The 138,303-nt window shown below is 52.7% G+C and overlaps 5 protein-coding genes across 11 annotated transcripts; 3 read left to right on the top strand and 2 right to left on the bottom strand.

Moving 5' to 3' along the window:
* Positions 1 to 1,253: 1,253 nt before the first annotated feature.
* Positions 1,254 to 61,701, top strand: Dagla (diacylglycerol lipase alpha). Of its 4 annotated transcripts, XM_036205174.1 has the most exons (21): positions 1,254 to 1,395; positions 27,406 to 27,665; positions 37,256 to 37,393; positions 37,730 to 37,941; positions 39,087 to 39,188; positions 39,590 to 39,728; positions 42,739 to 42,826; positions 44,655 to 44,789; positions 45,326 to 45,403; positions 47,086 to 47,210; positions 50,296 to 50,449; positions 50,864 to 50,947; positions 51,041 to 51,118; positions 51,510 to 51,590; positions 52,319 to 52,461; positions 52,812 to 52,880; positions 53,202 to 53,274; positions 54,367 to 54,566; positions 55,480 to 55,609; positions 56,109 to 56,296; positions 58,366 to 61,701. In XM_036205174.1, exons 3-21 carry the CDS (start codon positions 37,299 to 37,301, stop codon positions 59,327 to 59,329), a joined length of 3,138 nt encoding a protein of 1,045 aa, XP_036061067.1. In that variant the 5' UTR covers positions 1,254 to 1,395; positions 27,406 to 27,665; positions 37,256 to 37,298; the 3' UTR covers positions 59,330 to 61,701. The 4 variants fall into 4 exon arrangements, with proteins under 4 accessions (XP_036061067.1, XP_036061058.1, XP_036061079.1 ...); XM_036205165.1 differs by lacking the exon at positions 27,406 to 27,665; XM_036205186.1 differs by lacking the exons at positions 1,254 to 1,395; positions 27,406 to 27,665 and adding an exon at positions 1,474 to 1,687.
* A 4,286-nt stretch (positions 61,702 to 65,987) lies between these two features.
* Myrf (myelin regulatory factor) lies at positions 65,988 to 98,413 on the top strand. 3 transcript variants are annotated; one of them, XM_036205079.1, is made up of 27 exons: positions 65,988 to 66,186; positions 78,037 to 78,124; positions 78,230 to 78,490; positions 81,280 to 81,341; positions 82,138 to 82,417; positions 83,226 to 83,476; positions 83,555 to 83,678; positions 85,315 to 85,510; positions 86,812 to 86,888; positions 87,071 to 87,181; positions 87,568 to 87,658; positions 88,028 to 88,228; positions 88,441 to 88,552; positions 89,005 to 89,114; positions 90,111 to 90,271; positions 90,349 to 90,421; positions 90,672 to 90,760; positions 91,001 to 91,069; positions 91,447 to 91,527; positions 91,711 to 91,796; positions 91,887 to 92,060; positions 92,281 to 92,532; positions 94,118 to 94,220; positions 94,443 to 94,517; positions 94,790 to 94,895; positions 95,883 to 95,957; positions 96,098 to 98,413. In XM_036205079.1, the coding sequence occupies exons 1-27, from the start codon at positions 66,141 to 66,143 to the stop codon at positions 96,176 to 96,178; spliced, it is 3,435 nt and encodes a 1,144-aa protein (XP_036060972.1). In that variant the 5' UTR covers positions 65,988 to 66,140; the 3' UTR covers positions 96,179 to 98,413. The 3 variants fall into 3 exon arrangements, with proteins under 3 accessions (XP_036060972.1, XP_036060962.1, XP_036060980.1); XM_036205069.1 differs by having other exon boundaries at positions 91,708 to 91,796; XM_036205087.1 differs by lacking the exon at positions 78,230 to 78,490 and having other exon boundaries at positions 91,708 to 91,796.
* Positions 98,414 to 98,946: 533 nt separating this feature from the next.
* On the bottom strand, positions 98,947 to 102,735 carry Tmem258 (transmembrane protein 258). The gene is made up of 4 exons (XM_036175821.1): positions 102,655 to 102,735; positions 100,475 to 100,584; positions 99,505 to 99,641; positions 98,947 to 99,057 (listed from the first exon to the last, which is right to left on the bottom strand). The coding sequence occupies exons 1-3, from the start codon at positions 102,655 to 102,657 to the stop codon at positions 99,515 to 99,517; spliced, it is 240 nt and encodes a 79-aa protein (XP_036031714.1). The 5' UTR covers positions 102,658 to 102,735; the 3' UTR covers positions 98,947 to 99,057; positions 99,505 to 99,514.
* Positions 102,736 to 102,912: 177 nt separating this feature from the next.
* Positions 102,913 to 107,866, top strand: Fen1 (flap structure-specific endonuclease 1). 2 transcript variants are annotated; one of them, XM_036175799.1, is made up of 2 exons: positions 102,913 to 103,124; positions 106,008 to 107,866. In XM_036175799.1, exon 2 carries the CDS (start codon positions 106,027 to 106,029, stop codon positions 107,167 to 107,169), a length of 1,143 nt encoding a protein of 380 aa, XP_036031692.1. In that variant the 5' UTR covers positions 102,913 to 103,124; positions 106,008 to 106,026; the 3' UTR covers positions 107,170 to 107,866. The 2 variants fall into 2 exon arrangements, with proteins under 2 accessions (XP_036031692.1, XP_036031704.1); XM_036175811.1 differs by lacking the exon at positions 102,913 to 103,124 and adding an exon at positions 103,132 to 103,234.
* Positions 107,867 to 110,111: 2,245 nt separating this feature from the next.
* On the bottom strand, positions 110,112 to 124,513 carry Fads1 (fatty acid desaturase 1). The gene is made up of 12 exons (XM_036205040.1): positions 124,163 to 124,513; positions 122,345 to 122,455; positions 121,677 to 121,874; positions 121,014 to 121,115; positions 120,615 to 120,743; positions 115,950 to 116,010; positions 114,006 to 114,082; positions 113,110 to 113,207; positions 112,825 to 112,921; positions 112,577 to 112,656; positions 112,361 to 112,486; positions 110,112 to 112,122 (listed from the first exon to the last, which is right to left on the bottom strand). The coding sequence occupies exons 1-12, from the start codon at positions 124,373 to 124,375 to the stop codon at positions 112,071 to 112,073; spliced, it is 1,344 nt and encodes a 447-aa protein (XP_036060933.1). The 5' UTR covers positions 124,376 to 124,513; the 3' UTR covers positions 110,112 to 112,070.
* Between the last annotated feature and the right edge of the window lie 13,790 nt (positions 124,514 to 138,303).

Here is a 138,303-nt window from a genome sequence, read left to right as displayed (position 1 = left end):
ACTTTGAAACAAGAGATATTATCTCTGGCTGTGTGATTTGAATGACTCTTGACAATCTAGAGACAAGGTCCTTGACCTGCAACCAAGGCCTCCCCCAATTCCTGTATTTCCGGAGACATCAGGAGCCCCTCTTCTTGAATTCTCTGAGGTGCCTCGTGTTTGTTCCCACTTCCCATTTTCTTTACCTAAGCCAGAGCTTGCCTTTGAAATGACCATAGATAACACTGAATCACCCGGGGAGGTGGTGAACTGCTGCAACAAAGGGAAGTCTGTCCTGGACGCAGGGTTTCACTTTTAGCCAGATGTCCACCTGCGGCCTCAACGCCTACAGAACAAAAGTCAATCGCCCTGATTTCTCCAGATGACGACTGGGCCCAGGAAACATTTCAGAGACGCTTCTGTTATTCCCCTTTTGACCTCTCATGACTCTGCTGGACCTCTGAGACCTGACTGGCTGCATCATCATGACCTCTGGATCCACTCATACCCATGACCCTCTGTGCAGCTGTAGCTGTCAGCTTAGGCCCCACGTGGAACGTCGATTCTCTCATCTGCCTCCGGCAGCGACCCGAGATCCGTAAGGGCAGGCCGGCACCCACCCACTCCTCAGACACAACCCAGCACACTAGTATAGCTGTGCCCCTGCTAAAAAGCAGCTTTCAGGAAGGCGTGTTGAGCGACTTGCAGCGTGAATGAATGGGCGTGTGTGAAGGAGAACAGGAGGGGCGATTTTCTTCATTTACCAGAAAATCAAAATTGATCGAACTCCCCTTTGGCTGTCAGGCACGATGCTGGGCGTTGAGGACGGTGGGAGTGAGGGCAGAAGGGAGGACATAGATAAAGATGTGCCCCAACTCTTGAAGATGCTGCTAGGTCCCTTGAAGGAGGTGGAACCCATCTCTCTCCTTTCCTCCCCCCAAACGAACCAGTTCTCCGGTGATCCTACTTGCTATTTTTCCTCTCCCACGCTAAACCCTGTCACGCGGGGCCTGAAGGAGGGGGAACCCAAGCAGCCCCCGTGCCCTGTGCAGTGCCCGCGGTCCAACCCCTCTCGTCTGCCCACGGAGCCCCCGTGGAGGCCTCAGCCCCGCGCCCACCGCCCCCACGCGCGGAGAGCCGGGCTCCGGCAAAGGCTCCGCCAGCTCCGGCCTGCCGGCCGCTCCCCTCCCTGGCACTAGGGGGCGCTGCCACCCCACGACCGTCGCCATGGTCACCGCTGGCGGCGGAGTGGGGTTTACGTAAAGGACGCAGCGTCCCCCGGGGGGCGGAGGCGGCCTTCGCGCCGGCGCCGGCGCCCTGCGGAAGCAGCGTTAGTGAATAGGGGCCTTGGGGAGCCCAGGATGGAGGTGGCGGTCGCAGCGGCCGCGGCGGGCCGAGCCCTGCGGCGGGCGGGAGGTAAGGGGGCCCGGGCCAAGCCCCGGGCGCGGGCGCGGTGCGAGCGGCGTGGCGGGCTGGGCAATGTCCACTGCGCGTGGTGGCCGGTTCGACGGGTCCTCGGGCGGAGGTGCGGCTGCCACGCGCGCCTGTGGCAGGTGTGAGGTCCGCGGAGCCCTGGGCCACCGGCGTGGGGATGATGACACGCGTGGCACGGGCGTGGGCAACGTGGATCCAGCACGGACAGCGTGATTTTTTCCGGCGAGGGTATCAGAAGACTCACCCCCGCCTTGGTGTGGCGGTGGCCGCCCAGGTGTGAGGAGGGTGCACCCTCTGTACAGGAGGGTGATGCACGCAGCTGGTGCGGGGTGGGTGGCCAGCTGGTGCTGGGCCATGGTGGTGCGGTGGGCATGGGTATGAGGAAGTGCTACCATTGCTTGGGTATTGGGATGGTTCTGGCCTTGGGCTTGACATGGTTTGGAATGATGGTCCTAGGGGCTTGAAGAATCAGTGTCCTGGGCATGACTAGTGGCTCTGGCCCAGCTGTGAGAAAAGGCCTTGGCTTAGCGCAGTGCCCTGGAATGACTAGCACTGTGAGGGGAGACTTGGTGACCCTCCGACTCTGGTAGATAGGAGGGTAAATACCCACCTTTACAGGGAGATCAAGAGGAGCAATGCCTCTGTTATTGGGGCTCAGCTTTAATGCCTGTTAGGTATGCTGGCCTGGGGGCAGAAGGCTGGAAGAAGGTTGATGTTCTTTATATGGACAAGAAAGAGAGACACCATGGGATTCGTCTACCATGAGATTTTTGATTGCTGCCTCAGGTAGAGCTCTGCCTGGTTGTGAACCTGTACCTGGCTCATGATAACGTCCCACTTTGGGGAAGATGGAAGGAACAGGCCGTGCTCACTGGTGGTCCTTGTTTCTGACTGTATGAGAATCATCAGCATACAGAGAAGTGGCTCATGTCTGTAGGTCAGGGGGCCGTGTGGCTCACCATCTATCTGTCATCCCTGGGCCCTTTCTTGTCATTGAGTTGATGGGGCTACTACTGGTTTTCTGGGAGTTGTCTCCTGTCCAGAGGACCTTTTGAGGACAGTGTGGAAGATGATTCTGTGGCTACTGGGAGTGTTTCAGGATGGCTTCTGTCCTCACCAGTCTTCTGAGAAGCTTTGGGGAGAAAGCTCTCTCTCTCTCTCTCTCTCTCTCTCTCTCTCTCTCTCTCTCCTCTCTCTCACCCTCTATCTCTTTCTCTCCCTCCTTCCTTCCCTCCTTCCCTCCCTCCCTGACCTCCTCTAAGTGCTACATGCTACTTCACAGAGTTTGCAGACCCCTAGAGAAGTCTTGGGATGTTGGAGAAGACTTCAGGGTGTTAAGGGTTTCTTGGCGGAAGGCATAGAGGTAGAAGCAAAGAGCTGAGCTTTCCGTGGAGAGGGTGTTTCTTTGCCAACATGGGTGATTGGAGAAGCCTACCTCACCTGCGGGAACTGAGCTGCGTTCCCTAAAGCTGAAGTATCACTCTGTATTTAGAGCCAGATGACTCGAATTCCAGTCTTGGCTGTGTGACCTTGAGCAGGTGTTGTTACGTCTAGGAGCCACTTTACACTGTGGTCCCATTGGTCCCAGAGAATGAAAGGAGGTGTCCACATGGAGGCTTCTATAAGCAGTGAAAGGCTATAGAAAGGTCAGGGGTTCTCATCAGGGAAAGGGACCAGGGCAAGAGACAAGGGTGGTCAGAAACGGAGGCATGGAATGTGATCGTGAAGGAAGGAACCAAAGGCCAAGAGCTTGTCATAGGGAATCAGAGGCCACAGTATACATGCTCCTGGTGGGGGGATGTGGGGTCTGTTGACACTGTGAGTCAGCTGCTGAACTGACACCAGGCCCCAGGTCTCCTGAGGACGGTTCTGGTTCTGGACATGGCTGTGATAGTTTCGGAGTTCTGCAGGAGTGGCCCAAACGGAAGGAAGCCCTTCACTTGGGCTGCAGACACACCTCATTATCTGGGAAGGTCTGGGAGGTGCTGTGGCTGACAGATCTAGGGTACCTGTGTGGGAGGGAGACTCGGCAAGTGTATTTTCTCTTGAGAATTTCCCTTGTTTCTGAGAATGGGAGTGGGGAGCGTTATGTCAGCATTCTGGAGGCTGTGGCCTAAAGAAAGTGAACTGGGTCAGGGTGTCTACTAAGTGGGCTCAGGGCAGGTGGTCCTGTGGGGGAGGTTGGGACTGTATGGCAGGAGGATGGGATACAGTGAATGATGCCCTAGACACAATGAGGAGGAAAAGAGCCCATGAGCATCTTTAAGGGGCACTCCAAGGCTGGGTAAGTATGGTGAGAAGTCCCAAGACATCTACTCTGATAGGATTCCACTTCTGGCTGAACACCCCTTCCAGGTGGGGAAGGTGAGGGAAGCTGTACATTGCTTTGTTTTTTACCTTTTTTCTAGCATCCCTGAGAGTGTCAGCCATGGCCAACAATTCATTGCAAAAGCTTGATCCCTGAGACACCGAAGTTTTTTGCCTCATGTCCAGGCTGCAGTGTTGAACCATAAATAAAAGGTGTGGTGAGCTGACTTTTCCATGCTGGGGGATTCACCCTGCCTCGATGGCTGCCACTTTAGATATAGCCTGGTGTGGTGAGTGTTTTCTTGGCAGTTCCCAGGTTGGCATGAGGGGCGTCCCAAGCCATCCGCATGCCCCCTGCAGTGCCTTTCTACTCCCCGGAGGAAGTGCTTGGCACTTCACCTCCTGCCTGGAAAGCGCTCTGTAGAACAGATCCGTTAAGGAGGAAGCCTTTGGCCTCTCTGCTGTGAATATTCAACCCTTAGGTCCCCCCAGCTCACCCTCCACGCCTCTGCCGGTGTGTTCTGATTCGTGGCTCAGCCTTATGGTTTGGGGCTCCAGGGCCTTTTCCAGCCACCCCTTCCCATCTGCTTGGGATCCTGGGACTCTGCACAGTGGAACTGGGCAGCAGGTGAGGTAGATCAGAAGGTTCTGGGAGTTGGCCTCTGTTCCCCCAAAGCAGAGCTGAGCTGTCCGTGCCGTCCCCAGAGTCGGAGAATAGAAGGGAGCTTCGCCAGGTCACCAGCTTGGTCATTGTGCAGACAGGCTGATTTTTGACCGATTCAGCAGAGGCGGGGGTCTAGTGACAGAAGTCGGATTGAGGGCAAGCCGCCCTTTGGAGCTGAGGTTTTCAACTCTAGTCTTTAGTCTTAGGCCCATTTTCTTTGTTCGTGTTTCTCTAAAAGTTGCTTTACTCAGCTCCTGGCATCCTTTCCTTCCCTGGCTGCTCCGTAAGTCACAATGCCCAGCCGCTCTGCTTGAGGGGTGCCAGGGAAACTGGCATTACTGACCAGAGGTTATCGACCAGAGGAAGGATTCCCAGGTGAGCCTGCAGCAGCTAACGGTGTGACCTGTTTCTGGAAGTCAGTCTGGAAGCCCCTGGTCTTCTCCCTCTTTCCAGTATAGAGCGGGGAAGTTCTGTGTTCGTCACCTGTTGGGCCAGCACTCCCTGTGAGTTCAGTTTCCCACCAGAATATCTTAACAGTACACTCCAGCAGACTGTGCAACTACCGCTTGGGAAAGATCAATGAGTGTGTGGTCAGGGGAAGATAAATCTTTCAGAACCGCGGAGTCCAGGACCTCTGAGGATGTGGTTACCAGCGGGCAGGGCTGAAAAAAATGTTCATCTTGATTCTCTTTTTCCTTTGATACCTCTTTGAACTGGGTTGAGTGGGGACATGTCTGCGTGTGCACGGCTTTCCAAGACAGGGAGCTGACTTTTGGTGGGGACCACTTTGCTGCTTAGGAGCCCAGGAGAGATGATGTGTTGGGGACCAGTGTAGCCAAGGGTGAAGGTGTGGTTTCCATGAGGTGTTTAGCAGGTCGTGGTTGAGGAAAGCAGGGTAGGGCTGCTTCCACCACAGGGCTGCTCAGAGAGTACACATGTGTGGAGCCACGTGTGCCTGCAAGTGTGTCTGTGGGAAGTGAGGGCTGAGGGGGTGTGAGCGGCTGGTGGCGTGGGAATTTGTGGGCTCTGGTGTCTGGCTGGCCTGGTGTCAGTGGGTGTGTGGAGTGGAGCTTTGCATGCAGCAGGAAGGAGCAGTGGAATCCGACCGGGAAAGCCTTCTAGATCGGGGAGGATGGGGTGGGGGGTGGTCTTCATGCTTCCTGTGATGGTGTTTGCCGAGGAGCCCTTCTGTTTTCTCAGGATTCTTTAGAAAGCCTTGCTCTCAAAGTCCTATATGCATGTGACCTGGGAATTTGGAATGGGGGAGTGATTCACGCCTGCCTCCCACCCCTTCCCCCAGTACCTAGAAGTCCAATGGGGACAGTCCAGATAGTATCATAGCCTGAGGATACAGTGACTCTAGATGCTGAGGACTGCTAGATCTCCATTTCGGTACTGGTACTTTTCCACACCTCAGTTTCCTTATCTGTAAGATAGGGCCAGCAAACCTCTCACTGAGCAGAGCTGTAAGAATTTCACCCTCTAATGCCCGTGGAGCAGAGAGCAAGACAGGAGCCATGGAGCTTTCATACAGTCAGGATTTTTGCTCTCTAGTCAGAATCCATTCCACCAAAAAGTGTGACATCCTGATCTGAATAGATTAGAACCGGGGAGGCATTGCAGGTTCCAATACTTGATAAGGAGATGGCAGGACCATCCTGCCCTGGAGGAACCTCTCAGTAACATCACCTCTAGGGACGCCTCTGTTGGGTACTATGCTAGTTACTTCTTAAGAACCAGCTGTGGGTTGGGGTCAAAGAGGGTCATGAAGACAAGTTGGGCACACTAGAGAGGAAGGTGTAGATTCTGCCCTCAAGGGGTTTGAATTTCCAGAAGTGGTGCTTCAGGAGGTTAAATGAGGGGAAGTAATTGGAATGCTGTGATTAAAAGAGATTTGAATGGCCTTGGCTCTTAACCCAGGCCCTTAGGACCAGTGGGAAGATAGACCACAGTTGTGGGTGTGGCTGGGAAGGCCAGCATGGGGCACAAGCCAGAAGTGGGAAGATAGACCACAATTGTGGGTGTGGCTGGGAAGGCCAGCATGGGGCACAAGCCAGAAGCAACTAAAAGCAATGAAAGCCGTGACTGGAACGGTAGGGAAGAGCTAGGTCCCCAGGACTACCAAGGTAGACCCAGGAAGCCTTTCTCCATGCTGCACTGAACTGCACTCTATCTTGACAGCCCGAAGAATGTATATGGCTCCTTTTGCCTACTCTTGTCTCCTGAGCAGTGAGGAACTAGTGATGTAACATTTGCTGAGCAGAGATGCCAGCACCAGGCTAAGCATCCTCTGTTCCTTAGTTCATTTTGTCCTCAGCATCCCAGGGGCAGGTGGTGTCTATGTAAAACACAGAAATGTCCTGAGTAAGGATCTGGGGCCTGGGGCCACCACCCTGGAAGAGGCACCTGGAACAGGTACCAGGGCTACTAATGGACAAGAACATAGAAGACTCAGAGCAGAAAGGTGGAGCAAAGTAGTGGCTACCCTGAAAAGCTAAGTGAAGATGTGAAACTTGATGGAATATGGAGGGGAAGCAGAAGCCACAAATAATGTGGGTTTGGTCTCCAGAAGATGGGCATGAGGAAGGGGCGGGAGGCAGGTGGAGAGCCTGCACAGGGCCTGGAGTCTCTTTCTCTTGTGACTTTGAGATGGTGGGTCCCAGCAGGGTGGCACCAGGCCAGGGTGTAATCTAGAGGCTTTCAAGGATCCCCATAAAGTTGTTGACACTGTCCTCAAGGTTGTCCTTGTCTCTGAGGCCCACGGAGGGCTTCTGCTATTCCTAGTACTTACTTCTAGGCATTTTTTTTTTTTTAAATAATTTTCTCACCAAATTACCCCTTGAAATTTCGCCTGCCTGAGTTCAGCCCAGGAGGTTACTATTCTGGGAAGTTTCATCAAAATCCTTCCAGCGTTGGAGAGTTCTCCAAGCTGGGGGCTGGGTGGGAGAACAGGGCTTCTCTGCACTTGTGTTTCGGGGGGACTGTTTCCAAGAAGCATCCCCTCACCTGGAGGTCTTCCTGGCCAAGGAGCTGCTCTGTCTCTTTGGGGCCTGGGGAAGGTGGCCTTGGCTGTGGAAGCTGAGATAGGAGTCCCGTGCTAATTCATCCCCAGTAGGCTCTTGTCACGGTCTCTCATGGAGCCATTTAATTAATTTATGATTGATGTTCCTGGACTCACTTGTGGTTAATTCATTATTGATGTTCCTTCATTATGTACCATACACTCTGCACCTCCCCCTCGTGGCAGCCCTGACGGACAGGCCATGTCAGGGGTGGGCTGCATGGACTGTAATTTTATCCCTCTGGGGACAGGGCCCTCCACTTGACTTTTTCCAATCTTTGTATATTTGAGGTCTTAGAGGATACTAGTGTGTGTGTGCAGGGGGCTTTGCTATGTCACAAAATAACAGTAAGGAGTTGAGTGTGGTGGTGTACAGTTGGAATCTCAGCATTTCAGGAGGCAGAGGCAGGAGGATCATTGCAAGTTTGAGATGAGCCTGGTCTATATGGCAAGATTTAGGGTAGCTGGGGTTATGTAGATAGACCCTACCTCAAAACAACAACATCAGTAATGACAATAACAATAACTTTCATCTTATGAATGCCAACTTGAGAAATAGAGCATCATGTTTATTACTTGAACGGTATCCCTCTCACCCTTCTGTCCCTGTAAGCTCCATCTTACTAAAGGCTTAAAGAGGTCGAATCACCTGCTCAGGGATACACAGGCAACCAGATCAGGAACAGGGTTTGAACAGGATGAGTTCACTGTCATGTCCGGGCCTAGCCCTGCCTCTCTTCCAGTCTCCACACAAGCTTCTTCCTACAGGAAACCTTTCTCCATGCCCCACTGAAGTACACTTTATCTAGACAGCCATAAGAATGTACATGGCGGGCTGGAGGGATAGCTCAGCCATTAAAGGCAAGGCTCACAACCAAAAATATAAGAATGTACATGGCTCCCTTTGCCTACCCTTGCTTCCTGAGCAGTGAGGAACTAGTGATGTAACATTTGCTGAGCAGAGATGCCAGCACCAGCCTAAGCATCCTCTGTTCCTTAGTTCATTTCGTCCTCAGCACCCCAGGGGCAGGTGGCATGAACCCTTTTTTATAGATGATGTTTAGAAACTTGCTAAAGGTCAGTCAGCTGCTGGATTTGAGGGTGTTTACGTCTCCTTGGGACTCCTCCACCCTATCAGTCACTTATACTGTGTTTATCAAATGGCACACCTCTATGTCCTGTCTGACCTGGGTTAGGCCCCTCCTTTGCTGTGAGGACCAGGAGTGCCCATTTCCATAGAGTGGGTACTTTCAGAGAATGACGTGTGCTGGGTTGGGCCTGCATTCTGTTCCTCTCTTCTGGGCATCTATGCATAAGTTACTTGTCGGTTCTGGGCTTCGATTTCCCTGTCTTCAGGCCAGCAGTCAGGATATTCATCCTGGATGCCCTATGTTTAAAGGTGATGCTGGATGGGAAGGCACCTTGGGAAGACAATGTGCTAAACAAAGGTTAAGATTGCCTGTGAGCTCCCTGGCATGCAGAACAGTAGTGCTTACGGCTGGACACACAAACTCAGGCTGGAGCATGGATACCTACTCTCCAAGCCACCCAGACAGGCTCTGAGAGAATCCTGTGGCTTGCCAGCTGCCAGGAACTTCAGAACTCTGTGGTTCCAGGAAAGGGGCAGGAAGTCCTGAGAGAGTCATTAGTCCTGGCTTAGGTTTACTGGTTGCCTGAGAAGTATCTGGGCCCTGGTTGTATGAAGTGTAGAGGGCTCTCCAGGATTCTGGGCCCTATTTCCCCTCAGTTCCCATGTGCATCCTAACTAGGTCAGTTCAGGCTGGGTTTAGTAAGGGAGAGAGATAGTTTGCCAAGCAGCTACCTAGATCTCTTCCACCCCACCCCCTAAAACAGCAGAAGCCTGGGAAAGAGGTGAGCCTTGCATCCCCGAAGCAGGACACCGCCAGACTCTCCATGGCAGGGTTCCCAGGGCGTCAGCTAGGAATCCCCTGCTTTCTCATCAGCTCTCCCCAGCGCCCATCAGCTCAGTGTCTGGCAGGGGCTCTCTCAGGAAGGCCACAGGGCTCTATGTGAGTCTGCACAGATCCTCCCAGGGCCCCAGAGAAGAGGACTGTCTTGTGGGTGGGGGCAAGGCAGGCCTGGCACGGCTTGCTGGAAATCTGCGGCCATGCTGCCGTTAGGTTTCACTTCCCAAGTTTCCGCCTTCGGCATGCTGGGATGACATCAGGCTCCCCTGGCTCGCCCTGTAGCCTACTCCTACTTCTCACAGCTCTTCCACTGTCCTGGGACAGCTGCCCTGCTGCAGTGTCTCTGCAGGCTACAGAATGGCTGGGCAGCCTTAGGCTGGTGGCTGAGGGGACAGGTCCAGCCTTTGCAGCCTCAGCTGCAGGGGCCTGGAACCTGCAGTACCCTGTCTGCTTCTTCCTCTTCAGAGACTGCCTGTCACTAAGAGCGTGCCACCCCTGAGTACCTCTGACTGCTTCTGGTCTATCCTCTCTGCTTTTAAATGACACAGGGCTCTATGTGACCACAGGGCTTCATTCTAGTATAGTGCTACTTGGGCAGGTCATGTGACCTTTTGGTTTCCTCTCCCAAATAGGGGTAGGGGGCTCTGCTGGAATGTGGCACATGGCATCAAATGACACCCATACAGGAAGTCCTGCCCAGAGCCCGGTGTGACAGGTGCCCAATGCTGGTTAAGCATCGTCGTCAGTAACTTCCATGACTATTTCTCTCTATTGTTCTAGTAGCCAAGGCCAGTGCCAAGACCCTCTTTTTCCCAGTGCTGTGCCTCCTCTGAAGCAAGATGACCCAAACCCTTCCTCAGTGCAAGCCACACCTCTTGGGCATCCCTCCCTGCCAGCATCTGGACCTCTTCTCCAAGTTGGCACTGTTTTGCTGGTCCCCCTCTGGCGTCTCACTCTGTTCACATCCCAGCCTGCTCTGAAGCTTGCCTGCCCAACCCCCAGCTCCTTTTGGTTCCTCTCCTCTTTTGGTTGGCTTCCCTCTGGCACTCCTTCCATCCGGTTCTTGCCTTTGTCTAACGTTCTTCTCCTGAGGCCTTTGGGGAAGCCAGCTTCTCTCAGCTCCTGTAAGCAAAGCTATGTGTCCCTCCTCCCCCCAGCCACCTTGGGGCTGTAGGATGATGAACGATGGACCTGCAAACCAGATTGAGCTCCACAGTGCGGCCTGCCCCTGACAGCCTCTACAGAGGCCCCACAGCATGACCTGCCTGTGACAGCCTCTACAATGACTGGAGAATGAAGTGATCCCAGTCTGTAGGTACCAGAGCATGCCCCTTGAGGCTTGAGGTCCCAGACAGAAGTCCCCTTCAGTTATAAATATATGAAGGAGAAGAAGGCCAGGAGAGCCAAGTAGGCCTGGGAACACCAGCCGTGGAGATTCTTCCCTGTAGCTGAGCCAAGGAATTCTCAAGGGTCCTTTCAGTTTTGACCAGGCTATTGATAAAAAGGTCACTATCGAGCTGAGCTCCTACTGTGTGCTGGACTTCTGTGTGGAGCTGGGAGGCGGAAGAGGAACCTCCTGGTTCTGTTAGTGGCTGACACATGGCGTTGTAGCTCTAACAGCAGCTACAACACATACTCCCTGGGGTGTCCTTCCAGACCCAGTTCAAAGGACTCCAACCTGAGGGGCACATTTAATGCAGAGTATTGGCAGCTTCTGTGTTGTGGAGACTTCTCCCCTTTGCACTCAAGACTGTCCCATGGCACCTCAGAGGAGCGCTGAGTGTTCCACAGCGGAGGAGAGAGCAGAACCTCCTCTTCCTTGGATTGTGCAGGAAATCTGTTCGAAGCCACACCCCTGCTGCCACTGTCTTTCTAGCTCCTACTTTCAGGGTGTCGATCCTTCTCGATGCCTTCATCTCCCATTGAGGGCTTTGTAAGCCAGAGGGTAGCCATCCTCCTTTTGTATACCCTGTTGCTGAGAAGACCGATCTCCTCTACTCCCAGGAAGCCCAGTTCCGTTCCCAGTGCAGGCTAGTTGTCATCTGTAGCTCAGCTTCGCAGCCCTGTCCTCCTCAGACCCCACACCTCCCTGGCCCTGGCAATGCCTCTCAGCCTCACACAGGATGGTTCCTCTCACCCCGCATGCCCCCTGCCAGTGCTGTCGAGCTGTTCCAGATTGTTCTTCCTGCTGCCTGCCTGCTATACTATGCAGTTTAATAAACAGGCTAATGGAGGCTCTGGGCACCTCAGGAGCCGCCTTCTCTGTTTCTTGGTCCCTTCAGAGAGCCTGCCCCCTCCCTTCCCCAGGTGAACCCCATTCATCAGGCTTCTGGGAACGGTAACTAAGCTGGGCGCCCAGCCCACCACCTGCTCAGTACTTTATAAAAGTTTAACCTTAATGGTGTAATGAACTCCCATCATAAAGCAGCTGGAGCAGTGCATCCTGGGATGTATAAATTATAGGAGCCCTCTGAAGTTGTAATTGGAAATGGCAGCAACTGGAATGTTGAAAGAAGCCGGCCTCACTGGGCTGAGCACAGCTATTCTCTACTTCCTTTCAAAAGGCACACAGAACTGGGTCTGGCTGCGAAGAAAGAATGTCCTCAGACCAAACTGAGCTCCTGGTTCCTCCGCCCCAGATCCTACTTCCTGTCCCCAGCTGTGTCTACAGAGACAGAAAGCTTGGGAGGCAGGACGTCCACCCTGGCTCTGAGCTGCAGACTGCAGGCACAGTGGGCCAGGAGGAAATAGGGCTCCAGACAGACAGTGGGGGTCAGCTACAGCTCTGCTGGCCAGGGAGGGCTGCTCAGCCATTGATTTGACTTCCCCTCTGCTGCTGTGACCCTGGCTCATAACTGGCTGCAGCCTGATCTGAGAAGTGGGACTGGAACTCCCTGGGGAGTAGTGAGTGCTCTGATGTGGGCTTCCTGCTGCAGCTTCTGGGTCCTTTCCCGGTCAGTTAGCCGTAGCCGAAGTTCCTGCCTGTAGAATGGGCATGATTGGACCCCCGAGAACACTAGGAAGGAAACATGGAATCACTCTCTGGTTGCTTGTCCAGGAGTGGGCGTGGTGCTGCTGTGACACTCACATGTCATGTGGGGAGCTTGCTGATGTAGGCTCTAGCTCAGGCCACATGGACCCAGATCTGCATTTCTAATAAGCTAAGCTTGCAGTGGGCTGCAGCTGCTCCATGCACAGTGGTTTGAGTGGCCAAGGCACAGTGTGTGACCCTTAGTGAGTGTGATGATGTGTCTCTACACTGCCCAGTACTCACACAGGTTCTTGAGTTGGTACTTCTCAGCACCCCACATCTGACTTCTCTGAGATGGAACCCAGAATCCAGCAGGGCCTGACAATGGATGTTTAGTTTCTGCATGCTTAGATGGCAGCCCTACTGGGGCCCACTCTCTAAATCAGGGCTCCTCTCAACACATTCTGGGGCCCCACCTTCCACTCACTGATTCAGAATTGCTGGATGGGAAGTGGGAAGGGTCTGAGAATTTCCATTTATCAGTCAGCCCTGCTGTTTCTCTTTGCACATCTCTGGGAGTCACTCACTGCCCTAGAGCTGTGTGAAGGGCAGAGCCCTGGCTCCTCAAACTCAGGAGAACAGAAAAGCTTCACCTGTCAAAAAGACAGGGTCTAGCATCATTGTGTCACCAAAGCCTGGAGCCCAGAGGTCTATTCGCTAGGCTTGCTTCAGCGGTTTCCTCACCACAGAGGGAACCTGAGGGACTGGGTGAATACGCTCCAGAAATTCCACTGTGTGGAGGAGAGGTGGTTAAAAAAAAAACAAAAACAAAAACAAAAAACATCTGATGAACAGAGTCCACTTTCTCTAGTTCCCTGAAGAGAAGTGGCGGATGCAGAGTGGCCCCATGCGTTACTTTGCTCATCGATTCTTTAAAATACTGGACAAAGACATCTCAGGGAAGGAAGAGTTCATTCTGGCTCATCATTCAAGTCCATTATGTCAGGGGAGTCATGGCAGCAAAAGCCTGAGGCAGCTGGTCACACTATGGTACCCAAAGTCAGGAAGCAGAGACAGACAGCAGCTGCTGGTGCTCCACCTACTGTCTCCTTTTATTTAGTCTGTGACTCCAGCCTGTGGAATGATGGCACCCCCAGTTAGAGCGGGTCTTCCACCTCAGTTAACTCAGGCTCCAAACTCTCTCTCAGGCATGCCCAGAGGTCTGCCTCCTAGATGATTCTGTCAGCAGGAACCATCACACGCTATATTTGGACAGAAAAAACAAAGGACTAGATGGTTGTTCATAGTTAACTTTCCTAGTGTGATGGGGGCGGCTTCTGGTTCTCTCTCTCTCTCTTTTTTTTTGAGCTGAGGATCGAACCCAGGGCCTTGCGCTTGCTAGGCAAGCGCTCTACCACTGAGCTAAATCCCCAACCCCGGCTTCTGGTTCTTTTATTGTTAGTGGTGGTGGTTTCTGTTTTCCATAGAGAACGTAATTTCATAGTAAGGAGGAAAATGTGACATAAACATGTTTGGTCCGGGGACCCTGGGACACAGAAGACTCACTCAGCATGAGACAAGAGGCCTCCTTGGCTAGTGGAAGATTCATCTGCCAGGACTGTGGCACTCTGGCCGAGGTAACCTTGTCCAGTCCCCTCACCTTCTCCAGGTCCTGGTGCCCCTTGTCCATCACATGGATCTGTTTCTTGTTTCTCTCTGTTTCTGTTTCCTCTGGGGATGGTGAAGACACCTGTCTGCTACACAGAAGGAAAATGTCGGGAGAGACATCCGGAAGCCCCTCACACAGTACAGTTCATTCTCCATTGGGATGTGCTACCTCAGTGTGCAAACTCAAACCCCACAATCTAGGCTCATAGAACAGCATGCCAAGGAAGTCATGGTTGACCAAATGAGACTTGAGGGTCATTTCTGACAGGGCAAACCCCAAAGCTGTGTGTCCTTGGCCGGGCCAGTGTACCTCCCTGGGCTTTGGGCCCTTGTCTGTAGACTGTGAGGCTGGAGAGACCTGAACTCTAACACCGGCACTTTTAGCTCTGCTGTGCTCTGTGGTGAGTTGTTACCTTCCCGTTCCTACTCTACCGTCTGGTCTTCTGAGCAGCTTAGGTTGCCCTAGAAGACCTCTCTTGTCTGTTCCAGCTGCCAGGGTTGTATCTAAATGGCTGCTGGCACATGGTCCCCTGGATGGACAGGGCTTGCTCAGGGCTGTCTGTCTCTGGTATCTAGGCCGCCTCCATGCCTGTAGCCATAAGGATATGGTGAGTGGTGGGAGACTTTGTAGACCCACAAGAGACCCAGGGTGCCAGAGTGAGCCTGGCCCTGAGATTGTCCTCCTGGATTTCGTGGGTGGAGTCTGCCCTGCCTTCTCTCTTTCCTGGTCTGAGCTGCCTCACAAGCGCCCCACTGCCTGCCTTTGTGACTAAGACCTCATTCCAGCAGCCCTGCAGCCCTGGGACTCAGTGCTTTGAGCCGCTATTTTTCCATTGAGTGGCTCAGTTTTTTTTTTCTTCTGTGTGTGTGTGTGTGTGTGTGTGTGTGTGTGTGTGTGTGTGTCCGCCCAAGGGGTAGGAGAAAGTCATTTAAGACATTTGAGTTAATCAGGAAATGTATATGCCCTCATGTTTCCAATCCTCTTTCAAATTAACGGATGGGTTTCTGGATCTCTCCCACCACCCACTTCCCTGCCCTGGAAGTGCAAGATGCCCAACTTTAGGAAGAACTGAGAAAGGGGGAGCCCAGCAGGAGCTGAAGATAAAGCCCAGCTGGTAGGGACTGGAGAAGCCTAAATGGGAGCGTTCCCAGCTACCTATCACAGCCCACAGCCCATGGACAGGGTCTCTAATACCTGCCCAGGCAATATCCAGCCTGCATGTGATCCTGGGAAGCTGGAGAAGCAGCCCCTGGGCCTCTGTGTCTTGTCTGATGTGCACCCTCTAGTCCAGGAGCCCAGAGGAGCTACTTTTGCATGTGGCCCAGAGAAGGTTGTGGGGAACTAATGGTGGTGCTCAGCTCTGGGGCCTCCCGAGAGCAGTGGCTGGAGAGTGGGCCCTGTGCACGGTATATCTCCCATTTGGTCCTGGGGTGGAAGGAGGAGAGGAAATATGACCCAGACAGGCACCTTCCCTCTTGGATGCCTCTCTGTCTCCTGACTGAGCACTGACCCCATTCTGAGGTCTCTTGCATTGTAACCCCGTACTCACTGGCCCACCTTGGGTTTCTTGTCAATCTGTCCAGCAAACGCCTCGAGGATGGACTGTGGCATCTCAGAATATGGCCAATGCCTCCTGGTCTGGGAGCTCAGGCCATAGACCTGCTCTCCTGCCCTGGGCTTTGAGCCACTCAAGGCTGTGGGTGGAGCATGCTCAGAACATCATTCCTACCTCACTTCTCTTACCTAGGCAGAGACAGAGGGCCCTCCCTATGTGAGTGCCAGACCAGAAAGGGATAGAGGTGTGTGTGTGTGTGTGTGTGTGTGTGTGTGTGTGTGTGTGTGTGTGTGTATGGGGGAAGGGGGCATCCTGCAAAAGGCAGCAATTTCTTGTGTGTGTGTGTGTGTGTGTGTGTGTGTGTGTGTGTGTGTGTGTGTGTGTATGGGGGAAGGGAGCATCCTGCAAAAGGCAGCAATCTCTTTTGCACTGTCAAGCAAGCCGCAGGAGGTAGCCAGTGACCTCTGGCACCAACCGGTCTGGTGGGTTTACAGGCCTGGCCATCTTTTCTATTTCTTTCAGAACAGGACTTCTAGCTGGCTCTGCCTGGTTCTCTCCTGGCCTTGTTTTCTGCTTGGCCTTTCTCACCTCCTGGAAAGGGGATGAGTGGACCACCCGTCTGGGCCTCAGTCCTCCCTCTATCCTGGCTTGACAAAGATGAGGCACCTCAAGAATGAGGTAGGGTGCCCATCCCATCATCTCTTGGAGCTATCCAGGTGCCAGAAGCTGGAAAGCAGGGTATTCAGAGGCCAGAGTAAGTGGCACTGGCCAGGAGCCACCAGAGACTTCTTCCTACTAATGTGCCAAGCCTGAGGGGTTAGAGGCTATCGGAGGGCAACCGTGTGCCCATGGCCTACCTTTCAGGGCTGTCTATGGTGTGAGTTCCTCCTGCTCCACCAGCCTGTCTCTCCTCTCAGGGAGCAGAGATGGGGGTGAGGGAGCCCGGGTGTTCCTCTCACCCTCTGTGGGAGGGGCTGGATGCCCCACTCATAGGTGTCAGCAGAGCTCTCCAGTGGGGGTGCTGATGCTGGGACTTCCCTGGCTGACTCACCCTGGGCCTGGCTGGGCCTCTGCTGAGGCAGGAGTTGTGAAGGTGTCTGGGTGGTGACAGCAACTCACACTCAGTCCCAGGATGGGGTGAGGGGGTAGAGTCAGTACAGCGTTCCAAGGTTGCCAAAGAGCCTACCACCCCTGCTTCCCAATGTGAGACAAATAAGGCTCGGGTCTTGAAAATTCCTGAGCCGAAGGCCTTTCTTACCCTGCCCTTGACAAGAGACCAGGGAATAGGGAATCCATTGATTCACAGGCACTTACCAGACACAGACAGGGCCGCCAGGCTGAGGACTGTGAGAGGCAGGAAGTGGGGTCAACCCAGTGACCTAGCAGTGGCCAAGGATCCCTGGGAGAAAGGAGAACACTGTTGGCTTCCCCCTACCCCAGCCAGAGAACTCACAGGTCCTGGGCACTTGGTTCTCAGACACCCAGAGCTCGTCTGTCTGTCCTCGGGCAGGCAGTAGGACAGAGGTGTTGCAATCACGGTGTGGGGAGGGTGGGGGAGGGCTGAGCAGACAGCACGGCAGTGCAGGGCTTGCTAGCAGGCCCGTGGGGGCGGTGGCAGCAGTGGGGGGGGGTTGGGGGATGTGCAGTTCTGGGTGACTAGCCCCAGATCTTTGTCTTGCTGTTACCAGTGCGGGAGGGTGTTGCCCCCTGACTCCCTGGGCTAGCGTAGCTGTGGAGATGGCTGCCTCTAGGAGACAGAGTTAGAGCCCAGGCCTGATTCAGTCATGACACCCAGCCAGCCAACCAGCCCTGTGAGAAATGTGGCAGTGTTGTTGGTCAGGTGCCAGAGCCAGCACCTCTGACGAGCAGGGGATCCGAATGTCCGTAGCACATCTGGGCCAAAGGATGCTGATTCCTTATGGACAGGCACAGTGGTAAGGTGTCCCAGGCAGATGAAGCCTAATCCAGTACTCAGCTTGGCCCACAACTGGGGAAGGCTAAGCCAGTTGTGACCTAAGCAGACAGCATACTTGGGTGACATGAAGGAGCATCAGGTCCCAGCTGGGATGGTTCTACCCAGTGAGTGAGTACAGTGCCAAGCTGCTTGTATGGAGGCAGGGGTAGCCCTGTGTGGTAAGTTAGGTAGCACTGAGGACAGGAAGGTGAGGCCAGTCCTGGATCAGGGTGGGGCAAGATTGTAGAAACCTAGGGAGCAGGCAGAGTTCTAGGGTTTGCTTCCTTCCTGCTACTGAGCATGTATGGCCTATGACAGGTCTTTGTATCCTTGGTCTTCAGTGGCTCAGGAGGCTCCTTTCTGTCAGGGTGTTCTATTTATTGCTTCCTGGACTTTAAAGAATAGTCAAGGGACACACACAGTGGTGACAGTGAACGCTTTTAATCCCAGCAATCATGAGGCAGAGGCAGGCAGATCTCTGGGAGTTCAAGGCCAGCCTGATCTAAGGACAGCCAGGGCTATACAGAGAAATCCTGTCTTGAGACAGAAAAAAAAGTCAAGGACCTCAGAACCTTGTTTGGGTGGGTTCTAGTAGCTAAGTCTTACCACAGGGAGGAGCAGGGACTGGTAACCTTTTCTTGGACCCTTTTTGCCCTTTTGTGGGAATGATGGGGTGAAGTGAGGTGATGGCTGGAAGAGACTCAGACAAGCACCGTGCTTTCAGTTAACAGCAGCTGATAGTGTTATCCTTATTACCCTTATGTGTAAGTTACCATTGTCATATTGTAGAATCAACTCCCCAAAGCCAATAGCATCCTGGCCCCCTTATGCTCAAGAATCAGAAGGTCAGGCGGGTGCAGCTACAGAGTTTGGGTGGGTAGGACTGGCCTTAGCACCCCTTGGTGGCCTCTCAGGTCTTGGCTGAGCTGCCTCCTCCCATCTGCAGAGTGGCCACCCCACCCTCCCAAGTTGGCTGGGAGACCTCAGAGCTAGGAGCGCATGTTCTCCAAACATCTTGCTCACAGCAGATGGCAGCCACAACTGCCTTTCTCCCGCGGTTCCGGTGCACCTCCCCTGCTCACCCCCTGTTAACTTTGCTTTCTGCTTTTGGAGATGGAGAGGCAGCCTTCATGTCCCCAGAGCTGCCTCTGATGGTGGGTGAAGCCTGATGCATGCAAGTTGGGCACTTTCTTAAGGCGCAGAAGTCTTGAGTTCCCCAGCTCAGAGACGTAGTCTTGCCCTGGTTCCTGCTAGCCGACTTTGAATCTTCTTGGCCAAGTGTGCTGGCAGCATGATCTGAGAGGAGCAAGGAGCCTGGCTTGGGCCTTGTTTGACATTTCTTGAGCAGCTGCTAGGCACCAGGCTCTGTGCTAGATGCCAGGACATGGAGATGCAGGGTGTACAGCCCTGCCCTGTCGCAGCCCCCAGCCTTCAGGAAGTGTAGGATGGAGGAACGTCAATTGTTCCACCTAGGGGGTTGGACGGCCCCAACAGTGTCTTGGAGGGGCTGTTTAGGCTAAACTTGGGAAACCTGAAGAGCTCTGAAGACAGCAAGATTGGAGAAAGCATTGTGGCCTGCAACAGGAGGCCTGAAGAATACTGCCTGCAGCTCACCCAACTGAGGCACATGGAGCAAAAGAAGACCATGGTGTCTCCATTGGGCCCTTAGAATATGGCCTGTCGCCTGTTTGCATCTGGGGTGGAGTCGGCCTACAGCCAAAGCTCCAAATGGAAGTGGCAGGAATCTCTCTCACTTCTAGGGGTTCTGCCCTGGGTTTGAGGCCAGCAAGAGCAGCCTCTGACACTGTGGTAGATATGGGCTATCCTTTCCTCCTGCCTGGCCCTACAGCCACAGGTCAGGTGTTGGCACTGTTTGCCCATGGGGTCCAAGAACAGCTGGGTGAGCATGCTAGACCCCTGCAGCACTACCCTTCATTCTGAACCTGTCCCCAGTCCACCCACACCCACAGGCAGCTCTAGACTGAGCATCCACACAGTGAGTGTCTCGTGTGTGTTGAACCCTGTGTCTGTTACTGGAGCTGTTAGGGTCAAAGCCTGAGCTCTGGCAGACCCAACAAACTAGACTGGCCATCTGTTCCCTGCTGGCCAGTTAGAAACAAACAGTGAAAAGAGAGCTCGCCTCGGCCATGCTGAAGGGAAGAGGAGAGAAGGGTCCAGCGACTCCTCCAAGTCTGTCTCCAGGGTCCTGGCGGGAGGCTTAGGTTTAAATAGAAGGCAAGATGTATGCCTAACTAAACAGTCCTGGTCAGGGTGTGGCCTTGCTGATCATCGGCTCTAGTCTGTCCTGCAAAGTGGTCAGAATTGTGTGAAATCTCTTCCTAGGGGTCAAGTTTCTCCTCTGGCAGCACCAGGCCTCAGCCTTTCTCCCCCCCAGCATGACAGTCCTAAGGACATTTTTTTTAATTCTTTGGGGACTGTTGTTTCTATAGCCTGGTGGCCAAAGGGAGGGGAACAAGGGTCTCTCTTTAGAGTATCTCTCCTATGCCGAGGACTTAGAGATAGTTCTCATCCATCCATCCATCCAACTTTGAAGGTTGTGAGTGGTGGCCATCACTGGCCCCGAGGCCCTGTGACTTGCTCAAAGCCCTTCAGCAGATTCCAAGCCCAGGTGAGCCGGCCCCTCTCCAGCATGTCTCCTGTGGAGTTACTTAGCCTGTCCCCCTAGACAAAGCTTGAGGGAGATGTGTGGCGGGCCTAGGTGGGTGGCAGGCAACTGTCAGAGCCCAGTTTGGAGGCCTCAGGCCCTGCCCATTCTTCCTGTTGTTGCCTCCCCTGCTTTATAATCAGGCCCTCTGGGGGAGTACATAGCAGAGGCAACTCATTTGCTCTTCAAGACCTCCAGATACCACAGGCCAAGTGTTGGGCACAGTGGCCGACAGAGCAGAGGCTCTGGTGTTTGCTTTCTCCTGCCTCACCTTTTGCTTTGCCTCTTGCACCTGTGTGACTGTTTGCCCAGGGATTTGCCCTTCTGGAAGGTGGGCGGGACTGAGGCGGGGAGACAAGCAGGTGGCAGTGCTTCTTGGCACCGGACTTTTCTGCAGATCCTGCACTGTACGTGAACACGTATCTTCCTGTGCTCTCTGACACTCTCCCAGCCAATGCATGGCCTCGCCCGCGCAGAGCATGTGACTTCATATTGCTCAGGCCTGGCATGCCTGGCATGCCTGGACAGCAGCAGCGACAGCAGCAACAGCTGGACTGCCAGCTAGGAGCGGGAGAGGCCCCCAGAGCCCTGTGCTGGGGCACTGGCCCCAGTGCGTGGGGGTGAGGGGCAGCATCAATGGGACTTTTGTGTGGCAAGGACAGAGAAACACATGGCCAGAGCCAGGAGCCCTGTGCAGGCACATCTGCTCCTTTCTGTCCTGGAATGGCCAGTCTGCAGGCCTCTATGCTTCCTCCTAGCAGGAGAGCCTGTCTTGGTTCAAGCCATCCTATCCCTGACCTTCCCTTCACCCCTTTTAGCTGAATCTGCTCCAGCAGCTTGAACTTGAACTTCTCCCGTGCTGTTCTGCCTCGTAAAGATCTGCCCTTCCAGCACCCTCCCCGGCCTGACAGGAGTTCATCCACACTGGCTCCTGGAGACTCTGCGTCAAAGGGAACAGGCTAAGTAAATAGTAACTAGATCCAAGGATGAGGAACCCCCTTTATCCTTTAGCTGGCAGCCCAAGATGGGACTTGCATTAGCTAGGCAGGCAGCCAGGTACTTCTCTTCCGGTAGTCTTGCCTGTGGCCAGCCTTGTGGAGTGGGTTTAGTCCTGTAAGATGGGAACTCTGAGCACCATCTTTGAGTTTCCATTCTGCTTTGTAGTCACCTTTAACAAAGTCAACACTATGGCCCATAACTTCTGTGTCACTAGGTACCTGCCCATATGAGCCAAGAGGACATTCAGGCTGTCACCAAGAGGCTGTGCTATGCCTCCCATGAGTGAAGAGCTCTGTAAACAGAGGGAGGCTGGGAGAGCACATTCACTCAGACTTGATAACAACCTTTCCAGGTGGGCCCAGCCACAGGAGGTTGCCGGGTCACTGTCAGACTGGCCTGAGAGAGTGCTAAGGCTAAGAAGACAGCCTGTCACAACAGAGATAACCTTTGGCTCCTAGCTGTGGGGATCCCAGGTGCCCAAGACTAAGCAGGACAGATGGAAAGAGAGAGCTGTTTCTCTGATTCTAGGTTGGGCTTGGGCATAGGGGAGTTGTTTCAGTATGCTGCTTGGTAACAAACATAGTTGGCTAGCCTGGCGGGGACTGGCGTACTACAGAGCCCACCCTGGGGGTTTTCTTCCTATGCCTTGTCCTCCAGTGGTGGAAAGAGTGCCCACTGTTTACCATTCATACACACCTTGGTACCAGGGGCCTGCCACCACCCCTCCCCATGCACAGCCCTGTGGCCCGTGACTCGGCATTCTCATTTACAGGGAAGGCAACTGGTCTGAGTTGCTCTCCCACCAGCATCCTGCAGTTGTTTCTCCTCCTCTCCAGGCCTCGAGCTCAGAGGCTGCACCTTGCACATACCTGTTATGTGACCAGGTCCAATTGTAGCTCACACTGACTGACCCCAAGTCCCATGCATTTCCCACTCTGCCCCTGCAGTCAACAGAAGCACTAATACAATAAACACATTAATACATAATTAATCCTACCTCTATCCCTCTGGCCTTTTCCCTCTCTGAGCACTTCCCAGACGTGATCTCATGCATCCTGTCAGAGCCCCAGAAGAGCTATGAGGAGGCTCTGTACCGATGATGGGGAAAGGCTGGCACCCATGGACCACAGGGACTTCAAATCAGCCGTTACCCAGCCTTAGCTCCAGCACCAGCCTATTGCCCTTCCTCAGCTCTCAGCCTCCGAGTAAGAGGTATTGGTGTGAAAACTCCTCCGTACTCTTCCTCTCGGCTCGTTGGGATTGTGCTGGGATAAGCAGGAGGAAGAGAAGCTAAGGTGAACCCTACCACCCGTGTCCGGGTGTGTCTTGTGTGAATTCACAGGAGTAATGGGGCGTGGCCATTGTAGCACTTCCTTGGAGCAAGCGGGAGTCCCAGGGCAGGAGGTGGAAGGAGTAAGCACCCCGAGAGCAGGCTCGGTGCTCAGGCTCTCCCTCCTTTTTCCAGTGGCCAAGGGTGCAGTGGCTGCTTCTGTCTTCATCGTAGGAAGAGGAGCCCAGGCTTAGAGCCTTGCCTGGATCACAGGGACTCACAGGTGTTAGGTTTGAATAGGCTTGTTCTAGTAGACTTCAAAAATGGAGGCCCCTATAGAGTTAGGTCATAGTAGTAATCCCTGTTCCATTTATAATCTCCAGGGCACGTCAGGGTCCCTAGAAAGGCAACAGCAGGCTTGAGCTCCGTATCTCTCAGGGGCTTTATTCCTGAGGCAGAGGCTGAAGATGGTAGAAACTGAGGGTGCCAGGGAAGAAGGGAACCCATGGACAGTCTTCCCCAGGCCCTGTTCTTTGCTTATAGGCAGGCTGCCATTGCATCATTGGTCGGGCCCTGTCATTAGGAGAGGGCTTGATTTCCTTGGCTTTGTCCTGAGAACACGGGCCTCAGGACTCTTCTCTGAGTTCCTCCTTCCTTCCCCCTAGATACCTAATAAAGATGGCACAAATCACACTGCCCAGGAAGACCTGGTGCTCAGCTCTGGGAGATGAGGGAGAGCCAGACTTATCACTGCTGGGGAGCCCCTTAGGCAACAGAACCTCCCCACAAGCAGACCATTCAACCTTCCTTTCCTGCTGCAAGCTTCCTCCATAGGATAAGGATACCGTCTTACTCCTGCCCCACCCAAAGCACACTCACTGGGTGCCAGTGTGAGCTCCTGCATAGTCCCTGCCTGCTACAGGGGCAGTTGGGTTTGGGCTTTGACATCCTGGCAAAGAAAAAGCTTGAGATCAGAGCTCTGGGCTCTGGGCGCGGCTCTGTACTGACTCCTGTACATCATCTCTCTCTGTCTCTTGGGCCTTGCTCAGAAATGGTTCTTCCTTCAGGCAGCGGAGTCTTGGTGAGCTCCTTCCACCTCCCAGGCCATTTTCTGGGGACTGAGGACATAATAGGGAGGAGAACAGGAGAGGCCTTTGCCCCTGGGGAGCCACACCCTGGTGGGAGAGCCACAGAGAAGGCTAGAGAGCATTAGGTGGTACACAGTGCTGAGAGGAAAACACAACTGACTTGTGTGATGGGGAGGGTTACCTGAGACGGGCAGGCCTAAGGAGAGGGGCCTGAGCTGGGAACCGAGTGACACCCGAGAGGCAGGCATTCAGAGATGGGGTGGGGGAGTAAGTGAAGAAAGAAGGACAGGGATGGAAGGCCAGAGTAAAGGCTTGTGTTTAGGAAAGGGATGAGACAGCATGAGAGGAGGTGAATGTAGGCAGAGACCAGTTCCCACAGGACCAGCAGCCCAGTGTGAGAAGAACACTTTCTAGTGTGATGGCGTTGTGAAATGAGTGGAAATCGGACTGCCGAGGAAGAAAGGAGGTGTAGACGAGTGCTTAAGTTAGCTGATGGATGGATGTGATAGGTAGGTGGGTGGGTGGAGAGGTGCTTGAATGAATGATTGGATGGATGGATGGATGTTTTAATGAATGGATAATTGGGTGGATGGATGGATTGGTGGATAGTTGACTTCAGAAAGATCTGCTCTCCATACCCCTCCCTGAGTGGAGTTTACATTAGCTGAGTCTGTCTCCTGAGTTCAGCCTCCCTGGACGGTGATTTTCATGGTCAAGGTTGGGTGACAAGAACAGTGAGGCGTTGACTATTCAGGGGAAATGTCTCAAACTCTGAGCATACTTTGGGAACAGAACCCAGTGACCATTCCTGAGTGGTACCTGCCATGGACATGTTCCGGCATACTTGTTCACCTGAATCAGGACTGGGCTGAACCAGAACTTTTTGGAAATATGGTGCTTCTGTGTGGACTTAGGGAGCTCCAGGCCTGTGATTTAAAGACATCCTTCCAGAGACCTGTCCATTGCACAGCCCAGTAACCTGCCTATCACTGTTCTTTATGCTGACTCTCAACCTGGACCACAGACGCTCTTTCACCTCACATCTGCCTCGGCCAAAGTCCCACCAGACCCTGCAGTGCTGCCCCTCCCCCTCCCCCACTCCGTCTGCCCCTTCAGTCTCTTCTCCGTCCCTGCTCTGCTAACCTGGCCTTGGCCCCACCCTCTGTCTCCTCCCATGCAGCCCGTGTAGAGGTCTGTGCTCTGTGCTTGCCCTCTCCTATGCTCTCTGTCGTCTCTCTGCCTCGCTTGACCCAATTCCAGCTCCAGGTTCCCTGGGCAGCCACACTCGGGGGTTGTGACCTCTCTGTCTTATAATAGAATTTTCCTTGCCATATGTGAAGATTAGCTTGGGTTCTCCTTTTCCTTCTGGACTGTAGGTAGCATGGGAGTCTGGCCCCATAACACTCCATCTCAGCCTTTCCTTTTGGCCACGCTATAGGTCCTGGGCATGTGGTGGGCACACTGATTGTCTGGTGAGTAGCGGATGGCTCCAGGAAAGAATTGCCAGGCTGCACCTGTGCTCACATGGCCCTGGCCTCTCCCCGGTCAGCTGTGCCTTGTCTTCTCTTGAAGCCTGGCCTGTCCCAAGCTAGGAAACTTGGGACTGAACCCCATCACTGTGAGGATTGGTGTCCTTACTCTTCCTTGTCTGGGAGTCCCCTTCTCTCCTGTGCTGCTCCTGGTCACCCATTTCTGGACTTCTAAGAGCAAAGGCCTCCCTCAGAGGCAGGCTGCCAGGTAGGAGGAGGAAGCTGCCACCTGTCTAAACAACAGCTCAGCTCTCCAAAGGTCACCGACAAAGTGGATTATGTCCCAGATAGGCTCCCAGGGTGATGACATGTTTGGAATCCAGTTTGAATTCAAAAACCACAGAGAGATTGTGGGACTGAGAAGGTAAAGAAGATGGCTTAGGATCCAATGGCTTTGGAACTTTCAGCTCTGAGTGGGGCCCTGGAGAGAGCCCAAGGCCATATGGGGCCAGTGGGGTAGTGGTACAAATGGCAGCAGGTCTCAGGTGTCTGGTGTTCTTGAGCACTGTCTCTTTGGTGTCTCTTGGCCTGGTGTCCTTAGTACCCAGCCTGTCAAGTACTGTCCTTTGGGTTTGGGGTTTCCCATGGCTGACTGAGGCATTGCTCAGGTCTTGGCTACTGCTCTGGTCTTGCCCCTGCTTCGGATAGGGAGCTGACTCTCCAGCTGCAAGGATGTTCTGGTCAGACAGGCTTCATCTGAAATGAGCAGGGAGGGGGCCCCAGGAGGCCTCCAAGCCCACGATTCTAGGTCATCTCCTGCAGCATCCAGAGAATGGAGTGGTATTTATAGCCGCCAGCGGCCACTGAGGGTGGAGAAGCCAGCACGAGCTATGACGCAGGCCCGACCCCCCCTCACTGCCATCCTCCACTCCAGAGCCTTCCTGGGATGTGCAGGAAAGGACTGTGCCTGCTGAGGAAGCAGCCTTTGTCACATTGCTGCCGTGCTGAACCCTGGGGGAGATGAGGTACTAGTCTCGGCCTGGCAGGAACCTCAGCCTCTCTGGTCTCACCACGACCTTGTCTGGCCTGGAGACACCAGATGGGCATCCCATTAGCACTCACCTACACTCATGCACATTGCCACCCTCCCTTTCCTTAAAAGGTTTGCTCCCTGAAGAAAGAGCCCACTGACCTCTCTCAGCCAGGTGAGGGCCAGCACAGAGGCCTGCCTCACCCCTCTGCAGTGGGCAGCAGCCCCAGGTTGACTGAAACACGGCCTGCCAAATCCCTGCCACTGCCCCTGCTCTGTTGTGCCAAGTGACAGCAGAGGGCCCCAGCTCCACCTCCTGATGCACCAAGGGAGTGAAACCACACATGTGACAGTGTGGCGGTGCTGGGTACTTGGCTATCAAGGGCAAGGCCTGTGGGAAGGAAGGTAACACCAAACAGGCTGGGCCCTGCCTCTGCCCAGCCTTCACCTACCCTGAACAAAGTGGGCCATGGGTTCCGTCCAGGTCCTGTGTGGGCAGCTTTGGCTTGGAGGCATGTGCCCTGCCCCCTAGTGCCTCTTCCTTTCAGCCTCCTGGTTGCTCAGAGTACTGGGGCCTATCCCCAGACCAGCACAGAAGCAGGCAGAAGCCAAGTTTTCTCCCCAGGAACTTGCCATGTAGCAGAGAATGTGAAGTTGACATACCAGAAATATGCAGAAAGTGGGCCACAGGCTGAGCCACCACCAGGGCTGGAGCTTGGTGACAGTGGGGACAGGCACCCGAAGAGACCGTCAACAGCAGGAGCACATGAAGCAAGGGGATCAGGAGAGGACAAAGCCTCTGGCCAGGAGCAACTGGTGGCACCTGTGAACAGGGGCAGGACCTGGCACACAAGAAAGAGATGGGATATAGAGCAGGGCCTTGGCGATCATGGCAGGGTGCGAGGGGTCTGGGCCATCGGTAGATAGCCTTAGGGCCAATGCCTGAGAGCTTTAATTTTATTTAAAGGCCATTTAGGAATCATGACATTCTTTAAAACCAATCAACCAACCACACTTTATTGGTGTGTATATGATGGGAGACGGCAAGCGTGCATTCCATAGCATGTCTATGGGAGTCTGAGGACAGCTTTGTGGAGTTGGTTCTGCCTGTTAAAACTTGGGTTATCAGGTTTGTGTGGCAAGTGCCTTTACCTGCTGAGCTGTCTCACTGGCTCCATGATAGGCTTTTGAGGGAGAGAATGGTTCCTAAAGCAGTGAGTATGTGTAGTTTATACTCCCAAGCACCCTGTCAGTGTCAGAGCCTGCTCCCTCGCCTTTTTTAAATTTATTTCTTTATTATACATCCTGACCGCAGCCTCCCCTCCTTCCTCTCCTCCCACTCCCTCCCCCCACCTCCCCCAGAGCCTGCTCTCAACACTCTGCAACTTTGAAATGGCTGTGTCCTGCCATCCCCCAGCCCACGAGGGAAGAGGCCGTCATCAGTGTCAGCCATTGACTCATCGTAGGAAGTGGCTGGCCTCTGCGCTGCACTCTGAAGTCTTTGCCCAGTGGATGGCTGAGAAATAGAGTCCCTAGGACCAGTGCCAGGTCCAGCCTGGGCTCCACCCAGCAGTAGGGGCCTCCCAGGCACTCTCCCTTCTCAGAGGCCTGTGTAACTTGTGGTGAGTCCAGCTTTGTCCTACTGAGAGGTAGGAGGGAAGAGGGCGTATGAGAAGGGAAGAAGCTGTGGCCTGCAGGCAAGAGTTTCCCTCTCTAGACCCTTCTGCCCTCCTAGCTCAGGCAAGAAAAGAGACTTGGTGACAGTCCCATGAGTCCAGGCACCTGAGTAGCAACCCCACGGCTCTCCCTGGATGCCAGAACTGACTAGAGGGTTCCTCCATCTCATGGTTTTCAGGCCTTTGTGAGCACTAAATGACATGGAGTGCCAGGCTCCAGAGACCTGCCTGCCAGGGTCCCCTCAACTGGCACAAGAAGGAGAGACAATCGAATGATGGAGCGGGCCACAGCTTGTGCTGAAAGTGGCCCCATATTCCACAGTTGGGGGGTAGGGGTGGGTGTTAGCCCTTCAAGTCACCAGAGCTCTGTAGAGCAGCTCCCTGGGGAAGGAGCGCTGCTGTCATTTGATCCCTGCTGGCTTTGAAGATGACTGGGGAGTGGCTGAAACCCCAGAGCCTGAGCGTCTGGCCTGTGCCCTAGATGACTGTACTACCCAGGAGGTGGCCTTCGGAGGTACACACAGCTCATCTGGAGGCTTTCTCTCACCTCACCGTTGAACAGCATGTACCCAAGCAGACCAGATCCAAGGGCTGGTCTACTGCCTGAGGAGGTGGGGCTGAACATGGCTCAGGGTAGGCTGGGCCCTAGGGGTGGGGGGTCCCCAGAAGGGAGGTGTCACGCTTGGTGTGCCCACTTAACACCTCATTAACCACCTCATTAGGGATCCCTTAAGGAAGTGGAAGGTGCTAATTCCTCTCTGAGGTGTCACTAGCACCAGAGACTGACAGTTTCCTCTAGAGGAAGTTCTGAGGAGCTGAGAATGGGGTACAGCTGAGATCTGATGAACTTCCCTGCAGGGGAGCCATCTGGGAAGCGAAGCATGTGGCCCCAGCCAAAGGGGAACTTTCTGGGAGGAGCAGTGTGGTGGAAAGAATACTGGAATGGGCAGGGAACATGAGGGGATCGCTGTCCCCAGAGCATGTTGAGTTTGGGTGGGGAAGAGGTCTGCAGAATGACTATCTGAAACTCGGTCGCACAGACAGATAGGTACACAGCTTTTTTATAGGGTATGAATTTGGAGTATTCTACAGCCTTGTGGCTGTGGGTGAGAGCTCAGGAGTCCAAGCTGTCCCCTATAGAGAGATGGTATTCCCACCTCACTGACTTGTGGATTCAAGGAGTCAATACCTTGGTAGTTTCCTCAGAGATACCACCAAGCCTACCTGAGAAGATCACTCAAACAGGATTGGGTGCCGGCGTGCTTGCCCCTGGGAATAGAGGGCCAGGGACTTTCTGTTGCAGGCTTGGTGCAGAGGTAAAGATTCTATACACACTGGGGAAAACTGATGAATGAGCCAGAATGGGAGCAGACCGGGCTCTGTGACGTTCTCACCTGCCCTCCGCAGCCCCTCCGAGAAGTGAGTACTTCATTGTCTCATTTTACAAACAAGGAAACTGAGGCTCAGAGAGGTACAGACCAACAGAAGTGACAGGATCAGCCCTGGTCCAGATGTGAGATACAAACAGGCAGCAGGAAGGTGGTGCTTGCTCTTGCAGCAGCCTCCAGGCCTGTGCACTTGAAGGGGGAGTGGTTAGGAGAGCCAGTGGAGTGAGCGGGCTGCAGGGGTGGGAGGAGACTGGCTGCATGCCCACAGCTCCCAGGGGAAGAATGGCACCTGAGGCCAGCATAGCTTGCCTGTCCAGGTCCCTGCAGGCCACCTCTGCCCAGAGGACTGAGACAAGCCTGAGAAGGCTATGCGGACGAAAAGACATGATCTCTGAGGAAGAACTCAGCAGCAAAGCCTGGCCTGGCCAGCACGAGAGGGATCTTCCACCTTCAGGAAACCCTTTTGCCCAGGACAGAATGTGGGAGTCAGGTCCAGGCTGCCAAAGAGAGGGTCCTGCCACTCTTTCTGGCCCTCCCTCCCCCATCCCTCAGCAGCCAGCAGCTCTCCCAGAACAGCCAGCAGGAAGCGAAAGGCCCACTTGATTCCTGGGGAGTTGGCTGGTGTCAGTGGCAGGGCCTGGTGGCAGATGGCAAATTCTTTTCATTGAAGAGGAGTGGAAAATAATTAGCGTGAGAACTGGAAGTGGAGACTGGTGATAAATGGAGTCTGGTGAGGGTTGGTGGGGAGGGGCCAGCAGGGCCAAGCAGGAGGCTCTGGAGCCTTATGCCTGGCTCCAGTGTTTACTGAGCTGAGTGACCTTGGTCAGGTTATGTTAACCTCTCTAAGCCTCAGTTTCCTTATCTGTAAAATGGGGAGAAAAATAACAGTTCATAGAGAGTGTTAGGAGTATTAAAAGGGGATTCTGTGACTGCTTGCTACCGTATCTAGTAGCAGTAAACATTACATAATTAAAAAAAAAATAAACGCGGCTGAATAATTGTTGGAATCATTTCTAGTTCAGTACAGGTGACCATAGGTATCCACCTTTTGTGGAAGGGTTGATTCCTGATGACCCCATTCCTGTAACTCCATGCCTGACCCCCAGGTGGTGCTTTTTATAGGAAATGGCCTCTGGTCACTAGTCCATTGATGCTTTACCAGCAGGACAGCAGGACAGCAGGACAGCAGGACAGCAGGACTGGCTTCACAGCCTGACTCTGACCCTCACTGTGTTACTAACTTCGTGGCACCTCAGTTTCCCCATCTGTGAGATGCAAACAGACAGACTAACCTGGAGGAGTACAGTGAGGACCCCTAATGGTGAGGGGCAGAGGAAGTGAGATACTGCCCTTCCAGGCCATGGGTGGGGGTAAGGATGTGGCAGGTGTCGTCTGCCAGTCTTAGGCCCTGGCTGGGGACAGAACACTGGCTCTCCTCTCCTGGCCCAGCTGCCCCAGGAACACTGTCTATGCTCCATGGGCCAGGCATTTGAGGACCCCTCTCCTGTTGAAACTCTGCCCCGGCCCTGGGCAGACTCAGTTCTGCCTTCTGCTCCAGCACAGCTGATGTGTGAAAAGCGACAGCTTTCAGGCCTCTAACTTGGGTTGCACACACCCGGGCACAGGCTGGTGGCGCACGCGGCCCTCAGCCCACGCAACTTTCTATCACCTCCTCTGCCGCCATATCCCTTCCTGTGCTTTCAAAGGCCAGCCCCTCGGCCACCCTTCCCTGATGGGCTGCAGGCCTGGGAAGGAGAAAGACAGTCCAATACTTCCTCAAGGATTCTGGAGTAGTGACCCTGGTGCGTGTGGATGTGCCTGAGAAGAAGATGTCAGGCTGATAGGTCACACAGGCTGCTGTTGGCCCTCACCGTGGGATCTACAGGCCAAGGCCTTCAGTCTGTCCTTTGGTCCCTGGCAGTTCTAGGTTGTCAGTAGGCCTGAGGGTTCTACTACAGTCACCATCATGCAGGGACCCCAGCTGTGCTCGGGCCTGTGGCAGCCCTGTGGGGTTGGCACCCATCGGTTGTCACTGCAGCCTGGTGATGGTGGCATCCCATTTTACAAAGGCAGGAACCACCTAACACTGCTCGGATGGTTGGAGGGGGCTCCACTGGGCTATCAGAGAAGCACTGGTCGGCAAGCAGGGTGAGTGTAAGCCAGGAAGGGACTGCTGTTTCCCTCCCGACCAGGACATGGCCGTCACTGGCAGCTGTGTCTTATGGTGGTGGTTTGGGGTGATGCCACTGGGCCTTGTATGGTTGCTGAAGTCCCAACCCCCAAGACTCTGTTGAGCCCAGGCAACAGCAGCAGTAAGTATTGAGTAAGTTGACTGCAAGGCCTGTCTGGGCCAGGTTGGGTTGAGGGACCTGCAGCCCCCCATAAGGGAATGGTCAAGGAGGGCTTCAAAAGGGAGGTGACTTTTGGCAGAGAGCAGCAAGCTTGGGGCAAGTGGAGTGGGTGGGCATTTCAGGAAGGGAGTGTGGAACTGGGAGGGGTTGGAGAGCCTCCCTAGTAAGAAGATTCTCACCACCTGAGGGCAAGCTGTGTGCACCTGAACCCTTTGGCTCAGGGGTCAAGGCCTAGAATCAGAGAAAAATGTCCAGGTTCGATCTGCAGTTTCACATAAAACCAGGCACATTAACTGTCATTCCAGCACCCTGGAGGTAGAGGCAGGAGGATCAGAAATTCAAGGTCTAAACACAGAGTTGGAGACCACCGTGATATACAGAGACCCTATAATTATAACAACAACAACAACAACAATAATAATAATAATAAATCAATGGAGAAGAAGACAGCATGTGCATTTTAAAAAGAAGTTTGCATTTTAGGAAGAGGAACTTGCAGAATGGTCAGTATTTAACCCAGAGGTGTGAATCATCACCAGAAAACTGGGCCGTAGTCAGGGAGAGGGCAGAGAAAGAGGCCCCTTAGGGCTACTTCTTAAGTCATTCCATACATGTGAAGGGTTCTCCTGGTACACCTTCACACCTGTTTGGGTCTTGGTACCCTTTCATACCTGCCTGGGTCCTGGTACCCCTTCACACCTGCCTGGGTAGGGGCAGCAGAGCTCCTGCTGGAGAGGGTGTGGCCTGCCCTGGAAGTCCTCAGGGTCTGGGAGGCAGAGTCCTGACCCCACCACAGTTTAGTCATTAGGGGCCACTCTGGGGGTGGAGAAAGGGAGACTGAGGAGGTGCTCTACAGTCGCTCCAGGCCAGGAAGTGGCCAGGCCCTCCCCCTCCTAAGACATTTCCTCCAGATGAAATCACAGCCCCAGCAGAGGAACAGGCCCCCATTGTGATGGGCTGGGGTCTCCAGAGAAAGGACGCCTTTCAGGCCCATAAAAATAGAAGCCTTAGGATTTATGAATCTGCGCAGGGGATGCCCCCTTCCTCCCCCATCCTGTGACCTGGGGGTGACCAGCTGAAGATTCACAGCCTGGCCTGGGAGGGCAGCTGGCTGCCAGGGGTTCACACACACTCCCTCAGCATCCCACCACCCCCACTGATGTGCTCTGGCATTTGTCCAGTGTGGTGAGGGTTCTGCAGACCTTCTCTCTTGGGACCTGGCTGGGACTTGAAGAGGGAAGAGCAATCGACCAGCATTTCACAGATGAGGGGACTGAGGAACAGCTAGTAAGTTACACAGTTGGGTGGTGGGTGCTGGCCTTGGAGATCCTGGGCCTGGACTCCCACCTACCGAGTCTAGGACCTTGATGTGTTAGCTGCCCTGGGCAGAAGCTGGAGGGGCTCTTGGAGGGGGATGGAACCCCCATGCCAGTAACAGGACATGTGTGGGGTCAGCCCTTCAAAACTCTGCCACATGATAGAAAGTCCCTGGTGCTGACCACAGCCGTTAGCCACAGACTGGTCATCTCCTCACCCCCAAACAGGGCAGACTGCTATTAGCTCTATCATTCCAATGTCTTGATAGTTCTGCAGTCACAGCTACAAGATCTGGGGCCAGCCTTGGCTCACTTTTCCAATCTGTGAGCTGGAGAGGGCACTGCAGGCCAGGTAAGGCCAGGCCAGGGTTTTAAGTGAGAGTACTGGGGTGTTGGGCATCTGGTTAACTACAGTGCCAGCCTTTCTAGCTCCTTGAGGAAGGGTGGGAGAGAGGAGGTATCCAGTGTGACTGAGAAAGGGCCATATTCTGCTCGAGAAGGAGATGTCCTGGGTTGCTGGCAGAGGCAAGACAGACAGCAGTCTGGATGGGCAGGGCCCTCCCTGACCAGCCTCTCCAGGCGAGCATGACACCCTGTCTCCCGTGGCCTGATGAGGGTGAAAGGCAGGGCCTCGGCAGACAGCAGCTCTGTACCAGCCCCACCTCACTGGGTGCACTGAGTGTGTGCGTGCCCCCTGCAGCTCTCCACTCTGAGTCACCTGCAGACAGGAAAGGAACAGGTGCACCAGCTGTTGGCAGCTTTGCCTGTCCCAGCCTTGCTGCCACCCATGGTGCCCCAGCTCCCTCTCTCCCATTCCTCCAAACTCTGAGCTGTGTCTTGGGCTGCTTGTCCCAGATTTTGCTGCAGTCCCTAGCCCCTGTCCACAGTAGACCTCCCCACACCCAAGCCACCCCAGCAGCAGCTGCTGCTTCTCCCCATCCTTCTCCTGCTTCCCACAATCCACTTGACTCCTCCTTGAGAGTGGGATGATGTCACTTCCTGAGGGGGGAGCAGGCACGACCCCAGCAGGCTAGCCCAGCTGCTGCTCAGGCAGCCAGCCCTGCTTCTGGGCACCGTCCTGGGAGCATGCAGTGGCTGCCCTGGGAGATGAGCCCAGCAGAGCCTGGCCCAACATGACATGCTGCTCAGCCACCTGGCCCCATGCCCCCTTGTCCACTGTCAGGGCTGTGGTCACTGGTCTAAGAAGAGGCTTGCCTGGTTCCTTCCCTACTGAGTTCGGTCTCCACATGCACACATTTTCCTTGGAGCTGTCATTAGGGAGAGAGAGACCTGCTGCCCACCACTTGATCAGGTGCCATGTAAGCCTCTCCTGGCCTTGGGGGGAAGCTTCCCACTAGCAGTGTGCCCAGACCTCTGTGGTAGGAGTTCCTCTCTGCACAGTCCTGGGTCTCTGCTCACACCAGCATTCCATTTATGCCCCCACTTTTTTCTCCCAGCTCCAAAGGAGGCCCTCAGCTCCTGACCACCACTCCTGGGCTTGTGAGTGACTGGTTTGTATCCAGCTACTTCAGAGAAATAGGCACCAAGGAGTGAAAGGTGTCAGGCTGGGAGTGAGCGTGTTAGAGCGGCTGCTGTTCTCACAATGAGGGGCAGATGTCCCTAGCCGCAGTCCGGACCCATGCTTCCACCACAGCCTTCCTTGCCTAGAACCGTGACAGTGGCCAGAGTTTTGTCAGATGGGTGCAAAACCAGGTCAAACCACACTCACAGCTCAATGGACTCTAGCGAACAAGAAACCAAAGGCCTCACTGTGCAAAGACTTCCAAGAACTACTATATGCTGGGCATCGCTGCCACCCTTGGTGTTCATTAGTCCCAGCCACCGCCATTCACATACCCCTCTCAACCCTCCCCAAGCGCTCAGCATTCCTCCTGCTCTACAGGGCTCTGTGCTAAGGGACACTTGTTCTTGGTTTTGGAAGTCTTGGCCCAGAATTGTGAGTCCTGGTCAGATTTCCTTGGGGAAAGACAGTGAGGGCCCAGGGGACTGAGCATCCTGTTGAAAAGATAGTGGAAAGAGAATAAATTCAGGGTCTTTTTGTCTCTTTTTTGAGACAGAGGCTAGCCTCAAAATCATGCTCTTCTTGCCTTAGTTTCTCAAGTGCTGGGATTTCAAACAGGCCAACCAGAACCTAGGTCTTCAGTGTTGCTGAGCAGTTACTATGGGAGTGACCTTAGGCAGTGGCAGTCTGGTGATGGGCAGGAGTGACCTCAGGGGTCCCTGCTGAGACTGGTATCCTATTGCTGAGGCCTTTGTTGTTGTAGGATCTAGTAGAAATCTTACAGAGTCTTATTAATAAAATCAAACCTGAAGCCAGTTATTGGGGTGAATGCTGGAAGATCAGAGAAGCAGAACAAGCCAGTTTCCTCACCTTGCCAGTTCCTCAGCTGGTCTTGTTTCCTCAGACTGGAAACCTCTGAGTCCTCATCCAAATGGGTCTCAGCTGAACTGTGCTGCTCTAAAGCCTGAATGCTTCTCCAGCCAAATGCTTAACTAACCAAATGTTTAACTAACTAACTCTGGTGCCTGGTTTTCTCGCCTTATATATCTTTCTACTTTCTGTGTCGCCCCCCTGGGATTAAAGGCGTGGGTCACCATGCCTGCCTGTTTCTAAAGTGGCCTTGAACTCAGAGATCTGGCTAGCTCTGCCTCCCAAGTGCTGGGATTAAAGGCGTGTGCCACCACCGCCCAACTTCTGCTATGGCTTGCTCTGACCCATTTTCTAGCCACCATTTTTGGCTTTGTTCTAGTGGCTGTCTGTTCTCTAACCCCAGATATGTTTATTTCGGGGAACACACAATATTTTGGGGAACACAATACCACCACATTTCCCCTGTTATTGTCTAAAATTTAAAAAAGCTTATAACTAATACAAGAAAATCATATCCAATAAGTACATACAATATACACAGTCAAGATTACATTAATGATGTCTAGTCCATTAACATTTGACAGATTCAGGTGAAAAACTCCATTATATATAACAATGTCCAGTCCAGTAACATTTGATAAACTCAGACAAAAAATATTTTAGTACTTATCCTATTTAAAACAAGTAGTTCCTTTTTTAAAAAAGTAGATTCCATAATCTCCCTTTTTATCTTATATCCATGTTCTCTCTTTTTTCATTTCATAAAAATTTCAATAATCTACCTTTTGTCATTTTTATATCTTTCCCTTTTTCTTTTTAGTGTAGATTCAATGGTCTACCCATTTATCCTATTATTTCTTCATCTTTTTTCTCAGAGTAGAGTCAGTGATCTACCTCATATCTATATTCTTTTTTCTTTTTAAACAAAACCTCTGAATCTAATCTCCATGTTCAGCTCTTTTCCTGACCATTAACAATTAACTTGTAACCAATCATCATAAACAATGACAATATCCAAAACTCATTAAACAACCAAAAACCTCCCATCCCACCTTTTGGGGATGTGGGCATCATTTTCTTAAAATTACTTCCATCTTTAGGGGATCCTGAAAAGAAAATGTTTGGGTTAATTGTCAAGTCCTGTATCATTTGTCCCGCCACTGTATAGTGAGAAAGTGCAGGGCTTGTTTCAAGTCCTTGTTCAAGTAGTCTGTCAGGCTGGATCATCTCAGCCAGTCATCTCGAAATTGTCCTGAGCAGTTTGTAGTACAAAGTTGATCTTTCCGTGGTGTTAATCAGCTTAATGGCTTTACCATAGTCCTTGTAGAATTATCTTTGTGGGGTCCCGTCATCCTTTTGAAGGCTTCAAAGTCACTGTTAAGTATGGTCATGGTTCTCTGAAGACTTTTTTTGTGTGTGTGTGCCTCCTCTGTGGTTTGGAGCAATCACAGTCTGATAAATGTCTGTCTCTTGGAACCATGAACGTTCTTCCCTAGAAGAGAAAATCTTCACAGCAATTTCTCCCCAGCATTTGTCTTGCCAACCTTTTCCAAACTGACCTTTGTTGATGATTTCTTGTAACATGATGGTCCTGGCAATTCTTCTCTGAACCAGCAGTAAACTCTTCATCCCAGGTAGCAGCATCACTGCAGTCACCAACATGATGAGAAGCAGCCAGCAACTCGGAGCAGCAGTCAATGCCTCCATGGTCCCACTGCCACCGTTTGTAGCTAGTTCCCATCCGTAGCTTTTCCTTAGCAAGCCTCATAGGCCAGCCTCAAACTCAGGATCCTCCTGCCTCTCCTCTGTCAGCAAATTCTACCAGCGTGCTCCACCAAAACCGGCCGAGTGTAGCTTGGGCCTGAGCTGGGGCCTGCAAGGCCACAGGCAAGAGGCTTTTTTCATGAATTTGTACCACGAACGTTGGGCGCCAGATATAGGACTTGAGAGGGCAGATGGGTCAGCATCTCTGGTGCCTGGAGGCCCATCAGCCATGGGTGGGGATTGGTGCCAACTCTCAAGATGCCTGTGCTGCTGACACCACCTGGTAGTTGCCCAGACAGCTCCAGGGTTCTCTTCTTGCTTTCAGGAGGTGAACGCCAGGCCCGCTGAACCTCCCTGAGCTGCCAGCCATGCCCGGGATCGTGGTGTTCCGGCGGCGCTGGTCTGTAGGCAGCGATGACCTTGTCCTGCCAGCCATCTTCCTCTTCCTCCTGCACACCACCTGGTGAGTCTTGGAGCTGAGACCACAGTCCTGGGTTTGAGGAGGTCTGGAAGGAAGCTTTCCAACTACCTGTTCCTCCATGCCAGGCCCAAATCTGACTCTCCTGCTCCCAGGTGCTCCTCTCGGTATCCCCACAGGAGTCAGGACCCCCCCTGACCTTGGCAGTGGACATAGTAGCTGCCGCTGCCTCCCCATACTGACAGCAGGGCACCTCAGAGGCACCCAAAGCTAGGTGGGCAATGTTACTGTTGGGGAGATACCTGCCTCCCTTTCCTCCTGCTGAGCTGCAGCACACAGCACAGAGGAAGCCCACCCTTGCTCATCTGTACCCTTCTGCAGGTTTGTGATCCTGTCCGTGGTGCTCTTCGGCCTGGTCTATAACCCGCATGAGGCCTGCTCCCTAAACCTGGTGGACCACGGCCGCGGCTACCTGGGCATCCTTCTGAGCTGCATGATTGCCGAGATGGCCATCATTTGGTTGAGCATGCGTGGGGGCATCCTCTACACAGAACCCCGGGACTCCATGCAGTACGTGCTCTACGTGCGCCTGGGTAAGGGACCCCTTGCTGGGGGCTGGGGATGTTCTAGAGTGCTACACCCTTTCACTACCACAGGTTTTGATTGCTAACACAAACTAAGACCCAAACCTTGGGGAGCATGGGGTGCCTTACTGGACTGACATTCTAGACCTAAGGGCTCAGTCCAGCTCAGCAGCTGTTTTGTGAATCTTTTCATTGGGTAACACACCACTTATTTATGTGTTGTTTCTTGTGCTTTGGTACCATAATGGCAGAGCTGAGAAATTGCTTTTGTGACTATTGGCCATAGAGTCTAAAATGCTTTCCCTCTTGGTCCTTCATAGACAAACTTAGTTGACCCCCTATTTGAAACTGTGAGCTTGTCTGCAAAGTGCTTTGGTGATCCTTCTGAAACAGACCAGGAAAACCCTGAGGCTAGGCTGAGCCAGCTCCCCTGAGGACCAGCCTATATCTCTTTTGGACCCTGTCCCAGCAGCCTCTGGGGTATTCCTAGGGAGCACTTCTCTCAAACTTCTTCATGGCTCATGAGGAAGAAAATGTTAGTTTTATTTTGTAGATGAGGACACTGGAGCTTAAGAAGACTAATTAGCTCTTTCAAGGTCACTCAGCTAAATTAGGATGCAAGAGTCAGAGCCGGGATTTGAACCCATGCTTCTGTCTGGCTCTGTAGTCTAGGCTCTTAGCTACTATGCATTGCTGGCCTCTGAACACTGAGTGCATGGGCCACCATGGATTGGCTTCTGGGACTCCTCTCTCATCCCCGCTGCCCCACCAAACCAAGTTCCTAAGATTGCTGAGAAAGAAACAACATGTTTTGTGAGTGCTCCAGTCTTCAGTGTCCTGTGATGAAGTTATTGGCACTCTCAAATATGGATGAGGAAATGGAGGCTCAGAGACATTAAGTGACTTGCCTGAAATGAGTCTGATTCCAGAGCTCATGCATACAATTCTGGAATCCCAAAGAAGTTGGGGAGTACTTCTTCCTTGTCCACCTATCCAGTCATAGTCTCAGGGAGGCACTGGGGACTGGAGAGCACCGTGCAAGCCACCCTGCTGTCAGATGGCTAGAGGCCTAGCAGCAGGAGCCAGGCTTGGCTTTTGGGTCCTTCCCTGGTGGAGGGCAGTAGCCTTTAGTCAGAACCTACCTCTTTTTGCAGCCATTTTGGTGATCGAGTTCATCTACGCTATTGTGGGCATCATCTGGCTCACGCAGTACTACACCTCCTGCAATGACCTCACTGCTAAGAATGTCACCCTCGGTATGCACCCCATCTGCCCCGTCAGCCGAAGCCAGGCAGCCCGAGGGGTGGTAACAGGACCCAGCTTGCAGAGGATGGGGCCCAGGCACCACTATAGGGAGACACTCAAGCATGGATGCGTCCTTCACCCTGTGTTCTGCCATTTCACTTGAGGCCCCCGACCGGGGGAGCAGCAGACACAGAACTGTCCAGGCAACCTTAGGGCTTCTCAGCTCCTTCTCAGAAGCCCACAGAGCTGCCTGTTCTATACCATGAGTGGACCTTGAAGACAAAAGACTTCTGAGTCTTCTCTTAGGTCTTAGAAGCAGCTGGGGACACCAAGGCGACACTTTGTTCAGAGCTCATGTCCCAGGAAGGTGAACCCAACACCAATTCTTTCTTCTCATTTCTGTTGTCAACAGGAATGGTTGTCTGCAACTGGGTGGTGATCCTCAGCGTCTGCATCACTGTCCTCTGTGTCTTTGACCCCACGGGCCGTACCTTTGTCAAGCTGAGAGCCACCAAGAGGAGGCAGCGAAATCTGCGGACTTACAACCTGCGGTCAGTTGTCTGGGTAGGCGGGTGGTGCCCTAGTGAACTTTGCAGACTGATGGGCAGAGAGGGTCCTGTTCCCTCCCAAATCACACGTCAACATCATGTGAGCCTCAGCTCTTCGTGAAAGCCTCAGTCTCTCACTTCCTCAATTCCTTTGTTGAAGAAGTAAGAATAGAATGAGCGTGGTGGTACGTGCCTCTGATCCTAGCACTCAGTACTAGTAAGGCAGGGACATCCTAGTCTACATAGTGAGTTCGAGGCCAGCCAGAGCTATACAGTGAAATCCTGTTGGGGGGTGGGGCGGGGAAGTGAGACTAACAGTTCCTGGCTGAGGGCTGACTTGGAATGTCAGTGTGCAATTTCAGTGAGATAATATATGCCAGGTGGTTAACACTATGGCTGAGTTAATGGGAAGCCACTGTCAACAGCAGTAACAGGACTCATAGTCTCAATTATGGTAACAGCAGACACAAGCATTGTTCAACGTGAGTTCCAACCCATGTCCTCCCTATAATGGGGGTGGAGAAACCAGGGTACAAAGGTTATATGATTGCCTGGTTATGTGGTGAGGCTGAGACCTAGCTCTCAGTCTAACTTTAGAGCCCTTACTTAACGATTAGGTGATGCTCCCTCTAGGTCTCAGAGGTTGTAAGAAGTTAATCATAGAAGGCTTCCTGGAAGAGATTTCACCTGGTGTTTAAAAGAAGTGGAATGGCAGAGAAAATGAGAGAGGGTGACCAGCATGGCCGTAGTAACTTCTTTAGTGAAAGCAAGGGATGCTCCCAGGATGAGTCACAGTACAGTAGCTCCATAATCAGGCTTCTCCTGTAAGGCAGGCCCCATGCTTAGCCCTTTGTGATTAATCCAGTTAGTTCTTTTGCTATCCCAGAGCAGCTGTGAGACCCCCTTCAACAGATGAGGAATCTGAGTCACTACCCCAAGCCTCAGGAGAGCAGGCTGCCAAGACCCCTGCCCAGAAGGCCTGTTCCCCATCTCCACTCATGCCTCAGACCTTCCACGTCAGCTGGTCAGCTTGTTACTGCCTCCAGCTCCACACCCATGCCTGGTCTGGCCACCTCCCAGCCTGAAATGTCAGGCTTTCGAGGCAGGGCTCAAGAGCCCATTTCTCCCTCCCCAATGCAGCTGGCCACCACCCCCTGTCCCACTTTGCCTGGTCTGAGCACATGCCGCACCCGACCTGTTTCTGGGCTCCTGGGCCCCGGAGAAAACTTCATTCCCTTCCTGACTCTGGGTGATCTGGGGCTCCAGGCAGTAAGAGCCTGAACAGCAGGGCCTGGTGCTTGCTGTCATTTTAATTAGGAAGCTCCCTGTGGTTTTCAGGCCCTGTCAGAGGCCATAGCTCGCAGGCCTGTGACCTGCTGTGGTTTCTCCAGGTCTCCTGCAAGGCTGGAGAACACAGTCTGGCTGTGGGGCTTTGTCAAGCTTACCACCTGCCTGAGTGTCCTCCACTGGTTCTAAAACCAACAGTTTTTCTAACAGGGACATTTTTCAAGCTATCAACTCCCAAGGGTAGGGGACATGTGCACTCCGTCTACCACATGGTTAAGTTATTTTAGTTTCTGAAAGCCAGGAGTGTGTTTAAGTTTTTGGTCCTTTCTCTTTCCAGTGAAATCTAGTGAGGACTGAGGGAGGGCGTTATTCCCGCTGTTTCCCAGGAGGCTTGACCTTGGGTTTTTGTAGAAGGAATGTCTGCCCCCTCTCACACAGTGAGTCTCCCAACTGAGGGCTGTTGGGGTCCATGAACTTCTGTTCAGACTTGGTATGTGGTCTCCCTGGCGTGGTCTGGTAGACGGACTGCACTTGACCAAACCTGTCAGCTTCTCACACATTCTTACCATCATCTGCCCCCTGGCGTTCATGAGAGGTGCTTCAGATGCCCTAAGAACCCAGCTGGGTCATGTTCACTCTCTCTTTGTCAAGGGTGGTGGGGTATTGATTTGGGATGCAAGGCTGCTTCATTTTCTAGGGACTGCAGGTCCCCCAGACAGCTGGTCTCTTACATCATCCCTAGCCCCACTGCTCCCTTCTTTTTGGTCAGCTGCCTATGTAGATGGGGTTAAAGGAATGGGGAGCAGTTCTTGGCTGCAGAGAGGAGCCAAGAAGCTCATGGAGAGCCAGTCTGTCATTTCCAGTGACTGTAAAGTGCCTTGAATGCATTTGAGTACTACCTTGCCTCCCACCTCCTCCCACCACCCTGTGACGGGCATTTCAGGGGGCAGCACATTGCCCAAAACCCAGCTAGCCTTCGCTGACTTAGTTTGGAAAGTTTGGAGATCTACATGGTTGGTGCCAGGACTATTACGTTTGCACTTGAAACGCACCAAGTTCCTGTGTGCCCAGCACCATGGTGCCTTTGTGGGGAAGTAGCCTGTTGTTCTGCCTCTGCTCACTGACTCCTGAGCCTCCTGACTCCCCACCTGAACTGTAGAGGGAGAAGAAAATGGACAGGGGGCAACTGTGCAGGCAGTGGACCTGCCCTACCCAGATAGCAGCTGTGAGGAACTGGGAAATACCAGGGCATCGCCCAATCCCCCAGATTTCCTCTAAGTACTCAGAACATGAGTTTCTGAAGTCCTTCGCTAAGAAGGGCATAGGACAGCAAAGTCACACTGGCTGACATTTCTCTTGCTCTTCATTTAAGCCTTAGATACCTGGCTGCAGAGTAGCCCCTACTTTGGATTCCCAACTCTGAAGTTTCCAGGTCATGCCTATGGGTCAGTCTACTAAAAGTCAGGGACTGCCACACACACACAACTCACCAGGTTGGCCGGCAAGAGTCTCCAGGGAATACCCTGGCTGCCTGATATCTAGGTCACTGGCCACCCAGCTGTAGCTAGCCTGCTGCCTGACCGCCCTCCCCCACCCCCCATCCCTGGCCCCCTGGGGAGCTCTTTGGTGTGTCCTGGGAACAGACCGTCCTATTTCCATAACATCTGGCCCAGCTCCTCTTGTCCAGCCCCTTGACTTCACACTTGTCAACTGTCTACCTTCACAGGCACCGGTTAGAGGAGGGTCAGGCCACCAGCTGGTCCCGACGTCTTAAAGTGTTCCTCTGTTGCACCCGGACAAAGGATTCCCAGTCAGTAAGTACCCGGGGTTGCTTGCCTCACTCTCCCTGCCATGCAGGTGCCTTTCACTCCTCTGGTAATGTTAGGTGGGTGGGGCTGGTAGGAGGCAGGGCTTTGATTGAGAGCAGAGGGACAACTTGCTCATGGGACAAGTCTGCCCTTCCACTGATGGACTGCTCCACTGTGTAAAGCAACCATTTGCCTGCTTTATTGAGGAAATAGAAAGGTGTGAAGACTGACTTGATACCCTTGGAACACAGTTTAATTTAGGAGAAGAAAAATAACACGTGACCAGAAGTGGATGGATCTGGAAGGTCTGGGGTGCTGTTGAGTGCTTAGCCTGGGGCTGGGTGGTACAGTCAGCCTTCATCTCTGAATCTCTGAGAAGCAAGCTCAGCAGAAGGAAGGCAGCATCAACTGAGGGTGGCTCTGAGCAGGGAGATAGTCCCCCTAGTGTAGGGTAGGGAGGTTAGAGGTCATCCAGCTCCACCCCTAATTTTGTAGATCAGGCAGCTAAGACCCAGAGAGATGAATGATTTGTTCAGCATCCCACAGCTAGTTAGTAGCAGGGCTAGAGAAGTCAGTAGACCACTGCTCCCTGGGGCAGACAGTGAAGTGCTCACCTCAGATGTCCCCAGGAAGCCTGAAGTACCCCCTTCCTAACAGCACCCCCTAGTGGAAAAAAGCCCCAGTATTCCCTGGCAGGTGGTAAGTACCTTGTGGGGTGTCTAGGGATACCTATAAGATCTCTAGATCCTGGCTGCAGGTGTGCTGTGCAGAGGGCAGAGCGTGGAGCCCTGGCAGGTGGAAACGAGGCTTGCCTGGGCCTGTGAAGGGCATGGTCTTCTCCTGCGCACAACATAGAGTCAGGGCTATTGTGAGAAGCTAGTGTAAAGGTCGCAGGTGCCCAGAGCATGGTCCTGTTAGGCACAGACAGCCCAGGGGCAGAGCTCATCAGAGTGGTTCTTCCGCAGCTTGTATGTTGTTGCTAAAGAGTACATTTAAATGTGAGTCTTTGAACAGCGGTAGCATTTACATAAGTGTCTGTATGTCCAAACCTGGCTCCTTGGGCTGGGCAGTTGGGGCTCAACAGTATCAGGCTGCGTGGCCCTTTAGAGGTTTGTGCTTGCAACCCTTGGCTTGCCGGGCACTCAAGGGTGAGACCCAGTGAGACAGACTCAATTGCTGTGACTTTGCTTCTACCCCACCCTCTCCTGACAGGTTCAAGGCAGCAGAAGGCAGTGGAGACCCAGGACCCACACCCGGCAGGGCTTGTCTCTGTCCTTTGCCTCCTACCCAGAGCCCAGGGCTAGTTTGAAGCCAGAGAGGCCACCGACTATTGTACTTCTCTCAAGCACATTACAGGGCCCACTGAGCTGAGGCTCCTGAGGAGCAGGGGGCGCATGAGACCTGGGAGCCTTACAGAGCTCTTAGGGGGTCTTTCAGGGTCACAGCTGGTGGGGCAGGGGCAGGGGCAGCAGGATACTTTGTGTGACTTCTCTGCTGAGAAGGATTGCCTGGGCCTTGATTCTGGCTATCTAGAGAAAGAGAAAAGGCAGGGCCTCAGATTGGCACTTGAGAGAAAAGGGTAGCATGAGCTGTAAGGACCTCCGTAGAGAGAAGAGGTCTGGGAGGAAGAGGAGGGACCGACAGATGGTAAAGGCTCTGAACCCAGACCAGGGTCCCCAGGTTCCTGCTGCACAGAGCCACTGCCTGAGGCCCACGTTGGCCAGGATTATGGAGGTTTCTAGTTAACCTGCCCCGGGGATTCACTCCTGCTCTCTCTCTCCTTTCTCCCGCTGCCTTGCCACTGCCTCCTGCCTTCCTGGGCCTTGCTTGACAGGATGCCTACTCAGAAATTGCCTACCTCTTCGCTGAATTTTTCCGTGACCTCGACATCGTGCCCTCCGACATCATTGCTGGCCTGGTGCTGCTTAGACAGCGACAGCGAGCCAAGCGCAATGCGGTGCTGGATGAGGTGAGCACCCCTAGCTCTCCTGTGGGCCCCTGCTGCTGATCCTGCGGCAACCTCTCCCGCTAGGAGCCCCCAGGCCACTGTTGACTGCTCATTGCCCTCCAGTATCCTAGCTGAAACCTTCAGCCAGCCATTCCACTGACTCCTGATAGGGTGACTTGTTCTGCTTCTGAGACCAGCCTCCCAAGGACCTCCCAATCACAGGGGTTAGATGGCCAGTGGCAGCTCCAGTGCTTCAGCCTTCCGTCTGAAGTTGGCCCTGCCTTCCTTCCTCCCTAGCACACCAGTTCTGCTCTCTACACATCTCATGCAAAATCCCTTTCCCTCTGAGGTGGCTCGGGACCATCCCCTGGGGGCTGAAGCTCTGGGTAGAAAGGGGGAAACTAGCAATACAGGGAAGTATGATTTTGCAAAATTGCTGGATCCTGGAAGAGCTGCAAGCCTCCTGCTCCTTCAGGCCTCTGAAGCAGGCTGAGACTGAACTTCCTTCTCATCTTCACATCTGGACCACTGTCCATCTTACCACTCCTGTTTTCCAGGCAAACAATGACATCTTGGCCTTCCTCTCTGGGATGCCAGTGACCAGAAACACCAAGTACCTCGACCTCAAGAACTCGGTGAGTGGGAACTCCCTGCCCCTCCCCAGTTCTCTCTACCGCCTCCCCACAACCACGTGGTGTGAGCCCACCACTCTTGCTCAGCCGTCCAGGGAGTCTCCTCTCAGATCAGCTCCTCCAGAGCCCTCACATCGTGCTGTTTCTATAAGTAGGACCCTGAATCTCTTAGCCAAGCTCCAAAACGTTTGAGCCTGGCTTCTAGAGATTGCGTAGTGCCTCACGGGGATGAGCTGTGACGTTGTTGCTGCTGCCGCCCTCGTGATAGGCTGTGGGGTGTGGCATTGCCATCTTAAAGGCTTTTTAGCAGTAGAGACTCTCCTCAAGTACCTGTAGTAGAAAGCTCATGTGTTCCAGGGAGAGCGGGTTCTGTGGTATGAGGTCCAGCCCAGGTCAGCATGGCCAAGGGCAGAACCACAGTCAGCCTGGCCCAGAGAAGGCAAACCCACGCACATCCCTGCTCCATGGCTTCTGTCTGCCACCTGGAGCAAGTCTGTCATCCTCAAAGCCTTAGGAGAGGTGTAAAATGCCCTAGGCACCCAGAGCTGGAGTAGGAGGAAGTGACCCATCCTACATCCAGTCCAGCAAGGTGCTAGAAACTTGGTACCAATTAAGACTGCTCTGGAGAAGTTTCAGCCCTTGGGGAACCTGTCTCTAGAAAAGCCCCAGGCGTCTTGTCTCCCAATCAGACATCATTTCATTTCACCAGCCACATACATATACAGCCGGTGCCCCTAGCCAGATGCCTGCCACTCACTGGGGCCTTGCCTGGCTTTCTCTTACTACCCCCTGGGGGGAGGTGCAGAGTCTGCACCTGCCACCTGGCAGAGGCTGCCAGTGCCCCGCCCGCCCTGTCCTGTCACCCAGGGTAATTGCCTCTGCAGCTACTGGCTCCTTCCTGAGTTCCTGAAGAGCAGGCAGAGGGTGCTGATTGAGGCCTACCTGTTTCACGTCACAAGATGACTAATCACCCTCCTTAACTTTTACAAGGTGACTAATTCCCTCTAAGTGCCACAGTCCTGGTGCCCAGGGGCTGGGGACTGACTGACAGGCTTCCCTGGGACACTGCCATCCTGCCTATGGACAGCTTGTAGCACTGATACCAACTACAGCATCAGGAACGGTTGTTGGGCAGCAGCCTCCTGGGTTTCAGACCGGTACCTTTCTCTAGCGTGACCCCAGTCTCCCCGAGCCTCAGGAACCTGGCACTCCATGAGTCAAACTGAACAGCCAGAGACATTTGGTGACAGGTTTCCATGCCCAGCATGGCTTGTCTTGTTTCCCATAGCAAGACACCCCCAGCTGTAGGCCCCAGGGCTGCACAGGGTTAAGTTTCTCAGGCTCTGATGGCTGAGGCGGAGCGACTGCCACTCACATCCCACACTCCCTTCCTTCTTGGGTAAATAAGCCAGTGCTCCAAGTGATTTTCTGTCCCCAAATCATGAATTCTAAGAGTGTTGTGATAGGATAGGTCTCGTGAGTATTCTGGCCTGGGTACAGGGAGATAATTGGGCAAATGTAATCAGTGTCTGAAGGGGCTGCCCCTCCTCCACCCTGGGGCCCAGAAGCTATCCCACACTGGAGAAGGTAGGCAGGCTCCCACTTCAGGGACTGGCAGTGGCTGAGGTAGCAAGCAGGGGGGGGCGGGGGGCAGAGGTTACCGCCCTCTCTATCCTGTCTTCCAGCACGAGATGCTACGCTACAAAGAAGTCTGCTACTACATGCTCTTCGCCCTGGCCGCCTACGGCTGGCCCATGTACCTGATGCGGAAGCCCACCTGTGGCCTCTGCCAACTGGCTCGGTCCTGCTCGTGAGTACTCTGTTAGTCCCCAGCCACACCAGCATAGGGTGGAGGGAAGGGATACAGTGATGTGCTGGGACCCCCTTCCCCTAAGGCTTTGAAACTGCTATCCTGCCCCCACTTCCTCTTGCCCCACCAAAGCAGCTTCTCTCCCGTATGGTCACTGGGCCACCGCCTTCCTCCTGCTTCCTTCCTGGACTAGAATTAGACAGACTTTGAGTTGCAGCCTTGGGCAAGTCAGTGCACTTCTGTGAGCCTTGCCTTCTGCATCTGTGAGGTGGGATGTTGACACTTCCATTTTTGAGATGCGATACTGCAGTGTCTACACTCCAGCTTTCCTCTTTGGGCCTTCCTCTGCCCCCTACAGCCATTCCCCGTCTGAACACATCTCCCTTCTCTTGGCTCCCCTCCTATGCTCTGCCTTTCTAGAAGAATTTTCTTGAGACATAGGCCCACTCCATGGAGGTCTCTTGAAATGCACCAAGAAGGCACTTTGAAAGGTTTTTACCAGGTTCTGAGCAGAGAAAGACCTGGACCCAAATCTGACCTGTAACTGGCTCCGCCCTCAGCCCTACCCAGGGGCGGGGCTCTGTGCTTCTAATTGGGCCAGAGAAGGGCTTTGGAAGGACCCTGTCCTTCTGTGGTGTCTCCACCTTCAGTCCATGACAGGCAGAAGCAGGACAGTTCCCTGGGCTCCTGTTCCAGAAAAGCTGTCTTGATAGGCCACTACCTCTGTCCTCCATGCCCTGTCCTAGGGGATGACAGCATCCACACCTGCTCTGCAGTGCCTCTCTCTTGAGAAAGCTGGTGACTCTTGAGACCTTGTCCTCACTACCCCCCAGCAGCTGATCAGAGAAGACCAGGTCACTACATGCTTCACCCATCTCTGCCAAATGTACATGCTTGTCATTTTCCCCTGCATTCCTGGGCCACAGTGTGGATGGGGAGATTCTCAAGTTGATCACTAGGCCAAGAGCCCCAAGGCCACCCACCAAGCAGGTGGACCTACTCCACTTCTCAGGGGCCTGTTTCCCTGGTTCTAGCAAATGCTATCAGCCCATAGGACAGTTCAGAATCACGGAGTCACTGGCAGTGGGGCTCTGAGTGCTCTGGGAACAGTGGAATTATAAGCACCTGTATGAGCCAGTGCTGAAATGGCTGAGGCCTCCTGGAAGAATGCGCTTAGGGTAAGGTGGAGAGGAAGGCCCAAAGCACAGGGATAATTGGAGAGAGAGATGGCTGGGCACCGTCTGCCGTCTGCTGTCATTTCCACTAGCTCTCTGATGCTACACTGAGGTTGTCTGCCCCAGCAGGTGCGACGTCACCTCTTTGTCAGGGCCTGTTGTGTGTGGAGGGTGAGCGGGACAAGGGCGTGACACAAGGGACAGGCAGGGGTTTAGAAGCTTGGGGAAGTAGCAGTGAGTGCTGGCTATGACCGGAAGGAAGCTGAGGCTGAGCCGGACTATGGCTACAGAATCAGGAAGTGACATGCCAGGAAGGATTTGAACCCAAGTTCTGACTCTCCTCTACCTCATTAGAGCCTCCTGCTCAGCTGAGGAAAGAGGGGAGCTTCCTGAAGGCTTGAAGGTAGGAGCTCAGACCCTGGGCCAAGCCTCCCACCACTTGGCCTGATTGGTATGGTGGCTTCTCCAGGCTCAGCTCTGGGATGTGTATCCTGTGTAGTCTATCCTGTGTAGCGTATCCTGTGTATGGGGTAGTCCCACTCCCAAGCTCAGGCATTTCCGGGTCTCGGCTTGACGCTGGGGTTTCTCAGAGAGGCCTCTCCCTGTGGGGAGGTCACAGTCCCACAGTCGCTGCTCTGAGAGCACAAACACCTCACGCTGAATGCCAGTTCAAGACAGCTGGCAGGCCCGGCGCACTTGCTCCCAGCTCCCAGCACCCAATCCGTTGGGTGCTGGCTCCCTCTGGTGGCCGGAGAAGCAGGCGCATTTCTCCCCAACCCATCCATCCCCCAGCCCCACCCCTAGCTGAGTGACCATTTCAGCCCTGGCTTATCTACCTGGAGAGCCTCCTGTGCGCTTGTCTAGGCTTGGTGCTAGGGAAGACATTTGCCACTAGCACAGAGCAGACCTTGCCCTGTGTTGCTCCTGCTAAGACAGTATGCAGATGAGGGACTCCAGGGCAGGTCCGGAGCACATGGATGCTTTGGAAGGAGCGAGTGCTGGACCAGGAGTCATGTCAGGACTGGCCCTGTTAGAGAGTAGCTGGGGCCGACCTCACTGTAGGGTCACATGGGGTGGAAACTAAAGGGGAGAGGGGATAATATAGAATCTGGTGAGGAGTGGAGGCAGAGGAAGGAAAGGCAAGAGCAGTATAGATCAGAGTGGAGTCGGGCAGCCAGTCAGACAAGGGCAGATGGGGCAGAGCCTGGAAAAGACCGAGCCCTGTCTGTTGAAAAGGAGGGCATTCCTACGGGATCCTGAGAGGAGATGTCATCGTGGCTTAATGTCTCTTCAAGGGTCCTTGTACTGCTGAGTTGGTAGTGCAGGGGCAAGGGTGGACAAGGGAGAGGAAGTTAAGTTAGTCTCATGGAAAAGGACAGTGGGTGGATTTGGTTTTCAATGCAAAGACAAAGTGGACTGGTGTGGAGTGATTGAGAGGAGCTGGTATGATAGCCAGGGGGTAGGCTGAGGACCCAGAGGGCCAACAGTCCAGCTAAGGGGAGATGCCATGGAGGAGTCCAGTAAGGTGCCTTTGGAGGTCTGCAGTGGGTCTCCTGGGGTCCAGAGAGAACTGATGGCAAGCACATGAAGTAGGCTGCTAGAGGGGAGGGAGGTCCAGGCTGGAGCCAGGACCTTGGAAAGTTGGAGAGGAAGCTCCGTCTTGGAAGAAAGAAGAGCAATGGGGTCTCCAGCCAAATGCGGAGGGATTCATGAGTCAGGTCCTGCCTGGAGACAGTGTGATGAACTGGTCCAGGGTTTGACCACATAGAGGTCACCAGGGCAAGGGTGAGTCGGGCGACAGAGACAGGGTGAGGCTGACTCCCCACCTGGAGCCACTTACAGAGAGGGTGGACGGAGGAAACCACCCCACTGGTGCTGACCAGCCCTGAGCTTGCTGCCACCCACTCCAGGTGCTGCCTTTGCCCTGCACGGCCCCGATTCGCCCCCGGTGTCACCATCGAGGAAGACAACTGCTGTGGTTGCAACGCGATTGCCATCCGCCGCCACTTCCTGGATGAGAACATGACCGCAGTGGACATCGTCTACACCTCCTGTCATGATGCGGTGAGGGCCAGCCTGGGGACAGCAAGAGCTGGGGACCCAGGCCAGTGGAGCCACCTGTAAGCTTCCAAATCTTCTCCACTGTGTCGCCCAGAGATGGCCTCCTCCATTTTGGTGACCCAGACCCACACTGCCGCAAGCTAGGTGGGGAAATGGATGCCAGTCCCATTCAGTATCAGGACCTCCAGGCGCAGCCTTAAGGAAATGAAAGAAAGCAGAGATACCGGGGAAAGGCAGTGAGCCATTTGGACTGAGCACAAGGCTGCCTGAGGCAGAGTGGAGTGGGAGAGTCAGGGGCCAAAGACTCCTCGGTGAGCTCCAGGAACCCTGGATGTGGCAGGTGTTAGGGACTCTGTGGCCAGTGGGGAGACTGGCCTCATTCTGGGGTCACTTAGGCTCATGAGCTGTTACTCCTAGGTCTATGAAACTCCCTTCTACGTAGCTGTGGACCATGACAAGAAGAAAGTGGTGATCAGTATCCGGGGAACCCTGTCCCCCAAGGTAAGCTACCCATGGCTCCCCCACAGGCCCAAGTACTTGTGGCCCTTGCCTAACCTCCTCAGCCACCCTTATGTGCCTTTCTCTTTCCCCAAGGATGCCCTGACTGACCTGACTGGAGATGCTGAGCGCCTCCCTGTGGAGGGACACCGAGGCACCTGGTTGGGCCACAAGGTATCAGCCTCAACATCCTGAGGTCCCCTGACCTTTGCCCCCAACCCCTGACAGCACTCAGGTGTCTGCAGTTGAGGGATTGTCCCTCTCAGAAATGAGTCAGAAGGCTGTGGTTTCGTCTGCCTGCCCGGCCTAAGGCTTGGAGGATCGGGGGCTGTCCCTAAAAACTCCGGGGAAGGCAGTGGGGAGATGTCACACCTATTTCTGTCAGGAAGACTTCCCTCTGAACCTGTTTTCTCACTTGGAAAATGCAATTCACAATGGAACCAGAGAAGTACCCATCAGCCCCCACAGCCTGTTTTTGAGGGCTGGAAGCAGGCACTGGCTGAGATCACTGGCTGTCCCGGCCCCTGAGGTTTCTCACCAGCCCTGCTCTGTTCCTCCCACCCAGGGCATGGTGCTCTCGGCTGAGTACATCAAGAAGAAGCTGGAGCAGGAGATGGTCCTGTCCCAGGCCTTTGGACGAGACCTAGTGAGTTCTCCATGCCATCCCATCCTGGAGAGGAGGGGTGAATGATGGCACCCCTCCCCAAACACTAGCTCCTCTCCATCCCTCCCTCATTCCCAACTCCTTATAGCTGGCTCCATTCTGCCCACCCCACTTCCCAGGCCCCACTTCTCCAAGTGCCTTACTCGGTACCCTGTACCACAGTTACCAAATGTCTACTCTGCCAGCCTCATAGTCAGGACTACTTGTTGCAGGACGTTTTACAGAACCTAGTGGCAAGATCAGCCATCGAGTAGGGAGAAAGCTGCACCTTAGCTAAGTGGCAGCCTGAGTCAGCCCAGCCACGACTCCCTGTATGGGTAGCTCCTGAGGATGCTGCCAGCACCCATTCCCAGGTCTCCCAGACTCTAGGCTAGTGGTCAGGTGGAGGAATGGGGTCATCAAAAGATTGTAAGTAATCACCAGAGTGGTCAAGGGCTAAGTGCAATGCCTAGGAGGGAGGAAGCTGTTTCTGGGAAATCAGGGAGGGCTTTCTCAAGGAGGGGATTTCTGAGAAAGGCTTCAGAGGATGCATAGGAGTGTGTGAAAACAGTCTCACTGAGCCTATGCCCTGTGAGGACCTGGCTTGGCTCTCCCTTAGCCCTAGCATCCATGCAGGACAGCCTGATCCCAGGACTCTAAGAAGAGCCCTCATCCTCCCAGTGCCAGCTGGGAAACTGAGGCAGGGCTCTCAGGCATCTCTTGGTCCCCAGGGCCGTGGAACCAAACACTATGGCCTGATTGTGGTAGGCCACTCCTTGGGCGCCGGCACAGCTGCCATCCTCTCCTTCCTCCTGCGCCCTCAGTACCCGACCCTCAAGTGCTTCGCCTACTCCCCACCAGGAGGCCTGCTGAGGTAAGGAGCTTGAGGCCTTCGAGCTACCTGAAGCAACTAGGGCCCTTGAGAGCCAAGGGCTGACTTGGGCTGGCCAGGCCTGGAAGCTGGTGGCGGGATGGGCAGCCCACCTCCTGACCACTGGAGACTTGGGAAGGGCACAGGACAGGATTTGGGTGGTAGGTCGAGGGCTTTTTAACGTGCCAAGTGGACCTTCCTCCAAAGACCTCGGGTAAAACACAGGCGGACAGGGCAGACATTGAAGGCCAGCCTGGCACTCTAAGCTCCCTGGGAAGCCCAGGTGCAGAGTGGGGCCACTCCCGCCAGGGCCCTGCTCTGGCCTTAGGGCCTTTCCTTAACTTCTCTTGCAGTGAGGATGCCATGGAGTACTCCAAAGAGTTTGTCACTGCTGTGGTTCTGGGCAAAGACCTTGTTCCCAGGTAAGTCCCTCTCTGTTGCTGTGGTCCCCTAGCAAGACCTCACCCCACTCCACAGCGCTCACATCTCATTCAGCCCCCCTCACCCTCTTCCTAAGGACTCTAGCATCCCTTCCCACTCTCAATGGCCCTGTGGTGAGAGGACAGACAGACAGTGTGGGTACCACACCTTCCTGAGTGCTCTCTCTGACCTGGCTTGCCTCCACATCATGACCCAGGGGGACTTACCTTCTAGTTCCTGGAGGCCAGGTGCCCCCACTGCCCCCTCTCCCGCCCCTTTCCAGCCCCTGATTGGGCCAGGCTAATGCTTGTCCCCTTCCACAGGATTGGCCTTTCCCAGCTGGAAGGTTTCCGCCGACAGCTTCTGGATGTCCTGCAGCGAAGCACCAAGCCCAAAGTGAGCCCCCACCAGCTCCCTGACCACTGGGAAGTCCTGGCTGCCCCCACTGACCCAGGGACAGAGTGCAAGAGGCCACGGCTGTGTTGTGGACACTTCGGTCTATTAGACCCTCAGTGCCCAAGCTCAGCCAGTTCTTGCCATTGTGAGGAGACTGAGGTCCAGTGTGGAAGGTGCCAGAGCTGGAGCTAAGGTGCCTGTCAAGAGAAAGGCAATCCCTGAAGCATGCGTTGACCAGGCAGAGAAAGGCCTGTTGAGGTTGCCCAGGCTCGAGGAAGGCTGCTGCTCTATGTAGAGACTTTGTGCCCCGTGTCTTCCACTATTCTGCAGGGGCTAGGAGAAAACCAGCTTATTCTAATACATACCAGGCCGAGGAAGATCCTGGAGGCCCTTTCTATGCAAAGAGACCTTCACTGCCAGACAGGTGGGGTGGGGCAAGGTGTTGTGGCCAGACATCCTGGGGTAAGCCAAAAATCGGAGGCCCTCTCTCACCAGAGGGTGCTCTGTGAGATAGCTGCTCACCCTCTTTCCGCGGCCTGTCTGCAGCCTTCCTAGCCTTGCTCTTTATGCCTCTCTGGCAGTCAGGACCCTGGGTCAGATGTCAGGCAGTGGGTCAGCATAGCTTTATGAGACTGTCTCCCTGAAGACACCTAGTCCTTGGAAGCAGTATCTGCTCCTCACAGAGCCAGGCCCAGGCATTCATCAGATCTGGGACCTGACCCAGCAGGTCCAGCTAGGTCAAACTGAGGCCTGTCCCACCTCTGCCTTGCACAGTGACCCAGAGCAGCTCCCTCCTCTTACCAGGTATGTCTCCTACCACTAGATAAGGGCTTGGCTAGTCCTCCAAGCCCTTGCCAGTCCTGAAATGCAACAATTCTGTGTCATCTGTCCTTGGCATCTTATCGGCCACTTGGCCGCTGTACACCTCAGCCACTGCCTCGTCAGGTGGGCACAGACCTTTAATGCTCTAGCCACTGCCCCCATCACCGCCTTCTCCTCTCCTCTGTTGAGTCCTTCCTTGTAAGCAATCCTGATCCTACCCACCCAGCCAGAGCTACTCAGCTCTATCCCCCTCTTCCTGGCCCTATACAGTGGCGGATCATCGTGGGGGCCACAAAGTGTATCCCCAAGTCGGAGCTGCCCGAGGATCAGGTGGAGGTGACCACCTTGGCCAGCACACGGCTCTGGACCCACCCCAGTGATTTGACCATCGCCCTTTCGGCTAGCACCCCACTCTACCCACCTGGCCGCATCATCCACGTGGTCCATAACCATCCTGCAGAACAGTGCTGGTAGGTGCTGATGGAGATCTGGGCCACTGCTGTAGGTGTGAGTCCAGGGCAGAGGCCACTGAGGGCTGGCCCAGCCTCTGGTCAGTTAACCACTCACAACTGGGGCAGAGATAGAGGTAACAGTCCAGAACCCCTATGGAGAGGCTCCCCCAGCTGCTCACCATGGAAAGGGAACTAAAGACCCAGGCTGCAGCCATCACAGCAGGGCTTTCTTTATGATTCTGTGTTTCTCTGAGGGAACCTAGACCTTGGAAGCAGTGTCTACACCTCACAGGGCCACGCCCAGGCCCAGGCCTTCATCAGATCCAGAAGCAAGTGTCAGTGACCTGACCCAAAGGTGGCTGTCCAGCTGGGATAAACTGAGGCCTGTCCTACCTCTGACTTGCACCCCACTATCAGCCCTTCACTGGAGTCTCCCAAGGCAGCTCTTCCTATTCTTGGTGCATTTAGGAATAGATGACCTATAGCAGCCACCAGGCTCTGTCCAGCTCATACCTCAGTGTCCCTGCATTAACTGACAGACACATGTGGGCAAGGATGAGGCCAAGGCAAACGCAAGAACAGTGTGCTAGTGGGTAGACTCTCTTGCTCCATACTCTCAGAGCCTTGGGTCCTGGGCTCTCTTTCTTAACACAGGCTGCCCCCACCTTAAACAAAAAGCTGCGGAGCTGAGCCCTGCCCGGGGGTAGCAGATGTGGCCTAGACCAAAAGCAGATGAGACAAAAAGCCTTGTAGAGACTGTGACTGAGGCTCCAGATCAGCCTTTCATAGACCACAGGCAAAGTAGCCAGGCCTGGGAACACTGACCTGCTGCCTAGGGTAGAGAGGGGCGTCCAAATTCAGCCTAGGCCCCTAAGCAAATGCACAGAGCAGAGCTCCAGACCCCTTTCTTCCCTACCTGTATCCCCCTCAGCTGCTGTGAGCAGGAGGAGCCCACATACTTCGCCATCTGGGGCGACAACAAAGCCTTTAACGAGGTGATCATCTCACCAGCCATGCTCCATGAGCACCTGCCGTACGTGGTCATGGAAGGGCTCAACAAGGTGAGTGCAGGCAGGGCCCATAGGTGCCCGATAGATGGAGTCCCTATGTCCCTTCTGAAAGACAGGGTCCTGAGACTCAGATGCTCCACGGCCCAGCCACAGTCCCCAGCTGGGCCCTGGTAGTCAGAAAGACCTCCAGTCTTTCCACTCCACACTTGTGGCTCTTTCCACACACCGAGTTGCCCCATGGTAGAGAAGAGGAAATTTAGAAGATCCCTAGGGGCTTATCCCTGAGACAGACCGAACTGAGAGGCCCTGAAGGCCAGTGGGCCATTACCAGATTTGTAGCTGTATGGGGACAGCATCTGCCTTCATGGGCCACCGAAGGACTAGACAGAGAAGAGTACTGCACCTTGGCTGTTCTAGAGACAAGCATCCCGTGGCAAATCCCAGGCCTTCCACAAAGAAGGGGGACCCACTGAGCCATCAGGCTATTTGCTCTGGGAAGCCACAAGGCTGGGCTGGCCACCCATCTGCCACCCCCCTCTCCTGTCTTCAGGTGCTGGAGAATTACAACAAGGGGAAGACAGCACTGCTCTCTGCTGCCAAGGTCATGGTGAGCCCCACTGAGGTAGACCTCACCCCTGAGCTCATCTTCCAGCAGCAGCCACTGCCCACGGGGCCACCTCTGCCCACCGGCCTGGCCCTGGAGCTGCCTGCCACAGACCATCGCAACAGCAGCATCAGGTGAGTCTCACATCCCCACTCCACCCAAGGGAGTGGGGTGCAGAGTCTGCATAATTGCGCATGCGTACATCCATGCATTCTGTGCGCCTTTTGGGCCTATGCATATCCCCAAAGCTGTGTCCATATGCTCAATGTGGGAGTTAATTCTGCTCAGGATCCTGTTCAGTCTGCTGTAGCTGTCTCTCACCTTGCTGCCAGTGTCTCGGGTAGGGGGACAGGGCAGTCTCTGGGGAGCATGGGAGGTTTCAAGGCGTACACAGACCTACATACACCAGACCTAAACACGAATTTACCCATTCCCACTTAGATCTAAACAGATATACACCCGTGTACTTACACAGCTGTGCATATATATTGGGGCTTATGACAAGCTTTCCTCATAAGTACACAGAATACTCTACACAGGATACACACCAAGGCAGGGAGAACACACATGGCTATGGGCACACTTGGAGAGGTAGACATGCAAATGCATGGCTGTATTATGCCATTCTGACAGCACACAGGTACATGTGGTCCAGCTGCACACAGGTAGCAAGGCATACACACGCATTCACAGATGTGCACACACGTCATAGGAGATTCTAGAGCAGCGCCTCTTCCAAGGAATGTTGTCCTGACTCCCAGGCCCTGCATCCTTCCTTATAAATCTGGTTGCTGAGAAGTAGGATGTCACTGCTTCCTGGTCTTTGATAGAGACCCCTCAAGACACCTTCCTTGTGTGTTTTCTGTGCTGGCTGCATGTCTCCATGAAGAGCCTGTCCTTGGCCACTGTACATGAGGCAACCACCCATTTCCCAACTCCTCCTTCCTTCCCAATGGAGCAAGGTGGCTGCAGAGTTTGCTGCTCCATCCAGCATAGGGCAGTATCATGGGAGATGTGGGGGAAGGGATAGAAGAGACACTGGAAAGTGCTGATCTGAAAGTTGGGGGGCAGAATCCCTCTTCCCTTTCTCCCTGCCCTCTTTCCTTCCCTGTCTTTCTGTCCTTCCCTCTGATTCTCCCATTCACTGTGGCCTCAGGAGTGAGGCAGAGCAGCCAGTCCCTTGATGCCATGACGGGTTAGTACCATAATGGGTATGGATGCATAGGACCCAGACTCCTCCAGGAATCGTAATGCTCTTAGTGGGATCTTAGGCCTTCTGGGGACCCCATTCCTGTCCACCTAGCGTCAGCCTTTTGTTTTCTGTCTTAACTTCTTATGAGTTGGGTTTATTTCATTTTATATTAGATTGATTTTTTTTGGTTTGGTTTTGGTTTTTCAAGATAGAGTTTCTCTGTGTAGTTCTGGTGCCTGTCCTGGATCTCACTCTGTAGACCAGGCTGGCCTCAAACTCACAGAGATCTGCCTGCCTCTGCCTCCCGAGTGCTGGGATCAACTAACACTCTCTCTCTCTCTCTCTCTCTCTCTCTCTCTCTCTCTCTCTCTCTCTCTCTCTCTCTCTGTTTATGTATGTCTATGCGAGCATCTGTACACATATGTATGGGTGCACATGGAAGCCAGAAGAGGGCATTGAATCCCCTGGAGCTAGAGTTACTAGGGGTTGTGAGCAGCCTGATATGGGTGGTAGGATCTGAACCCATGTTCTCATGACTGGGCAGGAAGTACTCATAACTTCTGGACCATATCTCAAACCCTATGAATTGGCTTTTATTTTATTTTTATGTGTATGGATGTTTTGCCGGCAGGTATGCCTGTGTACCATACCATGTTCTTGCCTGGTGCTCTTGGAGGTCAGAAGAAGGTGTTGGATCTTCTGGAACTAGAGTTACAGATGGTTGTGAGCCACCATGTGGGTGCTGGGAATTGAACTCAGAACCTCTGGAAGAACAGCCAATGCACTTAACCTCTGAGCCATCTCTCCAGCCCCAGCCAGTGCTTTTTACAGCTCTGAGCTGTCTCTCCAGACACTATGAGTTGATTTTCAAAAGTCAGGACTCCCTGCCCCAAACCATTCAATAAGAACTGGATCAATTCTGACCTTGTCCTCACCTTCTTTCCAGCCTGGGAAGTAGGGGTCAGTCTCCTCTGTCCTTCTGAGTCTTATCCTTATGCTCTTCCTCTGCAGGAGCAAGTCCCAGTCTGAGATGAGCCTGGAGGGCTTCTCTGAGGGGCGGCTGCTGTCCCCAGTGGCCGCTGCGTCAGCAGCCCGCCAAGACCCTGTAGAGCTGTTACTGCTGTCCACCCAGGAGCGGCTGGCAGCAGAGCTGCAGTCCCGGCGGGCACCACTGGCCACCATGGAGAGCCTCTCAGACACTGAATCACTGTACAGCTTCGACTCACGCCGCTCCTCGGGCTTCCGCAGCATCCGAGGCTCGCCCAGCCTCCACGCAGTATTGGAGCGTGATGAGGGCCATCTCTTTTACATCGACCCGGCCATTCCAGAGGAGAACCCATCCCTCAGCTCACGCACAGAGCTTCTGGCAGCCGACAGCCTGTCCAAGCACTCACAGGATACCCAACCCCTGGAGGCAGCTCTGGGCAGCGGGGGGGTCACTCCTGAGCGACCACCAAGTACAACCAATGAGGAAGAGGAGGCAGCAGGTGGCGAGGGTGGCAGTGGCGGGGTGGCCCCCCGAGGAGAGCTGGCGCTGCACAACGGGCGCCTGGGGGACTCGCCCAGCCCTCAGGTGCTGGAATTTGCAGAGTTCATTGACAGCCTCTTTAACCTGGACAGCAAGAGCAGCTCCTTCCAGGACCTCTACTGCATGGTGGTGCCCGAGAGCCCCACGAGTGACTATGCTGAAGGCCCCAAGTCCCCCAGCCAACAGGAAATCTTGCTTCGGGCCCAATTTGAGCCCAATCTGGTACCCAAGCCCCCAAGGCTCTTTGCAGGATCTGCTGACCCCTCCTCTGGCATCTCACTCTCTCCCTCCTTCCCACTCAGCTCCTCAGGGGAGCTCATGGACCTGACACCCACAGGCCTCAGCAGCCAGGAGTGTCTGGCCACAGACAAGATCCGGACTTCCACCCCCACAGGCCACGGGGCCAGCCCTACCAAGCAAGATGACTTGGTCATCTCGGCACGCTAGCATCTGGCAGTGGCTGCCACCTCCTCCCCAACCAGAACTCAAGGCCCTGTGGGTACCTAATGGCCACTAGGGGCCCAGTAGCTTTGAGGAGAGGCTCCCAGAGGCCAAGTGGCCTCAGGCCCTGGAGCACTGCTGCTGAGCAGAGGGTCTGCATCCCTACCTCAGCCTAGGACCCTCAGAACCAAGATGTCTGGGAAAAACAGGGGTGGGTTTGGTACAGGGAGGAGACTTCAGGTTGGATGGTCAATCCTCAGCCCTCAGCCTGACTCCTTTGTGTGGGCAGCCTGGTATCTCTGTTCTGGGAATGGTACTAGGCAAGCTAGCTTCCTGTCACTGCCCTTCAGCTACTCTCCCAGAGCCGAGGCAGAAAGCAGCCCCCTTTCCACATACTCTCATATGTCGTTCAAGTTGGCACCTGCCCTGGCCACTATCCCCCAGATCTGGTGCCTGCTGGCCAGCCCCCTGGGGTGATCCCCACCAAGGTGGCCCGCAGTGATGTATATGTTTACAGAATCTGCTGGGCTTGGCTCAGGTTGTATCCTGGGCTTGCAAGCCCCCACCCCCAATCAAGTGTTCAGTTGTCCCCTGTGAGCGGGACCTGAGTACCAGAGGGGTCTGGAGGAGAGTGGGGTCAGGGCTATCCCTTCTCTGCCTGGTGCCCCTTATCTTCATGGGCCCTGGCCACTGGGCCTGCCTGCCTACCTGCCGCTCCCTGGCTTCCTGGCTCACCTTCTACCCCCAGGACTCTGGCCATTCAAAGGGTGGTGGACACTCCTGTGACATCACCCCTGGCTGCAGAGTCAGGGCCCTGGGAAGAAAGAAGGCATCCAAAGCCCCATCTCCTAGGTAACCTGCCTGACCCCTTTATGTTACCCCACCATGCCTAGGCAGTTCTGGGCCCTGGGGTCTGAAACCAAACATGCCTCTGCCCACTTGCTCTCCTGGCTACTTAGCTCTTTTCTGGGTCTGGGCTTCATCTCCTACTATGTCCTGCCCATAAGGAGAGGGGCCAAGAGTAGGGTATTGTGAGTCCTGGCTGGAAACCCCTGCCCACTGCCAAGGGGAGGGGCCAGGGACTCGGACTGTCCCAGGTTAGCCTGAGGCCTTCATAGGTTTTCCTATGTATGGTCTGGAGAAGCAGTCCAGGAGGTGGGAACCTAGACTTTTCCCCAAGCTGGGGTGGGGCGGCTGTGCATGCTAGTGTCAGGTGTGTGTGTGCATGCGCATGAATGTGCGCCACTCCTGAGGAAGGGGCTGCAGAGGGCCGCTCGCCTTCCCCACTTTGCCTGCCTCCTGACGCCCCTAACCTGCCTAGAACACAGCCTGTGAAGTGAAGCCTTGGGACAAGCCAGTTACTGGTGTGTGCAGGCAAGCAACTGCCCACCTGTGCCCTTGACTCCTTGGAAGCATGGTCCCTACCACTCTAGATCCACTCACAGCCTCTCGAGGATACCCAGGCTCCCCTGACCACCTCATGATCACTGGTGTCTGGGCCTGAGCTCCAACTCTAATCCCCACAGCTTGGGTGGCCCAGATAGCTATCTGCCCTAACAGATGAGGACAGAGACCCAGGAGCTGGGCCTCTCCTTACTCTGTGACTCCCCACCTCACCAGACTCTTGGCCTCCCTGCCCCCTGCCAAGGCAGTGCCTCAGGCTAGCACAGAAGTAAGATAAAAATCAGTGGTTCTTAGAATTCAAATGTTAGACCGAAATCTTAAATCAGAGAAACAATACAACAAGCCCCCCAGCCAGCAGCAAGGAGAGTTGTGGATCTGGCCTTTTAACTCTTCCTCTGCCAGGGTAGGTATGAGGGGCTCCTTTAGGGTGTGCCCCTATGCCCAGGACTGAGCCATCAGGGACATACCCCCACCCCCAAGGCTGCAGCCATACTGTGTTACAGGCTTGGGGCTGGGGCAGACTTGGACTCAGCCCTTGACACCCAGGGCCAGCCCACCTCTTCCCTGTCCTCTCCCTGCCTGACCCCAGAAGGGTAGGCCTGCTGCACATTCCTGTCACTCCATGCCACATCTGGGGGGGTCTGAGCCACCCCCTTCATCCCAGTTCAGATTGACCCCCAAATTGTCCCCCAGACCCACAGCACAAGCTCTCCCAGCCATGCGCTGGCCTGTCCTCCCAGGGAGTGGGGGACTTCCATATGCAAATAGTAGCGAGCAGCCAGGCCCCCGTAAACCCTCTGCACTACATGTGCCATTCTCCCGAGACTTTTTTGTACCTAATGTATGAAAGATCCACACTAATATTGCTGTAAAAAGGAGAGACAAATTAATATAGCTTATTCTATAAATATATCTGTATATAAAGTTTTCTGTATATTGTATAGAGCTGTGTATAAACTGGATGTAGAAGCACACCTCTGCCTCATGTGGTTTTTTCACCAGGTGGGGACATGCTGCCAAGATCACAGCAGGGTAAGGGAATGAGGACCTCTGAGCCCATTCCCTAGACGAGCCAGAAAGCATAAGGGGAAAACTTGAGGATACTTGGGATCAAGGCTTTTGTGCCACTAAAGACAGAAGGCATGTAGGGCTGTCTAAAAACAGCCCAGTGGGTTGGAACTGTGTGACTCAAAGTTGATACAGTTCCCATGGTTTTGTTAAAATGTAAGTGCTAAGCCAGCAAGATAGCATTTGTCACTGAGCTGGACCACCTGAGTTGGATTCCCAGGTAGTTGAGAAGTAACTCCCACAAAACTATCCTTGGATCTCTACATGCATGCACTGGGATACATGGACACCTCCCCACAAATAAATACAGAAACATAATACAAATTTAAAAATAAAACACAGATATGGTTTACTGGGTTAAGGAAGGGCCTGAATTTTTCACTGGCTTCCTGCATGTCAGTGCCCAGGCCCGGGACATCACTGAGTTACATCAAGCAGGCAGAAGACTCCTTGAGTCCCAAGTGCATAAGAGCAACCACTTGTTGAGTCCTGCCTATGTAAGATATACTGGGGGAGGGGTTTGTGTCTCTCACATAGTACCCTCGAAGCATGGTGCCCCCTTTCCCTTCCAGAGAGCACTGAGACTGAAGAGTAGGTAAACTGCCCCAGATGTAGAACCAAAAATTGGAATACTAGGCTGGTTCCATCATGCCCACGTATCCCTCTGCCTCGCACCTCATGCTGTGAGTAGGAATGGGAATACCAGAGCGGTAGCATTGAAGTGTTAAAGCCCTTAGAAGCTTTGTCGAGGGCTTCTCTGGAATGTAAAACACCTGGGCAGCCACAGGGACCCAGCCTAGCTTGGATCCAGAGTACTGAGGCTGGGGAATGGCAGAAGAGCCCAGGGCAAACAGGCAGTGCTGAGCATCCTGCCAGCCTCAGGCCCTGAAACTTCCGTACAGCAGGGGGCACTGTTTCTCCAACTGGTCTCGCTGTGGCCTGCAGAGGCTGGTATAGACATCCTGGCCCAGCCAAGCCTTGACTCCACCTCCTTCCCACTCAGACTGTCCCCCAAAGTCCAGTATGACCCCACTTGATGAGGAGCTAGAGCTTCTAGCTTTGAAAGCTGTCTCCCCCGACAACCTCTGAACTGCAGAGGAAACAGCCTGCTCTCGGTCATACATGAGGTACAGACAGATGTAGTACCAAATACAGAGGTCTGTCCTAGCCTAGGATCCCTTTCACTAGTCTGCAAACAATCCTGGCCCTAATGGAGCAGAAGCAGAGCAAATGTCCAGAGAGGTACTGTGGCTTGCTCAGGGTCGTACAGCAGATGGCAACCGTCTCCGGGGATGACAAAGTGTGGTACAAAAGTCCCCCTGAGCTCCTTTACCAGCTCCAGCACCACCCTGCTGTGGGGTAGGCCCACCTGTGTTTGGACCCCAACTTCATCATGGTATCTAAGCCTCCTCCTTCACCCCAGCCCAGGCATGAGAGGCCCTGGGGGTGTGGCTGCTCTTTTGCTCTGTGGTCCTAGTGGAATAGGGAGGTAGCAGGGCCAGCTCCCATGAAATTAAAAGGGGCCTACATCCTGCCTGGTCTACCCTCACTCAGGTCTACCAGGGTCTTGATAATGTGGCCCTCCCTGTCCTCAGCCCTTGATGACCTGACAAGATCAACACTGAAGTCAGCAGCCCACCTTGAGACAATAGATATTTAGGCGTGGAATTTTTGTGTAGTTGGAGCCTCAAAGTGATGTTATTTCTGTAGTGGTCCCAGGCAACTCAGGAAATAAATTCATCTTTCAAAGTTGCAGGGCATGACTGGGTGTTCATTTTGTCTACAGGCAGGCCTGACCCTGGTTGGAGGAGGGGCTGGAGTGCAGAATAACAATTGTCTTAGGGGAGTCTGCAGAGGAGACAAACCTCTGGGTGCATGAGCTGGAAAAGAATGGGCCGCTCAGTGTGGCCCCCTCCCCCCTCAGTCGAGGCCACGGCTGGAAAGGGGGAGCTGTGGTCAGTGCCCACAGCTGGGCCTCCAGCAAAATCCCACTCTATATACCTAAGAGAGGCAGCTCTGAGAACCGCCCCCAGAGGGACAAAACCTCATTGTGAAGCACCCGCCGGCCTGGGCACCCCCTCCCCCACACCCTCCTCGGAGGGCCACCACAAGCCTGCTGACTGGGCCACATCTGGAGCTCAGGCTCGGGCTGCCCTTCCCCCATGCTGGCCACTGAGAAAGAGGGAGGCAGGAGGGGCGCTAGAAGGGCTCATGGGGTCTCACTACCTGCAAAGCTGGGCTAGTTGCCCACCTTAGTCTGGCGGCCACTGACAGTAAGTGTCAGGAGTACTAGGCTGGTAGGTTAGTATCTTGATTAGACAGCAAGTTCTTCCACCCTTCTGGGATGTTATTGGTGTGTGTGTGTGTGTGTGTGTGTGTGTGTGTGTGTGTGTGTGTGTGTGTGTTTTGTTTTGAGACAGGATCTCATTTTGTAGCCCCCACTGGCTTTACACTTGCAATCCTCCTGCCTCAGTCTTTCCAGTACTTTGATTACAGGTGTGTAACCCCATGCTTCGGGTAACCCTCAATTTCATCTTTCCCAAACAGTGGTACAGTGGGGTAGGTCTTTCTGGTTCTGACTTGCTGTGCCTAAGGCTCCTTGGAGGTTATGCACTGAATCGTTCTGTAGTGGGATGATTTGCTAGGTCTGGGATTCCAGAATTCTCTGCCTCTACACCTAGGGTTCTGAGGCTCACGGATTCCTTTGTTCACTTATTCAGCACATACTCTGTGCCGGGTGGTGGGTGGGTTTTGTTTGTTTGTTTTGTTTTGTTTTGTTTTGATGTTGAAGTTATAGCATCGACCTCAAAGGCTTCCCATGAGAAGGAGGAGAATGGGAACAAAGTAAGAAGTTACATTCATATGAAGGTGAGAAGGGCTGAGGTGGAGTGAGGGGCTTTGGAGAGAATGGTTAATGTGTGCTCCGAGGCCTGGCGGGAACAAGCATCACGGTGAACTGACACGTGCCGTGGCCCTGTGGCAAATGTGGGGCCTGGCATGTTTGGGTGTCGGCAGGAGGTCTTGGTAGCATCAGTTTAGTGAGTAATGGAGGAAGCAGTTGAAGCTGAGGTCATTGTTTCAAGTAGAGAGAGAATGCAAGGCCTGAGAAACTAGGGTTAGAGGTTTAGATACTGGAGGGCAAGGGGGACCAGTGGTTTTTTATCAAATTATCAAAGGCATTGTATGATCTGGTTTCTGCTCTATGAAGAACGATTTGGGAGAGCTGAAGACGAATCATGCCGGAGAGATGCTGTGTAGTGGAGCAAGATGGAGGTGAGAGTAGGAACAGGAGACGGGGAGTGGCCTTATCCCTGCACGATTTCAGATTAAACCTCAGGTCTCTATTCATCAGATCGGGCAGCGGGGGACCAGATGTGATTCTCATTAAACTCCGAACCCTACGGGCCTTGAAATCATTCACCTGCACTGTCCAACACCACTATGAACCCACATGACTAATTAAGCTCAAATTAAAATAAAATCAAACCGAAAAGTCAGGTGCTCAATCACCAGTGCCACATTTCAGGTGTCCAGCTGCCACTGTGGCTAATGGCAACACCTAGAGTATTTCCATCAATCCAGAAAGTTCTGTATAGAAGCACTTCCTTAGATGGGAGTCTCATTAAGCCTCAGTGTCCTCATCTGTAAATGAAAGTTATAATAGTTCCTTCCAGCCAGGTATAGTGACGAACGCCTTTAATCCCAACATTTGAGAGGCAGAAGAAAGCAGATAGTGAGTTCCATAACACCCAGAGCTACCTAGTGAGACCTCATCTCCCGGGGGGTAGATGGTGTGGATGGGGGAAGTTCCTCGTTGGTAAAGACCTGCCAAGATTAACTGAGGTAACACACTTGTAAAGTGCTCTGTGCTAGCCTAGAACATTACAAACATTTCTTTGGTGCATGCACGGTGCTTTCACTGGGATAAGGTGGGTACCAAAAAGAATAGGAGCCGCATCTGAAATCTGTTTCTGAAAAATCTTAGACTCATAATCTCCTTACCCATCCAAGGAGAGAGTGAAAAGTGGCTGATGTCTGCACCAATTAATTCCCAGCGACTTCAAGGCGAGGGTTATGCGTCGAGGGCCCCCTGCAGGCGAGTGGCATCCTGCTACCTGAGATTGTGGCTCGAGCCTACAGCCAGAGGGCGCTGCGGGCGGCGGGCGGGGCGCGGGGCAGGCGGAGTCCGGGTTAGGGCTGCGGGTAGCGAGCGTGAGGCGAGCCTGGTGCGACTGTAGCGGGAGCCCAGCCGGGACTGTCGCGCGGGCGCCGCCGGCGATGCCGCGCCCCCGGGCCAGGCTGTAGCGGGGCTGCGGCCGGAGCGCACGCGCCGGGCAGGCGGGCCATGGAGGTGGTGGACGAGACCGAAGCGCTGCAGCGCTTCTTCGAAGGTGAGAGACCGCGGGGATGGCTGGGCGACCAGCCTCTTACGGTGGGATATGCCAGCCGATCTCCCCGAGGACAGGACTCCCATGGAGTTCCCACCATGCAAGGACCCCCAGAAAGCCTCCTTTGGGCAGGGACTCTACTCCAGACTGGCAAGAGCGAAGTGAATGACTTCGAGATTGGTAGCCTCCAGGAGGTGTCTGCCCATGCCCGTTGGACTTGGGCTTCCCGTCCACCTTCAACACTCAGGTTCATTGGGGATGGGTTACCTTCTGTGCTAAGCCCTCCTTGGAGCCTTTTGGGTCCAGCAGCCCACTCCCTGCCAAATGGTGACGCTTCAATCCTCAGCACACTTCTCCAGCCTGGGGATCCTGTATCTGCTTCCCTGCTACTCCATCCATGCCAGGCTCCCACTCCGTCTATTCTGGACTTCCCATAGCCCTTAAGACTGGGACCCCAGAGCCTAGCCTACCTCGTAGAAGCTGGGACCTCCTGACTGCTTCCTGGAGGTTGAGACGCTCCTGGAGACTGTGATGCCCTTTGAGACTGTCACCTGTCTTGGGCAATGCTCCTTCCTCCCCTAAGACTGAAATTCTCTTTAAGCAGCTATTGCTTCCCTGCCTGGGGCAAGGCCCTCTCGTTAGTATGCTTTACTAGAGATGGAACCCCCTTGAAGCTGGCATCTCTGCCACCAGCTACCTCTGCTCTTAGAGACCTTCACGGTGCCGTCAATGGCCCCCCACCAGCCCCATGAGGCTCCTCAGGGCTGGGTCCCTCACACCTGACACAGGAGTTATGTTCCCCCACCTCACCTTGACCTGAAAAGGCCCTTCTCCAGTAGAATCGATGCACGCCCCACTATATTTTTTTCCTCACCTCTGCATTTTAGAGTCTGTTTCTAGTCTAAATACCGCCTGGACTTTTCCTGAGCAGCTCCTGACCCTCTTCCAGGACTGCCCCTCCCCCCTGAGAGCTGGGTTCAGGAGGGAAGGGACTGGTGTGGGAGGGGGAGGGGAGGTGCAGGCTGACATCTCCCAGCCTGCTGGGTATGAGACCAGGCACTCACTGGAGCCCCTTTTGTATCTCTCCCCACTCTGTTGGGAGCCTAGTCCCTGCCCTACCCTCTTGCCAGCCCCTAAGCTAACATCCTGCTCCTAAGAACGGGAAGAACCTTCCATGAGCAGAACCTGCTGCTCTGGACATACCAGGTTGGAAACTGTGAGTTGTGAGATGGAAATCAAGACCCAAGTTTAAAGCCCAGTGCCTAGTTCTCAAGAGATTTCCCCAGGGCAAGAGACCTTTCTCTGTCTCTGTTTCCCTCTCTGTGACTTGGAGAAGCACAGAAGGGATTGATTTTTTTTTTTTTTTTTTTTTTTTTTGTCCACTCTTAACTGAGCAGTCCAGGAGAGGACAGCCCAAGTCTCAGCCATCTTCACTCATGATTCTGAACACCCATGCAGAACAAGTCCTAAGAGGTTCCAAAACTTTAGGCTTGGACTAGATTCAGTGATCAGTAACTGAGGCAGCTGGGCCATTTGAGGGTGCTAGATAGCACCCCTCAATCCCAGGAGCTCTCTTCCCAACGTTGTGCATAGGTTAGGAGTGCTCAGGGACCTTTTGAAGAGTAAAGACCTTAGGAGAGGGAGAAGTTCGTGGTCCTTGTGGAGCGCTGGTACTGACTGGGAGTGTCTTGTGCCTGCTCGGTGCTCTGATGCCCCATGAACTGCGACCTCTAGATTCCTGAGGGTATATCCCTAAGCTTCCTCCCCACCCTACCCCCACCTGGGCTCTGGGCACCGGGGCGGGCCTAATTGGCTTGGGCTCCTCACTTCTGAGCCAAACTTTCCCTCCTGGCCTGGGGAGGGGGGTGGGAGGCTGACGCCACAGCTTAGCCATGCGGCTGCCTGGCAGGGAGGCTGCGCTGCTCCCTCCAGAGAGATAAGAGGAGACTGAAGAATGTCTGTGGGGAGCAGGCAGGGTGTGGGGCCTGCTCAGGAGAGCCAGGCTTCAGAAGTCTCCTAGAGCCTGGGAATAGGGGCAGGGTGGGCGGGCACCGGGTTCAAGTTCTCTATCCGAGAGGGGAAGGCTTTGGCAGGGAATGCACTGGGCGGTGAGGCTCTCAGTGTGAGGTGAATGGGGCCTGAGAGAGCAAGCACAGAGCTGTGGTGTGCTCACAGTGTGAGTGAGACCCATCCAGGAAGTGTAAGGCCTTGTTTTATGGATGCTGGTGTGTCATTTTCAGCTCCTGGTGACAGTGTATGCTCTCACACTCAAATGGGGGACCCCTGAGTCCTCATTCAGATTTCCACATGGCCTCAGTCATTCCCTCTGGATAGTGGGCAGAGATCTCCATGGTTTGGATTCTGGGCTGGGAGACAGACATCTCTTGCTAAAGGGACAGTCTCCAAGAGTCCCTTCTCCTGCCATGGCTCCCACTAGCTCAGCACACAGGGCATATCCTGCCCTGCTCTGGGCAGGTAGTAAGACTGGGGGCTAAGGCGCTTTAGGCCTTTGGTGGGAGGCTGGGACAGAGCGTCCCCCCTCGAGGCTGGTACAGCTGGGTCCCCGTGACTGCCCAGTTAATCCCCTGGAGATAGGCACCAGCAGTTCAGAGTGGAGGGCACAAGGCCTGTGGAGAGTGGACCCTTCGGGCAGGATGCATTGGCTCCCAGCAGGTAACTGGGTACAGGGGATGAGGAATTTCTTGTCACCTGATTGATGGGGGGCCCTGACATCTCAGAGCCAGGTCAGGGATGGAGTAGGACCATGTTCAGAAAACTTGATCAAGACCTCTAATGGCTGATTCATGCTGGGTCACTAAGAGCTGTGTGACCCTAGGCAGAGCCTTTGACCTCCCTGGGATCTTTTTCCTCCCCTGGAACATAGAAGTCAGTGGCAGAGGGCTCCATGGTGCCCTCAGCTCTGATGAACCTTCTGTCCCAATCCTGGGAGGGAGGGACACTTTAGTATGAACAGAAGGTCCTGGGTGGAGGCAGTGCTGGTGCTGATGCTAGAGGGACTCCAGTTGCCTAGCTACTGTCCCCAGATCAGTTCTATGGTGGGGGTTGGTTTGGATACTGAAGGGAATTGAGTCTCCAGCAGATTTCCAACAGGCCACTGAAAGTTTGGGGGCCGGAGCTGGCCTCTGGAGCCTCCAGGGCTGGAGGAGAGGCCTGAGTCTCACCTTTTCTAAACCCAAGGGTGAGCCTGACTGATACTCTCCTCTCTGGCTTGTTTTCCTGCTAGCATAAGTCAGTTGGACCAGAGTAGAAGCTTCTAATGGGGTCGTTTTTAGACAGCCAACAAACACACACTCATGGCCTCTGATGGGATGAACAAGGTAAACTGCAGAGTGCTGGGTGGGAGGAGGGATGGAGGGAGAGCCAGAATGAACCCATTTCCCATGGTCCAAAACTGAGGTTCTGAGACACTAGGTCAGCTGGGTACCCTAGGCTGACTTTAGTCCCCAGCTTTTTCCTCCACCAGCAAGGCCTTGTGGGAAGGGCAACCAGGTGGGACAACATCCTTGCATCCTCTCCAGAGGGCAGGAGTCTCAGGTGGAGGCTACCTGGTAACTCAGGAGAGAGGACACCACCCATCATCTGCTAGCTGGGCTGTGAGATGGGGTTGGTTCTATGGCCTGTGCCATCTGCCATTGGTGATGCACCTAGGAGCAGGTGGGTAGGGAGACACCAGATGCAAGCTTTCCTTAACCCCTCAGATTCTATTTCCTGGGGAAGAGACAAGAAGCCTCCTGGGCCCACCTGGAGCTCACCCCTAGCCCCACTCAAGTCTGTAGTGAGCTGATGTCTGGGCCCACCCTTCAGGCCCTGAGCCAGGTAGAAGGGGAGAGACAATAGAGGGGGGTCTGACTCAGTTCTATGTTCCCACACCTATCACAGAGACACACAACACAGGGCAGGCAGGAAGTACTCCCTGCCAATGGAGACTGTGATCAATCGATCCTCTATATGTAACAGGAGCCTTGGGTGGAGAATGTGTCATGGAAAGCCACTCTCTGGGAGTGGCCGGGGTCATATCAGGGGTCAGGAGAGTTGGTGACCAGCCCCTTGGTCCTAGGCCTTTCCTCAGTCTGGGGGTGCTGAGCAGAGTACCCCTTGAGGTCTTAGGCAGAGCCAAGAAGGCTGTTTGGGAACAGACCACTCTGGGTAGATTGGCATGAACCTGGGGGACCTGCCCAGAAGGCTCCCAAGGGTTACATCTCTGGGGGCCCTGGCAGCAGAGGCTGCTGGGTAACCACCAAGCTAGGCTGCTGATTGGCTGTTGCCCGTGGACTTTGCCCTCCCTGATAAGGACAAAGCAGAAATCATTAACTGGATTATTAACTGGGGTGGCCCCGCCCTGAGTAGGCAGCCTGCCTTCCCTTCCTCCTCCTTACAGCCTAGGCCTCAGACACTCCTCTGCACCTCAGTTTCCCTCAGTTGGCATGGCTCCTCTCCCAGCTCAAGGTCTCCAGCCATTACCACTGGGTGTGGGTGGCCCATTGACTGGGATAGTGGATGCAAGGATTTTGTGCACTCACTAGTGGGGCAGCGGGGGCTGCAGCTAGCCCTGTTATCCATATGACCCTCCTCTTGGGTTTGTCACTACAGCTGGCTGGCCTCTATTGTCTCAGCTGTCAGAAGGCAGCGCTGCTGACTAGTTAGTGGTCACCTCCCGGAGCTTCTGTGGGGTAAGATAGTGCCTGAGAAGGGCCTGGGGACAGTGCCCTTACTGTATAGCAGCCCTAATTAGCTAACATCCCATGGGCTTGCACAGCCCCTTTGTGTGGCCTGAGATAGGTGGCATGTGCGCATCTGCAGGATGGTTGACCCACGCATGCAGTAGATTGATGCCTTAGACTTGGGTTCAGGTTTTACAGCTGGTGTTATGTGCTTTGAGAGAGACCTTCACCCTCTCCGAGAACCTTACTCCAAGATGAGGGCTGTCATAATCTGCTGAGTGGATTCTGAGTGCAGGCAACTGTGCCGTGATAGGCCTGGCTTCGCTTTGTCTGGGTGGCAGGACCAAGTCTGTCTCCTCCTCAGTCTCAGAGAGAAGGACCCTGTTCTGTGGAACAGAGAGGACCTTGATCTTTGCCTGTGGGGTGTCTGGGCTAGAGTGTTCTGAAGATGTTCTTCATGCAGACCTCAACACAGTGGGGGGATAGTTTGTAAGACCCCTTTTCCAAGAGGAAGGAGCTGAAAGTGATGTGCCATGCTCACACAGGGTAGCCGCAGAAACAGGAATGGGATTCTGAACCACAGTTGGAGCTCTCCTAGGGTAGGTAGGGAAGGGGATCTTATTGCATACTGAGGGGCCTGATCATTGGTCACCATGATAGATGATGTCCATTCAGCTTCCTGGACCACACGGCCCTTCCCTTTACCTCTATGCAGGGTTTGTGGCCTCTAAACCACCCACTGAATAAGGATGGTGCTGCGGGACTCTTGCCAGTGACATGAATTTGCTCAGTCCTATCTGACTCCCATTGCAGCTGGGGGAAGGGTCTGACTTTGGACTATGGGGAGAGGATAGAAGCAAAGAAAATGGGAGAAGCTTGTGCTGGGGGACCTTGACCCAGGAATATGAAACTGTGTCTTGGGAGGCGTGGTAGTGGGGCCTACTGTAGGCCAGTCTTATTTGTGTGCATGTTGAACTTGAGGCATGCCTTGGAAGTATGTGGAAATGTAAACTTGGACCAACAGGCTTGTGCCTCACAGGCTTTCTCATTACTGCCTGGCTCCCTTGACACTACAATGAAAAGTCTGGGGGATGTAGCTCAGCTGGCAGAATGCTTATCTGGCATGCACAGAGCACAAACCATCCCACCCAATCCTTAAGTCCAAGCCACAGTTGCCTGAGTTCCCTCCCAATTCTATACCAGAAAGAGAAGTGCCCCAGCCCCTGCCCCAGCCTGCCTTCGGGGACTCGGCTCTTCCAGGAGATTCAGAATCCCAGCTACCCCTGGGCTACAGCTACATCATCCCCCAGTTCCCACACAGCCATCACCTTATGCTTAGAATAACACAACCTGAACTCAGTACCAAGATGCTCCTGAAGCCAGCCAATCTGTAGTCAGTTCTGGGGAAACCCATGCTGTTCCCAGAGACTTGCACTTCACTTTGGGGGCACAAGGCTCTAATTCCAGGGGCAAAGAGAGCCCCACCCAGTACCTTTGAACCTTTTTCACAAGAACCAGGGTGGACCTGCCACACATACCGTGGGAGGATCTTGCAGCATGGAGAACTTGGCTCTCCATCAAGTACTCCTGTTGATTTGTGTTAACACACCAGCATGCCCTAGGGGTACAACTCCAAGAAGAGATCTGCAGCACACACCTGCATGTTCTCCATGGGCCCTTTCCTTTGTTCAGGAAGGTTTCTTCAAGCCCTCACTATGTGGAGAGCACAGTGCTAGGCTTTAGAGACGAAACAAACATATGCCCCCTGCCACATGCATTTGACATTCTAAGGGACAAAGTCAATTGACAAGTTAATCCAGCCAGCCCTCCTTCTTTGATATAGGGTCTCATGTAGCTCAGGCTTGAACTTAGTGTGCACATGGGCATGACCCGAAACTTAGGATTCTCTTGCCTCTACTTCTGAGGGTTCGATATACAGGCATGTTCCATCACACCCAGTTATTTGGTGCTGAGGATCAAATGTCTCTGCAGGCAGGCTATGGTGCCTCTTCCCTGTGGTGGGGAGGTGTGGGGAATACCAACAGCTGTGATTAGACTTAAGGATTTGCTAGGACAAGAACTGCATTGCTGTCAGGTGTGGCTGCTGGGCCAAAACTTGACTGAAAATCGGATGCATCAGTGCCATGAGCTGCTTTTGCAACCAAGTACCAAGCTGCAGGCATTTGATCTCGAAGACTCCAGTCTCAACTGGAAGCTTGATCCGAGCCAGCAAGCAGTTCTGGGTATTAGTGAAGATAGAAAGTCCAGGTCCAAGGATTGTGACAACCCACTGTGCCTTGCCTCCATGTAGACTGATTGGAGCTTGTAGCTCAGTTCACATTAGGAGACGGGCCATGGCACGGGGGTCCTCTGCGGCTAGGTGGCTGGGGAGAGATGTCCTGGGCAGGCTGGGAGGAAGGCATAGAAGGCATCCCTACTGGGGTGTGCTGGAGAAGCAATATAGTACTGGTCACATACCTGGAGGCACTTAGGGGCAGACTTGGGCCCTCAGAAACCCAAAGGTACAGGAAAGTTCAAAGGCACCAGGAAAGCTGAACTACATTGGGCAGAGGCAGGAGGGCAGGAACAGAGTAGGGACACTTGAAAGTGGAGGGACAGAGCAGCTATGTTGACTGAAGGACAGCTTTCTGGGGTGCCTGACCATCCACGTACACTTGGTGGAGAAGGATGCAGAGGCTCAGAGGGGTCAGGAAGTCACTCTGCAGTTAAGCTGAGGCCCATGTTGATAGCCAGGCCTCTCAGAGAACCACAAGGATACCAAGGTAGGAAGCATCTGACCAGAGCCTCTGTTGCAGTCAGAGCACCCTCAGATCCAGACACCTGAGGCTGACAGTCAGTCTTGAGCCCTGGTGCCCTGGCTACCCTGAGTTCAGATCAGCCCACCCTGCCCACGGCCACGTGGCTGACGGGATTTCCGCCATGTTTGAGGCATGAATTGACAAGTGTTCCATTGACGGGGCAGGGGAGGGGGTAGGCAGGGCACAAGACTCCCACTGTGTTGCGTCCCCACCCTCCCCACCCCCCAGGACAATGGCCAAGCCTCAGCCAGCAGCCACAGCTGGTGAGGGGGAGGCATGAGAAGGGGGACAGGGAGGGTCCAGGGTGGAGGGACCACCTGGGGCCCTGCCTGCTCGCCTCCTGCACCTGGCTTGGGTGTTCTGGTTCCCTTGTGCCTAGATGAGTAGTCTTAAAAGCAGGAGGAGAAAAGGAGAGAGGCTATTTTCCCACAGCCTGGACCCTGGCCTGCCTGGGAAGAAATGGCATCTGGGTCTGGCTCTTGTTTCAAGCAGGTAATAAAGGGCCTAATTAGTGTGGAGCCCCTGGTAGGGGGAGCTCTGCAGGACAATGTGGAACATGGAGAGGCCCTGTCTAACCCTGGCCTCTAGGTCCTACATGGCCTGTCCAAGGTCTCCAGGCCTGGCAAGGCCACCTCTAGTCCCTGGCTCATCATCTGGCTCATTCGTTTATTCTGTGACTATTAATCTTGCCTGCTGTATACTGGGATTCTTTGGGGGATAAGGGGAATTTGGTTTTTCAAGACAGGGTTTCTCTGTGTAGTCCTGGCTGTCCTGGAACTAGCTCTATAGACCAGTCTAGCCTTGAACTCACAGAGATCTACCTGCCTCTGCCTCCCAAGTGTTGGGATTAAAGGTGAGCATCACCACCACCACCAGGCTGTATACTGGGATTGTTACATTGTAAACACACAAGAGCCATAACCTAGTTCCTACCCTGGAACTATAGGCAAGATACTCACTCTTGGCCTCAGTCTCTTCAATAGAGGACAGCAGCCTCATGGGAGAGATGTTCTTTGGAATGTGGAAGTCAGATTGTAGGCACTCACTCCCCTTCTCCAGGGTGGTGTGAGCAGCTGGGTGAGCAGGTAGACAGCCTGACAGGAAAGGAGAAGCGGATCAAAAGGAAGAGTCGAGGAGGCCACTGGGGTTGGGATTTTGGATAATAAAAACCTACAAAAGAATGGGAGCTGGCTTTCTCTGGTGGAAGGAACAGCGTATGCAAAGGCCTGTGGGTAGTGTGTTTGTCCCTGTCAGGAAGGAAGCAGGAGATGGGCTTCAGAGATGGCACAGAGGGGCAAGGGGAAGGCAGCCAGTGCCAGGCTTTGGACACCGAGGGGTTCTGGGTTTATCATTTGTTGGGCGAATTTGTTGGCGGGTTTTGAGGAGGGGAGGATGGATACTGACTGGTGACATTGGATGGCCCGTGGCAGGGCACTGCTCACTTTCCAGGTGGTCTTGAGGATGGGGGGGGGGGCATTGTCCTGTCCTGAGTCTCCAGCCCTACAGGTCTCCCCTCATGGGGACCTGGTGTTCCTTGGTTTTCTTGAGAGTAGGGCAGCACTCCTAGAGTGTACCTAGAGGATTGGGTCCTCTCCCGGGTTCTCTTGGGGGGCCTTGTTCCAGCCTCAAGACCCCCAGGCTTCCACAAGCCTCTACGCCAACAGAGATCTGTTGACTACTAGCTAGACTGGGACCCTTGCACGGTGTCTGGGCAGTGTGGGGAGAAGACAAGGGTTGGAGGGGAGTAGGGGGATCCTGCATGCCTCAGGAAGCCTCAGCTTCTCCCCCTCCAGAGCCCAAGACCCACCTCACTCTGCCATCAGCCTCCTCCTCCCACCTCGGTCCTCCTGGACCCTGGCACGAGAGGGTCCCTCCTCCCCTAGCCACATCTGGTTCTTGTTAGGGTCTCCCAGGATGCCTGGGCCTGAGGCCCCCATCCCCCTGGGGGAGGTGGACAGGAGGGTTAGGGGCGATTAGGAGTGCTCCTGGCCAGGGGAGGAGGGGCCAGGAGGAGGGGCTAGGATGGTTATAAACAGCAGCCCATGACCGCATCAGCCCATCACTCACTCAAGGTGCCAAGTTCAGTCTCAAAAACCTGCAGCTTCAGCAGCTGGAGCAGGGTGGGGGTGGGGCTCTAGGCTCTCCTTTCTTCAGAAATCCTTCAGCAGTGCTGTGGGGCAGGGACCCGGCTGGGAGAAGACACAAAAACATCAGCTACACCTTCCTCCCTCGGGTCAGATTGGCTCATTTTGCCGTGTGGCTTTGGGGTGAAGAGTGATTTTTCTGAATAATGGAGACGGCGGTAGTAACACCAAGTTCATGGCAGTGACTGAGGGGTAAAAGGCAGTGTGTAAGTACTTGAACAATGCCAGACCAGAGAGTGTGAGACTCCATCATCGCCATCCGCAGAGCGTGAATTCAGGACTGTGGGCACTTCATAATGAGCTGCCATGGCCAACAATGCCCCTTTCCTCATTGTTCTGAGGGGTTGCTAGGATTTTGTGACACCTTACCTATGAAGCTGGCAGACCGCCTCAGATATGGTCAACTTGGTGGGGAATGTGGCGCACAGTAGGCACGCAATCACTGGGAGCTGTGGCTACCAGAAATGAGTGAGGTGGAGTTGGAACTTGGGCAGACAGACTGGCCGTGTCCAGCCCCACAGGGCATGGTCGGCACTAGCTATGCATGGTGGGTGGGTGCCCTCTGCTCACAGCTGGGGTGAGCCTGGGTGGGGGTCAGTAAGAGGCCCTGGCCTGTCGCAGGCAGCGTGTGACTCCTAGGAAGGCTTAGCCACTCATGCTCATTAATGCATTAATCACCTAAGCGGGGCTCAGCATTCTTCAAATGCCAGCTGGGGCCAGGGAGGGGCCTGGGCCGGGGGCTCAGAGACCCTAGGGTGCTGGGTTCAGGAGGTGAAGACAGCCCCCCCATTTGCAGGGTTCCCACTTTATGATCCATATCTTTACAGCTTTACAGTTATCACAATTGCTCCAAGAAACAGCTGTTCACTCCCCCATTTTCCTAAGGATACCAAGGCCCAAAGAGAGTATGACCTCCTTTAGGTCACACAGCAGGCTGAGTTGGGTAGGGTTTGTTCTGACCAGCCTGAGCCCTGTTCCCAGGACTCCCCAGAGGAGGAACTCAAGACTTGAGACGCTAACCCAGGACTTGAGGTTCTAGAGCAGTGGTTCACAACCTTCCTAATGCTGAGACCCTTTAATACAGTTCCTCATGTTGTGGTGACCCCCAACCATAAAGTTATTTCATTGCTACTTCATAACTGTACTTTTTCTACTGTTATGAATCATAATGTAAATATCTGCTATGTAGGACATCTGATATGCAGCCCCTGTGAAAGGGTCCTTCAACCCACAGGTTGAGAACCACTGCTCTAGAGGGTCATTCCTGCCTCAGTGGAGCTGGCCAGCCCGAATCTTCAGTGTGGGTGGGGTGTCCACTATTATCGGGGTTGACGCATCTCTCACGTCAGCCCCCTTATCACTCCTCCCTTTGGCTGCCCCCCTCCTTGCCCCACAAGGTGACCCTGGGAAAGGAAAGGCCATCACCACCCCCTCTCCTTCCTTGCCATGCCCAGGAGCTCTGGACTGCATTTCTTTGTCCTTCCCCTTTGTAGGGCTGAAGCCAGGGGAGGAGAGCAGCGGGCAGGCAGGTGGAGGGTAGAGGAGCAGAGCTTTGGCCACTGTCCCTCGCTGTGTGAGGCCAGGACAAACTGCCTCTCTCATCCTGTCTCCTCTGGAGCGTCGGGCTGCGCTCCCCACTTCCAACACCGAGGCAGTGGGCCTAGCCACCAGAGATGGGCCTCGCTGGCACTACTGATCTTGGTCTCCAGCTCTCCCTGAAGCTGGGGTCTGAGGTGCCGTGGGTCCTTGAGTTCCTGGGCCCCAGGATGTGTGTTTTGCCCAGCTAGACCTCATGCCTCCACATGTTCAAGGCTGGGTCTCCTGGAAGTACAGGGCAGGAAAAGCATTCTTGGTCTGAGCCACTAGGGTGATAGGGCCTTGCTTGATCCTCAGAGCACTCTGTAAGACAGAGGAGCCGATGAGAGGGAGGGAGATGGTCCTGTCATACAGCCAGAGAAAGGATGTGGAAGCGTAAGAGTGACTTCTCTGTCCCCAACCCTATACGTTGGGCTGTCGATCTCCTGGGAAATCCCTAAGGGTTGTGGGCAGGCGTGGTTTTTGGAGGGAATCGGGGTGGACAGTGAGAGAATGTGCATAGAGAGGAGCTGGGTCCTATGTTTCAGAGAGCCTAGTCTGAGGAGGACTGGTGTGCCCTAGGCCTAGGGTCTTCAGGGAGCTGTCTCAAATCCAGCTGCCCCTGCTTTTCAGGCCATGACATCAGCGGTGCCCTGGAGCCCTCCAATATAGACACCAGTATCCTGGAGGAGTACATTGGCAAGGAGGACGCCTCTGATCTGTGAGTCACCTCAGCTGAGACCTCTGGGCAGTTCCCTGCGGGAGGGGACGGAACTTCCCCTCAGGCCTGGGGACCTGGGGGCTGAGCCTCCTCCCTTCCCCACAGCTGTTTCCCTGACATCTCTGCATCAGCCAGCACAGCCTCCTTCCCCCACGGGCCACCAGCCATACCCGGCTCCAGCGGGCTCCACCATCTGAGCCCCCCTGGGAGTGGACCATCCCCCGGGCGCCATGGCCCCCTCCCACCCCCGACCTACGGCACCCCACTCAACTGCAGCAACAACGGCATGGGCACCGCCCCCAAGCCCTTCCTGGGGGGCTCCGGGCCTCCCATCAAGGCAGAGCCCAAGCCTCCCTATGCCCCAGGGTGAGTGGGGGCAGGGAGTGGGTGGGGACAGGATACAGGGGCACAGAGGCCACTGTCCGGCAGATGCTGCCCTGTGAACTCACAGTGGGTAGGGTTCAAATAACAGGCTCCAATGGGTAGCTTCCAATAGGGGTGACACCAGGGTATTAGGAGACTTACGCGCTTTTTTCTGAGGCCATGAACAGCCACCAGGGTTCTGAGAACACTAAGGATGGATGGTAGTGCTGGGAAAGTCTCAAAGCAATGTTTGGACAGAATCGGAAAGACCCAGGACACCAATCAGCACTCACAGGAACTCAAGCACACATATGCTCACCCACAGGGCACCCAAGCCCCATCTACCCATGGAGCATTTAGCTCATATTTTCTGGTCCCCGAGAGTTACCAGTGGCCTCTTACCTTGTGGAGCCAAGATCAGTTACATCCTGAGGGGGACTTGGCTCTGTCAGCCTTCCCCATCTCTCTATGACTGTCTGCACTCAGGTCCTGACCCAGGTCTGACCCTGGTCTGACCCTGTGCTTGGCTTTGACCACCTGCAGCTGTGGCCCGGCCAGCCTCCAGACCCTGTGGTTCTCAACCTTCCTAATGCTATGACCCTTTAATACAGTTCCTCATGTTGTAGTGACCCCCAACCATAACATGATTTCATTGCTACTTCACAACTGTGATTTTTGTTACTGTTACGAATTGTAAAGCAAATATCTGATATGCAGAATATCTGATATGTGACCCCTGTGACAGGGTCATTTGACCCCCCTCCTCGGGGGTCATGACCCACAGGTTGAGAACCTCTGCTCCAGAGCCTGCTCAAGGGGACATGTCCACAGGGTTCTCCATAGACCTCAGGGAAGCAGGGCAGAGGTCTTGTCTTTAGGTAGAAGGCTACAGGGGGCATAGATGACGCAGTGTCTAGCAGCCTGGCGCCAGCCCAGTCTTCCCATTCGTCAGCTTCTGAACTTGGTGACCCCATGACCTCTGTCACAGGCTGGGTTTCTTCACCTTTAACATGAGCCCCACATTCATGGTGGAAACTAAGTAGAGGAAAGCAGAGAGGAAGGACTGGGTCGATATATTTGACACATTGTCAACAGGGACTCCTGAGGACCTGGCTTAGGGTGACTGTAGTGGAGGCCAGGCACACAGTGTCAGGGACAAACCTTAGTTGCTTGAGAAGGTCTCTAAGCTGCCTGATGTGGAGGGGAGAGAGCTGGGGTTTAGCAGGTACAAGTGAGCTCCTTGGCCCTCCCCTGAACCAGCTCTAGGTGGCCCCTGCAGAGCTTGTTCAGTCACATGGCATCCTGGTCTAGGCTTTGTTCTAAGCAATAAACAAGACAGACATGTGCCCCATAGTGGGCGGTGAGAGAGGCATCGATATATCACAGGGCTGAGGGTGCTGCCCAGTGGTAGAGTGCTTTTTAGTGTGTGCACGGCCCTGGATTCCCTCTCTGTAAAATCCACTGTAAAAATAAAAGAATACACCAACAAACAGGAGATAACAAGTGAGAATATGAAAGAATGCAGGCTCCTGTGAGCCGGGACATTTGATGTCAGGGACTAGAGGGTGTGAAAGACACTGTTAGGAGGCACAGGGGCCAGATGGGAGGTGGACTTCAAGTGAGTCAGAGCTGGGTCAGCACACGGACTGAGGCCCTACCCTATCTACTCTCCCATATTATCCTTAGGAAACCTTGTTTTGGGGTCCATTTTTTTTATTTGAGGTTCTTGGTTTCGAACTCAGGAGCTCTTCATGCATGCTAGGCAAGTGCTCAACCACTGAGCTACATCCTGGGCCCCTTATTTCACTTTTTGAGACAGGGTCTCACTAAGTTGTCCAAGTTGGCCCTAAACTAATTCTCTAGCCCTGGCAGGCCTTGAATTTGTGATCCTCTCTTTTCAAGCCTCCTGAGTAACTTGGGGTACATGACTGCATCAGATTCACGATCTTTATTCTTGAACTGACTTCAGAGATATAATGAGGCCTCCACAAGTGGGGGGGGGAGGGGAAGAAGTGGGCATGGCTTGTCCAGGGACGCAGTAAGACTCCACAGTCAGACCCTGAAACCTTTCTAGTGGTCCCTGAGCATGGTGGACGGGAGCCTCTCCAGATGTGGGGATGAGAGATGACCAAAAACAAAGTCGGATCCCTGGGCAGCTGTGGTCTCCCTCTCCCTGGGCGAGTACACGGTTTGCACAGGACATGTTGACCTCTGGGCTTGAGTTTGTTCTTTTGCCTGAACCACTGATAAAATGAAACTTGCAAGGAAAAAAAAAAAAAAAAAAAAAGCCTAGGCCCAGAAAAGCTGGCTCCCTGCCCAGTTCACACCCAGGCTCACACCTGCCTATGGCAAGGCAATTTCTGGTGACCCACTGAACCCCCTCAGACCCATCCCCCAGGTCCAAGGATTTCCAGGAAGCTGGAGGCTTCAGTGGGTGCCGAAGGGAGGTGGAGGCTTGTCCCCTCGTTTCAGAGGAGGGGGATCCTTCAATCCCTGTGCCACCATCAGGGACCTGGCCACTGAGCCACAGATAACCATTATCAGGTCTGAAGATCCAGGACAGGATCTCAAAGTTCTTCACTTACAATTAAGCCATGGATCCTTCCAGGACTTTAGGATAGTTGAACAGAGATACCCTGGGGTATCTGTGAGGAGATCTCAATGGCCTCAGTCTCTGGCAAAGATGGGGGGATCTTTGCAACCTTGCCCACCAGAGGAGCTGCCAGGCTTGAGGGTTGGGTCTGGGGGTTCAGCTACTGGCCCAACAGTCTCCCTCCTCCGGCCCCCTGCAGCACACTGCCAGACTCGCCCCCAGACTCAGGCTCTGAGGCCTACTCCCCTCAGCAGGTGAATGGTGAGTCCAGCGGGCAGTGCCACCCTCCCCCTCTGGGTTTGGGCAAGTGGTTGGTGCAGCCTTATCAAGGAAAGAGGGAGGAGGGAGGGAGGGGGCCAGTGGCTGCCCAACGGGCCAGATTATCGCTGGTCAAATACTCCTCGGCGCTGGCTATTGTTCCTCCATGGGCGGGTGGGGAGCCTGGTCCTGCCTCAGAGCAAGTGTCCCCTCTGGTGATGCCACGGTCTGGCCCCCTGAGCCATCATGGACGCGCCCTTTGGCGGTAAGTGGACAGCCGAGGAAGGCTGCTGCTGGGCCCACCTTTACAGGCCGCTGAGGGGCACGGTGGGCCCCCATGTGGCCAAGAGTAGAATGATCATGGGCAAGACTAAAGAGGGGTCAAGAGTTCTGTTTATCCTACCAAAACATCCCTGGAATGCTTCCTGAGGAACAAAGGGAGCTGCAGCCCCCTCAGGCTGGGGGGGGGGGGGCTGGCCCCTGGAACGGGGAGTGGGGCTGCCGGAGGGAGGAGGCTGGGTGGGGGACTGGGCTGGGGTCTCCGGGAAACTCTTTCTTCAGGCTTCAAAGGAGTTAGAGACTGGGGATCTCCAGAGGGGCTTGGCCTAGGGAAGAGAGCTGGCGAGGATGAGAAGCCACCCTTCCACAGAGTCTGACTTCCCTGTCAAACTCTAGTAGCTGGCTTTCCAGTCTCCCCACCAGCCCCTGGCATGGCTCAGGAGAGCACGGGAGCAAGAGACTGTGCCTAGGGAGAGTGGGTGAGGTGGGTCTCTGACTCCTGTCCCCCTCTCTTTCTCAGACCCCCATCTTCTGCGCACCATAACCCCGGAGACTCTGTGCCACGTGGGAGTTCCTTCCCGACTGGAGCACCCGCCCCCACCTCCAGCCCACTTGCCAGGCCCCCCCCCACCCCCGCCACCCCCACCTCACTACCCTGTCATTCAGCGGGACCTCTACATGAAGGCTGAGGCCCCTGTACCCTCCTATGCTGCCATGGGGCCGGGTCTGGTGCCCCCCGAACTCCACCACACCCAGCAGACTCAGGTGCTACACCAGCTGCTGCAGCAGCATGGAGCTGAGTAAGGCTTGGGTAGAACCTCCTTGGCAGGAAGGTGGGGTGGGAGTCAGGGCATCGAGAGCAGGGGAGACAGGGTTACCCTAGGGAGAAACAGGGGCCCTACAGGAGCGATGCTTGGAGGGCCTACGGCCATAGCTGATTACTGACAGCTACCCCATTCACAGATGGATAAACTGAGGTTCTAAGAAAACAAAATAGTTTTCCCAGGTCATGGGCTAGGAAAAGGCAGAGCCAAGACTTGAAACTAGAACTGAATTCTTAATCCAGACCCCAGTGCCTCTCTGCCCACTTACTGAAATCCTCAGGTTTCTTTTTTTGGGTTTTTTGTTTTGTTTGTTTTGTTTTGTTGTTTTTTTCCGAGACAGGGTTTCTCTGTGTAGTTTTGGTGCCTGTCCTGGATCTCGCTCTGTAGACCAGGCTAGTCTCGAACTCACAGAGATCCCCTAGTGCTGGGATTAAAGGCGCCGCCGCCGCCGCCGCTGCCACCACCACCCACCGGCTTATCCTCAGGTTTCTGAGGGTGACAATTGTAGGGTGCTCTGTGTGATACAGATGCTCTGTGGAGGTACAGGCCCCTGCCCTCCTGGATTCCATCAGAGTAGGGTGAGACTGTAGCTAAGACAGAGACTGGGAACACTGAGTGACAGGCTAGAGTACTGAGAAGGTACCTGAGGGCTTCCTGTAGGGAGTGTCTTCCTGGCTGGGCATTGCCTGCTGAAATGGTACCTAGGGGAGAGGGGTGGGCACTGCACGGGAGAAGGCTCAGGGAGAGAGAACCCGCCCCCATGGTACCCACCTTTGCTTCCCAGGCTCCCTCCACACCCCTCGAAGAAGAGGAAGCACTCCGAATCACCCCCCAACACCCTCAATGCCCAAATGTTGAACGGAATGATCAAGCAGGAACCTGGGACTGTAACAGCCCTGCCCCCACACCCCACCAGAGCTCCATCCCCACCATGGCCTCCCCAGGGCCCACTCTCACCTGGCACCAGCTCCTTGCCCCTCAGCATTGCCCGCGTCCAGACTCCACCTTGGCACCCACCAGGTGCACCCTCCCCAGGTAGGTGACTGACTGGCTATTGAAGCTGGGGAGTGGGAGCCCTGGGCTTAGATCTGACCTGGTGTTCCCTCCCTCCAGGCCTCCTGCAGGACAGTGATAGCCTCAGTGGCTCCTACCTGGACCCCAACTACCAGTCCATCAAGTGGCAGCCGCATCAGCAGAACAAGTGGGCAACCCTGTATGACGCCAACTACAAGGAGCTGTGAGTGACCTGTGCCACCTAGCCACCTTGTCTTGGGACAGCTTAGGACCCAAGTGCTCTGGGCATTAAAAGAATCACATTTGACAGAAGAGCCGACAAGCTCAGGGAAGAATTAGGCCCAGGGCTCAGGCTTCAGGGCCTCTGGTCAGCCCAGGTCTCTCCAAAGGTAGTGGTATCTACCAGGGAGGGGCCTTGGGAGCCAAGTCAGGAGAAGTGGGCGGAGGCATGCCTTCTGGCCCCTCCTCCAGGTTCTCCTCCTACATTCCCGGAAGGTAGCAAGAGGCTTCGCATAAGCTGGGCTCCTACAACAGCCCCCTCCTTTTGGAGGGAGGAGGAGAAGGGGAGGCTGGGGGTGCGGCTGCCCAGGGCGTTCCTGTTTCTTCCTCAACACCACATGGATCTAGCTTTCCAGGCCCCAGGCCAAGAGCCCAGTGGGGACCACCCTTCTTCCTCCCCTAAAGGCCAGTGGGTGCATCAGAAGATGACGCCCCTCATTGTACTTCCGACTTAGCCAAGCAGGAGCTAGATGATTGGGGCCCTCCTGTTAGAACAGTGGCCGAGACAGGCTTCCTAAAGTGAGTGTCCTGAGCTGTGGGGTTTCTATCCTGTAGCTCCCAGGGCTGGGTGGGGTGGGATGCCCAGTTGTGATGGCCACTGAAGTGATTTAGATGGTGTTTATGGGATCCAGTCCCTATGGCCTGGAGAGAAATCCCTCTATTCACATTTCCATGCTCCTTAGGCACTCTGCTATCTCCCCATCTAGGCCCCAAGGCCAGAGAGCTAGCAGCAGAGGTCCCCAGTGTGGCCCAGGTACTTTCTGGTATTTTCTTAGTCAAACAGATGGGTGAGCCCTGTAAGGGCAGAAAGGGTGAGACCAGGCCCTCCCTTGGAACTTGCTCATGAGTGGAGAGGAATTCTCCCTGGCCGGCTTTCTGTGGGTGTCCAGCAGGGTACCTCAGTGGAGGATGAGTCAAGTCCTAAGTCAATAAGTGCTCTCTTTACCGCCCCTGGAGGTGCCCTACGGGCTCCAGACACCGTCTCAGTGACAGATGGCAAGTTTCAGTTGTTCCTGAGGGGGAGGTCAGAAACCAGAGGTACTCCCCTCTCTGGGGCAGTTGTGGGAGTCAGAATGAGGTCACTGGGGGCCTTGAGCAAGGGGGTGGGCCAGGGTGGGCCAGGGTGGGCCCAAGGCAGAGCTGGCTCCTGGTTCCACCGTTTCCATAGCAACCAGCTGTCAGCCACAGTGAAACTCTGCAGATGCAGCCCCTTTCATCCATCTCCCACAAGGGAGGGGGCTTCAGGCAGTGTGTGGGAAGTGCTTAAGTGTGCTGAAGGGTGGCCAAGGCCTTCCTCTAGAGTCCCCTCATTTCTGGTGGGCCTTGAGAGCCTTGGCTTGCTTCCTTCATCCCAGCATAGAACAGTGGGTGGCCCCAGGCATGTGACAAAAAACCTGTGCAGCTCCCCTTGGGGGCTTAGTTTCCAGGCGAGAATGGGACTGACCCCTTGGTGGTTTGAGGGATCTTGGAGGACACAGAATAAGTAATGGCATTGAAGCAGGGCCTGTAGGAGGAAGCAATATTCCATATTTAGCTTGGGGGACTACTGGTGAGGCTCCCTTCCCCCTTCTCACCTCTAGGCCTATGCTCACCTACCGCGTGGACGCCGACAAGGGCTTCAACTTTTCGGTGGGTGACGATGCTTTTGTGTGCCAGAAGAAGAACCACTTCCAGGTGACCGTGTACATCGGCATGTTGGGTGAGCCCAAGTATGTTAAGACGCCAGAAGGGCTCAAGCCGCTGGACTGCTTCTACCTGAAGCTGCATGGAGTGAAGGTAGGTTTGGGCTTTGGCTGGGAAGGGAGAGCAGAGGGCCAGGGGCCTCCAGGACACACGTGATGAGGAGATACCCCACAGCTATATCTCATGGCTGCCCTCCACCTCTACTTCTTCTAGTGCCAGCCACCTAGATGTGGGGCTGCCCGGACCTCACCATCTCCCTTATGCCTTGCCTCCCCCCCCCCCCCCCCCCAGACCTCAAGGCTTCACCTCCAAGCCAAGACCCATCCTCTGGCCCTCTAACTGATGCCTCAGCTCTCAGAGCCAGACCAAACTTCCTGCCACTTGTCCCTCTGCCCTGTTCCACCTCAGGGTCCTGGCTACTCAAACCAGATAACTAGGGACCCTCCTAACCTCAGCTTGTCATGCACTTGGCTCTGTTTGGAGGCTCTGGAGTAGCCCTTACCTCCAGCCCTCAGCCTCTCCTTTGGCTTGAGCCATCCCCATCCCATGTCTGAATATCCAATCAGCTTCCACTCTGGCCCCAATCCCCAGGACACATGTGGTTGTGGTGTACCCCTTCCTTCCCAAGACTCCAGAGTCTTCCCACTGTCTCCTAAACTGTGCCCGCAGGGCTTTAATCTGTCCTGGGACCCACATTTGCACTCCTTGAGATGTCCTCCTGAAGACCCATCCCAGTCCTATCCCACTCCTCTTGGCAGACTCCATCCTGCTGCCCCTCTGGGAAACCTCCCCCAAGGTCCTTTGTGACTGAGGGGCTCCATAGCGTGGCTACAGGAGCCCATGGGCTCCCTGGGGACAAGACAAGGTGTGTCTAATGCTGTCACAGGCTGGGCCTGGCGTGTTGGCATGGTTCAGCCACTGTTTCTGAAGAGATGAGAGAGGCTATGGGTATGTGAGAGTGACTGAGATGTGCTGTGTGTGTGTGTGTGTGTGTATGTGTGTGTGTGTGTGTGTGTGTGTGTGCACGCGCATGTGTGTGAGGGGGCGAGAAGAGTGTGCAGGTATGGGTCTGGGCCATATGACTAACTGGAAAACACATGGGTGTGCGTGGAGAAGTTAGGGAGTCAGATGACAGGGTGACGTGCTGACATCATGGAGGTGACCATACGTCACCATACAGAAGTAGGGGAGGTAATGAACTCTGAGCTGACATGAAGGCTACGTGTGTCATTGAAATGGCTTGGGAGTGTGGAGTGTGGATGGGGAGGCCTCTGAGTTTGTGAGAAAGGGAAGTGGAGGCAGAATTCTGCTGCAGACCAGGGCGAGGGGATGAAGGAGGAGAAGGCCAGGTGAGGAACCTTGTCCTGAGGTGCTCTGGGCCCGTTCCTCTCCAGCTAGAGGCCCTGAACCAGTCTATCAACATTGAGCAGTCACAGTCAGACAGAAGCAAGAGGCCCTTCAACCCTGTCACGTGAGTGTCCAGCCCTGTGGGGGTGGTGCCTGGAAGGATCCATCTTAGAACTGGCTCGGGAGACAGAAGGACAGGCACGCACAGTGTTCTTTGCCTGAGGTCTCTTTGCCTGAGGTCTCTCTGCCACGCGGCTCCTGGCAGCTGCCTTTTCTGCTCCCTGAGCATCTGCTCATCCTCTGCAGGGTCAATCTTCCCCCTGAGCAGGTCACAAAGGTGACCGTGGGGCGGCTCCATTTCAGTGAGACCACTGCCAACAACATGCGAAAGAAGGGCAAGCCCAACCCTGACCAGAGGTGAGCAAGCCAACATGGCCACATGAGCCTCTCCCTTCCGAGCAACGGGTCAAATAGGGGCCTCCATGGAGCAAGCCAGGCGCAGGGTCCACAACGGCCTGTTTCTCAGAGGAGGAACCTGAGGTTCAAAATATTTGGCAGATTTAGGGACTCAGGCTCAGAAGACTGACGTTTGAGTTCAAAAACAGTTCCGGGGCTCCTAGTGGTGGCCCCAGAGAGGAATTTTGCCCCCTAGTGGAGGCTCATGTTTCTCCTCTGGGAGAACTGGGATAACGCCACCTCCTGGGGTGTGTGATGACAGAGTGAGGCTCTGTACCCAGGCATCTGGCCCAGGGAAGGTGGCTGGGGGCACCCCTGAGTGTTACTGAGTCCCCGGTATATCCCAGGTATTTCATGCTGGTGGTGGCCCTCCAGGCACACGCACAGAACCAGAACTACACACTGGCAGCCCAGATCTCAGAGCGCATCATTGTGCGGGTGAGAGTCATCTCCCCTCAGGGGCAATACCTCTCCCTCGAGCTGGAAGAAATAGCATCGGGAAAATACTACAGGATGGGGTTGGGTTGATGTGTAGCTCTTTTTGGGCACTGGTTGTGTGGCCTTGTGCTTTGTGACCCTATCTAGGCCGCAGGGTCTTTTTCACTGTAAAGCATGAAGATGGACCACACCTAGTAGTCGTCCGGGTCCCACAAGTGACTCAATGTTGTCACAATGAACAGGGCAGTTGATTGAACATGGTGGGGCAAGGAGACTTGACTAGGAAGGGTGTTCCTGGGGTTTCCCCTTTTCTCAGGGCCCTGAAGTTCCCCCTAACTCCAAGACTGATCCAGATCCAACTTGCTGTAGGCCTCTAACCCAGGCCAATTTGAGAGTGACAGTGACGTTCTGTGGCAACGGGCCCAGCTGCCAGACACCGTCTTCCACCATGGCCGTGTGGGCATCAACACAGACCGGCCGGATGAGGCACTGGTTGTGCATGGCAATGTCAAGGTCATGGGATCTCTCATGCACCCTTCAGATCTGCGGGCCAAGGAGCACGTGCAGGAGGTAGGGATGAGGCCATAGGTGAGGGGCAGTGCTGTGGGTGGTGAGTAGGACCAGTGGGAAGGATGCCAGGATAGGGGTGGGGAGACTGACTCTGTACCTCTGTACCAGGGTCTCCCTTCCACACTGCAGCCCCCAGGCTGCCATCCAGCTGTAGCTGAGGCCTGCTTTGGAGGAGGGGAGGAGGGTTCAGCATTGGCTCTCTCCCTTGGCAGGTGGACACCACTGAGCAGCTGAAACGGATCTCGCGGATGCGGCTGGTGCACTACAGATATAAGCCCGAGTTCGCTGCCAGCGCAGGCATTGAGGCCACCGTACCAGAGACAGGTAGAGATGTGCCTGTGTCCCCAAGCTCTGGCTAGTCTGTCCTATCTCTTGGAACCTGTTCCCAGAACCCCCTGCATTGATCTTTGGAGTTCAGCCCTCTGAAATATTAACCCCTCTGCTACTGGAATATCATGCCTCCCAGGTCTCTGGATCCCTGCCCCTGGACTCATCATCCTAAGCTTCACCTGGCCTGAAATCTTTGTCACACAGCATTCAGAGACTTTGCATCCTCTCAGAACCCCACCTCCTTCCCCTAAGATATTGCTAGGATCCTCCCTTCCCTATAAATCTCACATCCTGAGCCTGGGGACTTCTAGGCTGTGAACAGTTGTCTGAGGGAGCCCCTGTTCCAGGGCTTCTCAAAACTCAACTCTCAGGTACTTCTCCAGAAAGCTACGAGCAGCTGTGGGCAGGACCCCCAGCCACACAACACACCCTTGGCTTGTCCCCAGGTGTCATCGCACAGGAAGTGAAGGAGATCTTGCCTGAGGCTGTGAAGGACACAGGAGATGTAGTCTTTGCCAACGGGAAAACCATAGAGAACTTCCTGGTAGTGAACAAGGTCAGTTATGGGGGGCTGGATGAAGCTCTGGGACAGAGGGACTAGCCAGCTGGGGGCTTGTAGCTGGAGTTTTCTCCAATCCAGCTCCTGCTCAGACCCAAGTAAACACACTGAGACTTATATTACTTATAAACTGTATGGCTGTGGTAGGCTTCTTACTATCTAGTTCTCATATCTTAAATTAACACATTTCTATTAATCTATAAGTTGCCATGTGGCTTGTGGCTTACTGGTATTTTACATCTTACTTCTCATGGTGGTGGCTGACAGCGTCTCCTGACTCAACCTTCCTGTTCCCAGAATTCTCCTCTCTGCTTGTCCGGCCTATACTATACTTACTGCTGGCTACTGGCCAATCAGCATTTTATTTATCAACCAAATTAGAGCAACACATTCACAGCATACAGAGAGGTCGATATCCACAGCTGGGCACTGGCTGGCAGAGGGAGGAAGGAAGAGCTTTCCTCCTAGTGCCTCCAGAGTCCCTCCCCACCACACAGGAAGGGGGCCAGTAGTCAAGATGGAGGGACAAGATGGAGGCTGTCTGGTACAGGGCAAGATGAATCCCACTGAGGTTGTTCTCCCCCACCCCCATCAACTAAAAGAGGATAGCTCAGTGTGTCACCGAAGTTGTCTCAAGACTGGAAGGTATGGTTTATTATGAAGGTAATACCTGCACTTAGTGTCATGAACCTTGTGTACAGAAACAGACACATGACACATTTGACCTACCTGAGGGAGTAGGTCCAAGGGCTGGAGCTCTGACTTGAGAGAGGCAAGGTTGTTTAGGTAGACATTTAGCCTAGGCAGGGGGCAAAAGATATGCTGTGTGAACCAGGGCTTGGCTGGAGCAGAGGCCACCTCCAGGCAGGGATATTTTTAGGGCCTCTGTTGGCTGTGGAGAGTGGGGATTCTGCTCCTGCCCCCATCCAGCCCGAAGCTTGGGGACTTCTCCGGCTGATGATGGTGCCCTCAGGCTGTTGTTGCCTGTGGCAGGAGCGAATCTTCATGGAGAACGTGGGGGCTGTGAAGGAGCTGTGCAAACTGACAGACAACCTGGAGACTCGCATTGATGAGCTGGAGCGCTGGAGCCACAAGCTGGCCAAACTGCGTCGCCTTGACAGCCTCAAGTCAACTGGCAGCTCAGGCGCTTTCAGGTGGGGTACTGGGTGGGGTTGGGGGGCAGGAGAGACCTCCTTCTGGAAAGCATCCTGACCCTTGTCCTCTTACTCAGCCATGCAGGGAGCCAGTTTAGCCGGGCAGGCAGTGTCCCCCACAAGAAGAGGCCCCCTAAGGTGGCCAGTAAGGTGAGGCTGTGCAGGGTCGGGAGGCTCATAGGGCCAGGGCTTCCTTAGCTCCATGGCCTCCCCTTTCCAGCTGGCACCATTCCAGCCTTGCGGACTCCAGCTCTAACCCCTCCCCTCTCTGCTCTTGGCCTTGTGGCCCTTTCTGCTTCCTTTCCCTTTGACCATGAAAAATAGTGGTGGGAGACGGGGCAAGGAAGGAGGGTTCCTAAGTCCACCATCTTCTGCTGTGTTCTTTCCTCTTGGTCGCCAGTCATCTCCAGTGGTCCCAGACCAGGCCTGCATCAGTCAGCGCTTCCTGCAGGGAACTATCATTGCTCTGGTGGTGGTCATGGCCTTCAGGTGACTTGCCTCTTAGATTCTGGGGAGGCTGGAAGAGAGGGTAGAGCTACCTACCCCAGTGGGTCAGATGTGCCTGGGTCCTGGCCCTGGAGTTGGGGAGGACTGTGGACTGGAATCAAGCAGCTGAGGTTGGGGAAGGTGGGCTGCCTAGTCTGTCTCCTCCCCCAGGGTCTGCCATAAAGAGGCAGTGTTAGGTGGTGGCTTGCATTCAGACAGTGAACCCTTTTCTGTGGCTCCCAGCGTGGTGTCCATGTCCACACTGTATGTGCTGAGCCTGCGCTCCGAAGAGGACCTGGTGGATGCTGATGGGTATGTCCCTAGAAACTGGGCTGCTGCTAAGCTCTCTGGCCAGGTGGGACTAATGGAGGGTGGCCTGGGTCAGAGGCGTCTCTCTCTAACGGGGTCCAACCTTAGGCTTATAGTCTGCCAGAGCCCTTGGGGTGCGTGGGGAGGTCTCCTGTATAGTGGATGCTTTCTACAGGCCCTCTCTGGCCTGCTCAGTACTCCTTCAGGTAGTCCATCTGGAGAACACTTGTAGGAAGAAGGGGCGCCAGGAAGGGGGGCCAGAGCAGAACCTTGGGCTCTGTCTGTCACTGTCACGCCCCAGCTCCTGGGGCTGCCTCTGACTGTGTCTTTTCTCTCTCCTCCCCTGTGCCTGTCTCCCTGATCTTTCTATTGTCTCTTAGCTCTCTTGCCGTGTCCACTTCCTGTCTCCTGGCCCTGCTCCGGCCCCAGCATCCTGGGGGGAGTGAGGCCATGTGCCCGTGGTATGTGTCTGACCAAGCATCCCTCCCTCCTCTGGCTCCTGCTACCCTCCTTCCTGCTTCTGCTCCCCATTCCCTCTCCACCACCTCCTGCCCACCCCTGCTTCTCTGGGACCCCCAGCCCTCCTACCCCCTGACCTCAGGCTCTCCCAGTGCCTCTGAGCTCAGCCCACCCTTCCTTAGCAGGTCCAGCCAGAGCTTTGGGACCACGCAGCTCCGACAGTCCTCTATGACCACCAGCATGCCAAGCACACAGCCCTCTTTGCTGCTGGGTGTGTGTCTGGAGGGATGAGGTGGGGCAGGTGGCTGGGTGTGGGGCTCCAGTCTCCTCCTCCAGCTCATAGAGCTTCTGGCTTCCTCAGTTACCAGTTCAGCCTCAGGCCCAGCTCTCCGTACCTTGGACCTGTGCTCCAGCCAGCCCTGCCCCGTCGTCTGCTGCTCCATTCCCACCTCCAGTCCTGTTGCGGATCCTAGCCTTGGCCCCACAGCTACCCCTGCTCCAAGCCCCAGCCCCAGCCCCAGCCCCAACCACTCAGGTATGGATGTTTTAGGGGCAGGACCAGGGTAGGCAAGGGTGTTTGGTATTATTTGCATCCCGAGAAAGACCCCAGAGGGAAAGTGGGAGGGATTCCTGGATTGGAGATTGGGGGGTCGACACCCGCAAGGGAACCAGAAAACACAAGAGAGTTCATAGAAGCCCAGGACAGGAGGCAACTGGTTCTTCCTTTCTCAGCTTATCTTTGCTTCTGTCTATAGGCCCCAGCCAGATGGCCCCGCTGCCAGTCACCAACATCAGAGCCAAATCCTGGGGCATTTCTGCTAATGGCATCGGCTATTCCAAGCACTCCAAAAGCCTGGACCCTCTAGCCAGTCCTGTGGTCCCCTTTCCTGGCGGGCAGAGCAAGGGCAAGAACATCCCCAGCTTCGGTCTCCACAGTCGTGCCCGCAGAGGAGCCCCTCAACCTAGCCCAAGTCCTGCCCCACTTGCTCAGACCCAGGGCCAGCTAGGTACTTGCCGCTCTCAACTCTTCAAAGCCGGCCCAGCCACAAGGCTGCCTGGGCACAGAACTGTCAGTCAGCAGACATTAGGGGGCAGGCCTGAAGCCGCATGCCAATCATGTCATTTAGTCCTCACAACTTGGATGGGGAGATGGCCCAGGGGGCAAAGCACTTGCTTTGAATGCATCAAGACCAAGTTTGATGCCTAGAACGTACCAGGTGTGGTGGCACACATTTGTAATCCCAGGGATAGCAAGATGGAGGTAGAGACAGGCAGGTCCCTGGGCCTCGCTGGACAGCTAGCTTAGCCTATGTGATGAAGTTCCAGCTAATGAGAGACCCTGTCTCGGACAAAATGAGGAAGGCACTGTTGCCGTGGTTCCGATGGGGAACTGGAGACTTACTTAGGTGAAGGGTCATATAGCCCATCATCAGGCCAGCTAAAATGATGTCTCCACTTTGCCAAATTCCAGATTATGTTCACTCTGTCTCTATGCCAGGGTAGAGAGGGTGAGGTACTAGGACCTCACCCTTAATCTTTGCTTTTAACCAAGGTAGATCTCTTTTTAGCACCAGGGGGTTCTTTCAGGCTGACTTGTATATATTCTCTGGGCTCCTGGTAGCTTTAGCCAGTGTCTCTACCCTGAGATGTGGGCTTTCTCAGTTTGACTTTGTGGCTTAGCAAACAAAAACCTAGACACTGTGGGCTGTGCAGAGACAGATGTTCAAAGTGGTGGGGCAACCCCAAGGGTGGGGAGCTCACCTCTGCCCCGTGGATGCCCGAGACATGCATGATGCTCGAGACACACATGGATCTGCCGGAGTGTGCAGAGGTGAAGACACCTCAAAGTGATAGGTTTCCAGGAGTAGGGAGGGAGCTTAGTCTAAGGCGACCAAGGAGGGAAGCAACCAGAGAAGGCTTCCCTAGAGGAGTTGACATAGAACCATCTTTGAAAGACATCTGGGGATTGCCTATGAGGAAAGTCATTGTGTCTGTATCAGGTGGCTTCCTAGGGTATTGTGGGTGCTGCTAGAGACCTTGGGTTTATGCCTTAAAGAACTGAAAATATAACAGGTCAAGCAAATGTTCAGAGGACAGTGACCACAGCTTCCCACTCCTGGGGTAAAGGACTGGGCAGCAGCAAGCCCGAGACATCGAAATGCACACACATCCTCAAGTCCCCACTGCTTGTGACTCCTCAGTAGTGGGTTTGCTCAATCAGGACCACATGCTGGAGGCAGCCCCAGTTGTGTGTTCAGCTCTTCTGCCCTTCCATGGCTGGTTTCTGGCTGCCAGGGTGACCCCTTCTGAGCCCAGGGCTGGGAAGAAATGTGTGTGGCCAGGAGCAGAGGCCTGAGAACGCGTTCCTGTACATCCAGGAAAGACCTCTACCTGCTTCTGGGTGGCTTGGTTCTATGAAGGAGGCAGACCTCAGGCTCATGGGAACTAGCTGGTTCTAGAGCAGCAGGGAGAAGGGTGTGGTGTGATCCTGTTGTGAGGTCTGGGGAGCCGACTTACTGCTCTCACTGAGGTGGCGGGGGGGAGTCCTAGGGGCCGTCATCCCACCCCGTCCCCTTCCTCGCTGCCCAACAGCCTCTCTTCTCACGGACCCAGTGCCATCCCTGACCTCCATCCAGCTGCTGGAGAACTCCATGCCTATTACTTCCCAGTATTGTGTGCCAGAGGATGCCTGCAGGTAGGCCGGGCTCCCTCCTGTCACTCCTAGGAGGGCCCCTCAGGTGCCACGAGTCCAAGCAGTTTGCATGCTCAGATCGTGGCCCTTGGAGGAGCGACTTTTCCCACAAGTTTGGGCAGCCCCTTTCCAGGTTTCTGAGGGCTTCAGTATAGAAGGAGGCTGAGGAAGAGAGAGGGAGGCTGGCAAAGTGGCCTTGCTGAGGTACTATCTTTGCCCCATTAGGCTTGGAAACTTCACCTACCACATCCCTGTCAGCAGCAGCACCCCACTGCACCTCAGCCTGACCCTACAGATGAAGTAAGTGCTGGTGTAGAGGAGGGAGGGAACCGTGAGGAAGCAGGCCTCCAGAGCCTCTGAAAAGTCAAAGCTCAGTGGTCCCTACATTTCTTACACGGAGGGCCCAGGCTGCCTGGGGAAAGGCTGAAGAGGGGCACAGCTGCTTGGGGGGTTACAAGCCCCTGCCTCACTGGGACTACACGAGGTGGTTGGTGGGACTCGCTGTGTGGGAGATGGGGGAGCTACAGCTACTCAGATGGGCACCCCATTCCATTAACCCTCTTATTCCCTAGTTCCTCTGCCCCTGTGTCTGTGGTGTTGTGTAGCCTGACGTCAAAGGAGGAGCCCTGTGAGGAGGGGGGCTTTTTGCAGAGGCTTCACCCCCATCAGGACACCCAGGTAAGGGCAGGGAGGGAGCTGTGCACTGGTCAGGGCTCAGTGATCACCAGATGATGGAAAGCAGAGTGCAAGGGTGTCTACTGGGATACACCCAGCTGGGCTCCTGTGTCTGGGGGAGGGGGCCATGCATGTCAGTCTTCATTCATCCATTCTGTTGGGCATCTCCATCTCCTGTGACAGTGGCTAAGGGGGTAGAGCTTATAGGGACTGATCTGGGATGAGCATGTAGTGCCCACTGCAGGCAGAGCTGAGCTCCCCACCCCCCACTCCCCAGGAGGCAAGTGTGGAGTCCACAACGTTCATACTCAGGGCAAGGCAGTGATTGACAGATGATGTCAGAAGAGCCCTGGGCTCAAGGTAGAAGGCTTCCTTGAGGTCCTGTTGCAGCCCAGCTCATGGCGATTTTTGCTCAGTTGTGTTTATTCAACAAGTATCTGTGAAGGCCTCGCTTGTCTCCTTCCCTGTGCTTCCAAGAACCTGTTCTCCAGGGAGGGAGAGAAGACATGCATGAAATACCTTGAGCTGAGAAGAGAGATGAGGTCCCAAGGGAGGAGAGGAGATCCGTGGCCTTACAAAGAGGGACACATAATAGCAGAGGGACAGCCCATGAGTCACTTTTAGCAATGGGGCTCTGGCCTAAACCCACACAACACAGGCCAAGTCAAAGCCTCAGGTAAGATAGGTAAGCTGTTCATGGGCTGGCCCCCATGCCATACTGTGATAGATAGCCACAAAGACCTGGGTTTGAACCCAGCTCTGCCATATGTGCATCTTGAGGGAGGCAAGTGACTGTTTCCTGTCTGAGATGCAGATGGTAGCAGTTGTGGGCAGAGTTGATGAGATACTTACACAAGCCTAGAGCACAAGGAGCCATAAGACAAAGGGAGGCCAGGGCTAGGAAAGGCAGGACGTGGAGGGTGGCCATCGGTGAGAGGAATGATCGTTAGGGCAAGGCTGCCCTGACCTTTCTCTTCCTTCTCTCTCTAGGGCACCTCTCATCAGTGGCCAGTAACCATCCTGTCCTTCCGTGAATTCACATACCACTTCCGGGTGGCATTGCTGGTGAGCACACAGGCCCACCTGCCCACAGAGGCAAAGGGCATGTCTATGCAGTGTGGGCTTGGGAGAAGAGTAAGGGCTTTGCGAAGCAGGGTGGGGCTTGGGGCGACCACCTCACCCATCCTCACATCCCTTACGCACAGGGCCAGGCCAACTGCAGCTCAGAGGCTGTCATCCAGCCGGCCACAGACTACTACTTCCACTTCTACCGCCTGTGTGACTGAGCTGTCTCCCGGGGCAGTGCCATGGCCAGGATCGGTTCCCCGGGCCCTCAACACTGGATGCAAATGTGTTACACTGGAACTTGCTGCAGGCCAGCTCTCTGCTCTTCACTGCCTCCCCTTGATGGGGGAGACTGGAAATCTTCACACTGGAGCTGCTGGGCAAGCTGGTCACCCTCACACAGCATAGAGGGGGCTAGAGTGACCAGCATCTGGGGCCTTCCTCCTGGCCACCTCCTTGGGGCAGCACAGGACCAATTCATGGCTGTCTAGATATGGTTGCTGGAGGGCTGGATGTAGAGGCCCTGTAGGCACGGGGAAGAAGCTGCGGCCCTGACTGGTCCACTCCCACTCTCCTTGCCTTTCCTTATGAGCTGTGGTGGAGAGAAGGCCCATGGGGGTTGGACCCAGACCTGTAACACCTAGCTGGATCCCATGAGTCCATGGAGAGCTGATAACTCTCACCCTTTATGCTGTTCCCAGGAGGGACAGCTTGGTAGTAGACTTTCTGGGGTTTGACTGTTACACTAGACCTGGATTTCTAAGCTTTAATGTGGTTGGTTCAGCAGAGTTCTCCCTGGGAGAGATTAGCTCTTAAGAATCCCTGAGGCAGTCAGGGCCAGCCCTGGATGGCTGGAGAAGCTGACCTTATGCCTTAAGTCGACTGGTGCCTGATGGAGCCGCCCCCACAGACCTGAACCAGTGGGGCCCATAGGTCAGGTAAGCCTTGGACCCCTGAACTTGGAGTATTCTAGAAGGGGAGGTGCCCTCATGAGCTCCCAAGATCTGTGTTCCTGGGAGTTGCCCAAGCTCATGATGGAGTTAGTAACACGATCATTCTCTGAGCAGAGGGGCAGGAACCCCTGCAAGCAGTAGGCTGGTTTCCGCCGGAAGGTGGATGCAGATAACTTTTATTAATGATGTAATTACTAAATGCACTTAAACCAGGGCAGCAAGGAGGAGGAAGGAGCTGGAAAGCTGAGTGGGCCTCAGCTTGGAGGGACACTAGTAGACAGGAAAACCCCGGCCCCCCCAGATCAAAGTTCCTCTCTCCAGGCTTGGATCCATGCTCGGTGGGCCCCATCTCCGCCTCTTCCACCCCCAGGAGAGGAGTGGTGGTCTGGGTTAAAAGATTTTACTCAAGTGACAGCTTCAGCATTTCTCAGCAGCACCTGCAGCATTCCGGGGTCCCATGCAGCTCCTGGAAGGAGTACTGCAGTCATTCGGCCACGTGTCATGGGGGTCAGCAATGGGAAGGGAACGGCTCCTACCTTGTGGTATTCTGGCCCTGTGGACACCTGGCCTTGCCTTTTCCAACCTCCCATTCTCAGCTCTAAATGGGAGGCCTTTCCATAGGGGAGCTGAGTCCGAGAAGCCTTTGAACTGTGGGTCCTGCCGTGGATCTCAAAGCACTTATCCTCAGGACAGGGAAACAGCAGGGACACCTTGCCCCGAAGCGTTCTCCCCGACTTGGCTCCATTCCTTCATTCTACCATAGGAATCATGGTTCCGCACAAGGGGCCATGCCTGCCTTAAACCACTTTGTTCTGCCCTTCCACAGGGTAGCTCTTCCTGCAGTGCCTTAAGACTGTCCAGCCCCACTGCTTTCAGTAGCATGCTGGAGCCCCTCACCAGAGGGGGGAGTGTTCTTGGACTGTGGCCCCTCAGTCCTTACTGGAAAGTGACCCTCCACTACCCCCTGGAGTCCATCTGGACACAGCCAGCCTAGGCCCATTGGCAGCTGCCTGTTTGCACACCTGGGGAGGGGTCCTCAGTGTGAGTTGGGGCCAAACTTGGGCTCCAAGCTGCTTGAGAGGGTCAACCTTGGACCAAAGTCGCCTTAAGCCCCAAGTATAAAAGGGTTTGGGGAAGGTAAAAGGGCCACAGGTTGGAAGCTGACAGCCTGGCTGGTCCTCCCTTTCTCTCTCCCTTCTGGTGTGTTCCTATAGCCACTGGGCTAATCTCCCCCTTGCTTTAAGCTGTATATAGGGTCCCCCAGGACAGACCCCTGCCCATGATGTACCCCTTAGTGGCCTGTGTGTTCATAGTGTCTCCCTTGCCGTTAACTCCCCATCTTCTCCCTGAGCTCTGACTCCTATTTATCATGTACTCACTCTGACTCTGAGGAATGCAGAGGGAAGCCACTGGGCCTACTTGCTTCCTGTCCCGAAACCGCCTTTTCTTCTGAAGTAAATATACATATATAAATAAATGTATAAATACTGCTTTGTATCTGAACTTGCCTCTTGGTGTCTTTCTGAGATTGTTCTGATGGAAGGGGAGCCATCTCAGGCCAAGCTGGCTGGAATCTAGTTTCTGAGGGGCCTAGAATATCCTGACCCCACGCCAGAGGGCCAGAGCTACTCCAGATCTTCATGCAACTCATTCTTGGATCTGAGGGTTGGGTTAGCCACATACACCTCCAGCAAACCTTCTCCATGCCACTGTCCACCTAGAAAGAATATGGCTAAGGGAACAGGTTGAGCCTAGAGGACCATAGCCCAAAGAAGGATGGCTGAGTTCTGAGAAGACTGGCCCAGGGTAAAATTGACTGGAGAAGTGTGTTCGAAAACAACTTAAAAGCAGGCCTGGACCCTTTCTATTGACAGGTAAGCCTCAAAGTAACGACAAGAGGACACCGCCACACAGCCCCGGCCCATGAAGAGAACACAAACTCCCAGCATCAGGTGAAAGGCAGCCAAGAAGTGGAAAAGGGTGGGAGTTTAACAGCCAAGGAGACCCCAGTGCCCCCACCCCGAAGGGACACAAGGCAGGTCTGTCACACATCTGTCTTTATTATAAACAGCAGGTGGGACACTTGTAGCAATGGTAAAAAATTAATTTACAAAAGCAGGGACTTGGTGAAGCTGCCTGGTGGGTACCTGGAAGAGGAAAGCAGAATTAAGAATGAGCCCAGTGACCTTCTTTTACAGCCCCTCCCCGAGGCCCTGTGCTCCTTGAGCACAAGGGCTGTGCAAGAGTCACTGAAGATGGTCACCAGAATGGATTTTCAGTATCCTGTGTGGTGCTTATCTGTTTTAATTCCCAGATCCTTTCCAAGTCACTAGTATGACTTGGAAGAATGCAGATGTAAAAACACAGGTAGCCCTCACCCACATCCCTACCAAGTAACCAAGTATCCCCCAAAGCTTGAGTGAGGCCTTGAGTAATGTGGAGAACTCAGAACTGACACACCAGGTCACACTTGGCTCAAATCCCCATGAGGGTGGGGAGAGTCCTGATGTACCCCAGTGTTTCTATCCCCGTGACCCACTGATATAGCTGTAGGAGGCTTCTTCAGGCATGTACCATCTTGTTACAGCTCTTACCCTTGGGGACTCATACGTAGATGCCAACCCAGAGCAGGAGGAAGAGGACTCCAAAACCCATGAAGAGTGAGGCCACCAAGGAGATGAGGAGCTCTTTGTAAATATCACGTGTGTACTTGGTGGAGGTAACCTCGTAGCTAGGAGGACAGTTAAGGAGAATCAGAGAGAGCCGGGCAGTGGTGGCGCACGCCTGTAATCCCAGCACTTGGGAGGCAGAGGCAGGCGGATCTCTGTGAGTTCGAGGCCAGCCTGATCTACAGAGCGAGTTCCTGGACAGCCAGGGCTACACAGAGAAACCCTGTCTCAAAAAACAAAAACAAGACAAGCAAAGATGGACTACAGTGAAGGAGCTGTCTAGGATCACTCAATGTGGGGAAACAGGCTTCCTGGGAGGCTTGTTTGGCTTGGTGCAGCCAGGCAGAGGGGTGCAAGAGATGACATAGGCTGATGCTCCACAGCAGACCTCTAACACCCACAAGGAAAAGAAGCCCACAGTAGTTAGGCCAATCACCTCTAATCACATCTTACTGATGGTAAGACTGACAGCTAAGACTAGGCACTGGACTTCCTGACACCTGAGCACATCCTTGCTTAAATCACCTTCCTGCTGGTGCAGTGGTGGACGCCTGTAATCCAAACACTCTCTAGAGGCAGAGGCAGGTGGACCCTTGCGAGTTTCGGGTCAGCCATGTCTGCAGAGTGAGACCCTGTCTCAAAACAAAACCAACCCCATAAATACCAACAAACCACCTTTCGAACCTTAGTCCTGTCTCAAGAACAAACTGAGCTAACGTAAAGTTGGAAACCAGGGCCATGGCCTGCCCTGGGCATCACCAGCCTCCTCCTATACTCACCTTGTCTTAACCCCACCTAAAGGAAAAAAGTAGCAGGGTGTAGTTACCCAATGTGGTTTCTCCCTCAGTTCTTTGGCCACTAATTCTGGCTCCCTGGCTGTTCAGTAAAAGGATACACGAAGAACCAGGCGGTGAAGAACATGCCGATGGCCAGAAGTACCACAGTCAGGTGTGGGAAGACAGCCGGGTTGACTGGGCTGGTGTACCTACTCATGGCCTCGAGCTCCTAGGGAAGAAAGAAGATCAATCTTAGTTTCAATCTGGGGAGAGTCTGGAGCAGCCCTGTACTACTACGACTGCTAGAGGCATACTTCAGGCTGGGAAATGGAGAACTCCTTCAAGTGATTCACTATGGGAATGGAAATTCCAATAATTTTATGTGTGTGTGTGTGTGTGTGTGTGTCTATACACATATGTAGGTATATATGTGTAAACATTTTTGAAGTTTATAAATTTAGCCACTCTGCATGTTGTGTGGGTGCAGCTATCAAGTGCATGGGGAGATCAAAGGACAAAAGCTGGTTTTCTCCTTCCATCATGTGGATCTCAGGGACTGACCTCAAGTCACCAGGCTTGACACAGTGGGTGTATTTACCTGCTGAACCATTTCGAAGGTCAGCCTCCCTACTCACTTTCTTTTTAAATTTGTGAGGGGGTTAAAGGACAACTTTCTGAGAGTCACCTTCTGCTGTGTTTGAGGCAAGGTCTTTTGTTGTTGTTGTTTTTTTTTGGGGGGGGGTTGGGTCACTGTGACATGAACTCCAAGTTAGCTGGCCCTCAGGCTTCTGAGCACTTCTCCTGCTTCCATTTGCCATCTTGCTATGAGTTCTGGGATTACCACAACTGGCTTTTAAAAATAACATGGGTTCTAGGATCCAAACTTAGGTTAGCTTGCACACCAAACCTCCAGCCTTACAATCACATCTTAAAGTAGGGATGTGGCAGGCTGTGTGGTAGAACATTTGCATAGCATACATGAAGTCTTGCGTATGATCCCCAGCACTGGAAAAAACAAACAAAAACCAGTAACAAAGCATGGAGGTGGCAGCTTTTCTTTCCATGAGATAAGAAGAGAAGCTGAGTCAGAGGCTCAGGTATAGAAAGGGATAGAGACAAATGGCTCTTAGGATTTTCTAGATAGTGACCACTAAGACAATCATGGATTTGTCTGGAGAAAAAACACATGAAGAAAAAGCTTGCCCACAATCTCCATTGCTTTTGGACTTGTATCCAGACTCTAAAGCACTAATCTGTGCAGGAAGCCAAAGCCTAGTACCCAGATCTCAAGTTCTACTTCCGAACTCTTTTCACTACATTAGGTGGGAACCGCAGGGGCCACCTGGCAGAAGACCATTGTGATAATTCTGGCTTTACTGAATCACTGGAGTTTGAGTTAAGTAGTTATAACAGTACTTGTTTCACAGATCTGATGCATGATTGGAGAAAGATGATAAATGTTGACACATCTAGTTTACTGCCCGGCATAGAGTAACTGCTCAATAGGTATTTGTTTCCTTCCGAAGGTTGCAGAGAAGATTATGAGATAATGCCCACGAAAGGGCTATACACGTAAAGTTCTGTACAAATGTTAACTTCTATTGTCACTTGCCAGCCAATGCTTCTAAAGTCCAGAACATAACAACTCCAGAGAAGTAAACTGAACCCATTGTTCTAAGAGACACAGGAATTCAATTCAGTAAACAATTATGTTCCCCTTGCCCCCCTAAAAAAGCCGAAGACAATTGCGGCCATTTATGGAGCCTCCAATTGCAGGCCCAGTGTTTGGCAACAGGAATACAAAGATGAATAGACATCATCCCAGAACTAGATGCAGTCACTAGGAGGCGTGGCAGATAAAGAAGTCCATGAAACGTGGCAAGAGGCGTAGAGACTGAGAGCTCCCAGCAGACAGACAAGAGCCCGGGAGAGTTGCAAGTGTTTCATCAGGTAATGACATTTACCCAAGGGCCTTACAGGATGAGTTCAGCAGGGGAAACTTTCCAGAGAGCGATAACTGATCACAGGAAAGAGAAATAAAAGCGCGAAAGTGTTCAAAGTGACCCTCACGCCCCTCAGCCTTATAATCAACGATATGATAAGTCCATTGTGATGGAAACCTCAGTCTGAGAAATCATGACAAGGGGCTGGCTTTCCCGTCCCCTAAGTCAAACATGGGCTCCAGCAGCGACCCACCCTCGGGACACGGAATGCTGAGGGCTCCGCGGAAGAACGCGGTGTGGACCGGACACCCAGGAATCCTGGCCCACAGCCTAGTCCACAACTCCCACCATCTCACCATTTTGCCCCGCACAGGATAAACCACCGGTCCACTACCACCACCGGAAGAACACGTCGGCAGGAGCAAGCGCGTTGAGCAACAGGAAGAGGATGTGGTCCCTCCAGCGTGGCATTGTGGGATTTGTAGTCCCATGGTTCCAGGTGTAGCGGTAATTGGTACTATAAGGACTTGGTGTGAGTGGCGTGGGGTTGGACTGTGGGGGAGGGTAGTGCAGGATCTTTGTTTTAACCCGTTATTCCCGAAAATAAGACCCACTACAAAAGCTGCTGTCTGAAGTGGCGGGGTCTGCACTACATTTCCCTGGAGTCTGTTCGCGGCGGAGGGTCACGTGACCGGAGCGCGGGCTTTGGAAGGCGGTGAAGCTGAAAAAGGCTTTGGCTCGGCATCAGAAGCGCGGGCTCGGCACTGTCCTGAGGACGCTGGGGACACCAGACTACCACTAGTTGCCGACGCTTCGGGCAGTGGAGGTAGGGTGAGGCCTTGCGGAAGCGACTCTGAGAGCGGCGAGTATCGCGGGTGCAGCACCAGGCGGCCCCGGCCGGACCTTTGGCGCTGCTCCGAGCCTCGGTCTCCACCGGTAGGAAGTGATAACCTTCCCCTGTGAGGACTAAGGCCCTGTACCAAAAGCACTAGAAACGACTTGTTCAGCCCCCTTTCCTGCCTGAGTCTGCGGGGTACTGCGAGAGGAAGACGGCTATCAGGGTATTGCTAGGTTTGGGGGAGAAGCGGGGTCCGAGAGAGGCCAAGAGCTTGTTAGCTGGCAGTTCCGGGACCCCGAAGCAGAACCTCAGCCCACCGGGAGAGACCAGAGCCTGTTTCTTCAGGGGCCCTTGTGAGGAGTATGGAGCGGGGTGGCTTTGTACCTTTAAGGAAATGGGTCCAAGGTCTGCTGACATCACGAGACACTGCTTTCTTTCTTTTCTTTTTTTGGGGGGGGGGGGTGGGAGTGGGGTTGTTATTGTTGTCAGGAGACACTGTACTTATGTTGCTTGTAGCTGGTTTCTTTTTTATAATTTTATGTTCATTGGTGTTTTGCCTGCATGTATGTCTGTATGAGGGTGTCAGAAGCCCCGGAACTGGAGTTACAGACAGGTGTGAGCTACCATGTGGGCGCTGGGAGATGAACCCGGGTCCTCTGGAAGAGCAGCCAGTGCTCTTAACCCCTGACCCATCTCTCCAGCCCCCGAGACACTGTGCTTTCTTATATTTCTGGCCGAGGGGGGTGTTGGAAAAGCCCTAGGAACATTTCTGGATAAAGGAAGTCTGAAAGATTCTGAAGAACAGTGGACCCAGTTAATACGGTTGTTGATCAGTTGACCTTGGGGCAGGGACTCTTATCCTCCCTACAGTCATTTAAGACTTTGCCACCTGGAAGGGGGTAGGACTGAGATGGTGTCAGGACTGAACAGGTTCCCCTCTGTGTGACGCGATGGGTACTGTCTTGTACTTACTCTAGCAAAACAGTAAGTGAAGTGTGACCCAGAGGGTTGAATGGGGAACATCGGCACAGCATCTGGTGATGTGTGCTTTCCATCTGGTGTGTCGCTTGACCAGTTCCACAAAAATTCTTCTGAGTTGTAAAATAAGACCACAGAATAAGTGACTTAATTGTGTTTCACAGAGCTGAAGATGTGGCTCACTGTAGAGCACTGGCACGTGTGAGGTCCTAGGTCAGTCAGTCCCTGTTGTTACACACACGCTCAACACACCAAGTGGTTTCACGGATGGTGGCTGGATTCAAAGCTGGGCATTTTATTTGATTTCTGTTGCTGGGGCACCAACCTGGAACTTCAGCTGTACCAGTGAGCTACAATCCTCAGCTCTAAGGCTGAACTTTTGCTGCTTGTTTTCATGGGGGAACCACAATAATACAAACCAGGAAGAAGTGAGAAAGGATGGCAGGAAGAAGACATAGCTAAGCAAAAGAGAGAGGCAGGGCTTTTCATTAGGTTTCCGAACTGCTCAGGTAGATTGTGTTGTCATGTGTGCTGAGGTGTTTGGCCTTGGGGGGGCGGGGGCGCATGGAGGGAGTGTAAGTATCACTTAGGTTTCAGAAAAGAATTGATAGGATTTTCTTATTGTGTGGAAACACTATCACTGGGCAAGCAAAATGACTTTGGTAAACTACATATTAGAAAATTCTTTCATTATGCATTTAACACAAGAAAATGACTGATATATGCAGACCCTGCGCCCCCAAAGACAGGGCTTCTCTGTGTGTATTCCTGGCACTAGCTTTGTAGACCAGGTTGGCTTTGAACTCACAGAAATCCACCTGCCTCTGCCTTCCAAGTGCTGGGATTAAAGGCATGTGCCATTGCCCAGCAATGGTGGCATTTACCTTTAATCCCAGCACTCAGGAGGCAGAGACAGGCAGATCTCCGTGAGTTCGAGGCCAGTTTGGTCTACAGAGTGAGTTCCAGGACATCTGAGGCTACACAGAGAAACCCTGTCTCAACACCTTCTGCAAAGGTGTGTGCCATCACTCACAAATATCCCCCCCTTCCCTTTTATTTTCATTAGAGTCCATTTAAAGAAAAATATTAGATGAAGGAAAATTCTATTTCAGTTGAGAGGGGCAAAAATTGTGAGGGTAGTGTGGAAATACTGCCCCAGGAATAATGTGATGGAAGTCTTGAACCACATACAAGTCTTGAATTGTAGTATTGGGTTGTGTGAGTCCAGCTTGCCAGCCCTTAATCAGAACCTGTGGTAGGAGTCATGAGGTTCATGGTTCAGACTTAGTGGTAGGAAAAAAGTACAGAGGGGGAGTTAAACCTCCTCCACACCCTGCAAAAAACAAACTCTGAGGGGGTGCTGAAGGGAGGGGTAGCGGCGTGTGAGGTAGCCAGCCACCTGGTCCTCGTTCAGGGTTGCTGCATCACTTAGATAGCTGTAGAGAAACAACAAATGAGACATGGCCATATTTGCAAGGCTGGTGTTTACCTGCTCCTGAGGGCACACTTCTGCTGTTAGGATCTCAAGGTCCTTCACGCTGAGCCAAGCACTCTTGTCTTCTGTCATCCTTGAGGAGGATGGACGTTGAAGTCATTCTTGGTGGAACAGGATGTGCTGTTGTGTTGTTTGGAGCCCTTAAGTTATTCAAGGACATCCAGGGTCTCATTCCCCAAAGCACCTGATCACCTCCTGACACTTAGGAGGTGTTAATTGGGTGCACTGTAGATGTCTTGAAAATGATGCATCTTGTTCATCTTTGCATCTTCTGCTGACATGGAGTCTTGTTTTTCTCATTAAATTTGATTAAATGTGAAATTGGTGGGTGTTGCCATTTATAATCTTTGTTCCTTTTGTCCTCCAAGATCCCCCTCTTATTTCTTTCTTTGTTTTAGCCATCGCTCCTGTGTTACCATGGGAATTCAAGGCCTTGCCAAACTAATTGCCGATGTGGCTCCCAGTGCCATCCGGGAGAATGACATCAAGAGCTACTTCGGTCGCAAGGTGGCCATTGATGCCTCCATGAGCATTTACCAGTTCCTGATTGCTGTTCGTCAGGGTGGAGATGTGCTGCAGAACGAGGAAGGGGAGACCACCAGCCACCTGATGGGGATGTTCTACCGTACCATCCGCATGATGGAGAACGGCATCAAGCCTGTCTATGTCTTCGATGGCAAACCACCACAGCTGAAGTCAGGTGAGCTGGCCAAACGAAGCGAGAGGCGTGCCGAGGCCGAGAAGCAGCTGCAGCAGGCCCAGGAGGCTGGGGTAGAGGAGGAGGTGGAGAAGTTCACCAAGCGACTGGTGAAGGTCACCAAGCAACACAATGATGAGTGCAAACACCTGCTGAGTCTCATGGGCATCCCGTACCTTGATGCACCCAGTGAGGCTGAGGCCAGCTGCGCTGCCCTGGTGAAGGCTGGCAAAGTCTATGCTGCAGCCACGGAGGACATGGACTGCCTCACTTTTGGCAGCCCCGTACTGATGCGACATCTGACTGCCAGTGAGGCCAAGAAGCTGCCCATTCAGGAGTTCCACCTGAGCCGAGTCCTGCAGGAGCTGGGTCTGAACCAGGAGCAGTTCGTAGATCTGTGCATCCTGCTGGGTAGTGACTACTGTGAGAGCATCCGGGGCATTGGGCCCAAGCGGGCTGTGGACCTCATCCAGAAGCATAAGAGCATTGAGGAGATCGTGCGGCGGCTGGATCCCAACAAGTACCCTGTTCCAGAAAACTGGCTCCACAAGGAAGCTCAGCAGCTCTTCCTGGAGCCTGAGGTACTGGACCCCGAGTCTGTGGAGCTGAAGTGGAGCGAGCCAAATGAAGAGGAGTTGGTCAAATTCATGTGTGGGGAAAAGCAGTTTTCTGAGGAGCGAATTCGCAGTGGGGTCAAGCGACTGAGTAAGAGCCGCCAGGGCAGCACCCAGGGCCGCCTAGATGATTTCTTCAAGGTGACCGGCTCACTCTCCTCAGCTAAGCGCAAGGAGCCAGAACCCAAGGGGCCTGCCAAGAAGAAATCAAAGACTGGGGGAGCTGGGAAGTTCAAGAGGGGGAAATAAACGTGTCCTCCCCTCCATTCTCCCCAGACCCGATGTCTGCTTCATACCGTCAGTGTTGGCTCCTCTGCTGGAAGAGAGGCTGCTGCTTCCCAGAACTGCCTTTGGAGCCTGCCCTTTTGTACTTGATGTTGTGGCAGGAAGGCACAGCTTTGCTTGTCCTCAGTTTTAGCTCAGGAATGGTGTCAGGCTCAAACCACTTCTCGGGCAGGTTAATGGACACTGCACCCATTGTGCTGTGAAACTGAAAGCAACACTTTTGAAAGAAGCAGATAAAGATGGTTTGGGGTGGGAGTGTGGGAGATAATCCCCTGACTGGCCGCCGTGGATGGGGTGACTGTAGACCTTGACTGTTCTTCAGCCCCAGCCCAGGCTTACCTGATGGAAGAAGGGGTTGTGAGGAGAAGGGGCAAGCGGCCAGGAGTCGGCTACGGCCTTGACTGCTGACTGCCTGTGTCTTGTGGGTCTCCAGGGTTTTCAGGGGAGGGAAGAGGCAGTGTTGTGGGTTTGGGTTTTGTGTTTGTCCCGTTCCTCTCCAGCGCTGGGAATTGATCCCAGGGCAAGGCAGGCAAGCAGCATACCACTGACTGTATCCCTGAGAGACACTGTTCTGATGGCCTTTCTGAGGCAATCGATTGAATTGAGGTTTGGGGAGAAGCAGCTGTTGTTCATGTGCTATTTCTATTTTAATAGATGTGAAGAGGAAAAAAAATCAATAAAATTATAAAAGTGACAGAATGTGGTGTTCTTTGAGGACGTTTGAAAACACCCTTACTGTTTCAAGCTCCTGTAGACTAGAATGATCTCTTTTTCCCACTGAAGTTAGAGGACAGGCTGATTGCTCTGGTAACAAGTGGTTTGTTTAAGAGTGACCACAAGGTGGCGCCATATCCCGTGTAATGTGGCCACAGCGGTTGTGATGACACCAGCCTTTTGTGCTTCCGTTTTAATAGTTTGGCTGGATTTCACATGTTCCACCTAGTCTGTAAGGTAAAGGAGTCCCTTTGAACAGTCTTGTAATTTAGATTAACTTTCTCATAACATCCAAGCAATTTGTTTTGCTACTTGAATAACTGTCATTCAGAAACCTTTTTCCTATTGAGATTTCAGGTTCTCAGGATGAATGTTTGAAAGTTTTAGAGTGCTGGGGCCTTAGGGTTCTCTAGAGAAACAGAACAGATAGAATGCCTTATATGTATTGAAAGGGGTTCATTAGAGTGACTTATAGGCTGTGGTCCTGCTGGTCCTAACAATGAGTGTCTGGCAAAAAGGCCAAGAATTCACTAGAGTCCACAAGGGATGCTTCAGCTGGTCTACAGTCTGCATAAAGAATCCCAAAGAAGCAGGTTCTAATACGAGAAGGAATGTCTCAGGGAGAGGGTGCACAGGTGAGAAGCAAAAGCTTCCTTCCATGTCCTTTTGTGTGGGCTCCCTGCCGCTAGAAAGGATGGCCCAGAATTAGGGATGGTCTTCCTACCTCTCTTCCTCCACACAGATGTGCCCAGCTGCTTGGGTTTTTTAGTTGATTCCAGATGTGGTCAAGTTGACAATCAAGGTCAGCCATTTTAGCTGGTAAAGCTTGGTGGGGAGCTAGCCCCTGGTTCTGATTTTACAGTTCTGTTAATAGCACACAACTTGAAGTTGAAAATTTCTTGACAGATTGAGAAGACTAATACTATTGGTTTTCAAGTCCTTAGAATTTAATTTTATTATATGGTTGGGGCAGGTTGTGTGTGTGTGTGTGTGTTGTGTGTGTGTGTGTGTGTGTGTGTTAGCACGTGTAGAGGTCAGATTTCAGGGGTCTTCTCCACTGCGTGTTATGAAGATTAAATTCAAGTTGTCAGGGTTTTTACCTGCTGTGTCTTTGCACAATGGCTTTCCATCTCCTCCTTAGCCCCCCCGCCCCACTCCCCACCCCAAGTACACATACACAGAGTCTTGCTATGTAGCCCTGGCTGACCTGGAACTCTAGTAGACCAGGTAAGCCTTGAATCAATATTTTCTAAGTGCAGTCTTGGGTGACTGTAGACACTGTAAGTTGTATCCTGAGGGCAGCGTGGAACCGACTGCCAGATTAAAGCAAGCTGCACTTTAAATTTGAGTTTTTTCTGATTCCATAATTTGATTCTAGATCTGCAGTGGCAGTGAGCTAAGTGTGTGCCAGGGCTGCACTCACTGCCCCGGCACAGTGGCTCTGAGGGGCTTGCACCCTGTGGTCAGCGAGCATTTAGAGTTCTGGCTTCTCTAAATTTGAACTGCTTAGCCTTTTCCAAGTTTCCTGGTGTGTGCTTGTTGTGATGTTTAAGCACAATGAAGAGTCGAGAGGCATCGCTCTGATGTGACTGAGGCAGCATTGGCAAACGACAAACAGGACTTGAAAGTATAACCATTTGGAAATTAGAGACGGGCTTAAAGGGGGAATGACTCAAAATGGGAAGTTGAAGGGCGACATCCATGAGCTGGCCGGAGTACCGCAGCAGTACAGCATCTCCACAAATGGGAGGAACTTTGTCAGACTTACACATTCCTGCCAGGTTATACAAGGGAGCTGAGCACACGGGTGGGTGAGGACTTAGAGCAGCGGCACCAGGGAATAGTATGTAATTTATATGTACGTGTTCCTGTATGTTTGCGTGTCAGAAAGGCCAGAGGTCAGTATCAAGTATCTGCCTTAACCACTCTTATTTTTAGAGGCAAGGTCTTTACTGAACTCACTGATTTGCCTATGGTGGTTGATCAGCAAGCTCTAAGGCTACACCTTGCCCTATGCTGAGTTATAGACCTCACATCTGGCTTTTACATGGGTTCTGGGGATCTGAACTCAGGTCCTCAGGCTTGGACAGGAGTGTTTTACCAGCTGAGCCAGCTCCCCTGCCCTGCACCAGGGAATCTGGTAGACCTGTGCAGATAAGCAGTGTGAGTTTTAAATGAATAACATTCTTTGGTGGAGATTAATTTTTTATTTTTGTTTCGTCAGGATGTCATAACGGCATTGGCACACATAGATGCTGACATTAGGCCCAATTAAAGGAAATGCCTTTGGCCAGGAAGTAGAAAGATGAAGGCAATAAAGATAAACATGGAAGCTGGAGTTAACAAGGTTACATTCAGATGTTTGGCCACTATCTACATGAGCAGAGGTGACTTTCCCTCTGATCCTGTTTTCTTATCTTGTCAGTGGAGACACCTCACTTTACCACTGTCACGTTCTTATCACTCAGCGTTCCCTGCGGCTGTGCAAAAGCCACAGAGGAGGCTGAGAAGGGAAGGCCACAGTGGTTCGGGCGCTCTGAAGACCTGGTCCTGGTACAATTGAGCTCGCTGGTATTTGCTCTGACTGGCAGCTGAAGGCTCAAAGGCAGTGGGCTTGGCAGGCTGGCAGTGCCACACCCTTACCCCAGGTGGCAGGGAAGCAGGCATGGCGAGGGACAGCACCTATTCTGGAGGGAAGGAGTCAGTAAAGGTAGCACTCTAATCCTGACTTTCCTACCCAGCCTGCTTCAGATGTTTTCTAGCAGGGCCAACCCCTGGGAAAGATCTGCACTCTTCTGCAACCTGCCCTCCCTGGGCATTGTCCTGGAAACTCAAGAAACCCTGCCTGCCAGCACTGTACCCCAACATCCTTTACACAAATGCCCTCATCTTGACCACCCGCTGTTTCTCCACAGAGGTGTTGCACTCTGCCTTCTGCTTGGGGCTCTCTGATTCCAGACAGATGGTCAATAGGCTTTGAGTAGAAACGGATGAGCGGGCAACAGAATAATTCCGTGGGTTTGGGAAACGAAAGCATGGATGTGGATGTGCAGGTTAGGCTCTCTGGGCATGTTCCTGTGTTCTCTGGAAGGGTGAGTTAAACTGTCTTAACTGTTACAGAATCAGAAGATTACAAACCCTGTTTCACTGTCAGACACACTTGGTCAGAAGTCGTCCTGAATCCCTATCTGGCCTCCAGAAGACTAAGACACTTGAACAGGTAGAAAGAGGACCTGCCTGCTGTGGTAGCAGTGGTATTCACAGACCTCAGAACCCTCCTGTTTGTGACCTGGAACCACACTGTACAATGCTGGATCAGGACACGGGACAGGGATGCCGCGGCATAGAGCACTGACACTTATGACAGAAGCCTCAGCCACTTGTGCTGATGGCTGTTAGAATGACAGGCTGGGACATAAAAGGAAACTGTGGGGTTTGTTCAGGAGGAGGAAAGCCCCTTCCTTCCTTGTGCTGATTTAAAAACCAACAGGTTTTTAAAGGCCAGTAACTCTGCCATCCATTTTGTCAAGAGCTAGGACCTCCTGTTCTCTCTGGAACCTGGATGGAACAGGAAACCAGGATTACTCGTGCCAGGATCCTCCAGCGACAAATGCCTCCCAAACCATAGTCCTGGCCTTTGCCCTGCCTGCTTCTGAAACTGAAAAACAGCTTCTCCCAGAAGCCGGAGGCAGACATGGTCACACCCAGCTCTCCGCAGCGAGCTAAGCTCCTGGGCAGGGAGCTGTGCCAGGCTTCAGGATTCTACGCGTGAATGCCCCCTTTCTAAATCTTGTTCAAAGGGGTCACACTGGCCCAGAGACTAACAGGGAGGGTAGAGAGTCAAAGACCTAGCCCAGTGAGATGGGCTCACACTACAAGGGGGGGATTCTAGGGCGGGGGTCCCTGCCTCATGCTGGGCTCTGGAGGTCCCACCATTTGCCTCTGCCAACGTTGAAGAAACAACGGAACAGCTTTACATCCCTACCCCCGCAGTTCTCCCTCAGGTTTGGTACCTAGAAGGCAAGGGGACCGGGGTGAGCACAAACATCTACGTCCCCAACCCTTCCAGCGTTTGATTCATAGTGGCATTGCCCCTCAAGCTCCCTCGGCTTTGGCTCCAGTGTCCTCTCCCAGACGGAGGACTGCCGCTGCTATTGGTGAAGGTAGGCATCCAACCAGAGCTGTCCCGACTCCTTCAGTGAGCTGTAGGACAACAGGAGCAGATGGTGAGAGAGGTGGGGGCTGCATCATCTACCTGCAGACATGTCCCCTTCCCCTCAGACACTTTACCACCCCTGCTTGCTTAGAGGACACTGGCCTGGTCACAGACCAACACCACCCTGCTGTTGCCACGGTGATGCCATTGCAGATGACCAGGAACCCACCCCACTCCGTGCCACATGCCCATCACCCTGCTGCCCACTCCCTGGCTCATACTCACTAGACAATGTCGGCAAAGGCTGAGAACAGGGGCTTGGACTTGTACTTGATGCCGTACTTGGCGCACAGGGATTGCACCAGGGGAGCCACTTTGTGGTAGTTGTGCCGGGGCATCGTCGGGAAGAGGCTTCAGGGACAGCAGGGGAGTTAGTGGTTCCTGCTCCTTTGCCCCTCCCCCCCACAAACTCCCCCCCACCTCCTGGGTCTCCCCACTCACTGGTGCTCGATCTGGAAATTGAGGTGACCACTGAACCAGTCATTGAAGGCTGACTGGTGTACATTACAGGTTGCCTGCAGCTGGGGGAGAAAGTTAAGGGAGGGCAGACTCCATGTGAGAGTGCTTAGTCTTCCCTAGGGAGGCTCTCTGGAACTGTCCCCTATCTCTCTGGTCACCCCCTTCAGTCCACCACCCGCCCTTTTCAGTAGTGGTGGCATGCCCAGGTCTTCCAAGTGACTGTCCCTTACCTGGGTGGAGACCCAGTCCACATTCCGGTCATAATCAATGTGCATGGGGATGTGGTTCATCTGTGTCACCCACACAAACCAGTTGCTCTCCAGGAACCTGTTGAATATGGCAGACAGCCACAAACAGTACAAGCAGAGCAGAGTGCATATTCTCCAGTAGCAACACCAGCCCGTGGCTCTCCAAAACCAATTCCCCAAACAACTCCCATTCCCAAGACCCCAGCATGGCCCCCAGACCATCACCTGCATGTTCCCTGCTGACTGCTACATTCCATCAGACACTACCTGACAATGAAGAAAAGACCCAGGAAGCCTTTCAGCCCCAGCAGTGGCATGTAAGTGAAGAAGACACGGACGTAGAAGCTGAGCATCCAGGCCAAGTCCTGCAGGGGAAACGGGAGCGTGGCACCATCCCAGCAGCCACCGCTCCTTCCTTCCCCATCTCTCTCCTCCGCTGTGGTCATCACCTCGCCCTCCTGGGGTGGCTGGTGGTGACCTCAGCTTCCCTTAGCTGCCTGTGGTGCAACAGCTAATGGTACTGCCTCTTCCCTTCCCGGTGGGACTCTAGTGCCCTGCCTGTCCCTTCACGGCGGCCCCCAGTCTCCCTGGCTACAGCACCTCCCCACCCTGTTTCAATGCTGCCAGATGAATGTTTCAGGACCAAGGCTGGGTCTATGCTACTGTACTGACTGAAGCTCCAGGTCCTTTTCTGCAGTGAACCAGGCCCACAACTCTTGAGCCCTCTGCACCATGTCCAGCTCACACCTCGGAGCCTGGCTTCTCTGTGTCCTACATCTGAGGCCAGCTGGAAAAGCAGACCCAGCCAGCCCACTGGGGGGATCCCCAAAGCCTCTTCTGCTGCATGTCCCCTCTCGGGTCTATCAGTCTCAGCTTCATCCTACATTGCCTGAGAGCAGGGACCATGCCCCATGTCTGTCTGTCTGTCTGTCTGTCTCTCTGTCTCTCTCTGCTTTCTGCACAGTTCCTTGAGTGCTGGGCAGCTTGGGAACCCCAGATGAAGCTGTCATGGGGAGGTGGGGCACTCCTGAGCCTGAGCCTGAGCCTGAGCCATTTATTCTCATCAAGAGAGGAGCCAGTCTCTATGCCACCCAGAGCACACCCTTCCTCACACAGGGTACTGAAGAACCTGGCACATGGGACTTGCGGCCGGGGATACTCACCACCCATTTCTTCCGCTGAACAACAAAGTAGAAAATATACCACTGGAAGTAGAGAGGCAGCAAGGCTGGGGGTCCAACTGGGGAGGAAAAGGAGACAGGGAGGAGGCGTGAGCACCTGGGGGTGATTGAGGACTGCTGTGGTGAGCTGACCCCCAGCACAGAACTGCCTCCTATTGCCCTCCTCACTGCCTTAGTGCCCCTCAATCAACTGCAAGTCACGGGCACTGAGAGCGGGCAGGAACATGCCTAGAGAAGGCCAGCTCTGCAAGAGGATGCCAGGGAGGCCGAGGGCTGGGAGCAGTATCCCTTCCTTGTGGAGGAGGGCATGGGGGAGCTTAAGCCTCAAGCATGGCATGTTCTCTAGTCCCAGCCTTTACAAGGGCACATTAATACTCCCCATGTGCCTGGACCACAGCCCTGCCTCCCCCCCCCCCCCCATCCTGTCACGTTCCTGCTGCTCCACTGGCAGGTCAAAGGGCAGAGGAAGAACTCTGCTGACCTTTCACAGTCTCAGGTACACCTGATGCTACTCCAACCACTGCATGACAGTCCTCATCCGTAGCTTGCTCATCTTGATATGCCACAGTTCTAAAGTTCTTTTCCTCCCTCCCTCCCTCCCTCCCTCCCTCCCTCTGTTCCTTCCTGATACATGTACGATGTGTGGATGAGTGTGGGCCATGACACACACGTCGGAGTGGAGGCGGTGACTGCGTAAGCTGGTTCTTTCCTTCCACTGTGAGCTCCAGGCATTAGGCTCAAGTTGTCAGGCTTTTACCAGCTAAGCCATCTCACTGATCTTCCATCTTTATCTTGAGAGTCTCTCACTAGGCGTGAAGCTATTCTGGCTGACCAATGAGCTTCAGTGATCTACCCATCTCTGTGCCCCTCACACCCTTTCCATACCCAGTGCTGGGATTACAGGCATGTGCCACCACACCTGGATTTTTATGTGGGGTCTAGAGATCCAAATTCAGGTCCTCATGTTTGCACAGCAGGCCCTCTACCAACTGAACCATCTCCCCAGTCCTAAAATTATCATCATCATCATCACAACATCATCATTATTATTACATCATCATCATTATTTTTACATCAACATCGTTATTATTTTTTGGGTTTTTCTTTTTCTTTTTTCCGGACAGGGTTTCTCTGTGTACCTTTGCGCCTTTCCTGGAACTCAGTTTGGAGACCAGGTTGGCCTCGAACTCACAGAGATCCACCTGGCTCTGCCTCCCGAGTGCTGGGATTAAAGGCGTGCGCCACCACCGCCCAAACTAAAATTATGTTTATGGAAGTCTTTACTCAACTCTTTGACCATGTCCAGCTTTCTCTAGAAGGGACAATAAGCAGTTCAAGTAAGTTCCTTTAACTCTTCCCCTCTCTTCCTTTAAAAACTTGAAATCCAGGCAGGCGTGGGGGCTTGTGCCTATATAGCAAGTTTGAAGCCAGCCTGAACGATATAAGACCCTCTCAAACAAAACCAAACAACAAAACCCATAAAAGTACTCCCCTTTACTTTATCCAAACTGGAAGTCTTAAAGGAGTTTTAAACCCAGTTTTGGGCATTCTGCAGTAGGCTTTGAAATCAGGGAATATATTACCAAAATGTCTTCTGCTCAGTTGCAACATTTCATCTCAGGTCCCACTGCCCAAGGAGTCATCCTAACTGACCCCACCTTTGTGTGACTAGGTTTAAGACAAGGCTTAAAACTAAACCAGGAGATCCCTGCTGACCCCTCAGCTTCTTCCTGGAAGCTAGGACGAGACTGGAGGGCTGAATTTGTCCCCCAACACAAATGACTAACCAAGCATTAGCTCATTGACTTTACTCAGTGGGAAAGGCCATCTGCTCCCAGGTGGGGTATCAGCAGGCAGTACTTCCTCCTAGGCCATCCCAGGGGAGTCCGCTCCTCCCCTGGGCCCCCTTTCCCTGTGGATACTCACTCAGGAAGAAGTACTTGTGCTGATGGTTGTATGGCATGTGCTTCTTTTTTTGTTTCCCAAGCTGTGATGAAACAAACAAGTCAGTAGCTAGACCAGACACCGTCCTCCTCCATCCCCTATGAGAAGCCAGATTTCCCTGCTCTGACTCTAAGGCCTACTTCAGGAACCTTGCACTAGCTGCTGCCACTGGAAGGCTCTGGCAGGCCCATGCCTGGAGCAAGCAGCCCTGGATGGTGACCTATGAATGCACTGTGACAGGGAACACACAGGAGTGTACAGGATGCCATCTACAGGACTCCTGATGGCTATCTATGGCTAACCTATGTCCCATGGTTTCCAGGTCCAACCCCCTCCTGCTTCTGGTACTCTTTGGACTTCAGAGTCTCTATGGAAAACTATTTTTGACCCTATATAGGTATCTGAGTCTTTCCATCACAATCTTTTGGACTCTTGTCTTTTTATTTTAGTGTATGGGTGTTTTGCCTGCATGTGTCTGTGCACCACTTGCATGCAATGCCTCTGGAAGCCAGAAGAGGGCAGCAGACTACATGGAATTGGAGTTACAGAGCATTGTGAGCACCCAAGTGGGTCCTGGGAATCAAACAGATCCTCTGGAGGAGCAGCCAGTACTTTTAACCACTGAGTCACCTCTTGACCCTCTCTTTTGGACTTCTGACTTCAACCTGGCCTTCATAAACCTCCTTGAAAGTTTAGTAATATAGGTAGAAAGAATACCAAGAACAATCCCGCAACCAGAAGGTTTTGGCAAAGCTTTGCTCACTGGGTGGGTTATTTTTGGAAGCCAAACTACTGAACAGACTGGCTGGGAGTCACCAGGCCAGCCAATCAGCCCAGAGCCCCTCACATGGGCTCATATATGCTCTGCTGTCTCACTCCATGGCTCTGGCATTTCTTGCCCCAATTAGTTTTGGTGACTTCAATCCAAAGCACACTCTGGCTTATCCTCTCACATATCCACAAATAATTCATCAAAGCAGTTCTGTTCAAGCTGCTTTGACTAGATGAGGCAATCTTTCTGCATTCACAGAGTTATTCAGTGAGCACTGGAGGTGAGGGGATAGCGCTCTTCAGTCACTGAGGAGCTCAGAGCCCAGAGGTGAGCAGTATGAACTTCTCGCCTATGTGTATCTTGTAATCTGAAGAAATGAAACTACTAATAAATTTGTAAACCAAGTTCAAGATAATTTACAGATGAGCAGACAGGAGAGCAGGACAGACAAAGGTAGCAGCTCAAGCCTGGTTTCCCTTGGGCCCTGATACCAGAACCATGAGAAGTGTCAGGAATGCAAAATCCAAAATCCAAAATGCAAAATCCAAAGAAACGCCCTCAAAACCCAGGGCACAGCCAGAACCAAAGCTTTGAGACCCATCACACCCGGAAGCTAGGAAGGCCAGGTGACCCAGGCCCTCAGCCCTGGTAAAGGCGAGGGTAGACATACTCTGCTCTGTTGCCCAGGCAGGCCTCGAACTCACTCATAGATGATCTGCTCAGTGTTTTGTGTTTGGTGGCTTAGTCCAGAGGTGGGGAAGTGAAGTGCGGATGCAGTTACAGGGGCCACTGAGGCAGAGATGGGCCAGGTAGGCTGCTGTGGTGTGGTGTGGTTTGTTCTCAGGTGACCATGCGCATACTTGGTCACCAATGCAATGATACCAGGAGGTACAGCCCGCTGGGAGTCAATGAAACCCCCTCTGAAGGGATTCATGTGACTCCGGGGGACCCTAGTGAGTTTACCCTTGAGAGTGGATTGTTTTAAAGACAGCAAGACAACCTGGTTTCTTAGCTCACCCCAATTGCTTTCACTGTTGCTCCCACCAAAGTCTGGTATCTCTCACACGGCTCTTCCCAGGGGTCAAACTGATGGGGCTGCTCCATCTTGGATTTTCAGCCTCTCAAAACAGTGAACTATCTTTTCTTTACCAAGTACCCACCCTCAGGTATTTTATCACAGCACAGAAAGTGGACAATTTACAAGCTAGAGATGGCACTGGAGCTGGAGAGTTTGATGGACTTAGGATACAGTCTAGAGACAGGTGGACAAGCCACGCAGCATTATTGACCACGGAGACCCCACAGAAGAAAAGGACCTCTTGGCTGGTGGGGTGAGTGGGGAACTGCTATGTAAGGATCCCTGTCCACTGCTGCTCCCTTGGTGATCAAGCGCCTCTAGGATCTGGCCCACCGTGCTTAGACTCTCAGAGGTCAGAAGGTTAAGGGCAAAATATCCCCTGTTCCTCCTTGTTCTCCAGGAGTGTTAGGAGGCATTGGGCAGAAGCCACTAACCTGGGCACCGCTATCTAGTTAAGCTGTCCTGGGAGACCAAACCAAGCCCACACCCATCCATTCTCATTTCTCTCTCTGTGGGGGCAAGGGAGAGGTGTATGCATGTGTGCAGGTATACTTGCCCCCATGCATGTGAAGGCCAGAGGTCAGCTTCAGGTGTCTCTATTGCTTTCTATTGAGCTGGAGTCTCTCGCTGAACCTGGAGCTCACAGCTTCTGCTAGACTGGCTGGCCAGCAAACCCCAGGATGTACCTGTCTTAACACTCCCTCTCGCCTACCCTGGTGCTGGGCTTAGTCACAGCTGCTGGGCCTGGCTGACTCAGATGCTGAAGATCCAAACTCAGGTTCTCAGGTTTGTGTGGCAAGAACCTTACCCACTGAGCCATCTCCCTAGCCCCACTCTGGTGTTCATGAACCAGAGTTTCTTGAAAACCACAGAACCAAGAACCAGCAAAGCCCCGCCCCCTTCTTTAAGCCATCTATGGTGATAACAGGAGTGCTTGGCGCCCAGTGCTCTTCCTGATGAGCAGTCTGCCCTGTTCAGAAAGACACGGGCCAGTTCCCCACTGGGCACTGCTGCCGGGACAGGGGGACACACTCAACAAGCCAGCAGAGGCCATGCTGCCAAGGCTCTTCCACACAGCACGTCTCTGCCAGAGAGGACAGGGCAGTCAGGCTAGCTTGAACTCACGCCTGAAAATGAACTGTGCTCAACAGCTTAATGCGAACAGCTGCCATTGAGTGGGGGCAGGGGAACTGGCAGAGCTCTGGAAGGGTTTTTAATTAACTTTTCAAGGAATTGTGCTGGGCATTTGGAGTTTCTATTGCTTACGCAGGGCCAGCTCACCAGCTCTCCACCCTAGGGCACTGTTCCCTCAGCAGTTACATTACAGCTTTTGCTCAGAGCCTCAGCTGACTACTCATAGCCAATACTGACCACGCTAGAAGGCAGGCTAGGCCACAGAGGGAGGGAAAGGGTACAGCTGTCCCTCTATCCTTAGAGATTGGTTCCAGGGTGTCCACAGATGTTCCAAGTCCCCTGTATGAAGTGACATGCTACTTGTGATAACTGATCATGCCCTCCCGGCAGGTCTTACAGTAGCCCTGCAGACTGCAGAGATGAGGCTTTGTTCCCTTTTTTTCCTCTTGAGACTGGTCTTGCTATGGAGCCCAGGTTAGCCTTGAACCCTTACTCCTGCTTCAACTTCCTGTGTGCTGAGATTACAGGTATGTACCACCATGCCTGGCTTCTTTCCTTCCTTCCCACCTGGTTTCTCTTTCTCTATCTCTTTTTGGTGCTGTGTGTGGAACCCAGGGCTTTACTCCAGCCTGGCAAACGTTCTACCACTGAGCTACACTCCAGCCTCCTTCTAGCATATAATAAATTCTCTCTAGACCACTTATACCTGATACAGCCTACGTGCTACGTAAAAATAGTTGTTATAATGTGTTCTTTAGAAACCAATAATCAAGAATAATCTGGCGCCAGGGAGATGAGAAGGCTCCTTGAGAGGGCTCAGAGAGGAAAGCACTTCTGAGGAAATCTGATGACCTGGGTTCAACCCCTGGAGCCCAAGTAAAGGCGGAAGGGAAAATTGTCTCCACTAAGTTTGACGCATGCTCTCACACAATGATAAATAAATAACGCTGAAAATCCCAGTGGCTTGGTGAGATGGCTCAGTGGGTAAAGGTATTTGCCATGCAAGCCTGGTGGCTTGAGTTTCATTCCTGAGTCCCACATAAGGTGGAAGGAGAGAAGGGACTCCACAAAAGTTGCCTTCTGACCTCTACATGAATGCCATGGTGCATGTGCACAATAGCAATAAATAAATTAAAAACAGCCTGGACATGCTCATGACGGATGCATCTTTTTCTGAACATTTCCTTAAGTCCACAGATACAGAATCTAAGGATACAGAAGCCAGCTGTATTCAGAGGGAGTGCTCTGGGCACTGATATCAGAGATGTGATACAGTAAAGCCCCAGACAAGGCAGGCTGCCACACAGCGGGGTATCCGGTGTAAGAGACAGAAATACCAAGTGCAGGGGGGTGGCTGGCTTCCTAGAGCAGGGGTGTCAAGCAGCACCCTGAAGAGGTGCCTTAGTGATCTTCAAAGATGAGCGGGGGCTTGTAAAGAGCGTCCTGTCATCCACCGAATCCTTTGCAGAATGGGGCACCTTTGTGTAGTAACGGTTTGCTGACTGATTCTGTCCTGGACAGTAACGGTTTACAGCCTCTTGTCCTCCACCACTTCCAGAAGTAAGAGCCCTACAGCCTACCTTCCCCAACACCGAGCAAGCACTTTCCCTACGCCTGCAGAACAGGCTGCTCTCCATCCCCTCGGTACCGACACCCAGCTCACCTCCACGGAGAGAACCTTCCCTAAGGCGAAGAAGAGGGGGTGCATGTTGATATCGGGGTCTTTGCGGAAGCAGTTGGGCTTGGCGTGGTGCTGGAAGTGCAAGTGGTTCCACCAGCTGGCAGGAGCCCCCTACAGAGAATTGCAGATGTGAGCGGAACCCAGTGTAGAGACCCTGGTCCAATGTTTAGCACCCACATGGCAGCTCACAGCTGTCTCTGAGTTCAGTCCCGGGGATCCGATGCCCTCACTTGTGACATACAGACCGACATGCAAGCATGGTACCCGCACACACATAACAAATAATTTTTGAAGAGAAAGAAAACCCAGTCATGAGCACTTCTCTCCCCTCTGGCAGCCATGGATGACCAGGGACTAGGGGAGCCCCATCAACTCACTGACCTTCAGGTGGCCAATCACGAAATGATGTAGCAGGTGGTTCCATGTAGAGGTGCCGAAGACTGACAGGTGCCCAAAGTCATGCTGTAGCCAACCTGCCTGGGCCTAAAACAGAAAGGTTAGTGCCCAGAGCAGCCCGCACCGAGGGTCCCCCTCACAAAGCTCAGCAGCCTCTTCAGCCTTCCCACATTGGACTGGTGCGCAACCTCAAGGGAGCACACTGGGATAAGCCAGGGAACCTGGGTCCCAAGTCCCTCTTGGCCACTGGGTCACATGGACGTGGAGGCAGACCATGGTCCCTTCTTTCCTCTGAAGTGACATGACTTGGGATAGCTGGGCATCCAGAATAGAGACCAGAAGTCCATGCTGAGTGATACCAGTGGTGGGAAGGGAGCCAAGCATTGGTTCTTGGCATACCTGGAGTGTGGTAGGGCCTGAACCTGAGATTTTAGAGAACAAAGCACACAGGAAGAAGGGGACCCAGGGAAGAGAAACTGCAGAGGCTGTGAGAGAACCAAACATGTGTGACTAAAGAGCCGAAGAAAGTCACACACAACAGAATGTGTGTCCTCTCCCTGGGCCAACTCTCCTCGGTAGCTTCAGATCCCGCAGGATTCTTGGCCTTGATGTTTCCCTAGGAATCCCAAGAATGCTGAAGGCACTCACCTGGACTGTGCTGAGCAGCACCGCACAGAGGGAGAAGGGCACCAAGGATGTTCCAAAGATCCAAAGGGTGAGCCAGGCAGCCACATCCAGTAGCAGGATGTGGAGCAGATAGAACAGGAAGAAGAGGTGATTGGCCTTCATGAGGCCCATCCGCTCCACCGTGGCCCGCAGCTCCCGGAATTCATCAGTGAGCTCTTTCTGTGGGAGAGTGGGGCTGTAATTCTTCCCAGCAGCACCCCAACCCTCACAGAGGGTTCATGGAGGTATCTGTGGGAAGCTCGCAGTCTTTGACAGATACCCTGATGGGAAAGGATGATCTGATAGAAGAAGCTACTATGAATGGCATCATGTCCAGCAGCTAAGCAGATTTAATTTGGGTCCCCACTGTGTGTGATCTGTGGCTCTGCAGCTTAAACGCTGAGCCTCTATTTCCTCATGTGTATACAAGTAAAGATTATTATATGAGTTTACATTGGCACACCGTACTCAGAAAATAGGTCTGCTGTTGGTGATGGCATCATTGAAAGAAACAGAGGTTCCTGCTCCAGCAGGCTTGTCACCCCATGACTGTTTGGGACCCCCAAGAACTGTCACCTGTAGTCCTACGCAGGCATCTGCCCCCTCTCCCTCCACAACCAAGTCTCCAAACAGCAAACAGGGCCTCTCACATTCTTGGTGGGTTCAAAGCTGGGCTGCTCCGGAGCCAGCTCTCCGATCAGAAGAGAGTTCATATACTTTCTCACAAGGCCCTTGTTGATGTGGAATGCCACAAAAGGATCCTGCAAGAATGGGGAAAAGACCATGAGGACCCTCAAGGCCTCCAGGCTCCTAAGAGCCTCACACCAAAGGCCATTCTCCAGGCCAGCAACAAGGTCTACACCCATGCTGAAGCAACAGCCGCCAGCTCCAGATCACTCAGCATTTAGGTTCCCATTGAAAGAGCAGTACATCAAAGAATGGGAACCCTTCCCTGGATGCCACACAGAAAAGCCTGCCCAGGCTGGCCTACGTGTCTGCAGACACTTGGTACAGGAATTTAGTGCAGGAGAGAAGCCGCTTGCAAAGAATAGGTTGGGTCACGAGGCTTTTGTGCCTATAGTACTTTCAAGAAGTCCTTTTGCTTCTTAGCCAGCTTCTCTATCAACAGGGATGAGGAAGATTCCCTATGCCAGAGCTGGGGAACTGTTCACATTTCCTCCGCTTCAGGCAAAGTTTCCTATTTCCCCCAACATTCTAACCACTCACTGCTCCGGAGTTAAAATGGGTTATACAAGGTGGGTGGGAGGACCTTAGGCTTCAGGGCGAGAAGCTGCAAGTGGAGGCGGAGTCATGGGTAGTGGCACCACACATCCAGACCAATCGCTGGTTTTGCCTGGTCCCCCAAATCACACAGAATGGGAAGCCTAGACAGTGCGGGTCTGCTGCCTAGAGTCTGTGTAGGATTGCGCTGACTGGCTCTGTTTAGCCGGGTCTCTAAGGCTGTGGGGTGTTGTTTGCTTGCTTTATCAGAGTGCCCTCCACCTCTCAGCATCTAACTCAAGGGTTAATAGGAACTCTGTCACTCCGGAAGCGCATTAGACTGGCAGAGAAGGAATAAGGGGTAGAGGAGATGGGGTTAAGGACTTAGAAGACGATGGCCCCCAAGGTTGGCAACAGTTGGCAATCCAGTCACAGAGCTCTCTGCTCTAACTTTAGAGTCCCAGTCCCACCCGAGGCTCTGAGGAAGGACATAGTCTATAAAGAGAACAAACAGGGCCACCAGACAGAGGCTGGGGGTGCGCACTGACTCGGCCTGCAGTAAGCTCCAGGGCAAAAGGGACGCTGTCCTCTTAAGTGTCTAATCACCCAGGGGCCCTCTTCATGAGAAAGCTGGAGACCACCCTGGCCTACCGCCACGTGACCTCGCACTAAAGATCGGAAGACAACTCTGGGATTCCAACCTAGGAGTATGCAGATGCAGACGCTCCCACTGTCACATCTCTCCGGTTACCCACAGTGACTGATCCCCATAGGCTTTTTTGGACCGGCGCAGGTCCATATCCTACCCTCCGGGTTTCACAACGTATGGGGGCGCGAGGCGGCAAACCACAGGGTTCTCAGTGTCACCCCTATCATGAGCGGTCCTCTCCAGCTGCCTTCCCGCTCCGGAACCCGAGTGAGGGCCCGCTCTAGATCAGACAAGGCAGCGTTCACCGCCCAGCCCAGCACACAGGACGTGACCCCCGCCCCCCTCTCCCTTAACAGCACCGTGGTCCCAGTGCGCAGCCAGCTCGCTCACTCCTAGCCCAGCTCAGGATCCAACCCACGCCTGAGACTCCAGAGGCAAAGCACCGACCGACGCGCAGCCAGCCCTTTGTTTGAGTGTGCCTGTCGCGGGCCTCTATCCCCAGCCTGGGTCTCTCCCGCGCTTGCATCCCAGGTCCGGAGATTTCTCTTGCCGCCAGTGTCCCGCCCGTGGTGCAGACGCGCCCATTGTCCGCGCTAACCGTGGCATCCTGACCCGCGTAGTGGCTGATGACCCGAGAGCCCCCTGGGTGGCGGCGGCTGAAGTCGCTGATGTTGTACACCTTCCGGTCGATCACAAGCCACCGCTCCTTCTCCCGCCCGGAGTGCTGCGCCACCTCCTCCCATGTAAAGTAGCGTGGCTGGTGGAGCTGGGCCGAGGCCGCGACCGGAGTCGGCACCGGGTCGGGAGCCATAGCTGGCCTGCCTAGGGAATCCAGAGTCGGAGAGGCGCGCGCTCGGGGCGCGGGAGAGCGCACACCCGCCTCGCGATGCGGGGAAGGGTCGGGTTGCTGAGAGCGCGCGCCCGCCGACGGCCGTCCGCGCGCAGGGTTTTCAGCACCCTGGGCGCGGACCGTGGCGCGCGCTCCCATTGGCTGAGCCCAGTGGCGTGGGGCTCGAGCTCCGCCTCTCTCGGGCCAGCGCGGACCGTCGCCCCCGGAGGGATTTCGGAGGGATCTCTGCTGCTTCCAGCGGCCAGATACGCGCCCCCTCGCGGGTGCCTGAAAGCGGTCACCAGGCGACTCCACTTCTGGCCCTGGAGTTTTGCTGAGCATGATAGGAACTAACAGGATAACGGTTCCTGTGGGTACGCCACAGCTTGCTGCAGCTGAGGTGGAGGCCCCAAGTGTGCGTAGGGACAAACTTGGTGTTGGCATATGAAGGAGAAAATAGTTTGGAGACAGGTTCTCATGTAGACCAGGCTGGCCTCGAACTCACTATGTAGCTGAGAATGACCTTGAACTTCTGATCCTCCTGAGTTCTGGGTTTACAGGCTTGGGTTACTATGCCCTTTTTTATGCAACGCTGGAGATTAACCCTGGGCATTGTTTATTCTATCAATCTCCTGTCCCTAGGGAAACGCTTAACAAATTAAACACCGCGCTTTGAGCAATGGAACAGCACCCTGACCCAGCAGACGTTCAGAGACCCCCTTCCTAGCAAGGTGGGCAGATAGTGTGTGTGGACAGAAAAGGGGATTAGCATAAAGAAATAGCCTGGTTGGCCACAGTTACAGGTGTTTGTGGATGAGTTTGAGCACTCTGCAGCCCAAGGCTAGCAGAAGGCATGTCTGCTATGATTGGCCAACACTTTTGCCTTAGAAGAATGTAGTACTTGGAACCAGGAGATGGGTCAGCTTAATGAAGGCCCTTGATAGCCTGAAGACCTGAGTTTAATCCCAGAGACTCAGGTGGTAGAAGGAGAAAACCAGTTCCCACAAGCTGTCCTCTGACCTCCAAGCATGCTCACACACCCACAAAGTGGAGGAGGGGGCTTAGGAGAGAAAAAAAAAAAAAAAAAAAAAGGAGGAGGAGGAAAGTGATGACAAGGTAATTTTGGGAGGGCTGTCTGTGCCCTAGGGTACTTGCTGCTTCGAAGTCCTTGATCATCTTTATTCAATGGTAGAACAGGAATACTTCCAGGAGTCTGAAGACCCTCACCTCCTTTGTGTGTGTGTGTGTGTGTGTGTGTGTGTGTGTGTGTGTTCCCATGCTCATGTACAGGTATGCAAGTATGTGTGGAGGTTATTATTTATTAAGCGGCGAAATGTTATTCATCAAGTGAAGCTGTTTACTGCAAGAAAAGCCATGAGGTACAACAAAACCCACTGTAAGTTTATTATGGGAAGGGAACAGAAGGAGGTGCGTAGGCCTATGGAAAGATCCTGCAGGAAGAGAGGGGCGTGATAGATGGCACCCGCTTTTTTATAGGTTCCCCCTGCACATACGCATATTGGCTTATGTAGCTACGCCATACATGCGCATAGATTATGTGATCACACTGTGCGTAAATTACGTGATTATGCAGCACATGGAATATGTAGGACATAAGGCCTTGCGATGACTAAGAAGCATCTTGCCCAGCTGCTAGACAGCGCATGTGCGGTCTTGTAGCTGGGTGGGTGGCTAGAAATTCTAACAGAGGTCAGAAGACAATCTCAGGAATTCCATCCACTTCCTTTGAGACAAGGTCTCTGACTGGCTTTAAGCTCACCAATTTGGCTAGACATACTTGGTCATTGATGCTGTGGATATTGCTCTGTATGAATAAAATGCTGTTTGACCAGTGGCCAGGCAGGAAGTATAGGTGGGACAAGAGAGAGGAGAATTCTGGGAGGTGGAAGGCTGGGACCGAGAGACACTGCCAGCTGCTGCCATGAGAAGCAACATGTAAAGACACTGGTAAGCCACAAGCCACATGGCAAACTATAGACTAACAGAAATGGGTTAATTTAAGATAGAAGAAGTAGGTAACAAGAAGCCTGCCACGGCCATACAGTTTCTAAATGATGTAAGTTTCTGTGTGTTTACTTGGTTGGGTCTGAACATCTATGGGCCTGGCGGGTGAGAGAGATTTGTCCTGACTGTGGGCCAGGCAGGATAACTCTAACTACAAATGGCACCCAATGTGGGGCAAGAGTTTCCATCTAAAACATGAGAAAATAGATTCTAAAACAGAGCTAAAAACAGCTTCCTAGTTGTCTCTCTCAAGTTAGCGGCAGCCTGCCAATTTGAGCTACTATGGCAAGTTACTCGCCAGATGTAGCAGGAATCTTAAAAGGTCTTATTAATAAAAATCAAACCCGAGGCCAGTTTTTGGAGTGAATGCTGGAAGATCAGAGAAGCAGAATAAGCCACGGCTATCTCACCTTGCTAGTTCCTCAGGTGATCCTGTTTCCTCAGGCTGGAAGCTTCTGAGTCCTCCTCCACATGAATCTCAGCTGAACTGTGCTGCTTCAAAGCCTGAATGCTTAACCAACCAAATGCTTAACTAACTACATGCTATACTCACTTAGTTCCTGGTCCTCACGCCTTATATACCTTTCTCTTTCTGCCCCCACTCCCTGGGATTAAAGGTTGGGTTTCTGGGATTAAAGGCATGGGTCACCAAGCTTAGCAGTTTCTAAAGTGGCCTTGAACTCAGAGGTTCGCTAGCTCTGCCTCCCAAGTGCTGGGATGAAAGGCAAGCACCACCACCCAACTTCTGTTATGGCTTACTCTTCCCATTTTCTAGCCACCATTTTTGCCTTTGTTCTAATAGCTGTCTGTTCTCTGCCCCCAGATATGTTTATTTTGGGGAACACACAATATTTCAGGGAACACAATACCCACTACACATTGATCCTCAAGGAACCGTCCTGCCTCTACCTCCTCAGTGCTGAGATCCCAAGCACTTTGCCACCATGTCTGACTTTTTACATGGGTTCTGCAGATCAAACTCAGGTCCTCACGTTTTCAAAGGAAAATTCAAGCACTTTACCAAGTGAACCATCTTCCCAGCCCCAAGGAGTCCTTTGGAATAGAGAGATATAGACCCAAAATTTCAGGCTCTGAAGTTTGGCTGCATGGAAGTTCCTTCCAATCAAGTTCAAGGTCAGCCTTTCTCTGATGTTTTCAAAAAGACCCTGTCTCAGGTTCTAGATTGTACAAGGTCTGGTTGCCATCAGTTACAGGGTCTCAAAAGGACTGCTTGTACTCAGTAAAAATATGCTGTGACATTGACATCATATGACCTGTGTCATAGTTTATAGTAATTGTTAACAGGATGATGACTTTCTGCCCCCATTTCATAAAGAGTTGTGTTTTCCTGTTGGGAGTTGATGTGATTGCCATCAGGAACACCAATTAAGATAATCCAGTTGACTTGGTTAGCTTTGCCCTATGCCTGGTGTTTGCAATACCACAGCCATTCTGAAAACTTGCTCAATGGAAGTGAGTCTTGTTCATTTGCTGTTGATGTCTCCAGGAATGCTCCATAAGGCAAACACTGTTTCTAATAACCTTTGAATAATGAAGAAAAATAAGGATTGATGAGATGTCTCTGTTGGTGACGGCATTCTGGGACCCATGTGGTGGAAAGAGAAGACTGACTCCTGTTGTTGATTCTCTAACCTCCACATATGCATCTCCTGCCCCACCCTAACTAAAATGTAATAATAAAAAACAGGGCTAGCTCCATGGCTCAAGAGGTAAAGTGTTTGCTGTAAAACCTGGTGACCTGAATTGGATACCTGGGACCCACACAATGGAAAGAGGGAACTGACTTCCACAAGTTTGTCCTCTCACCCACACATGTAATTCATGACACACTTATGCACACACAAGCATGTACGCATGCATGCACACACACACACACTGTGGTGGTTTGAAAGAAAATGGCCCACAGAGGGAGTGACACTATTAGGAGGTGTGCCCTTGGGGAAATGTGTCACTGTGGAGGTAGGCTTTGAGGTCTCATATATGCTCAAGCCACACCCAGAAAGTGAGTTTACTTCCAGTTGCCTGCAAATCAAGATGTAGGACACTTGGCTACTTCTCCAGCACCACATCTGCCTCCACACCACCATGTTGCACCATTATGATAATGGACTAAACCTCTGAACTGTAAGCCACCCCAATTAAATGTTTTTTTCTTTATAAGAGTTGCCATGGTCATGGTGTCTCTTCACAGCAATAGAAATCCTAACTAAGACACACACACACACACACACACACACACACACACACACACACACACACATAAATGTAATTTAAAAAATTTAGCTTGGCGGTGCATGCCTTTAATCCCAGCACTCGGGAGGCAGAGGCAGGCAGATCTCAGAGTTCAAGGCCAGCCTGGTCTCCAAAGCAAGTTCCTGGAAAGGCGCAAAGCTACACAGAGAAATCCTGTCTCGAAAAACCAAAAAAAAATTTAAATAAGAGAAATAAAAATGAAGAAAGACCAGCCTTGCCTTCTTTGTATATTTGTATATGGTTTTAACATTTATTATTTCTAGTATACTTGCATATAGCTTTGACATTTATTATTTCCAGTGATTTTAGTTACATATTATGTTTTGTTATTTTGTCCTGGGGACAGGGTCTCTGTAGGTAGCCCTGGCTGACCTGGAACTCACTATAATGAACATTGCCTCTACATTGTAACAATCATCCTGCTTCTACTTCCCAAGCTCTGGGCAGGCACCAGGATCCAGTCTTGGTGACCTTAATTTTCAGGAGACATTAGGAAGCAATTAATTGTGAACTTTGTATCATGGCTGCAGGATCTAGCAATCCCTATTTCTAGAAGCATGTACTTCCTCACAGCAGTTTGTCAACATGGTACAGAACCTGTGCACTAACAGTTCTAGGTATTGTTAGTTTCTATACTAAGGAATTTTACAGGGGGCAGAGCTCCATCCCTATCCTTGTAGGGGACTTGCTCTTGTTTTGGCTAAGTATAAGAGTTAAATTGTCTATACAGACATCCTTCAGCCTCAGTTCTCCATTCTTGATAAGAGCTAGACCATTCTGGCATAAGACGTATTAATTTTACATGGAAATTTTATCTTATATATTAACACTTAAAATTTTTAAATTACATTTATTTATTCAGGGTGTGTGTTCACCTGACTGTGTCTGTACACGCCAACATTCATGCCCCAGACTGTGTGTGATGGGGAGAAGACAACTTGTAGGAGTCTGTTCTATCCCTCTACCATGGGGGACCTGGGGATTGAACTCAGGTCATCAGGCTTGTAGCCAGTGCCTTTGCCTGCTGAGCTACCTTGCTGGTTCATGGTTTGATGGGGTTGTGGCCAGAAGCCATGGCAGCAGGAGCAGCTTGCTCACGTTTCCTTTCAGTAAGCCAGGAGACAGAGCAAACATCTGTTCACTTTCAGATGTTTTCCCCTCAGGCCGCCTTTACTGAGTCCAGGATCCCAGGCTGTAGAATTGTGCCCATAAGCCACAAGCCACGTGGCAACTTATAGATTAATAAAAATGGATTAATTTAAGATAAAAAAGTAGATAACAAAAAGCCTGCCACGGCCATACAGTTTATAAGTAATATAAGCATCTAAGTGATTATTTTATACATGGGTTGTGGGACTGCAGGGACTTGGTGGGACCTGGAGAGAAGCTCTCCAGCTACACCTTACTTTCAGAGCAGGCTTTCCCTCTTGGTAATCCTCTCTGGAAACGCCTTCACAGATGTACCTGGAGGTGTGTCTCCTAAGTGATGGTGATCCAATCAAGTTGATAGAATAATTATTGCTGTTGCTTACAAAGATGGTGCATTAAGATGCTAGAGCATCAACTTATTTTTCTTGCTGAAATTTTTTCATATAAGTTCATTTTACCTGTAAGCCTCTGAAGGATAATATGAGCCCAGGGTGAGACATGGTTCGTCAGTTAAGAACACTTATTACTCTTGTAGAGAACCAGGGTTTGGTTCCTAGCACCTATGTGGTGGCTCACAACCATCTTTAACTACAGTTCCAAGGGATCTGACATGCTCTTCTGACCCCTACACCAGGTGCACTCTTGGTACACATACGTACATGCAGGTAAAACACTCATACACACTTTTAAAAAAGATAACATACACTTCTTTTGCTGGTTAGCATATATAAGAAAAGCTGTGTATCTGTATTTACTTCATATTGAAATTTCTGAAGATACAGCTGCTTTAAGTGAACCATCAACATTATCACAAGTAATAACCTGAGTCACATGTACTTGGAAAGCATTTGGGGTAGTTCTTATGTTCTGAGGAGAATATTTTATTTAGAAAGGCATGTTTGCTTTAAATCCAATGAAATTGGGTTTATAGTTTAGTTTATAGTATATATATTATATATATAGTTTTTAGTATAGTTAATAGTATATATAATATATGTAGTTTTTAGTATAGTTAATAGTATATATAATATATGTAGTTTTTAGTATAGTTAATAGTATATATAATATATATAGTTTTAAATATAGTTAATAGTTTAGAAATTATAGTATAACTTGACAATATTGGAAGAAAATAGAAAAAGTCAAACCTTCCATACATATAAGCACACCATGTAAGCCGATGAGGAGAGCAGATTCTACTTTTTTCAGGTGGGTGGGTTTTTTTTTTTTTTTTTTTTTTAGCTGAGGATTGAACCCAGGGCCTTGTGCTTGCTAGGCAAGCGCTCTACCACTGAGCTAAATCCCTGGCCCCAGATTCTACTTTTTATTTGAGACAGATCTCACTATGGAACCATGGCTGGCCTGGAACTGACAGTGTAGACCAGGATGGCCTCATATTCCCAGAGATCGCGTACCTCAGCCTCCTGAGTGCTAGGCTTAAAGGCATGTGCCACCACCCCTGGACTAGAGCCTACATATTTAACTCTCAGATTTCATCCGTGTGTTAGGTACAAGTTCCCTGAACCCAAATTGGTTTTTGTGGCCTATGGAACAATGTTTCCCGTCTAAACTAATGGGCTAAAGTTCTTGACTATATTCATTTAAAAAAAAAAAAAAAAAAGACTTTTAAGATGGTGCAGTTGGCTTTCTGGAAGGAGCCTTTTACAGAGGCAGTCACTGGTTCATTTAGTCGTTGAGATGCTTCTGGGCACCGTTAAAGCCCAGCTCCCACTGGCTTGCAGCTTCCCCAGGCCATTCCCCAGTGAAGAATTTTTTGCAGGTTAAAGCTTCCTCACTGTGGCCATTGTAGTTATAAATTATCCTTCATATGGATCGGATCGCTTCTCTTTCCTTTTGGAGGTGTTACTGTGTAGTCCTGCCTGGCCTGGAACTCAATATGTAGTGAAAGGGAAAAATCAGTAGCCATCTTGAGAGACGCTCCCCACTCCCCTCCTCCAAAGGTATTTCCTGACCAGCAGTTTTAGAAGTGACCAGAGTTGAACTTATAAGGCTGGGACAATACATCTATGTATCCTGGACTTGGCAAAACAAGATATGAGGAGTAATGGGCCCAACTGACCAGAAGTTGACCTCAGGGGAGAGCAGGACCGCAACAATAAATATGAATGTGTGTATCCTGGGTTCAACAAAAGCAGGACATAGGGAGTAAAAATTCATGTCCTGTTAGCCATCAGTAACCTCATGATTATAGTTCAGCCAGTAACTTCACAGAGCTACCTCACCCTAGCTCCCTCGTCCAATCCCAAGCTGCATGGAAACTTTTCCGATATAAACCCCTTCAAGTGATTCCCCGGGTTGTTCTCCTTCATCTGCTGTGTCAGACCAAGTCCTGGGCTTGCCTGTTTTGTTATTAAAAACCTCTGTGTGCTTGCATTGGATATTGGCTCTGTGGTGGTCTTGCTTCGGTCTTGCGACCTGGGCACAGCAGTAGAACTTACAGAGATCCACTGCCTTTGCCTCCTGGGTGCTGGGATTAAAAGCTTGCGCCACTATCTCTGGTGCTAGCTCATTTCTTCTAAATACACACATGCTGGACTTCTTTTTCTTGTATATGGAGTAGAAAATGGAATTCTAGACTCTTGAATTCCCAGACTTCTTATATTTGAGGAGACTTCTTTTCAAAAAATCTGATCAAGTCAAGGTTCCTTTCCAGTTAAAACTATTCAAAAAGAATTTGAGAGCTCTCACACAAATCCAGGAGGTCTACTGGACATAGAACTGACTCATAACCCTAACTGATGCCAGAGTTCAATGGCCCCAGAGACCTTTACTTGGTCACTTGGTACTCCTGTGGGGTCACTTTGGAGGTCAACTAAATCCCACTCTGATGCCAGTCTGTTAAAAGAAAAAGAAAACACCTTCAGACTAATTAAATTTAGCAGACTTTATTTTTGCTAAGAAAAGATTTATGAATCAGAGAGTAGCCTGGGTCAGAAAACTCCATGCAATGAAGTGGGCAGGTAGTATTTATGACAGCAAAAGGAAGTTACATGCAGAAAGAATCTGATTAGTTACATCTCAGCATTTGCCTGTGAACATGCCTCTGAGCAATCTGCATCCTGTGGTTGGCTGAAAGTTCAATTGAGGTGATTGAGATTCTGTTTTTTGTTGCAAGAATATATTCTATTAGGTTACAGTTCACAAGCATACTCAGTACTGTTTCTGCTCACTGTATACAGAGGCAGTTATTTAAGAGGTGAATAGAAAGCCGGGCGGTGGCGGCAGCGCACACCTTTAATCACAACACTCAGGAGGCAGAGGCAGATGGATCTTTGTGAGTTTGAGGCCAGCCAAGTCCACAGAGCAAGTTCTAGGACAGCCAGGGCTAAACAGAGAAACCCAGTCTCAAAAACAAAAACAAACAAACAAAAAACAAAAAACAAAAACCCCAATTAACCAAACAACAGCAATAAAAACAGGTGAAGAAAAGAGGTGAGGCTGGGGTAGGGGCTTATGTTAAGAGGATGGGCTTGGGAGGCTGACCCCTGCAGCTGAGGTCAAGGCTATTGTGGTGGTATTGTGTTCCCCGAAATATTGTCCACCCTAATACACTTATCTGGGCCAGAGACAGAACAGCCACAATATTAAACATAGAGGATAGGCAGTGGTAGCACACACCTTTAATCCTAGCATTCCAGAGGCAGAAATCTGTCTGTTCAAGGATACAGCCAAGCAGGTGACTTATTCCTTTAATCCCAGAAAGTGAGCCTTTAATCCCAGGGAGTGATCGTAGAAAACAGAAAGGTATACAAGGCATGAGGACTAGAAACTAGAAGCATTTGGCTGGTTAAGCTTTTAGGCTTTTTAGCTTTTTGAACAGTTCAGCTGAGATTCATTCTGGATGAGGACTCAGAGGCATCCAGTCTGAGGAAACAGGATCAGCTGAGGAACTGGCAAGGTGAGGAAGCTGTGGCTTGTTCTGCTTCTCCGATCTTCCAGCATTCACCCCAATGTGGTATTGTGTTCCCAAAAATATTGTGCAGGCTAATAAACTTATCTGGGGTCAGAGAACAGGACGGCCACAATATTAAACATGAGGATAGGCAGTGGTAGCACACACCTTTAATCCTAGCATTCCAGAGACAGAAATACCTCTGGATCTCTGAGTTCAAGGCCACATTAGAAACAGCCAGGCACGGTGACACACACCTTTAATCCCAGAAATGCAGCCTTTAATCCCAGGGAGTGACAGCAGAAAGTAGAAAGATATATAAGGCGTGAAGACCAGAGCCTAGAAGCATTTTGGCTGGTTAAGCTTTTAGGCTTCTAGCAGTAGTTCAGCTGAGACCCATTTGGATGGGGACCCAGAAGCTTGCAGTCTGAGGAAACAAGACCAGCTGAGGAACTGGCGAGGTGATGAAGCTGTGGCTTGTTCTGCTTCTCTGATCTTCCAGCATTCACCCCAATAACTGGCCTCAGGTTTGTTCTTATTAATAAGACCTGTTAAGATTCCTGCTACACCCCAATACCTGGCCCCAGGTTTGTTTTATGAATAAGACCATTTAAGATTCCTGCTACAGGCTATTTGTGGGCAGAGTTTCTGGAGAGGCGGAAAGGGCACACTCAGCTCTAAGCTATGAAAACATTCACCTTGGTCACCAGGGCTGACCCTACATGAATCAAAATTCTTAGTGTTTCACTGTAAAGTGTTGGGCCTGTTCTGCTGCCTAAAAGAATTTTCTGAGAGCCTTTGCCAAATTAGTGTTTATCACTTATTGAATTTGGTGGTGGTTGACAGGTTGGTAATGGCCTAATTTACTTAGTCTAATGTTAAAAATGCTCCACAGTTTTTGCAATCTTGTTTGTCTTCATCTCTGGTTTGTTTCTTGCATAAACTAAGATCCTTTGTGACTGTTGGTGCCAGTATCCCCTGACCTTTAGGCAGCCCAAGTGAAAAGCCCAGAACTTCAATCCTTTGTCCTCTAGTCTGGAGGGACCCTAGGAGACTTTGAAACAAAGACTAAAACTCTGATCTCTGAGTCTTAGGAAGGAGAACACAGCCTGAAGGTAGTGAGTGGGTCAGTTTAGATGCTGATGCTGACCTGAGAAGACCCAGTATAGAGGTGCTCAGTTGTCTTTGTTACCATTTATTTATTTGTATAGTTTTGCAGGGTGCTTCAGATCTAGGGCCTTGTAAGGCAAGCGGCTCTCCCACCCAGCAGCATCCCCAGCCTCGGCTCCCATTCATTTCTTTAACAAGTACTTTATGGAGCTGTTTTCTCCACAGTGAAACATTTCCTCGTGAAAGGACTGAAGCAGAAGGCTTGTAAAAGTCACAGGAACGTTCCCAGATCCTCCGTTCTTCTTGAGATTCCGTAAGCATACACCATTGCCGGGGAGGAAAGACCTTGGCAAGTGGTGTAAACCTGAACCCCAGCCACCCCTGAGAGGGTGACTTAGGACAGGCTAGAGGAAGCTCGGCAGACAAGCATCTTCTATCTACTGATGAGAGAATAGATTTGGAAAGAGGAGGAGACTTCTCATCCCCCCCTGCGGAAGTTCAGGCATTCCAACTTCCATGGGCACTTTGCTTAAGAATGACAGTCCCTGCAGCTACTCCTCTGAACAGCCAGTACACGTTTCTAAAAAAAACCTTGCCCAACAATTTGGCGGTGTGTAAGAGAGCTATAAACCAGTCTGTGCTCCTTTGATGGAGTAATTGCACTCCTGGGAAAGGAGGGGGTGGGAGACTACACAAAGACGCAAAAGTTAGTACATTCAGTAGCAAAAGTTGGAAACAGCCCTAAGATCTGACCATAGGAAAATACCTCTACTCTCTAGAACAGGTCATCACAATGAGAACCAAGGAACAAGTTTAAGTGGGTCAGAATGTGAGCAATAGTGACAGGTAGAAAGAGAGTAGGAATCAAAGGAGTGTGGATTTCCTGATTACAATGATGTAGAAAGACGCAGTTCCTGATTAACCCTTTATGAGTTGTTATCTCCCCACCCCGTGCTAGGGGTCGATTGGCCCTCGTGCACTGTGCATGCTAGGCAAGTGCTTTTCCACTGAGCTACACCCTCAGGCTTGGTTAACGTTTTTTTGGAAAAATAGTTTGACAGATATATTTATAACCTTACAAATGTCCTTGGTGGTTCCACACCTAGGGATGTAGACTATAGATCATACACTTTTAAGTTATTGTAAAGTTTTCATGTAAGAATACATTATACACTGGGAAAAATTTTCCTGGCCTTCTCACACTCCCTTTCATACCATCTTTCCCAATTAGTTCCCTTTCTTTCCCTAGACAGTTTTACTTTACTTATTTGGTGGAGGGTCGGGCAGAGCTCTCCACCTTCTTCTTCAAACAGGGTCTCTCATTGAGCTTGCCAATTTAGCTAGACTGGCAGTCCAGTAGGCCCCAGGATGCCTACCATCTCCACCTTCCCAGCACTGGGATTGTAGATGATGTGCCGCTGTGACCAGGTGTTTTATGAGGTTCCAGAGATCACACTGAGGTCCTCAAGCTTACATGTAAAGGGCTTCACTGGCAAAAACTTCTCCCAGCCCTTGCTTGTACTTTCCTGTTTCATATCTGCCATATATGATTTTATGCAGCTATATAAAATCTAGGAACCACAAACTGGAAAAGACATATGATACTTGTCTTTCTGAGATTCGTTAATTCCCTTAATATGATTGTCTCCAGTTGCATCCATTTTCCTGAAAAGAACACAACTTCATTGTCCTTTCTGGCTGAAAAACAATTCCATTTTGTATGTATGCACTATGCTTTCTCTATCCATCCCTTTGATAGACACCTGCATTGATTCCACACCTTAGCTACTGTCAACAGTGCTGCAGTAAACACCGATGTGCAGGTATCTCTATGCTCTGTTGACTTGGAGGCCTTGGGGTCAATACTCAGGGTGGTACAGCCAGTTCATATGGGAGAAAACTTCGTGAAGATTGTGTGTGTGTGTGTGTGTGTGTGTGTGTGTGTGTGTGTGTGTGTGTGTAGCAGAGGACAGCCTTGGGTGTCTGCCTTTGCCTTCCAGCGTGCGTGAAACAGCATCCCCTGCTGTTGACTGACCTGTGAGTGTCCTCCAAGGATTCTCTTGTCTCTGCCTCCCATCTCACCATAGGAGCTCTGGGATTGCAGGCGCATATCACCACAGGGGACTTTATGTAGGTGCTGGGGATCCAAGATCACGTCCCCACACTTGGACTGAGTCTTCTTTGTAGGTCCTCTATGGATCCATTTTTTAAGGAAAATGTTTATTAGGAAAACAGTTCATTGAACCAGTATGTCTGACATCAACAAAACCCCAGAAATACCTTAATTACTATTTTAAGAAATGTTAAGCAGATATTAGAAATAATATGATGAAATTTATCTTTGGCAAGAATTGTTTAATTGAAAGAAACTAGAAACAAATTATAGGAGTGTCTGCCTGGGGGCAGAGGAAGATAATTTATAGTCTTTAATACATCCTGAATTGTTTAAGTGAGTGTGTTATTACTTTTTAAATTGAGGTTGTAAAGTTATTCTCATATGAAAAATAAAACTAACATAGCCAGGAGCAGTGGTTCCTGTCTGTCCTATAATCACAACATTCAAGGAGCTGATGCAGGAGGATTGGTACAAGTTCCAGGCCAGCCTGGGCTACATAGAAATACCACTAGAAGGATGATTTCTTGCCTAACTGCACCTACCCAACAGTATTCATTGTTTTATTCGACATTTGTGGAGTGTCAGTTTGGCTGGTGCAGGAACACCTAGTCCAAGACTGCTTGTGTCAGGACCAATAAAGTCACAGGGGAGGGAAGGGATGGACAAGCAAGTCCCCGGTGTAGTTCAGGAAGTTATTTCATCTGTGCTTCTCGGCATGTCTTTGCTTTCGCTGTGGTCCCGTTTATTGTAATTGTGTTAACCTTGTTATAAATTACGTTGATAAATACAATCATATAATTTATTATATATATATATATATATATATAAATTAATCATGTTTATATATAAATTAATCTTGTAATAAATTACCTTGATCTCTCTCCTCTCCGTTATGTCAGAAGCAGCCCCCTGATGTTTACTGGAGGTCTTGAGTGCATCCCTTTTCTTATGCATGATTTAATTAATATTGTATTGTCCATCATGGCTGTAGGAGTGACAGGCCATGCCACAGACATACACATATATGCACAACATAGGCTAGATGTGAGGTAGGCTGGACCCTGTTGGTTCTGTGGTGTTCTTGTGATGGTGGGATTGCCTAAAGGCACATGTTTCAGAACACACGCCCCATTGTGGAGCAACTTATGACTGTGTTCAAAGTATCCCAGTTGGGAGTTCTATGTGGAATCTCACATGAATGTGTTGCACAGTGCTTTCTACCTGGAAAAATAACAGACATCAAGTCCCTTTGCCCTCTATGTCCCTACCCTCCTACACAGAAGGCATACAGAGTATAAATCACATATCTAGACCTGAGTGGGG

This window comes from Onychomys torridus, chromosome 1 (assembly GCF_903995425.1).
Source record: "Onychomys torridus chromosome 1, mOncTor1.1, whole genome shotgun sequence".
NCBI classification, from domain to species: Eukaryota; Metazoa; Chordata; class Mammalia; order Rodentia; family Cricetidae; genus Onychomys; species Onychomys torridus.
Note: the sequence above shows the minus strand (reverse complement) of the source record. Positions and strands in the feature narration are given on the sequence as shown.

Excerpts from the sequence above, each read along its gene's own strand:
- Tmem258 (XM_036175821.1), bottom strand. Across the intron at positions 99,642-100,474 it reads TTCACCGCCTGGTTCTTCGT|CTACGAGGTTACCTCCACCA; the intron begins GTATCCTTTTAC and ends CTGTCCTCCTAG.
- Fen1 (XM_036175799.1), top strand. The coding sequence starts at position 106,027 with ATGGGAATTCAAGGCCTTGCCAAACTAATTGCCGATGTGGCTCCCAGT.
- Myrf (XM_036205069.1), top strand. The coding sequence starts at position 66,141 with ATGGAGGTGGTGGACGAGACCGAAGCGCTGCAGCGCTTCTTCGAAG. Across the intron at positions 81,342-82,137 it reads CTCCCCTCAGCAGGTGAATG|ACCCCCATCTTCTGCGCACC; the intron begins GTGAGTCCAGCG and ends TCTCTTTCTCAG. Across the intron at positions 92,533-94,117 it reads TCAGACCCAGGGCCAGCTAG|CCTCTCTTCTCACGGACCCA; the intron begins GTACTTGCCGCT and ends GCTGCCCAACAG.
- Fads1 (XM_036205040.1), bottom strand. The coding sequence starts at position 124,375 with ATGGCTCCCGACCCGGTGCCGACTCCGGTCGCGGCCTCGGCCCAGCTC. Across the intron at positions 120,744-121,013 it reads TCGTGATTGGCCACCTGAAG|GGGGCTCCTGCCAGCTGGTG; the intron begins GTCAGTGAGTTG and ends AATTCTCTGTAG. Across the intron at positions 112,487-112,576 it reads AATTTCCAGATCGAGCACCA|CCTCTTCCCGACGATGCCCC; the intron begins GTGAGTGGGGAG and ends CTGTCCCTGAAG.
- Dagla (XM_036205165.1), top strand. The coding sequence starts at position 37,299 with ATGCCCGGGATCGTGGTGTTCCGGCGGCGCTGGTCTGTAGGCAGCGAT. Across the intron at positions 44,790-45,325 it reads GCAATGCGGTGCTGGATGAG|GCAAACAATGACATCTTGGC; the intron begins GTGAGCACCCCT and ends CCTGTTTTCCAG. Across the intron at positions 47,211-50,295 it reads CAACTGGCTCGGTCCTGCTC|GTGCTGCCTTTGCCCTGCAC; the intron begins GTGAGTACTCTG and ends CACCCACTCCAG.